Raw genomic sequence first — 141,611 nt, 5'->3', positions numbered from 1 at the left:
TATTTACTAGTTATATCGGAAATACTAGCTATAAGTCCTACGAGGATATCCTTACTGCTTCTAAGCGCTCTTCGGGAAACGCTATAGCGCGGTTGTAAGACCGGCAATCTACGCTATAAGTTAATATAGCTTAAATAGGTTATATCTAGAGGTACGCCGCTCCGTACGATAAGGCTAGTTTCTAGGCTCTACACTAAGGAGACGAATGCTCGAAGCGACAGCGAGTATAACAGTGCAACGACTACCTAGTATACGAATCTCGGTAATAATGCTGTCGTAGGCATCGCCGCCGGAAGCGGATCTACCCGAATCCGAACTAACTAATTAGAACGCCGAGCTAATGCTACCCCGGGGGGTGTTATTAGGAATCTAACGTTTTCGCCGGAATTATAAATTAGGATTACTAGCTGTATACCTACCGACTAAAGGAGACTTCTAATAAAGTTTACGCGCTATTCTATTACGCTAATCTCCGGGCCTAACGTTAAAGAGAGAGAGCTCGGGTATTACTAGCGGTTAGTATATATACCCTATATAAGAGGGTAGCTAATAAGATTAAGCCCGTAAAAGGCAGCGTACACATAACCGATAGGTCTAATCCTAGCGGGAATCCTAACTAGCGACAAAAGTGCCTTAACCGCGAAGCGATATTAATACCTAGGGATAGTCTATACGACTAGAGGTACATTACTAAAAAGTTCTCCGCTATTCCTAGGGGATCGAGGCTAACGCCGGAGAGACTAGCGAACATCAAACCTAGTATCGAGCTTTCGGATCTTAAACTAGATTTGCTATACGAGCTTCTATATAACCGCGAAGCCGTGTTAGCATATAACTTTACGCATCTAGGTAGGATTAACCCGGAGGTTGCCCCTCTATAGAGGATCCGAACGATCGAGTATAAGCCTTAGGCTTACCTAGGGTTTAAGCTAAACCTAAGCCTAAGAGGTGTAGTTAAGGACATAATACGGTAGCGTGTAAAGGCTAGCACCTTAGAGCCTTCCTATGCCTCGTATCGCAACCTATACTTCCTAGTTTAGAAAAAGACAGCTCTTAGGGAACTAAAGAAGTACCGTCTAATTAACGCTATATAAAAGTTCAACGTAGTTACGATTAGAGATGCTAACCTCCCTCCGGAGACTAATAGGTTCTCGGAAGCTTTTGCTAACTGTATTATAGCCTTACTAGTTAATGTTTTCTCGGGCTACGACTAGATCCCTCTCTATCCTAATAGCCGCGACCTTACTAGTTTCGAGACACCTCTTAGGCTATATAGACAAACTACCCTTCTATAAGGGGCAACTAACTCCGTAGCCTAGTTCGTTCGCATTATAAACTAAGTCCTCGCGGCCTATATCTCCTATATAGCGATGCCTTTCCTTAACGACATCGGCATTAAGGGCCCTAAAACTAGGTACGATAATAAAGAAGTAGAGCCTAGTATCCGTAGGTTCTTTCTCGAATATATTTAGAATCTCGATAGTATCCTCTGCGACCTAGAGCGAGCTAACCTAACAGTATATAGGGAGAAGCTTTAGCTCCTATACAAACGAATAAACATTGTCGGGTTTGTAACTAATAAGAACGGCCGCTATCCTAACAATATACGGGTCCTAAAGATTGTATCCTAGCTAGACCCTACCTATTAGAAAGATGTCCGGATCTAGCTTAGAGTAGTCTCCTACTTCTATATCTAGGTCGAAAACTTTGCGTTAGTATACAAGCCTCTATACGCCTTACTTAAGAAGGATACAGAGTTTAAATAGACCTCCGTTTACTAAGCCGCTAAGGATAAGGTTACTAAGGCACTTGTTAGCGCGCCTACGCTTACCTCTATTAACTACTCGGAAGGCGTAGGTCTACTAATTGTTACTGTCGACTCGAGCGAGGAAGGCTATAGCGAGATACTAATATAGTATAATCGTAAGGAGCCCTCTTTACGTTACCCTGTCCGGTACGAGTCCGGTCTATAGAAACCTATCGAGGCCTAATACGATACTAGCAAGCGAGAGTGCCTTAGTGTCTATAAGGCTCTTAAGAAGTTCCGACCTTAGCTCTTTAGAGTGTTCTTTCGCCTAGAAGTCGACGCTTAGACGCTAGTCTATTAACTTAACCGTGCAGCCTCCGACCTACCTAACTCTACGATAGCTCGGTAGGTTGCCTAGATCTATTTGTTTGATTTCGACGTCTTCTATGTTTCTAGTAAGAAGCACACTAGACCGGATAGCCTTTCTAGAAGGCCTGCTATAGAAGAAGACATCGCCGAGATAATAGAAGAAGAGGATGTCGACGCGGTTATTAACCGTACCTTCTTTACTGCCTTCTATATTAATACTATGCCGGTAATTACTAGGTCTACTACCGACGACAAACCTAGTAACTAGCCTAACGACGGCCCTACTACTAACGGCGAGGACTAGGACGATACTAAGGCGGGCGAACTAGGTAGGGATAATATCCTTAATAGGGTCTACTCCGACGACTCCTATAATATCGCCTACTTCCTTACTTATACGAAGAGAGCTCCTAGTCTATTAAGGAGTTAATACCGTCGTATTATTCGCTATTCTCGGAGGTTCCTTATTAAAGATCGCATCCTTTAGCGACAGGCTATAATTAATGCACCGCTCTAGCGTATTATTAACGATCTAGTAGCCCGATAAGAAATCCTTCGCTCCGTTTACGATAAGCTCGGCTACCGGGCGGCGGAGGGCACCTTCGACGTCCTTCGTCGACGCTACTAGTAGGACGGCGTATAGGCTAATGTCTCCCGCTACTATAAGAGCTATCCTAAGTATAACTTTAGGAACAGCTACCGGCGTCTAGGAGAGCTACGTATCCCTACTATCTAGTTAGTCGGGGAGCGGTAGTATAGCGATAGGGTCTATCTTAGCCGCAACAATAGCCTATATATTATTCGAGAGGGTCTTTCTCGATAGCCGGAGGCCTATTATTTCTATAAAGGTTGCGGTACTATCAATGCCCGTAATATAGCTACCTTCCTATTTAAGGATCTGTTTTGCCGCTAGGGAACACCTTACGAGGTTATCTTAGACAACGCTACGAACAATATAGCTAAGGAGGTTCAAGCGCTACTTATTTCGTACGGGGCTAAGAACGTTCGTATCTCCCCGTACTATCCCTAGTCGAATACTATTATTAAGCGCGGCTATCGGTCGTTAATTAATGCCCTGTCTAAGATAACTAATAGTAGCGACAGATTAGTTCCTATTTCTACCCGCGTCCTAGCCCTTCTCTAGGCGGACCGAACTACTATTATCGATACGACTAGACTTATACTAGCGGAACTTATAATTGGAAGGGACGCCGTTCTTCCTATTAAATTGTCCTACCGTACGCACGGCGTTTACGATTAGGGGTCTGTTCGTACTAGGGTAGACCTTCTTGCCCTACGGGCTAAGGCTCTTAAGGATATATCTACGACTTCTTAAGAGGGTCTTGCTCGACAACGTCGCCTTCGTAAGGAGGCTAAGCAGTATTTCGACGACTATAATGCTATTAACTAGGAGCCTCTAAAGGTTAGCGATATAGTCCTTCTATACTAGTCCGAGCTAAAGTATAGTTACTCTTATAAGCTAGCCTTTAAGTAGAAGGGTCCTTATAGAGTAAAGGAGGTCCTTTACTCGGGTTCCGTATACCTTCTTTAGGAGCTAGATAGTGCTACCTTAAAGCACTCCTACCCTCGGGCTAATCTAAAGAAGATCGTTAAGTTACGCGAACCTGCCCGCCCTCCGCCGACCGAGGAGGAAGTTAGTGCCTCTACGGACCCTCTACCGTCCTTAGATGCCTATCGGGAGGAGGATCCTACCGCTATTATAGATCCTATTCTACCTAAGAACTATACCTATCCCTAGATTCGTCTTAGTAAGCTATTAGGAATAACTTAAGAACAAAGGGAGGGTTATATACGGATTAACTATATATAGAGCGTTTCCGATATTAATTCCGATTCCAATAGTAAACTAGACTTCTAGCTATCTAACTCTAACTCCGAGGAACCTAACTAGTCTAGCGATAAAGACCGCCTAGAATTATAGCTAGACGACCCCGAGACTAAATAATTGCTTGCTTTTCCTTACCTCTATCTGCCTCTACTGCGTTGCTTCCTTACCCTTATCAATCGTTCTCCGCGCTATTAATATAACGCCGCCCTATACCTTTAGTCCTTACCTACTATCCGTTCCTACTAATGTTTATACTCTCGTTTATTGCTTTTAGTTTATCCTATTGTTGTCTTTTGCTTTTACCTTTACCTTCGATTAATATTGCTATAACTTTATTCCTTCGCTCTTGTTTCCTTAGATAGAACTGTACGAGGCGTGTTTTCCTAATAATATCCCGGGGGTAGCATTAGGAAGATAGCCGAACCTAACCCCTCTACCCTTCTAGGACTACTTCCCTCTAGATTCCTAGACTCTAGCAACCTTCCTTAAGTGACAACGATAACAAGATACTCTACTAGAGGATGTTCCTGCCCTAATTAGCACTAGCTACGTAGGACACTAAGAAAGGGAGGATCCCTCTCCCTTCCTAGCTCTTAGATAGACGTAGCAACCTAGGCCTATAGCCTCTAAGAATAGGGACCTTAGGCCGCTAAGCTTAGTGTCTAGAAGAAAGAAGAACGCACGGGCTACGTTTATATACCTGCTACTATAAAAGGTAATGCTGCATCTATAACGACAGTGCTATAGGCTAATATAAGCTGCGCTAGGCCTAGGCGATTTGCTCCTAATTACCGAGCATCTCTAGAGAAAAGCTAATGCTACCCCGGGGGTATTATTAGTCCCGCTAGCCTCACTACTATAGATTACTACTAGGTACTCGAACTAACTAGTTACATTTCGAGTACGCGGGAATCTACGAAAGCTAGAGGTTAATAAAGGCGCGTAGTCGCTACTAGCAATTAGCTAGATCGATTGTTAAACTTTAGCCGCCCTACTAACAAAGGAGTCTCGTATATAGCTTTACTTTTAGGATCTATATATAATCGTTATCCGTTTGCTTTACCGGAATATACGGACTACGCTACCTTCGCACCCTATTTAAGGCGAGCCTTCTAAGCTCTTTCTTCTACTCGAATACTAACTAACTTACTACCGCCTACCCCTCCCCCTCCTTCTATCTAAACCCTTTAATTATTATTAACAAGCTACGAACGTTTTTGTAAGCTCGTTACTAACTCCTTTCCGCTCCGGTCGACTAAGATATCTTCCGGCGCCCTAAATCCGCTAGGTACTAGTAGTAGTAGCAACCTACGAGCCCTAAACCTAGGCGTACTAGTCCCGATCGAAGCCCCCTCCGATAGCGCCTTAGCTACTATAACTAGCCTCGAGCACTACTTCTAGATCGTTACCGCCCTTAAAGACCCTTAAGAGAAGATCTAGAACGCTCGCACCCTACTACGCGTTATTAATAGGAATATTAAGAAGGCTACTATCTTAGTTGCGTACGGTATAAACAACTTGCGTTAGTCTATCGGTAAGCGTGTCTTTAAGCGCGAGGTCCTTAACGATATAGATATCGAATAAGCCTTTCCTATCGTCTATAGCCTCGAGACGGCCGGTACCTAGATTCGCTTACGCTTTAAGACCCTCGACTAGGCCTTCGAATATTAGGGAGGACTAAGCAGTCTTCCTAAGAGCCTTGTTAACTTCGCCTACGGTAGACAAGAGCGTGCTAAGCAGGTCTCTTCGTTCGTTAATAAGTATAAGGTCCGTCGTTAAGGCGCCGAGTACCTTTCCCGCACTATAATCTATCGTATATCTACCGCTAGTAAGAAGGTAGGCAAGCAGTTACTTAACTTATCCTTTACGCTTAACGACTTTACGACATCCTACTAGAAGCGGCACTACGATGTAATTGTCTAGATCGATCTTAATATATAGACAACTAAGGATCTACTAAAAGAGAAGGGCTATCGCATTAATAGTATAGGTTTTATTGTTAAAGGTTAAGAGGCTCCTATCGTTAATATCCTTAAACGAAAGGCTCTTCGCCTAGAAATAGAGGCCGATACGGCTACTAGTCTCGCGCTCGCTATAGAGATGTAGGCTTAAGACCGTCGCTCGACCCGTAACCGTAAGGTCCCTTAGGAAGTTAAGGACGAGCGCGCTAAGGCCGAAGCAGCGCGTAAGAAGGTATTGTATACTCGCTAGGCCCTCCGCAAGGCTACTAAGAAGTATAGCGCCCCTTCTAGGGCTAACTATAGTACTAACTATAGTAACTCGGATGTTAATATACTAGATGCACTACTAGAAGATATCTCCTCCGAAGGCTCCTTTAGCGAGCGTAGAGATAGAGGGCTCTCGCCGATCCTATTAACTAAGAACATCTATAGTTCTTATAAGGGCGACTCTATTACGCACCTTATTACTAAGATCGATATAGTTCCTAAAGCCGATATAGGCGAAGCTCCTACCGCCCTATCTATTTATTAATAGCTCGACGACCTTAGCAAGCTAGGAGAAGAGCCGTTCTCTATATATACTAACTATATTAAGAAGGCCGCTAAGGTCTATAGTCTCTATGCTAGTGCTAAGGCGATTGTCCTCGTCGGCCGCCTATTAAAGATTAGTCGCGAGGTTCCTAATTAAGACGCCTTCGCTACCCTTAAGGCCGATTAGGCCTATACGGACTAGTTTCCTAGACGCCCTATTACCGCCCCGATATCTCTAGGACTCTACGCGTTCAACCCTACTAGTACTATTACTCGCGCCCTTACGCTAACGGATCGCTAGAGCAAGTTCGTTACCGGCATCCTTAGCTAAGGCACTTCCTTCGACCGCTTTCGCTAGACTAGCAATGCTATCTTCCCTTAAGTCTTTAGCTAGTTGTAAGAGCCTCGTAGAGTATATCTTCCTTTCCTTATCGACCTAATATAGGAGGAGTTTAAAATATACCTTTAGTATATACGTACGATGCCTAAGTCTAAGTAGGAAGGCCGCAATGCCCTTTAAACTTATAGTATAAGTAACTAAATCGTCCGCTAGCACCCTGCCCTATAGCTCTTAGCTATCGCCCTTCGACCTAATTACGTATATAAGCTTATCTCTGTCCCTAAGCCTACTAAGTTCTTTAAGGTTGGCGGTACTTATAACAACTGTCCTTCTAAGGAGTCTGCTCGTCTCGGACAAGATATAGTTAAGCTCGTAGCTAGCGAGGGTGCTAGTTACCTACGTATTAAGGTCTGTCTTATATCTAAGGATAAGACTAGTTACTCTACTATTGTCGAAGGCATACATTAGCCTAAGGTCTTTGCGAACTAGGTTAAGAAGCTTAAGGCTCGTAGCCTAGTCCCGCTAAGCAAGATCGGCAAGCTTACTAATAAGCACCTTACCGACGACGACCTCGACTATATATTCGATAGTTAGCCTAATAGTAAGGGGCGTAAGGCGGAGTAGATCCTTAACCCTCTAAAGGAGTGCGAAGTCTCTATTTAGATGCTATACCTACTATATAGTAATCTAAAGACTAAGAGCAACCGTATATTAATTAACCTAGGCTACTCTTGCGTTATCGACGGCACTAAGATTAAGGGTTACGACAACTTAACCGTCGCCGAGGTTGCTAAGGCGCACCGCAATCTAGCCGCCCTTCTAGGTTCAAACACCTTCGTACCGTTCCCCTTCCCTACCGCTATCTTAGTCGAAGGCCTTAGTTACATCTCCGACGCCCTAGTTAGTAGGATTCCTTAGTTAAGTTACGATGTTTAGAACGAAGTTAAACAGATCCTCTAGCTTAATAACGAGGGACTTAAGGAATATCTACACGATTAGGAGAATGCTACGAAGGAAAAGGCTACTAACCTCCTCGTTAATTAAGCTTTCTACGAGGGACAGTACTTCGGTACTAATAGCTTTAACGTATACGGAGGAGATTTCGAGAACCGACTAGTAGATAAGGTTATTGCTAGTAAGGATTACAGCGCGTTAAAGCAATAGTAGGTCTATATAGTATTACTTAGGAAGTTGTTTTTAAATAATTATAGTATCTAGGATTAATGCTACCCCGGGGGTATTATTGCGGAGTTCTAAAAATAGCCTTAGCTAAGAACGCTAAGGACGCATACATGTTTGTTTTAAGCGCGCAATATAAAGCGTATCTAGTTAGACACGAAGAAAGGGAGGGATATTAGCTAGTAACCGGCCCTATACCTATAGGCTAGTTTTAAGCCTATATAAGAGGCCTCCTTCTATATAGTAGATAGGGCATCAACCTCGTATAGTACATTGTTTATATCACACTTCTACAATGCCTATATTGCAGGGCTCTAGTTAACAGCCTAAGCGACAGTCTCGTTATCCTATCTTACTAAACATAGCTGCCTATATTGCTATAGGTCATATTACCCTCGGTAGCCTATACTATTGCTACAAGTAGTAGTAGTAGTGTTAGTTTCCGTCCTTTACTACTACGATTAGAAGAACCCGAGGACCGACGATCTACCTTATCTTTATATACTATAACTAGCTCTTTAACGAGCTCGAGGAAACCGTAGCTAAGCTAGCTAAGAAGAGCGTTCCCTAGAAAGTAGCTATAACGAAAGCTATAGACACCTCCTATACTAAGTTATATAAATATTATAGTGCTACCTTTAAGTCGTTCGGGGATATCTATAGCGTTACGTACTTACTTAACCCGGTAGAAAAGGATATATACTAGTAGAGGCCGGAATAGAAGGCGGACGAGGTATAGCCGAAGTATTACTAGACTATTCTAGAAAAGATATTCTACGAGCATTAGAAAGAAACTAGTCTAAATACAGCTCCTATAAAGAAAAAGAAGGTTTAGAAGGCTCCGATATTATACCTGTTTCGTAGGTAGGAAGTAGAGGCAGAAGAGGAAGCAACTACTAAAGTAAATAAAGAAGAGTTCGATCTCTATCGGCGCGCGAGTAAGTATAAACCCGTAGGCTCGGAAAGAGGGCTAATAATCTCTAGATCTTACCGGTCTTCTAGACGAATTCGGAGACGATATTCTCGCTATATAGTAGCGGTTAGAGCCTAAGTTTCTAACGATAGCGTCGGTCGCTCGGGACGTCCTCGCTATCCCGAGCGTAGGTATAGGCTATAAGAGGTCTTTTAGTATCGCTCGTTACTAGGGCCGCTTTAATCGAATATACTCGCCTACTACCTTCGAATCTATTATAGTATTCCGATACTATCTCCTCTACTAGAATCGCTAAGGTAGGTTACTAAAGATTATACTAAAAGAGTTAATCGAGGAATTAGAAAACCTTAAGATCGAAGAAACCTAGGAGCGCGAAGAGAATGCGAAATTTAGTCTAAGCGAAACCCTAATTAGTAATAACGAAGAGGAGGAGGGCGGAGGTAGAAGGCGATACTAGGTCGAGAAGCGGAAACGTATATAGGCTTAGAGTAGCTTTAAGGAGACGAAGCGTTTACGTATAAGGTAATATAGCCGGCGTATATAGCCGGTATATATCCGAAATATATTTCGAATTCCTAGGACCTAAATAGACTAGTTGCTATAGTAACCGACCCCGCTTACCTACGGACTATTTCTAATTCTCTATTCGCTCTTCCTCTCCTTCTTCCCTTTCCCTATATTCTTAAAGATAAATATGCCTTAAGGATTCGGCTCTTCGGGCCTTCCTAAGCCGGCTACCTCCCCTTCCTTAAGCTACTATCCTTTATTCGAATCTAACGATAACCTACTAAGGCGGTTTAATAGAAGACTATTTGTTCTAGAAGGTAAGAAGTATTAATATCTCCTTACGATTATATACTTATTAATTTTCTAGGTCCTACCGATATGCCCTCGTCGCCTAAACGCGTAGATAAATATCTTTAGAGGCTAAAGGGCAAGGGTAAAGCAAGCTAAGTATAGGGAGACCGTAGCGAGAACGAGATTATAAGAAGGGTATGTTAGTAGGTAGATAGGGTAGTAGTAGGTACAAGTAGTATTCGATAAGGAACTAGGAGGAGAGGGAGGAAGGTAGGAGAGTTAGCCTAACGCTAAGCGCTAAGCCCTGCCTAAGGCATCAAGACCCTAGCTTCACTCGGCCTAGTTACATACTAATCACGTATAGCCTCTTTAGCCCTAATATACGCTTCCCTTCTAAAGGCCGCGCCCTTATAGCTAGTCTTTGTCCTAGTCTCAACCTCTATTGCTACTAACTTAGCAGGTCTAATAAGCTACTTAGCCCGCGCTAAATTGAACACTTAACTACCTAATTATATAACTATATCAAACCTTACCTCTAACAATACAATGTACAACTCTAACTACGCTATCCCTATATACAATAAACTATAAAGTAATATGTATCTATAAGAATTAAGGACTATCGACCAATTACAATACGAGCGCGTCTTCTCTACTATAATAGGTAGACGTACGAGGTATTGCAGCCCTGCCTCCGTTCTAAGTAATATCGTACCGAGTTCTTTGCGTCTACTCTTAAAAGACCTACTAATATCCGCTTCCGAGGGTTTGTCCGTTTCCGAGGGTTATTATTCTTATTGTTCGTAGTTTCGCTAGCCCTAGTTAGCTAGGTTTAGTAGCCTTCAAATGTCAATCTTATCTTATCTTTTCAAAAAACACAGCTCGTCTAGTTTCTATAGGTAAAGGCTATTATAAGTGTAGTAGTAGAGGTTCGCCTCGCTTAAAGGATTAGATAGATCGAGGAGTAACCTATTGTCCGTAAGATCGACCCCGGCTAGCTTAGCTCTATAGTTTTGCCCTTAGTTAGTTAGTCTATTAGTCTACTTAATCTTTTAAGCGGCTTAAAGTTTTAACTCGGCCTTAAAGTTTTAATCAAACCTTTAACAGGCTTAAAGCTTTAATTAAAGTTTTAATTAAAGGTGCCTTAGGCTCGTAGTGTAGGTAAGGTTGTGTCTGTAGGCGTAGCGACAACAGTAAGTAATGTTAACAATAGCGGCGCTAGTCGTCTTAGCGCTAACTTTACCTCGCTTCTAATCTCCTCCTTCTACTAATAATACACTCCGCAATACCGTTACTAACATAGCCGCGCTGGCCGTGCCGCCCTTTAGTATAGGCGAGACGCCGTCGTTATTATTATTATTACTATTCTACGCGTATACGCACCGCCCTCGCCGATCGCCTAGGCCTCGAGGCCTCGATAGAATAAAGAATAAGAGGGGGATCTATAGGGCGTATTAGTAAAGAGGTAGAATCCTCGAAAGAGCAGTCGATTAGTTAATAGTTATAGCGCGTTTATTAACGCTCGGTGCGCATCCGTTATCGTAGTGTAGTCTTATTGTCCTTTGCTAACAATTGCTTGCCCCTAATTAGTTAGCTTAATAGCACCCCGGGGGTAGCATTATTCCTAGGCCTCGATAGTGACATTATAGCCTCTTAGCCTTCTTCTTGTCCTTTACACTAGTCTAATACTTATCTAACAACTTAGTTATATCTTTAAAAGAGTCTTTAGCCTCCTATAAGTCCTATTCTAGTAAATAGCCCTACTATCTTAGCAGGTACTCCTTCTTGCCTTGCCTAGTCCGGTGCTTTAGAATACGTTCTACAGACTATAGCTCTTTACTATCCGCTAGTATGTCTTTATATTTAGTAGGGGCTTCTTTATTAGAGTCTCCGCGGTAGTAGTATAGTTTAAGGAGGGAGATATAGAAGGTGTTATAGATAGTATAGTGTAGTAGGAGCTATAACTGATAGGCCTGTACGGAGGAGCCCTTAACTTCTCGAATGCGGAATAGACTAATGTATCTTAGTACGAGCTTAGGCCTTGTTTTGCTATTAGGGGATAGGTGCTTGCGGATACGGAGGTTCTTAGTACTTAACATAACTATGTCGCCTTGCTTAAAGGTTATCGGTATGTAGTGTTTGTCGTAATAGGCCTTCTAATAGGCCTAGGCCTTCGCTAGTTTGTTAGCTATCTTAGCGTAAATCTCTCGCATCTTTTGAACCCTCTTAATAGCTGCTAGTGTCTTAGGTATTAGTACTTAATACGCTTCCCTTTCCTTACGCTCGGCCTCGAGCGATAGGGGGTCTTGTAGTAGCGCAGGGTTGCTTCCTATTATAGCGAAATAAGGTAACACCTTAGTAGATAAGTAGACACTATTGTTATATACGAATTCGGCTAGTTGTAGGAGGTTAACCTAGTTATTAGGGTTCTTATTAATGTAGCTATGCAGGTACTGCTATAGCGTAGCATTCTGCCTTTCGGTCTAACTATCTGTTTGTAGATAGAATGCTATAGATAGGCGATGCTTAAGTCTTAGCTGTAGGCAAATCTTACTCTAATAGTAAGATATGAATGTCGGGCCTCGATCGGAGACTATCCCCTTAGGGGTTCCCTAGTAGCTACAGAAGATATTGCTCTATAGCGACTTAGCTAGGTTAATAGCCGTCTAATCCTTTCGGGCAGGAATGTAACGAGCGCCCTTAGTAAACCGATCTACGACAACTAGGATAGTATTATATACATCCTTACTGCCCCTACGCTTAGTAGGCGGGAGACCTATAATAAAATCTATTGTAAGCTTAGCAAATAGCTTCTTTAGAACAGGGAGTAAAGAAAACTCGCCAAATAGTAAGTGCTTTAGTGCTTTGACTCGTTAATATACGGCATACGTATTTACGTAGTCCTTTATATCCCGCTTACTATTTAGCTAGTAGTATATACGCGATAGTAACTCGTGCGACCTCTCTGTACTATAGTAACCGGCAAGCTTACTATTATAGTGTCGCTTAAGAAGCTCTTATCTAATCGATTGTTTAGCGGGGACATAGTATCTGCCCTTAAACTTTAAGTAACCTTTGTCGTCGATCGACTAATTACTCTTACTAGATCGAGTCTTTCGCCTACTTACAAGCTTGTCGATACGTTTAGTAGCAAAGGCGTCCCTCTACTAAGCCCGTAATAGCTTATCTATAAACGATTGACTATCCCTATTTGCAAGGTTATTTAATAGCACCCTCGCTATCGAACGAGGTACGCATTATATGCATCTAATAGTACTAGCAGCCGGATTAACTGCAACCTCTTCTATAGTGCTGTCGCTATAGATAGCAATATCTTTAATCGAGTCGTTATAGCTCGAGCGATCTACGTCCTTTTTAACGTATACTAGAAGAACGACAACTCCGCTATAGTATTTATTACCGTCGCGGGGTCTAGAAGTCCGCTTATCCTACGCCTGCTTTATAGCAAGGTCTATAGCAATCTTATACTGTAGGGTTAGAAACAGAGAATTGATATATTAGGTTTCGCTATTATAATTAGGTCGCCTCGATAGGCTATTAGTAGGGTTACTTACGCCTAGCCGATATAATATATTAAAATCGAACCCGGCGAGGTAGACGGCCTATCTAGCCTATCGACCTATAACCCTAGTAACCTTCGTAATTCTACGGAGGTTGTTATAGTCCGTATAGACCTAAATAGGGTACTAAGCACTATCGAGATAATAGCGCTAGTACTTAAAGGCTTCTACGATTGCTAGGAGCTCTTACTCGTAGGTCTCGTACCGACGTTCTATATCGATTATCTTCCGTAAAAAGAAGGCAATCGGGTGCTAATAGGTATTATTAGCCTGCTATAACATAATAGCTAATATAGCGAACTGTGAAGCGTTAGTTTCAATTCGGATCTGCTTGCTTAGTACGAAATAGTGCAATAAGGGGACATTAGTAAAGCGTTACTTTAGGCCGTCAAAAGCGGCTTATGCTCTGTTAGTCTATTTGAACTCTCTAGTTAGGTTGGCCTTGGTTTTAGTAAGCTTAGTTAGGGGCATTATATGCCGTAAATAGCCCTTAATAAACCGACGGTAGAAGTTAGCAAAACCTAGGAATAATTGAAGCTCTTTAATAGACGTAGGAACGGGCTATTTAGTAATTGTTTTAATCCGGTTAGGATCAGCCTTAATACCCTCGGTTGAAATGAGAAAGCTAAGGAATAACACCTCCTTAGAAGCAAAGGTGCATTTAGAAGGTTTGCAATATAGTCTATAGGCTCGTAGGCGGTCGAGGACCTTACGCACTACGGCCTAGTGTTCTGCAATATTAGGTAAATGTATATAAACTAGGATGTTATCTAGGTAGACTATACAGAGATAGTCTAGTAGACCCGAAAGGGCCCGATTAATATAGGACTAGAATGTTGTAGGGGCATTAGCTAAGCCGAATAGCATAACTAAGTATTCGAAATGGCTATAGCGAGTATAGAAGGCTATTTTCTATTCGTCGCCCTTACGAATGCGGATACGATAGTACGCATCCTTAATGTCTAGTATAGTGTAGTAGTAAGCGCTAGAAAGGCGATCGAGGGTCTTATTAATAAGCGGAAGTAGATAGCGGTCTTTAATAGTAACAGCATTGAGTCTACGGTAATCGACGCATAACCGTAGGCTACTATCCTTCTTTAGAACAAACAGGATCGGTGTACTAGCAGGGCTGTTACTATACCGAATGCGACCGTTAGCTAGGTTTTCCTCTAGGTACTTACGTAATATAGCGAGCTCTCGTTTACTAAGGTTATAGAGGGGACTAAAAGGAACCTCTTTGCCCTCTATAATATTAATCTTATAATCTGTCTCCTTAAATATAGGCAATGTCGATGCTAAGTAGTGTTTGAATATATTAATATAGGTCTCTCGAATAGGCTCTAGTATGCGTTCGAGCTAATTAGAGTCTATGCCGTTAGAGGGCACAGGTTCTTCGTTATCCCTACCGAGTAGGTCGGTAGTCGGATTAGCTAGGGTTAGGTTGCTAATAAATAGGACCCTAATATCGTTAGGGCACTCGCTAACATTAATGTGTTTAATGTCCTCTTTCCTAGCGATTCTAAATCGCTACTATTAGCTACCTAGGTCTATAACTATAGTATAGTACTTAAGAACAGGGTTACTAATAATAATATCGGATAGGAGGCTGTCTATGTCCACCGCGTAGGTAGTGAAGTTTAGTAGGCGTTTATTTCCGAGGTCGTCTTTTAGAACTATAGGAATATAGTAGGCTCTATAGGTTAAGTGCCGAGCGTTATTAAACCGGGCAAGGGTTAGCAGGTTAGTCTTCGGCAGTTGTCGAAGGTCTAATTGCTTAGCTAGGTAATAGCTAATAAGGGCGCTAACTGAATTTCCGGGGTCTAGCATAACCTTTGCCTTATAGTTAGTATCGGGCCTAGATATAAGACAGGTACGTATAATAGCTAGTACAATATCGATGGTCTTACGCCGTGCGGGGCTAACAGTTAGTGCGGCGCTTACTCTTTTTTCGACTAATAAGAAGGTTAGCCTATAGGGGTAGCGTTAGCTACTAAAAGGTGCTTTCGGTGTTCGGCGGTAGTACGGTCGATTCGGGCCTAGTCCTTAGGTTTGTCGTATTAGCCTAGTAGATAGCTAGTGCTGTTACAATTGAAGCACTTTAGTCCGGTTAGGGGATTGCTGTAGCTGTTGCCGCTATTATTAGCCGAGCGATTAGTACTATAGGGATACGAGCCCCTTCTACGGCCCCTATCGCGGCCTCCTCTATATAGCCGCCGGCTACGGCTTCTTCTGCGGTCGTTGTTACTATTCCTATTATTAGCGTTGTTGTCTTAGTAGGAACCTTGATTTCCTCCGCAGCTACGGTTGCTATAGTTGCTAGTAGGTCGGATCCTTAATTCTAGTCGTTACTAGAGCTAGACAGCTCGTTTAGTAGTTTCGACTTCGACTATAAATTAAATGCATATAAGATTAGCCTGTTTAAACACACGGCGGCGGTCTAATTCAAGGACTAATTCCTATCTTAATTTAGGGCGTATTTCGGAAATCTAGATAGAGTCGGTCTTAGCTAGTAAATCGTCCTCGAGGGTCTTTAAATAGGCCTTAAATAAACGGGCTGATTAATCAGTCTTTTGCTTAGCCCGAAGGTACTAGTCCTAAGCGTATTGTTACCTTAGTATAGGGTTTCTAAGGGTGTCTAGTATAATAGTTTTGTAGGTTTGCTACTAAATAGCAGTCTGGTTATTAAGGGAATCAAAATAGTTATCCTAGGTGCGCTTTAGGTCGCTATTAATGTACTGCATAGCATAGACGACTAGTGAATAGTCGTTTAGTAGAGCCCTAGGTGCGTTTCGTTAGTTAAGCTTACAGTTACGAATGTAGTCGTTGTATTACTTTCGACTAGAGCTATTAAACACGGTGTAGTCCTTGAGTTTAGCATCCTTCTTCTAGACTAGGACTAATAGTAAGGAAGGCCCTGCTATCGGCTTAGTGTTAGTTATTAGGGCCTCCTAAAGGCGGCGAATTTCGAGGAGATTATCCTTTAGCTATTGTTCTTAACGTAGGGTAGTAAGCCTGTTTTGGGTAGCTTCTTAAAGTCTCCCTACTAGTTAAGGACTAAAGGCTAGTTAGCTATATCGACGATTGACAATGTTGTTAAGAATGTCGTCGATAGGCAATTCTAGGTCGTTACCTAGAACTATAGGTTCTTCGGCAGGCCTAGTAGTAGGCTCTTTAGTAGGCACCTTAGCAGGTGCTTTAGCAGGCACTTTAGTAGGTACTGTGCTACTAGCATTATTATTGCTAGCGCTACTAGCGGCAGCACGGTTGTTGTTGCTTCGTAATAAGCCGGCTATTGTAATAGGGGGTAACACTAATAATATATTATTAGCCCCTAAGATGCGGATGTAGCGGAATTAGTAAATATCGGTCTAGTATGCTTAACTTAGTATAATAGGCCGTATAGAAGGCCTTGCTTAATAATTGGTACGGTTGTTTCGATAGAATAGTACGTATAGGTCCTGTTCTTTAGGCGCAATATAGTTAAATCGATAGTTTTCGTAGCTATACCGCTAAAAGCTTGAAATAAGGACTATCTAGCTGCTACCCTTAAAGGGTAGATCGAATACTATATAAGAAGGGTATGTTAGCAGGTAGATAGGGTAGTAGTAGGTACAAGTAGTATTCGATAAGGAACTAGGAGGAGAGGGAGGAAGGTAGGAGAGTTAGCCTAACGCTAAGCGCTAAGCCCTGCCTAAGGCATTAAGACCCTAGCTTCACTCGGCCTAGTTACATACTAATCACGTATAGCCTCTTTAGCCCTAACAGAGATATCGGAAGAGTAAGGCTCTCTATAGTATATACGAAGGAAGGGGGTTCCTCGGAAAATAGTACCGAAAAACAAGAAGGCTATAGGTAGATAGGAGAAGGCTAAAAAGAGTAAGCGGACGAAGACTATCGCGAAGAAAAGTTATCTTTCTATTAAAAGAAAGAGAACAAGGTAGGACTCGACGATAAAGAAGCGGCGCTTTAAACTAGGTACTATTGCCCTTCGCTAGATCCGGCTTTTCTAAAACAAAAGAGGGACCGAGCTTTTAATCCCTAAGACTCCCTTCTAGCGACTCGTCCGAGAAATTATATTAGATTTTCGGTCTAGTATACGATTTACGGCTAAGGCGATTAGTGCTCTTTAGGAAGCTACGGAGGCATTTCTCGTAACCGAGCTTAAGCTTTTAAACCTCCTTGCTATCTATACGAAGCGGGTTACTCTTTAAAATAAAGATATATAGCTTCTAGCTAAAATTCGGCGTCGGTTTATAGCGGATTAAATAGAAATTGTATTTAGTCGTTAGATTAACCTAGGAGGAGGCCTATTTTCGCATCCTTTTACCGGCTATAGGTGCCGGCTATATTTCTGATTTTATCTCCGCGCTGTCCCTAAATCTAAGGTACGAAGTAGAAACCTAGCGCTCTATATTTATCCGGCTATTATAGAGACGAGCTATATTTAGATTAGTTTCTTCGTATATCGCGACCTAGCGGGTAGTAAGCGAAAGGGCGATAGAACGTTTATAATACGTCTCTATTTAGACCTAAAACACAAAGGTCCTAAGGAGCCCTAGTATCCTAACTATAAAGAGATTCTTTAGTATTAGCACTTTAATCCTCTATACTACGAAGCAGATAGCAAGCCTACGAGAGAGAAACTTTAACGAGAAATTCTCTATAATACGTAGCGTTATTATATAGCTATAGATACGCACTAAGTCCGGCAACTCGAAGAAGAATTAAGATAGCGTATTAGCGACCGAGGAAGAGATCGATAGTATACTATTAGAGTCGAGGTCTTATAAGCGAAGCATAAGATAATATAGGCTCTTAGTCGTATAGAGTAACGTACTATATAAATAACTAGGCGTACTACTCTTATGAGCATCCGACCAACATCCTAGGATGCTCATCTGAGACTTTTTATACTCTTTTCTAATACCTTACCTATAATCGCTCCGCAATAACCGAGTGAATATAAGCTATAGGATTTCCGCTCGGTACCTTAGCCTTCGAGATACGGCGGAGTTAATTCTCTATAATACGTAGCGCTATTATATAGCTATAGATGCGTACTAAGTCCGGCAACTCGAAGAAGATTTAAGACAGCGACCGAGCAGAAGAATAATAGTATATTAGTAGAGTCGAGGTCTTATAAGCGAAGTACGAGATAATATAGGCTCTTAGTCGTATAGAGTAACGTACTATATAAATAACTAGGCGTGCTACTCTTATTCACTTACGACCTATATCCTAGGATACTATTCTCGTACTTTTTATACTCTTTTCTAATACCTTACCTATAAGCGCTCCGCGACAACCGAGTGAATATAAGCTATAGGGTTTCCGCTCGGTACCTTAGCCTCCGAGATAGGGCGGAGTTGAATTTAGAGCGATAGCCGGCACTCGTAGCCGGCATATAGAGACGGTAGTAGGCCTTTTCCTACTAAATGACTAGCTTATTTAGTATAGCCTACCTGATATTTCTTATATTTACTAGTAATAGGCCTAGGTTACTTATAAGATTACTATAGCTAGTAAAGGCATTACTAAAGAATATCTATACTATAGTAGGATACTATTATTACGCCGGCTATTTATTAAAAGGAGGCTTTCGCCTATTACTATACTAGCTATATATGCCGGCTATATTTCAAAGTCTGCCGTACCTGCCTTTTTTAGCCGTACCTGCCTTTTTTAGCCGTGCCTACCTTCTTTCCTTACTCTAACGTTACTATAATATAGGCTTACGCGAAGCTTACTCTATTGCCTAGCGATACCGCGATACTACCTCTCTCGCTATATTCAACCTTCGTATCGATACCTATACTCTACGCTTTATATCTACTACCTCCGTAATACCTTCGCTCTGCGCGTGTTAGAGTCTAGAGGTGTAGGCTGAGGCTTGGCGCCAAGACTCACGTAACTTCTAGCCTATAAGTGCGCCCGAGATCTATGCTTATTAAGCGCGGATACTTCCGATCTTTTGTCGCGGCGTAAGACGCTAGTAAACGGGCGCGCTAGTGCAGTAGTTTGATACAGTATCCGCGCTTAACGGTCTATAGGTTTAACAGTCGCGCGTTCGATTCTCGGTAAAAGCTAGTTAGCAATTCCCTCTTTGCTATTTAGCAATTCTTAACCTATAAATAGCAAAGCGCTAGTGCCCGGCTCTTAGCGTTCTTGTTACTATAAATAGCTGGAAATAGCACTTTGCTAAGGGATGCGGCGCGTCGCGTCTTTTCTACTACAAACCTTATCTTATATCGATAGAATTTTAATAGTATAGACTAAACTAAGGTGTTATTATCGTTACTATGTCTTTCTTAGTGTTATAGAGCGAGGCTCTAGTACCCTTAGCTTCTTAGGCTCTTTACGAGTCGTCTATTCTATCGTAAGGACTGTATTTCGGTAGTAGTGCTAAAGACCGCTAAGCGGACGATTTCTTCTAAGATATTAAGTCGGTCGAAGGGTAGGGAGTAGCAGGTAGAAGCCCTGTTACTAACAGTAGAATTAGAGATAAAGAGTCGGTCGAATTGGACGGTTTAAATAATAAGGAACGGCGTAAATACGAGCTCGAGAAGGAGGCGGAAGAGGAAGACTAGGGCATAGAAGAACAGCTACCTATAGAGCTAACTAGTAAAGAGGTTGCTACTAAGGTAGATAGACAGGCTAGAGGTAATACTAATGCTAAAGGCGAGACTAATAGTAATAAGGAAACTATTTAACTATTGTTAGCACCTCCGAGGGACACTTATCGCTCTATAGATGCTACCCTCTTAGCAGTTTAAGACTACGCAATAAGAGCCGGTTATTATTAGGCTATTAAGTCCGGAAACAGGTCGAGGGCGAAGATCTATTAAAATACTAAGGTATAGGTATCTCGGTAGCTTCTTTATAACTAGGGCAGTACGCTATCTAACAAGGTAAAGACAAAGCGTCTAAACGCGGTCTCTGCGCGTAAGAAGTGTTTAGCATCACTTACGTTAAGTGCGTGTAATCCGAAGAATCTAGAGGGTCGTTAGCAGGTTAGAAAGATAAGCGGCTAATATAACTATTAACCTAAGCCGCCTAAGCACTTCGCTATATATAGACGACGCTAGCGCAACGAGAAGATTAAGAAGATAATTGTCGACGATCTAAACGCTAATGCCGCCGTATATACGACACTGCATAGGTTGATAGATATAAAAGAATGTAAGTATTAAGGCAGTCGCATTTCTTAAATGCACTCGGCCGAGATTCGGCCTAAGCCTAATTTCCTCCTAAATTATACTCTTCCTTACTCTCTCTACAAACAACATACTAACAACTACATTCTATAGGCATACAGCTAGCTAAAGACATCGCTAATATTCGAGCCTATATACGGAAGGCAGCGCAAGGCGATCTAACCGCTTCTAAAGCGCTTTTTAAGCTGCTAGGCCAACTGGGTTTCTACTAGAAGAAGGAGGTAGATTTAGCCGGTAAACTCGACAAACTCCTCGTTCTCAACCCTTAAATAGCCGAGTTATATAAGTAGTATCCTAAGTACCTTATTATCGATAATACCTATAAGACAAACAAATACAACTGTCTACTTTTAAACATTATAGCAGGCACTAGAGCAGGTGATACCATTCCCTTTAGATACTGTATTATAGGCAATAAGGACGAAGCTGCGTTTACCTAGTTTGCTAAGAACTTTAAGTCGCTTTGTAAGGCACACAACCTACCTCCGCTAGGCCTATAGGTTATAGATCGAGACCGTAGTTGTATAAATGCCCTTAATAAGACATACCCTCGAACACCGGCTCTTATCTGCGCCTAGCATGTCTTTAAGAATGTCTAGGCTTAGGCTCGGAAGCTGATGCCTTAGAAGCAGGTTGTTAATAAAGAGACAGGCAAATCTAAGTAGCAAGACGACCCCGAATGTGCTACATTCGTAGACAACTTCCGTACCTGTATCTATGCTAAGATAGAAGAAGAATTTAATACTAAGGACTAGTAGATAGCAAACTACTTAAACCCTTACTATATAACCCTTCGAGCCTATATTCTACGTAAATACTAGAGCTATAAGTACAAGCTAGTACACTACTTCTAGTAGAAGAAGTTCCCCTTCTACGGGCAATTAGTTACTTCGAGAGCTGAAGGTGCTTACTTAATAATAAAGAAGTAGCTTGCTAGCAGGCGCTATAATATTCTTACCCTATTCCTTAAGCTGAAGCTATAGTAGGCTCTTCGCTATAGAGAGATAACTGTACGCACTAGTCGTAAGCGGATCTAGGTGCCTAGTAGTCTACGCCGACCTGAGTTTACTAAAGCTAACCTAAAGATCTACCGCAAGGCTCTATTTAAGGGCCTTAACTAGCTAAAGTTAGCGTACGACGAGATAGCTAAGCTTGCTAAGGAGCCTAGCAAACAACGCTCTTAGTGCTTAGGCTGCTTTCGAGTTGCTTAGGGTGTTATCTATAAGCATACTATTATCGATACGATTAAGTTAACTAGATCCTTCGAATTCGACCCTTATACGCACTTTAACCGATACTAGTATATCGATAAAGCCGCGGCTCTACTACGTACTATTATCGAGGTAGAACGAGCTATCTAAGAGCTATCTATATTGCTAAACAACCGCCGTAGAAGAGGTAGAAGAGGTAGAGCGGCACCTAGAAGACACGTCTATACTAATTAACGAGAGGCTTCTAGCTTCGAATACGTAGATTAGTTAAACCTAGCTTCTTAAAGAGGCCGTAGAAGGTGTACGAGGGTATCTATATAACAATCTCGTACTCGTACGGTAATATAACAACTACGGCCTTTAGCTCCGCTAGTCTATATACCTACTAAGCGCTACGGCTTTGTTAGCAACGATCTAGCTAGCATTTAAAGAGCCGCTATAGCACTTAATCGACAACGTCTAATAGCGCTAGTACCGCCTTACTCGGAGCGATAGTTTGTCTAGTTCTATAGCAGTTAACCTATACTACCGCATACTCTAGGTCTACCGGTAGCGATATAATATACTATATTCGACTATCTACCGCTATTAAACTAATAGGTATATACCTAGCAATAGTACTAGTATATACTAGGTTCTATAGCTCTACTACTATCTATAGTACTACTCCGTAGAGGTATATAGTAGTAGCAAGGTCTATAGTAGTAGTAGCTAGTGCTATACCCTCGTAGTTATTAGTATATAGGTTATAGTAATTAATTCTAGTAGTCTTATATATCTACTTAACCGATAGCCTCCGGAAATGCCTTATTCTTAGCCCTTAGCGTTACTAGTATAGAAGGGTTCCTATATGCCCTTGCTTGGTTACCTAATCGAGTATAAAGGGGTAGAAGTATACTATAAATCGTCCGTGCGCACTCTTGTCTGTATTAAGAAGAGGGAATTGCCAAATAGTAAAGAGGGAATTGCTAACTAGCTTTTGCCTCGATTCTCGGCGAGTCGGCGCACGCTCATTGGCCGACTAGGCTGATCCTCGGTAGACGCGGCTTCGGAGGCGCCTAATTGCCTCAGGCGCGCGACTCTGCTGCAGGCGCACCTGCCTTAGAGGGGTCGACTTATAGGCAGTTGAAAAACGTCGCTACACTAGATTGCGACAGTTGTTTGATTGGCTGCCTCGAGTGTGGGGTATGCCAAGGCGTTGCCTAGCTGCATGTTCGGGTGCGGGGTATGCCAAGAAGACGTTGCCCGGCTGCATGTTCGGGTGCGGGGTATAACGTTATAGGCTGCGGGGGCCGCAGCTAAGAAGAGGGAAGCGCGTGTCAGAGTCTAGAGGTGCAGGCTGAGGCTTGGCGCCAAGACTCACGTGACTTCTAGCCTATAAGTGCGCCCGAGATCTGTGCTTATTAAGCGCGGATACTTCCGATCTTTTGTCGCGGCGTAAGACGCTAGTAAACGGGCGTACTAGTATAGCGGTCTAATAGCGCGCGCCTTCGTATACCTTCGTAACGCACTTTTTTCCTTAATTCGACGACTTTTATAATACCGAGTCTACTTAACTAAGTTACGACGCCTCGTAAGAAGGGACCTACTACTTCTACGGGTCGTAATAAGACCGGAAATAATAGAACGAGTATAGTATATTAACGTAAGAGGGCTGCTACTACTACCGCTAGCTCCGGTACTAGAAAGGGCGTCGCGAGTAAGGCTCCGCGTAAGACAACGGCGGGCAAGGCTCTACGTAAGACGACAACTAGCGCTTCTACTACTAGTAGCAATCGTACGAAGCGTCGATAGCGCCTAGGAAGTAAGTCCTATTTATAGCCGGTAGCGTAGCCGGTAGCGTAGCCGGCAGCGTAGCCGGTAGCGTAGCCGGCATTCTTACTATCTTTTTACTAATCCTTCTTTAGCCGTAGCCCTCCGTTAGATTCGGTAATATTAGAAGAGTTCTAAGCTCCTAATCCGTAAAGCTCCTTTCCGACGACTTGTTCGCGAAATTGCTTAGGTTTATAGAATAGACCTTCGCTTCTAAGCCTCCGCGATAGACGCCCTTTAAGAGGCTATAGAAGCCTACCTAGTTCGTATCTTCGAATATATATTTCTCTCCTACCTCTTTTCGGACTATACTAATACTATTTTAGCGGTTAACCTTATAGCTATCTACGCGAAGCGTATAACGATTATAGATAAGGATTTTAAAGCACTCGATTAGATTCTAAAAGGCTAGAATGTCTATATTCGAGATAGTGCTAGGTAGGATAGATGTTCTAGTAGGAAGGATGTTCGTAGTATCGTCTATAAGCTTTTCTATATACGAAATAAGCCGCGGTTATACGGCGCTATATACCGCGCTCTAAATACTCTCTAAGTATATATATATAGTATAGTATGCTTTATTAGCCGTACGGAATAGAAGTCTTCGAAAATCCCGTTAGTACTAAGGAGTTAAAAGGCCGGCTACGCTACCGGCTACGCTACCGGCTACGCTGCTAGGTCTTACAAAGAACTAAAAGAAGATAGACATTCTAGTTAATTTGTATTAGTTTGGATTTTTAGAAAAAGAAAACAAGGAAAAAAGGAAGAAGATTAAAGAACCTAATACTTATAGTTATAGGTATTATCCCTATTCTCTAGACTATATTATATACCTGCTTTCGCAACTCTACCTAATACTCCTACTAAATATCCTTATACTCTACCTACTAGAAATTCAACTAGGTACCTAGACCTATAGCTGCCTCTATATCTTTTACTATCTTCTATAGGTTAAAGGACTCCTCTATAGTAGCCTCTACTTCCTTATACAATACGAAGTTACTGCCTACCCTATCCTTAATATCTACTAAATAACCTAGAGTTCTAAGGAACGAACTAGCATTCGGCCGTAGTATAGCGAGTAACTAGTAGAACGCCCTATAGAGCTGCCTTATAGCTGTTTCGTATATAGTGCCGATGTCGAGGGAGGAGCTATCCTAGCACTTAATACTAGAGTATAGTTTAGTAGGAAAGTATATAAACTTCTTACGGAGAGCTTCGACGGAAATCGATAAGTTCTACCTAGATCTAGATAAAGACATTCTGCTAAGCAGTTAGGGAATTGAACCGTAAACGAAAGGATGAAATTCATACCTAAGGAGTGCAGTTTCCGAACTAAACTATAATGCCTTGTGTATATGTGTGTATACTTTTAATTAGTTAGTGCCCTTAGCTAATTGTCTATAGATTTAAGGTTATATAAGTACCTTTATACAACCACGTAGCCTAAGTAGGATTCGAAAATTCTATAAGTACTAAGGACTAAAAATGCCGGCCACGCTACCGGCTACACTACTAAGTCTTACAAAGGGCTTGCTTAAAGCTACGTATACATTCGTACACTTCTTAAAAACCGATAAATTATATAGTTCGAACCAGCTACTTATATAGTTGCTTAGCAAACCAACCTAAACCAAACTAGAGTTTCGGCTTAGTAAACTAAACCAAACCAACCCGAACTACTGCGGGGTCTACGCACTATACTAATTAAATCAAAAGAATAGCTATATTAAAGGTTTGATTAAAACTTTAAGGCTAAGTTAAAATATTGAGGCTCAAAAAGATTGAGTAGCTTAATAGACTAACTAACTAAGGGCAAAACTATAGAGCTAAGCTAGCCGGGGTCGATCTTGCGGACAATAGGTTACTCCTCGATCTTTCTAATCCTTTAAGCGAGGCGAACCTTAACTACTACACTTATAATAGCCTTTACCTATAGAAACTAGACGAGCTATGTTTTTTCTAAAAAGATAAGATAAGATTAACAATTAAAGGCTGCTAAACCTAACTAATTAGGGCTAGCGAAACTACGAACAATAATAGCCCTCGTAATAATAAGAACAAACCCTCGGGAGCGGACAACCCTCGGAAGCGGACATAGCTAGGTCTTTTAGAGTAGACGCAAAGAACTCGGAACGACATTACTTAGAACGGAGGTAGTGCTATAATACCTCGTACGCCTACCTATTATAGTAGGGAAGGCGCGCTCGTATTGTAATTAGTCGATAGTCCTTAATTCTCGTAGTTATATATCACTTTATTATATACAAGGATAGTACAGTTAGAGTTAGATATTGTATTAGAAGTAAGGTTTGATATAGTTATATAATTAGGTAGTTATACGTTTAATTTAGCGCGAACTAAGCGGCTTATTAGACCTGCTAAGTTAGTAGCAATAGAGGTCGAGATTGGAATATAGACAGGCTACGAGGGCGCGGCCTTTAGAAGGGAAGCGTATGTTAGGGCTAAAGAGGCTATACGTAATTGGTATGTGATTAGGCCGAGCGAAGCTAGGGTCTCAGTGCCTTAGGCAGGGCTTAGCACTTAGCAATAGGCCAACTTGCCTGCCTTCCTCCCTCTCCTCCTAGTTCCTTATCGAATACTACTAGTACCTACTACTACCCTATCTACCTGCTAATATACCCTTCTTATATAATGTTACTAATTTGCATTTTAGGACCTAATACTTAGTAGGGATATTTATCTAGGTAAAAGGGAATTGCCTCTTAAAAATAAGCTACTAAGCTAAGATATAGAAAGCAAGATTATTAAATTACTGAATTTATTATTTTCTGAAAATACTACTTTTTAGGATAGTAGTTATTAACTGCTTTAGATTATAGAGCATCTTCAGCTATAAAACATACTTGTTAGTAAGGCGAATTTTGTTCTAAAGAAGAGATAGGAGTATAAGAAAGAAGTTTAGTATAATAGCTGCTATATTTTTAATAAGTATATTATGTTTTATACTAGTTCCCTCCGCCTAAGCTAGTTAGTTACAAGGTATACTTAAGCAAAGCTAGCAGCTAGAAAGCTGCTACTGCTCTTTCTAATCTAAGGCTCTAAATACTTATTAAATATATCGTAGTAGTATAGTTAGCCCTTTAGCCCTATAGCAAAGTTATTAAACCCTAGAAGCTAAACCAAACTCTAAAACTTTTGCTTATAGTAAGAGTATATTAGCTCTTAATAGCCCTTGCTTAGTTAAATTAAATAAGCTAAAACTCCTATAGCAACAAAAGAAATCCTATATCTAGCTGCCTTAAGAAACTCTATCCTACTAAGTAGCCTATTAACTCCTAACTCCTAACCTAGCTTAATTACTAGTTATATTAGAATTATTCTCCTCGTCCTAAGATTCCTTCTACTCCTTTACCTAACGCTTAGTAAAGCGGAGAGCAATAGTTAAACGGGCTAGCTAAGAACGATAATCCTTATTTAGGTTAAATAGGTATATTAAACTAAGAGTACAACTTATATGTTTAGTACTAAGCCTTAACTGCCTTCCTAATTGGATTAAGTCTATATCTAATAGAGGTTTAGAGTTAGATCTATAATAGACTTATATTTAGTTAACTCCTTAGCTAGCTCTATCTTATATAGGGTTCTCTTAAGAGGATTAGACCTATCGTTAAAGCTATATGTCTTCTAATAATTACTATAGGTATAGTTAGTATAGGTACTACTAAAAGCATAGTCCTTGCCCTCTCCTAAATATATAGTAATATAGCTATTAAATAGGCCCTTATATAGCCAATTAGTCCTAATCTTCTAGTAGTTCTCGCAAGTATTATTACCCTCCTAGTAGATAGCACCGAAGCTAAGAGTAGCTATAATAGTTAGGAGGTAGTAGTTGCTTCTATACAAATTAATACTAAACTGTGCTCTATTAAGAACTTCTAAGATACTACGATTAATTTGAAAGCGCTAAATATTAGAGTCTTAGCGCTCTACTCCTCTAAAATAGAGTAAGGATTTCTATATATATTAATATTCTATAGGCAGCGCTAAAAGGTTAGGAGCAGATATAGTACCTTAATTAAGGTATTAAACTTATTATAAGTTATCTCTCCTTCCTTTAGTAGGTTGCTCTTCTTCTATATAATCTTAAAGCTAATTATACCCTTTCTATTATTCTTATTAAAGTAGAGGTTAGCTAACTTAATTGCCCTAGCAATCTTAGCCTACTTAGTATATATAGGACCCTTGTTTTAAGTTATATTAGGTCTCCTAGGATCTTAGCTACTAGTACTACCTCCTAATCTAGTTAAGAGGACTATTGCTATCTTGCTCTTTCTGCCTTGCTCTTTCTTTCTTACTAAGTCTAAGTTAGTAGAGGAGGGTAGGTAGTAAGGAGCCTATTACTAGTAGAGAAGGTACTACTACTAGTATTAGGTATATTAGACTAAGGCTGGATTAGTATTAGATTAGTATTAGAAGGTAGTAGTTGCTAGTTGCTAGTTGCTAGTTACTAGTTGCTAGTAGTAGTTATAGTATATAGAAGAGAAAGTTAGTAGTTAAAGAAATAGTTCTTTTTAACTACTAGCTTAGGAGCTTAGGCTATATATAGCTATAGCAATTACAAGCTTTATTATATATACTAGAAGTAAAGGCAAGAAGTAAAGCTACTAACTAGTATATACTAGAAAGTCTAAGGTATTACTAGCTGTTTTGTTAGCTAAAATTATATTAACAAAGCTTGATTTATAGTTAAAAGTTACTAGAAAGTAAGGTAGCTGCTAGCTAATGCTAGCAGCTAGTAGCTATAAAAGCATATACTTAACTAAAGCAGAATACTAAATATATATAAAAGAGTTGTTAATAAATTATAAATAGCTATAGCAACTAGCTCCGTACTAATTAGAGATTAACCTCGGTTAGAGCCGAAGGTATATACTTAGATTGCAATCTAGTTAATTAATCTAATCTAGAGAGGCTAGATTGTAATTCAATTCAATCTACTACCTTAGGAAGCAATTTAATCTAATTCAATCTAAGGGTCCTAGCAATCTAATTCAATCTAGGGGGTCCTAGATTGATTAAATTGATTGTAGACTACACTGTTTTATTGTTATTGTTATTGTTATTGTTATTGTTATTGTTATTGTTATTGTTATTGTTATTGTTATTGTTATTGTTATTGTTATTGTTATTGTTATTGTTATTGTTATTGTTATTGTTATTGTTATTGTTATTGTTATTGTTATTGTTATTGTTATTGTTATTATTATTGTTATTATGCGCCTATCGCTTCTTTTCTAATAGTACTAAACCCTCTCTTTCTATCCTAGGAACTTTACGATCTAAAATTATTTACTATTATAGTCGTCCTGTTCTGCCCTTCTCCTACGCTTAGTAGGCAACGTCTACCGTACTATGCTTTATAGGAAGGTTGAGAATGCTAAGACCTAGGAAATCCTACTACGAATTTGCTAGCAAATCGACTATTTCTTCCTATTCTTTAGCAATACAGCCCTAAATCTATGTTGTTAGTATAGCCGTTAAATATACAGTCCGAGGTATTGTTGTTAGTATTATTCTAGCTCTTCTACGCCGTCCGCGCCCTTCCTACCGCTCTGCCTACCTATACCGCTCGACGCGCTAAAGAATACTTCGATAGCGGATACGATATAATCGACGTTGTATTAAAGACAGGTACGAGCTAGTCGACCGTATATCGCTAGAAGTTCTGTTATAATTAGTTTAGTAAGGTGTTCTTACTATCGGAGCGGTTTAAACTGAGTCGTAAGAGGAAGATAACGAAGGAGATAGAAATCTACCTCCTTAAGTACCTCTTAAAGCGACCTAAGGCGTACCTTAAAGAGATATATATAGCGCTATTCGATCGCTTCGAGATTAAAGTAGATCCGGCTATAGTATAGCGTTGTTTGTATAGGATTAGATAGATAAGGAAGGCCTCTCGGAAGGTCGCGAAGGAGCGCAATCCGATAGCAAGAGCCGCCTAGTATACTAGGAGCTAGAAATAGCCTATCGACAAGTTAGTATTTATCGATAAGACGGCTTCTAATAAGAAGAGTAGATACCGCAAGTTTAGATAGTCTCCGAAGGGGATTGATTGCTACGACTATTAGTATACGTAACGGCAAGAGCGATTCTTAGTACTTCTAGCGCTTACAATTAATAGATACTTGCCCTGCACCCTCTGTATCTAAGGCGCTGTTAATTAGGTTACCTTTAACGACTAGATTAAGAATAAAGTGCTGCCGCTTCTTAATAGAAGTATAATTATTATAATAGATAACGCTTTAATCTACTATAGCGAGAAGGTCGAGTCGATAATCCGGTTAGCTAGCTATACTCTTAAGTACTTACCGCTATACTCTCCTAATTTGAACCTAATTAAACAGACCTTCGTATTACTAAAGAAATAGCTAAAGAAGAATAAAGACCTTATAGCCGACTTCGAGTCCTTCTAAGACTTCCTTATATAGGCTCTAGACTACGTTAGAAAGATAAATATAAGAGGCTTATTTAAGCATAGCGGATACAACGTTTAAGGCTTTAAAGAAGATAAAGCCGAGCTTACTAGCAATCTCTAGTCGCTTTATATTTAGCTACTATAATATCGATAATATGTCTTAGTATCTATAGGATATTAAGATAATATATATCTAAAGCTCCGCTGCGATTTTTATATATATAGCTAGTATAGTGTTAGCGTAGCAAAATTAATAATGTAATAGTGCGTACTACTAAGCCCTATACTTCCTACGCTTTTACTTCCGGAAAGCTCTCTCGAGGCAACGACGATAATAGCGGTCTACGTAACGGAGCAAATAACAAGCTATTAAATTCGAAGATTGTAAGCAAACGCCTAGCTAACCTAAACTAATAAGAATAGCCGTCGCTCCGTTACGTATATCGTTATTATCTTACTCTCTCCCGGCAAGCTTTTCCTTCTAAAAGCGCTTTAGACAGTTACGTAACGTGCCTAGGTCGCCTTTAAAGAAGCTAAGCTCCTTCTACTCTCTTAAAGGAAGTTAATATAACTAGTTACAGTTATATCGTTTAGTTATAAAGTGTGCTTCTATCTTTAAGAGCTATTCTTTGTCTTCCGGCTCTTTCTATTTATACTATATCGCTACCTATATAAAGAACTGTCTAAGTAGACTTCTTAGCGGTATATTAAGCTGCTAAGCAACCTGCTTTAGAATAGGCGAGTCTTGTTATTATATAGGCCGAGCTTCTTACTAAGCTTCTTACTAAGCTTCTTACTAAGCTTCTTACTAAGCGGTAGGAGCGCCTAGTTGCTAATTAATTAAGGTAAATATAGTCTCGAAGAGCTTAATATAGTTAATAGCCGGCGGCGCTAAATATACTAGCATAGAGCGTAACCTTGCTAGAGTCTATAATTAGAAGGGCTCCTTTATAGTAGTAAGTAGACTATAAGGCTTCCGAGACTGCTATTTCTCCTTATATACCTGTATCTTAGCGAATACACTATATAGTAGCTTCCGAAGCGTTACACCCTCTTCCTTTATAGCAAGGGCGTATAACTATAGCTTTATAGCCTTACTATAGAACTAGTAATAATAGCGCTTAATATCTAGTAGTCCTTTAGGTCTATAGTAGTAGTTGTTATAGTTCTCGCAGCTAGGGAGTGTATATATATAACTAGCAAGAAGCTTAGTAGTATAGTTGCCTCGTTTCTGCTCCTTAGTAATAAAAGTAAGACTATCGATAGCCTACTAGTCGTTTAGCTTCAATTTGCTAACTTTGAGAATAGCTCTAGCTCTAGCGTCCTTAGCGGTAGTCTTAAACTCGATATTAATCTTAATCTTGTCTCTACTATCGTTGTTTAGCTCTACGGCGTAGTCGAGAGCCTTATTGTAATCGTCCGCTATAGAAGAATTAGAAACAACCGTAGAAACAGCCGTAGAGGTAAGAATAGTAGATACCTTACCTTTCTTCTAACTCTGCTTAAACTAGTTACCCTTCGCTACTTTAGCGGCGGATACGATTAATATACAATTACCGATATATAGTTGCTTCTTCTACGCTTCTTTATTAGCCTAATAATACGTATCTTTAGCGTACTAAGTACTAGCGCTATTACAATTATAGTTCTCGAAGGCTAGCTCGTTATTGCTAGTAAGAAGGCGCTAGGTTTGCTTATACTAGAGGTCCTCGCGAGGGTCGTAAGATAGCGTAGATATATCTTCCTTATTTATCTATTAACTACTAACTAGGCGCCTTCCTTCCTGCCCTCGTAATAGCGAGCTATTACTAGCTAAGCGCGTTAACTCGCTAACCTTAACTTAACTAGCTATATTAACCTCGCCGTTATTACCTTCTTCTATAGCAGTAGCGATATTATTAACCTAGAAGTCCTTCTACGCCGCGGCCTTAAAAGCGGTTATATTATTAAACTTCTCCTACTACGCTATCTTCTTCTACTTTCTACCGACTACCTTCTTCTTCTTACCCTTCTTAGTAGGCGACTCGCGCCGCTTAATCGCTTCCGTATACGCTAGTAGCTCCTTCGAAGGCGCCTTTCGAGAACGCGACGCGCGTTCCGCTATTACGTCGACGTAAACGCGCTAAATATCGGTAGCTATTTTCGTAGCGATAAGAATAGCGAGTTTAGGTAGTAATAAGCTATAGTAACACATATTAAGAGGCTGGTTTATAAAGAGGCGGTATAATAATAGTAATAGAAGGCATAGAAAGGCTATTCTTAGTGTTCTACGAGGCTCAAAACAAGAGGTCTTAGCATTCTCAACCTTCCTGCAAAGCACAGTATCCTCTGCAATAACTCTCCAACTGTAAAAGGCTTCGACATGACTGAATCCATGCCCGCCTCCATAGCTTGATCTTGCTGTTCCTGTCTCACATTTGCTGTCGTGCCAATGATATCCAAACGTCTGGTAATCTGGCCCTGATTCTCAAGTTCACGGATTTTGCGAGTGCATGTCAAGCCGTCCATGACAGGCATTTCCTACAAAAAAGTCAGAAATCAATCATTGCACATATCATCTGCTACGCGTGGCTTACCCAATCCATGAGCAACAAATCGATCTTCTCTGCCTCCGCGTCATCGCTTCGCGACTGCCAGCAGTCGCTACCTTCCAGAATATTCAAGGCCTCTTCGCCATGATTCGCGACGATTACCGTGCACTTCGCTTTCCTCAGCTGGTTTGCCAGAATTTTCTGATTGACCAAGTTGTCCTCTACAAGCAAGATGTGAAAATTGTTCTGATGCTGCGATTGTTTCTCCTTGGGAAACTCTTCACCTGCCGGCGCCCTTTCCGGATGAGCCTCGAGTTGCCGATTTCCGTCAACGGGAGGAGAGGCAAGCATGATATCCGCTGTCTCCAGTTCTTTGTCGTCATCTTCACGACTCGGACCGTCCTTGTCTTTGATTCCTTCTGCCATGACCGTATCTGTGGGAGTTTGAGCTGTACGCGAATGGCTCTCCGATGTCGTTCTCACTGGCTTCGGATCAGGAGGAGCGCTAGAGCTGCGTTGTGGTAGATTTGGGCGTGAATTGACGGGTTTCGCCTTGGGAGCCGGGTCTGCTAGTTTCTGCTCTGCAGAAAGGTCTGTGAATTTAACAGTCGTGGTCTGGATGTAGAAGCCAAAGACTGATCCTTCACCACTTCGAGACGCACATCCTACACCGCCTCCTTGCTTTTCCGAAAGCTGTCGGCAGATATAGAGCCCAAGTCCACTTCCTCCATATGCGATGTCGGTCTTCGGTCGGGCCTGTGAGAACCGCTGAAACAACTTCTCCTGCTCCTCCTTTGTCATTCCACGACCAGTATCTTGGACGCAAAAATACAGGTAGAGCTTCTCACTGCCTGAGTCTGGCGTTCCAAGGGCTAGATTTACACGTTCGGTGTCTTGCGCTCCAATCCAGTCCAAGTCCCCGAAAATGGTTCTGATCCTGGGAGGTCGGTACTTCTGTGCACCATAGACTATTGATATTCTTCTCGTCGGCTGCGAGCTGGTGAATTTGATGGCATTACTGATCATGTTGATGAGAACCTAAGGTAAGCACAGTTTAGCCTTTCCATCTAGCAGACTTCAGGCAGAATTCGGCTCGTGACATACCTGGGTAAGCCTGGGAGGGTCTAGCAGAACATAGTCAATATCGGCATTGTGGTACGAGTAATCCTGCAAGGCCTCTATTTCGATCTCCTCTATAGCGCTCTTAGTACTAAACATCTTAATAGTATTATTCACAACCTATTAAGACAGATATAGAGTTAGCGCAGACCGTAAATAGAAGCTTAATCTAGCTAGGAGCGCCTATTGTGTTGTGGATCAGTTAGCACTACTAAGTGCTAAGAGCTAATTTCCCAGTAATATATGTAGCATCTAGCGCAGATAGAACTTAATCCCTTCTTCTCTATATAATTCTATAGTTAATTAATTAATAACTTGTTCTGCTTAGCTTAATTACAATAGGTTATAAGCCCGGCGTATACGCTTACCTGTCCTAACTAATACAGACGAATTGTTATTATAGAGATACTAGTTTAAAGCTAATTCTACTAGCTATAGATTAAGTAGCACCTCTAGAGTTAACAACCGAAATAGGGCTACCCTGCACTTAGTACTAAATCAGATCTAACTAACAATTAGCACCTGCAAGCTAAGCGAGCTAAGAAAGAGCTTAGTAGTATAGCTAACAACAAAGAATCCGTAAAAAGCATTAAGGAAAATCGTATCCTTACGAGGACGACTAACTTTTTATTATAGAGACAGATCCTTTAGAAGGAGCTACTAAAGGAGAAAGTGTATAGATATGTACTTCATAACTTGAAATAGGCAAAGCTGTACTATAAACCTCTCCGAATTGACTACGATAACGATCCGGATTTTAATAAAGCCCTTAGAGAGTTTATAGAGAAGGATAGCATTGCTATAGGCATTCTAGTTAAGATGATCTTACTAGATCTAAGACCCAATTTTGGGAGCATAATTACGTAGAAGACTGCTAAGGACTACTACGAGACTATAGCAGCTACATACTAACCAATTATTACAGCAGATATCTATAATACCCTAAAGGATTTTAGAACAGTTACTCTTAAGCAAGCAACATCCGACAGTACCCTTAAGTACTATAAAGACTTCTAAGCATAGGTATAGAAGCACAAAATAGCTACTAAGCAGTTTGAAAGAGTATACGGGGTTAAGCCTAAGGATATCAAAATCCTAGATATAATGATTAGGATGCTCTTTATTAATAGTCTTTAGCACTATAAATAGCTCAGAAGTTAGAGGCACAATAACAAACTAGAAGGGACTAGCTAGACTCTCGAAGCAATAATTATATCCCTTAGGAAGGAAAAGCCTCTAAGGTTATAGAACTAGTAATAAGGCAAAGCCTTTGCAGTTGTCTCTAATATTAAGGTTAGGGATAACAATAAGTAGTGTTAGCACTACAAGCACAAGCATACCAATGCAAAGTGCTAGAAACAACATCCTAATAGAAAGCTATCTAAGGATAAGGGCAAGTTAAAGAAGAAGTCAAAAGACAAGGACAAGTCTAAATCAAAGGATAAGGATAAATCTAAGTCTAGGAACAAGGCTGCAGCTACTAGAAAAGATAACAGCAGCGATGATAATAACGAGTATAAATCAGATTCTAACTCGGAAGGCTAGGCTTTAGGGGCATGCGTTGCACTAACCCTAGCCTAAGCATCCTTTAATTAAAGCCTAACTCCTATTGCATTAGCATCCCCTGCAAACTAGGACAAAGCAATCAAAATCTAGGATACTAGCACATTATACTACATATTCAATAACAAGGACTAGTTCTATAACCTTAGATCCCTTAAATTACCTACTAAGTTCAGCCTTGCTTTAGGTAAGGGAAGCTATAGAATAATTAGGGACATTTACCTTAAATTCCTTTAGAAAGGCAAAACTACAAAGATGGTGCTTAGAGAAGTATTGTATTTACCTAACTCTAATATAAATCTAATCTTAGTAGAGAGGATCTATAGTAAAACTGGATACTTCCTATACAGGCTAACTATAACTATCTAAAGAAAGGATAGTAAGGTTATTAGAGAGGCAAAGATTAACAATGTTATAACAGTTCTAAAGCATGTTAGGATTGTTCCTCCTAAAAGCTAGCTAGCTATTATGCTAGCAGTTGCCTAACTAAAGGCAGACACTGTTAGAGTGCATTAGAGACTTAGCTATATTAGAAGCAAGATACTGAATGCAACCAAAGCCTACTAAGACTGTCTTAGCATTAACTATATTAATACTACCGAATTAGGGCACTATAAAGCCTATAAGCTTGCAAGGTCTTAGAGGATAGTCTTAAGGATTGTAAGAAGGACTCTAGTTCAAGCTCTAGATGAAATCTATATTAATATTGTTAGACTAGTTACACCTCTAGATATCTATAGGAACCGCTACTTGTACCTACTAACTTGTGCAAAGACAAGGCATAGATAGGATAACGAGACCCCGGACCTAAAAAATGGTCCCGCTCTTATTAAGAAGTGGATAAGCTTATAGGCCAATCAATTTAGTAAAAGACTAAAGATCTGGTTCTCAGACAATAGGGGCTAGTTTAACAACAAGCACCTTTAAAAGGCTGCTAAAATTAAGGGGTACAGGTGGGATTTCTTAAGCCCCTATATACCTAAACAAAATGGCATTATAGAGTTATTAAACAAGACTATCCTAGCAAAGGCTAGGGCTATGCTCATTAATGCAGGTTTACTATAAGAGCTGTAGAGCTATGCTGTTAAGCACTCTATGCACTTAACTAATAGGCTAGCCAACCTAATAACTAAGGAGGTTCCTCTAGTCTATCTTAAAAGGGATCTAAAGCAAGGGGGAACTCTAGTAGATCTGTCTAGGGTTAGGAGATTTGGTTGTAAGGCATACAAGCACATTAGTAAAGAAGAGAGGCTAAGAGGTACAAAGTTTATATTAAGAGCTCTAATCTACTAGAGCATTAGATTCTAGAGTAACTCCTCGACAAACTACCTCCTCTAGCGGCCTTAGTTTAACTATAGTAAAGGACTGTAGTAGTATAAAATCAAATTCTCCTATTATATTACCTTTAATAAAGATTGGACCTACGGGGATAAAGGCAGAAAGGTAAATCTAGCCCCTCCCTAAATTCAAGTTATTAAACACTCTTAGTTAGGAATTGACCCTAGTGAATCTAGAGTGGCTTTAGGATTCCTACCTAATGTTGAGCAAGCCTAGAGCAGCTAGCAGGTAGTTGGTAGACCTATTCCTTCTAGAAGTAGTAAAGAGCCGTTTTAAGCACCTTCGGGGGAGCTAGTACCTTCGGGGGAGCTAATACCTTTAGGGGAAACACCTCTTTAGGGGGAGCAGATTCTATTAGGTCTAGAGAATCTAGAAAGCCTAGTCGAAGAGACCCGGGAGCTACAGGCCCCTAAGAACCAATACTAGCCTAAGAATGCTAAGGATAAGGATACGCCGATAATGTACTAACTAAACTAGTTAGCAGGTTAGAAAAGGCCGAGAGCCGCCTTACTACTAGTAGCTTAGGAAGTTGCAATTAGGCTAGTCGTATACTAGCTAAACTAGCTAGTAGGGCAGAAAAGGCTAAGAAGTGCCTTACTACTAGCAGCTCTAGGAGCTGTAACAAAGCTAAGGTACTCAGACCTTATAGATACACCTCCTATAATATCCTCGAGGGGCAGGCAGACAAGGAGACCTAACTATAGCAATATAGCTAGGGTCCTAAATGCTGCTCTTAGGAGATTCCTAAAGAAGAAGGCTAAGAAGCTAGGGGAGGGTGAGCTATCTACACTTTATAAAGCACTAAATAGCACAGATACTAAGCTTTAGAGGGAAGCTATTACTAAAGAACTTAGGTCCTTAGATAAAACAGGCACCCTTAAATGGATCTCTACTAAAGAACTTCTAAAAGGTAGAAAACCAATGTTAAGCAAATAGGTCTAGAAGATTAAGCGCTTACCTAATAGTTCCACTAAGAAGTTTAAGGCGAGATGTATAGCTAAGGGGTTTACCTAGAGGAAAGGTGTTAACTTTAAAGAAACCTTTGCTCCAACCCTAAGAGCTGCAATAAGCAGGTTCTACTTAGGACTTTCAGCTACTTTTGGCTAGGTTAGATATTAAGTAGATGTTAAGGCTACATTTCTAGAACCAGACATTAATAGACCTAACTACATAAACGCACCTAAGGGGTTACATTTGATTAGAAAAGACCTAGAGGAATTTCTATATATAATTGTATAGAAAGGCTTATATAGTATAAAGTAGTTAGCTGCTTTGTAGTACTACGATGCTAAAGCTATACTCAAGACCCTTAGTTTATATAAAACTAAGAGCGATGCCTGCCTCTTTATTAGAGAAGGGATTATAGTTATCCTTTATATTAATAACTTTCAGATCTTTAGTAAGACTTAAGCTAGGATTGACAAGCTAATTAAAGGACTTAGGAAAACCTATACTATTAAGGTTGTCTAGATAAACCTCTTCCTAGGACTGCATATTATTAAAGACAGTACAAGTCTTAGAATCTCCTAGAAGCACTACTCTCTAGAGAAGCTAAGAAAGCATAGTCTTAACTAATGCAAGGGTGTAAAGTACCTACTTAAGAAACTCCTAACTGCTTTCGAGCTAGACTATAAGAAGGAGAACTATAAACTCTTCAATTAGATAATTAGGGAGCTGCAGTATCTTTCTAACTAGATAAGACCTGATATTACTTATGCTGTTAACCACCTAGCTAGATTCCTATAAAACCCTAGACTAGAGCATATTACAGCAGTAAGACATATTTAGAAATATATTGCAGGAACAGTTAACAAGTCCCTAGTGTTTAAGAAGAGTAAGTCTAGCAAGGTTGACATTAAGAGCTACCTTAAGGTCTACTTAGATTCTAACTTTGCTAGTAACCTAAAGACCTCGAGGTCTATATTAGGATTCCTACTCCTTATAGTAGGAGGACTAGTTCTCTAGAGATCCTAGCTTTAGAAAGAAGTTGTCTACTCTAGTACTAAAGCTAAGTATATAGTACTAACTAAAGCTACAAGGGAGCTAAAGTAGCTAAGGAACCTCTCTAAGGAAATTAGTAGCTTTACTAGGTTTAAGTTTGACTATATCAAAATCAACTGCGATAACTAGTTAACTATCTACCTTGTAAAGAATTATACTAACTCTAGCAGATTAAGGCATGTTTCTCTAAGGAACTATTACTATAGGGAATAGTATAACAAAGGGAGGATTGATGTTTAGTACATTCCTACTAATCTCTAAATAGCAGACTGGCTTACTAAGCCTAAGTCAAACAACCCTATCCTCTAGGATCTAGACTAGTAAAGGGCAAACTCTAAAGTTACTTATTTTATTCTCATTTGTTACTAGAATAGGAAGTCAAACTCAATACACTTATTTTTATTTTATTACTCTCTATAGACTAACTACTCTTCTAGTTCTCTACCGGGGCATCTCGGTATCTAGAGCAATCTTTTAGCTCTTAGTATAATATCTTAAAGCAGAAACAAACATCGAAGCTAGATTAGCCTAATCTATAGGACTAGAATCTCCCTAATACTACAAATCTCAAATTATATATTAGAAGTTTTGTCTAAAGGATCTCTAACCTTCTAAGAATACTCCTATCGCTTTAAGGACTGCCTATTTCCTCGTTAGAATTACCCTTTTCTTTATCCTAACGATTAGATAGCCTACTCTAAGAAGAGTAACGATCGGACAGTCTACTCTAAGAGGAGCTAGACGGGGCTAGTATAGCCGATCTAGAAGAAAGCCGAGAGTTTAGATTGCGACTACGACTAGCTATCGCAGTAGCTACGTAGACTCCTACCTACTAAGCTAACGCATTCGTAATCGCCTAAGCGCCTTCCGGAGTGTTCTAATTGATCCCGGAAGGAATCGGGATATGCAAGCGACGCTAATTACTGCCTGCTATACTGCCTAGGTTACGAGGCGGTAGCCTAACAGGACCTAGAAGACCTGCCTAGCGGTTAGTGCTCGAACGAGGGCGCGATACATAGCCTACAACCTAGTTAGTTCTTCCTAATTAAGGTCTTAAGTTAAACCTAACTTACTCGACTTGTTATAATAACTATAATAATTCGGGCTAGTACAATTAGTATAGGCACCCTTAAGGAACTTGCTCCTATTAACGGTTAGAGTAATACACTCCTTATATACACCCTTACCCTCCTAATAGGACTTACACCTATTATTTCCCTAATAAACAGTGCGACTAGAAGCAGCATATACGAGTATAGCCGGAAGATAGTTAACGTTAGATCTAGAGGCTAGGTTGAACTTCTTATCCGCCCTACGTATTATAGCTACGACAGTTAGGTACAAGGGAGAGTTGCTGCCCTTTTGCTTAAGGGTACGTACGAAGATAACAACGTCGGTATTGCGTAGCTATAGAGGCATTTCGTTAAACTTCGAGTTAGCTAGAGCGGTTAGGATCTTCTATAGGAGCGCGACGGTAATCTCAATCTCCTTTAAGACTGCTCTCTATTAGTATAGGAAGGCGCTAATTAGCAAAAGCCTTACTGTTATCAATTAGCTACTACTTGTTATAGCGACTAGGCAACTTCTTGTTCGGATTATCTCCTCCGCTACTACTACCTATACTAGTAGCTAGGCTACCTAGACTAGACTAAGTTGCTATAGCTATAATAGTACCTCTAATTGGAGTTAGGTTAAGTTAAGCTATATTGGAAAGTGTTAGTTGTATATTAGTTAGTAGAAAGAAGAAGTTCAAGTTTGAATAGAAAGCGCACTTCTTAAATATAGACTGCTAGGCTTAGGGTCTAAGCAGTAAGCGTACGGCAAGTACGACTTTACCTTTACTCTAATGTATATAAAAGGACTAGACCAATTAGCGAGCTAGGAGAAGCAACCCTAGGTTACTTGGATCGTTATATGTAGGTTACTTGTATCTAATAAGTTACAAGGTAGTTACACTTTAACTAACAACGCGTGCAGCAGTTAAGTAAGGGAAAATAGCCTTTTATTCTAACAGATTCTACCTAAGGGGGAGTGTTGTAGATTAGTCAGCACTACCAAGTGCTAAGAGCTAATTTCCTAGTAATATATATAGCATCTAGCGCAGATAGAACTTGATCCCTTCTTCTCTATACAATTCTATAGTCAATCAATTAATGACTTGTTCTACTTAGCTTAATTATAATATATTAACGATTGCAGTAATCGACTAGACTATAATCTAAGAATTCTTGAACTAATAGATTGCTTAAACTTACATCGATAGGACGTCCGGGCATAGGAGTTATAGTAAACATGTTCGACTTAAGGCGACTTAAGGTTAAAACGTCGTTAATTACACGTCGCTAATACGCTCTATATGCAATTATAGTAGTTACTGAATCTACGTTACTTTCGATAACTGCTTTGTAACTCTCTTTAGTATCTTCGACGTCTTTATTAAGACACGATCTTATCCTATCTACTAGCTAAGTAATTGCTGTTAATGGATTGCGCATCTCGTAACTCGTAGTATCGATCTAGAAGTACAAGATGTAATTGTAAGCAGTTGCGTTACATATAGGATTTGACTAAGCGTTATATTGCTTTCGTTTACTTTACTTATAAATTCTTCTTGTCGTCGTTTGGCTTAAGTTACTGCTTCTGCATTGCGAGATTGAATAGATTCTACCTACTTTTAATAAGAGATGTTAGTAATATAACCTATAATAAGTTTGACTCTTCCGTCCTCTATTAAGGGAAAGCTAGAGGTTAGAATCTATATAGAGGTAGCTCCTTCCTAGTTATCTTCGACATTTAAAGAAGTCTACTTGCGCTAAAGCTGAAATTCTCGCACTATCCTTAGTCCTCCTTTTATTATCGTTGCAAGGTCACTAACGGCAATCTCCCTATTACGAGCCGAAAGTTTATCGAGTATAGAAAAGATCTCCGTATCCGACCGATTATGTTTAAAGATTTCGTAGAACTGCTCATTCGCCTAGGCTAGTTAATTGTCTAGAGTCGTTTGGTACATCCCTAGTAGTGCGTGCTAGGCTATTAACTAGAGCCTGCTCTCGCTCTTATCGGCTAAGGCCTCGAATAGCCTTTCGCTCTTTACTTTCTCGTTCGAGGTTTCGAGAACGGTATTATAGAATCCTTCGATATTACCGCCGTCTCTAAAAAGAGGCAGGTACTAAACTGTGAAAGCTGTTCCTTCTAGCTGTCCTGTATAATATATGATTTTAGTTAGCCTACGGCATCGACTGCTCTCTATATCGTAGTAGCGTTTTTAAACAACGTCTTAATTTCTATAGCATGATCTTTAAAGGCTAATCTAACCGACTTTCCTATAAGATCGGAATGATTCTTTCTATAGAAAGGAGTAAACGGCGTATTGTAAATAGCGATTCTTTCCTAGCCCTAAAATATGCAAGCTAGGCGGGTGTCGGCAAAGAGCATTAGAGTATAGCATCGTAAAGGAGTAGGCTAGTTGCTTAGGGGGCTAAGAGGTGTTGCATTCCAATCTAAGGCTCTAAATATATCTGTATAGGCGTTGTCCGGTAGGCCTTCCGTCTACGTAGGAATAGCTATAAGGGTTGCCTCCTTTGCCTCGGCGTGTAAGGCATCTTGTATAGGCTTAATGCTATTATCTACGCCTACTACTATAGGAAAAGATATCGAGGGCTGCTTATAGCAATCGTTGAAAGTCTAGTGTTAAGCAGTTCCGAGAAATATAAATAGGAGTAATAGGAAAACGGAGCTATACTTGATAGTGAATCTAGACCTTGCGATTAACGCCTAGCGTCTAGCGTCGATATAGGTAGCTTTTAGGAAAGGTGCCTACCTCTATTCAGGCTTGTAGGAGGAAGAATTACGTTACATCGACTTTTAAGTTATTTAATAGGACTTTTACGACATTTTAACAATATACAACTAATTCTTCGCCTACAAGCCTAAGAACAAACCGGGCTAAAACAGCCTATAGAATACAGCTATTTGCCCTCTAAGGCTATAATATAATAACTCTACGATATTATAACAATATAAAGATACTAAGGCCCTTCTTAATACCTTAGACAACGCTCTCTAAGTCTAAGATTATATATAATAGTACGTTAATATCGCGTTCTACGACCTACGAGGAAACGCAAATTGCGATAAAAGTCTTAGCATTTGCCCTCGAGGCTGGTGTGCTAGGAATAATAGAGATAGCCGGAAACCTGTATACCTAAAGGGCCGAGAGACAAGCTTATAGAAGGGCCTCCTTATCGTAGATATCGGTAGGTATATAGTCTTATAGTCTCCTAGCGTCCGAGCCGCTAAAATCCGGGATTTTATTCGACTTTATACGGATAACTAGCCTTAGTATATAGCAAATGTAGCCTATTATTAGCTAGTAACCGGCCCTACACCTATAGGCTAGTTTTGAGCCTATATAAGAGGCCTCCTTCTATAGAGTAGATAGATTATTAACCTCGTATAGTATATTGTTTATATTACACTTCTATAATGCCTATATTATAGGGCTCTAGTTACTAGCCTAAGCGGCAGTCTCGTTATCCTATCTTGCTAAACATAGCTGCCTATATTGCTATAGGTTATATTACCCTCGGTTGCCTATACTATTACTACTAGTAGTAGTAGTAGTATTAGTTTCTGTCCTTTATTAGAGCCGAAGGTAGGGCTATCTCTTTATATCTAATAGGCTTAGGTATATTAAAGGTAGTCTCTAGGCACGAATAGCTATAACTAAAGCGAGGGCACGACAAGAGCCTACGATATAGACGATACCGAAGTATCTTAAGGGGCTATTACGACAAGTAGAGAAACCTCTTAACGAGGGCATCGCTTTAACCCCGAAAAGCTACAAACCCTTAGGACTGTTGTAGCTTAGGGCCTAGTCTATAACTATAGCTAGTTTCTAAGGACTCGGCTCCGGGTTAAAGACCTATTTAGTACCGCTTGCTCGAGATAAGCTACCGCTAAGCCTAAAAGGGGAGATAGATTAATTACCTATCGACCTTAGCGGGCCCCGCTAAGACTATTAATACGATAGCAATTTCTAGATTACAGGTCGGATGCCTAGATAGTTTCCCTATTAATTAGGATAGATTGTTTCGGGATTCGTAGCCTCGTTCGGATAGTGCTTAGCCTTCTACTAGAAAAAGAAGGTTCCCGCCCCCCCGCCTAGCTAAAGGAGATAACGAGGGTTAGTAAAGGGGCTAGTTTCTAGGATCTAGGTATAAATAGAGATTGTAGTTCCTTCCTCCGAGCGGCTTTTATCTAAAGTTTACTAATTTAAAGCTCCTAGTAGTGTCTAGGCGACCCCTAGGAGGCTAAATTCTAATACTACCCTAGGGGTAATATTAGAAGAAAACAGCCTAGTATACCGCTTTCTCGTATAGCAATATCGAAACAAACCAAACCTACAATATATACTAAAAGCACTTTCCTATAGCATTTTATTTTAACTACTTTACAATAATCGAATAAGCTCTAGCGAAAGCGAGCATTACGAATTAGCGGAATCTTCGGAATCTAATAACCTACCTAACCCTATTAACGAAGAAATTAGGCGACGACTAGTTATTATAAGCGCTATCGACCTAGGGGCTATCGAGCCTTCTACGCCCGAGGCTCTTTATAACGTCGTTATAAAAATAATCTAAGGGCAAACTAAGCTTCTCCGTTAAAACAGGCGTCGCCTACTAGAGCTAGGAAGCGGTAGAAACCCTTTATTCGAAGGGTAGAACGCTACGGCGTACGTAGAACGCTTTAAGGACAACTTAGCCGAGTATAGGCTCGAAGAGGAGTCGGACTAGTACAAGGTCCGGTCCCTTACGAGGACTACTATTACTAAGCTTTACCGAACCCTTAGAACCCTAGTTAGCTACCTAGAAAAGGACGATAAGTCTAATGCTAACTAGGAGGTCTTTAAGCAAGCCTTTATAAGGGAGTATCGGGATCGCGATAGCCGTCGTATTAAAGGTAGTCGTACGTAGCTTAAGAACCTCTATATAGAGAGGCGTACCGAAGATAACGACCTAAAGGAGTACGTCCGCGAGTTTGTTAAGTTAGCGGACGGCATCGACTAGTAGGACCTCGAGAATTCTTAGAGAACGAGGCTACTCCTTAAAGGGTTGCCGTAGTCTATAGCTAAGCGTATCTTCCGTCGCTATAAGCTTAGCGAAGCTAATCCTAAGACCTTTAGGAAGTATAAAGAGGTCCTAGAGGCTATTAAGGACGATATTAATAGCTCCGCCGATGCGAAGAAGTTTATTTATAGCGAGGACCGGAATAACCTAGCTTAGGTAAAGAGCGACGCCTCGGGAAGTAGAGGACCTAAGTTCCTTCCTAAGTCGTAGAGCGGTCCTAAGACCGTAACTCCTACTATTACTAAGCACTCTTAGGACGTTACGGACTTAGCTAAATCCCTAGCCTAGCTTAACCTTAATGCGAAAGCACTATAGCGAGTTAGGGAGGTTATTAATACTAGTATACTAAAGGATAAGCTACCGGTCTACTAGGTTTCCGATCCTAACTACCCTAAGGCCCCTTTAGTTAACGTCTACGCTATACGGAAGATCTATTCTAACTTAGATAGCAAGTGCTAGATATGCGGCGGTTTCAAATATATTTAATTAGACTGCCCTATCTAGAAAGAGCTTCTTAAGAGGAAGCTCGTTATACAAGTAAATAGTCGGTTCTACTATACCGATACTAGCGATAAGATTGACTTTAAGTAGGATCGTAGAGCCCCGAAGCTGCCTTAACTTAAGAGTCTTCTAGAGAAGAAGTATAGTAGTAAGATCGAGTTTAAGGATACTAGGAATAGTACCCTCGCCGCTATTGCTAAACGAGAAACTTAGAAGGTTAGGGCAAAACAGGTTAAGGAGCGGAGCAGTAACGGTACTACTAAGCCTATTAAAGTTAACTTTGTTTCTTAGGACCCGGACGTAGTTACTAATGTTTACGCGGTTACTAAGAATAGCGTAGATGTCTACGCTACTATAAGGTCCTAAACTTAGTCGTCCTAAACCTAGTCCTAGGGTAAGGGTAAAAGCCCGTAGAACCCTACCCGCCCTAGTACGGCAGCCCCTACTAGGATACTTAAGAAATAGGCAGCCGATAAGGCTAAGAAATAGCGGGAATTAGTCGCTAAGACTAAGACTCTCTAGATAGCTAAAGACCGTATAACTCGAGCTAGTATAGCTACTCCGGAGGTACTAGAGACTCCCGATATCGATATAGAGGACGATACTACCGACCTTAGTAGTACCCTAGGCCTAGCTAACCTACCTACCTATAAGCGGAAGTTATCCGATCTAAAGAGCTTTCGCTTTAATAGGTATATAAAGAAGTACGGTACCGGGCCTACTAACTCTTACGATATAAAGGCAAATGCTCTCTTCTAGGCTTTATAGTTCCTAGACCTTAAGTCTAACGTGTCTATAGGAGAGCTTCTAGTATACGGTTTGCCTACTAACCTATTCTAGAGCCGGATTCCTAACGATACTACCTTTATAAAAGACCTTGTAGCCCTTCGACGTAAATAGGGGCGAGAGGACTATATCGACGTCTCTTCTCTATAGTTCCTTCCTGAATTTTTAGGTGCCTAAGAGTTAGCAGAAGGCGAATTAGTAACCTACGAGAGCTAGGAGACTATCGATAATGCTAACGAAGAGGGGATTAAGGAGATAGGCTAAAGGGATAGTAATAATGCCGACCCTGCTTCGGTTTTAGTTTCTATTAAGGCTATCCGATTTACTAGCTAACAAATCGGTCGAGTAGGACCTCCTCGACCTAAGGAGCTTTACTCTATCCCTAATAATATAGACCTTTCCGTAGTTACCCGTTCCTTCGCCGTCGTTCCCGCTATCTATATTTAAGTTACTATCGGAAGCTATAGTTAGCAGTTGCTAGTAATACTTAATAATAGTTTAGAGTTACTTATTATAAGTAAGCGCTAGGCTAAACAGCTCCGACTGCTAATAAATAGAGATATTTCCCTTAGTATATAGGGAGTAAATAGGGAGGTTGCGCTAGTAGGTACCTACTATAATATTATAGTAGACGCTTTCGGCATATGCTTCTCCTTTACCTTCTAGATTGCCGCTAACCCGAATACGCTAATTATTCTAGGTCGACTATAGTCTCGTATAACCCGGGATGTCTAGCGTAACTACGACGATAGCTCCTAGGAAGGAACTATCGCTAACTAGAAGGGTAACCGAGTCGTATTTACTAGTTATATCGGAAATACTAGCTACAAATCCTACGAGAATATCCTTGCTACTTCTAAACGCTCTTCGGGAAACGCTATAGCGCGGTTGTAAGACCGGCAATCTACGCTATAAGTTAGTATAGCTTAAATAGGTTATATCTAGAGGTGCGCCGCTTTATACGTTAAGGCAAGTTTCTAGGCTCTATACTAAGGAGACGAATACTCGAAGCGATAGCGAGTATAATAGTACGGCAACGATAACCTAGTATACGAATCTCGGTAATAATACTATCGCAATTATCGCCGCCGGAAGCGGATCTACCCGAGCCCGAATCCGAACTAACTAATTAGAGCGCCGATCGAATGCTATCCCGGGGGTATTATTAGGAATCTAACGTTTTCGCCGGAATTATAAATTAGGATTACTAGCTATATACCTACCGACTTAAGGAGACTTCTAATAAAGTTTACGCGCTGTTCTATTACGCTAATCTTCGGGCCTAACGTTAAAGAGAGAGGGCTCGGGTATTACGAGCGGTTAGTATATGTGCCCTATATAAGAGGGTAGCTAATAAGATTAAGCTTGTAAAGGGCAGCGTATATATAACCGATAGGTCTAATCCTAGCGGAAATCCTAACTAGCGACAAAAGTGCCTTAACCGCGAAGCGATATTAACACCTAGGGATAGTCTATACGACTAGAGGTATATTACTAAGAAGTTCTCTACTATTCCTAGGGGATCGAGGCTAACGCCGGAGAGACTAGCGAACATTAAACCTAGTATCGAGCTTTCGGATCTTAAACTAGATTTGCTATACGAGCTTCTATATAACCGCGAGGCCGTATTAGTATATAACTTTACGCATCTAGGCAGGATTAACCCGGAGGTTGCCCCTCTATAGAGGATCCGAACGATCGAGTATAAGCCTTAGGCTTACCTAGGGTTCAAGCTAAACCTAAGCCTAAGAGGTATAGTTAAGGACATAATACGGTAGCGTATAAAGGCTAGCACCTTAGAGCCTTCCTATGCCTCGTATCGCAATCTATACTTCCTAGTTTAGAAGAAGACAGCTCCTAGGGAACTAAAGAAGTATCGGCTAATTAACGCTGCCTAGAAGTTTAATATAGTTACGATTAGAGACGCTAATCTTCCTCCGGAGACTAATAGGTTCTTAGAAGCCTTTACTAACTATATAGTAGCCTTACTAGTTAATATATTCTCGGGCTACGACTAGATACCTCTCTACCCTAATAGTAGAGACCTAACTAGTTTCGAAACGCCCCTTAGACTATATAGATAAACTACCCTTCCCTAAAGGGCGACTAACTTAGTAGCCTAGTTCGTGCGTATTATAAATCAAGTCCTCGCAGCTTATATTTCTTGTGCTACGATGCCTTTCCTCGACGACGTCGTATTAAAGGCCCTAAAACTAGGTATAACAACGAAGAAGTAGAGCCTAGCATTCGTAGGTTCTTTCTTAAATATATCTAGAACCTCGATAGTATCCTCTGCGACTTAGAGCGGGCTAACTTAATAGTATATAGGGAAAAGCTTTAGCTCCTATATAAGCGTATAAACATTGTCGGGTTTGTTACTAATAAGAACGGCCGCTATCCTAACAATATACGGGTCCTAAAGATTGTATCCTAGCTAGACCCCGCCTATTAGAAAGATGTCCGGATCTAGCTTAGAGTAGTCTCTTACTTCTATATCTAGGTCGAGAACTTTACGTTAGTACACAAGCCTCTATACGCCTTGCTTAAGAAGGATATAGAGTTTAAATAGACCTCCGTTTACTAAGCCGCTAAAGATAAGGTTACTAAGGCACTTGTTAGCGCGCCTACGCTTACCTCTATTAACTACTCGGAAGGCGTAGGTCTACTAATTATTACTATCGACTCGAGCGGGGAAGGCTACGGCGAGATACTAACATAACACAACCGTAAGGAGCCCTCCTTACGTTACCCTATCCGGTACGAGTCCGGTCTATAGAAACCTATCGAGGCCTAATACGATACTAGCAAGCGAGAATGCCTTAGTATCTATAAGGCTCTTAAGAAGTTCCGACCTTAGCTCTTTAGAGTATTCTTTCGCCTAGAAGTCGATACTTAGACGCTAGTCTATTAACTTAACCGTATAGCCTCCGACCTACCTAACTCTACGATAGCTCGGTAGGTTGCCTAGATCTATTTGTTTAATTTCGACGTCTTCTATATTCCTAGTAAGAAGCATACTAGACCGGATAGCCTTTTTAGAAGGCCTACTATAGAAGAAGACATCGCCGAGATAATAGAAGAAGAGGATGTCGACGCGGTTATTAATCGCACCTTCTTTACTACCTTCTATATTAACGCTATACCGGTAATTACTAGGCCTACTGCCGACGGCTAACCTAGTAACTAGCCTAACGAAGACTCTACTACTAACGGCGAGGACTAGGACGATGCTAAGGCGGACGAACTAGGTAGGGATAATATCCTTAATAGGGTCTACTCCGACGACTCCTATAATATCGCCTACTTCCTTACCTATACGAAGAGAGCTCCTAGTCTATTAAAAAGTTAATACCGTCGTATTATTCGCTATTCTCGGAGGTTCCTTATTAAGGATCGCATTCTTTAGCGATAGGCTATAATTAATATACCGCTCTAGCGTATTATTAACGATCTAGTAGCCCGATAAGAAATCCTTCGTTCCGTTTACGATAAGCTCGGCTACCGGGCGGCGGAGGGCACCTTCGATGTCCTTCGTCGACGCTACTAGTAGGACGGCGTATAGGCTAATATCTCCCGCTACTATAAGAGCTGTCCTAAGTGTAATTTTAGGAATAGCTACCGACGTCTAGGAGAGCTACGTATTCCTACTACCGAATCGGTCGGGGAGCGGTAGTATAGCGATAGAGTTTATCTTAGCCGTAATAACAGCTTATATGTTATTCGAGAGGGTCTTTCTCGATAGCCGGAGGCCTATTATTTCTATAAGGCCTACGGTACTATTAATGCCCGGGATATAGCTACCTTCCTATTTAAGGATCTATTCTACCGCTAGGAAGCGCCTTACGAGATTATCTTAGACAACGCTACAAACAATATAGCTAAAGAAGTCTAAGCGCTGCTTGCTTCGTATAGGGCGAAGAACGTTCGTATCTCCCCGTACTATCCCTAGTCGAATACTATTATTAAACGCGGCTATCGGTCTTCAATTGATACCCTGTCTAAGACAACTAATAGTAAAGATAGATTAGTTCCTATCTCTACCCGCGTCCTAGCCCTTCTCTAGGCGGACCGAACTACTATTGTCGGCACGACTAGACTTATACTAGCGGAGCTTATAATTAGGAGGGACGCCGTTCTTCCTATTAAATTGTCCTATCGTACGTACGGCGTTTACGATTAGGGGTCTGTTCGTACTAAGGCAGATCTTCTTACCCTACGGGCTAAGGCTCTTAAGGATATAACTACGACTTCTTAAGAGGGTCTTGCTCGACAACGTCGCCTTCGGGAAGAGGCTAAGCAGTATTTTAATAACTATAATACTATTAATTAGGAACCTCTAAAGATTAGCAATATAGTCCTTCTATACCGGTCCGAACTAGAGTATAGTTACTCCTATAAGCTAGCCTTTAAGTAGAAGGGTCCTTATAGAGTAAAGGAGGTCCTTTACTCGGGTTCCGTATACCTTCTTTAGGAGTTAGATAGTGCTACCTTAAAGTATACTTACCCTCGGGCTAATCTAAGGAAGATCGTTAAGTTACGAGAACCTACCCGCCCTCCGCCGACCGAGGAGGAAGTTAGTGCCTCTATAGACCCTCTACCGACCTTAGATACCTATTAGGAGGAGGATCCTGCCGCTATTCTAGATCCTGTTCTGCCTAAGAACTATACCTATCCCTAGATTCGTCTTAGTAAGCTATTAGGAATAACTTAAGAATAAAGGGAGGGTTCTATATAGATTAACTATATATAGAGCGTTTCCGATATTAATTCCGATATTGATTCCGATTCTAATAGTAAACTAGACTTCTAGCTATCTAACTCTAACTCTAAGGAACCTAACTAGTCTAGCGATAAAGACCGCCTAGAATAATAGCTAAACGACCCCGAGACTAAATAATTGCTTGTCCTTCCCGCTACGTTGCTTTTCCTTGCCTATTAACTATTCTCCGCGCTATTAATATAGAGCGCTACCCTTTAGCTTTAGTCCTTACTACCTATTCCTACGGATGTTAATACTCTTAGTTGTTGCCCTCCTTTACTTTTACCTTGTCTATTGTTTTGCTCTTTTGTCTTTTGCCTTCGTTTAATATTGCTATAGCTTTACTCCTTTTGTATTTCCTTAGAAAGAACTATACGATGTATAACTTCCGAATAATACCCCGGGGGTAGCATTCGGAAGCTAGCCGAACCTAACCCCCTACCCTTCTAGGACTACTTCCCTCTAGTTACCTAGTCTCTAGTAACTACCCTTAGATAGCAACGGTAACAAGATACCCTACTAGAGAGAATTGTTCCTGCCCTAATTAGCATTAGTTACGTAGGATACTAAGAAAGGGAGGATCCCTCTCCCTAGCTCTTAGATAGATATAGCAACCTAGGCCTATAGCCTCTAAGAATAGGGACCTTAGGCCGCTAAGCTTAGTGTCTAGAAGAAAAAAGAACGCACGGGCTACGTTTATATGCCTACTGCTATAAAAGGTAATACTGTATCTATAACGATAGTGCTATAGGCTAATATAAGCTACGCTAGGCCTAGGCGATTTGCTCCTAGTTACCGAGCGTCTCTAGAGAAAAGCTAATACTACCCCGGGGATATTATTAGTCCCGCTAGCCTTACTACTATAGATTACTACTAGGTACTTAAACTAACTAGTTACATTTCGAGTACGCGAGAATCTACGAAAGCTAGAGGTTAATAAAGGCGCGTAGTCGCTACTAGCAATTAGCTAGATCGATTGTTAAACTTTAGCCTACCCTACTAACAAAGGAGTCTCGTATATAGCTTTACTTTTTAGGGTCTATATATAGTCGTTATCCGTTTGCTTTACCGGAATATACGGACTACGCTACCTTCGTACCCTATTTAAGGCGAGCTTTCTAAGCTCTTTCTTCTACTTAAATACTAACTAACTTACTACCGCCTACCCTCTCCCCCTTCTTCTATCTAAACCCTTTAATTATTATTAACAAGCTACGAACGTTTTTGCAAACTTGTTACTAACTCCTTTCCGCTCCGGTCGACTAAGATATCTTCCGGCGCCCTAAATCCGCTAGGCGCTAGTAGTAGCAGCAACCTACTAGCCCTTAACCTAGCCGTATTAGTTCCGATCGAAGCTCCCCCCGATAGCGCCTTAGTCGCTATAACTAGTCTCGAGCACTGTTTCTAGATCGTTACCGCTATCGACGACCTCTAAAAGAAGATTAAGACCGCTCGCACCTTACTACGCGTTATCGATAGAAACATTAAGAAGGCTACTATCTTAGTATCGTACGGTATAAACAACTTACGCTAGGATATTAGTAAGCGTATCTTTAAGCGAGACGTTCTTTAGGATATAGAGCTTTATTAAGCCTTTCCTATTGTCTATAGCCTCGAGACGGCGGGCACTACGATTCGTATACGCTTTACGAACCTTAATTAAGCCTTCGAGTAGTAGGGAGGTCCGAGTAGTCTCCTAAAGAGCCTTATTAACTTCGCCTACGATAGATAAGAGCGTACTAAGCAGGTTGCGTCGTTCGTTAATAAGTATCCGGTCTATCGCGAGAGAGTAGAGTACCTTTCCCGTACTATAATCTATCGAGTCTCTACTACTAGTAAGAAGTACGGTAAGTAATTAGTTAACTTAACCTTCGCACTTAACGACTTTACGATAGCCTACTAGAAGCGGTATAAGGATACTATTGCCGAAGTAGATCTTAACGCCTAGTCTACTAAAGATCTACTAAAAGAGAAGGGCTATCGCATTAATAGTACGGGTTTTATTGTTAAGGGTTAAGAGGCTCCTATCGTAGATATTCTCGAACGTAGGGTCCTTTGTCTTAAGACGGAAGCCGATACGGCTACTAGTCTAGCGCTCGCTATAGAGATATAGGTACAAGATCGTCGCTCGACCTATAACCGTAAGATCCCCTAAGAAGTTTAAGATAAGCGCGCTAAGGTAGAAGTAGCGCGTTAGAAGGCACTATAGGCTCGCTAGGCATTCTAGAAGGCCGCTAAGAAGTCTACTATACCTTCTAGTACTAACTATAGCGACTCCGATGTTAATATACCGGATACGCTACTAGAAGACACTATTTCCTCTAAGGGCTCTTTTAGTAAGCGTAGGTATAGAGGTCTCTCGCCGATACTATTAACTAAGAACATCTATAGATCTTATAAGGGTAACTCTATCGTATATCTTATTACCGAGATCGATATAGTTCCTAAGGGCGATATAGGTAAAGCATCTGTCGCCCTGTCTATTTATTAGTAGTACGACGACCTTAGTAAGCTAGGCGAAGAGCCGTTTACTATATATACTAGCTATATTAAGAAGGCCGCTAAGGCGTATAGTCTCTATACTAGTGCTAAGACGAGTGTCCTTATTAGCCGCCTATTAAAGATTAGACGTAATGTCGCTAATTAAGATGCCTTCGCTGCCCTTAGGGCTAATTAGGCCTATACTAACTAGTTTCCTAGACGCCCTATTGCCGCCCCGATATCTCTAGGACTCTACGCGTTTAACCCTACTAGTACTATTACTCGCGCCCTTACGCTAATAGATCGCTAGAGTAAGTTCGTTACCGGCATTCTTAGCTAAGGTACCTCCTTCGATCGCTTTCGTTAGACTAGTAATATTATCTTCCTTCGAGTCTTCGGTTAGTTATAAGAGCCTCGTAGAGTATACCTTCCTTTCCTTATCGATATAATATAGGAGGAGTTTAAAATATACCTTTAGTATATACGTACGATACCTAAGTCTAGGCAAGAAGGCCGTAATGCCCTTTAAACTTATAGTATAAGCAACTAAATCGTCCGCTAGTACCCTGCTCTATAGCTCTTAGCTGTCGCCTTTCGACCTAATTATATATACGAGCTTATCTCCGTCCCTAAGCCTACTAAGTTCTTTAAGGTTAGCGGTACTTATAAAAACTGTCCTTCTAAGGAGTCTACTCGTTTCGGACAAGATATAGTTAAGCTCGTAGCTAGCGAGGGTACTAGTTACCTACGTATTAAGGTCTGCCTTATATCTAAGGATAAGACTAGCTACTCTACTATTATCGAAGGTATATACTAGCCCGAGGTCTTTGCGAACTAGGTTAAGAAGCTTAAGGCTCGTAGCCTAGTCCTACTAAGCAAAATCGGTAAGCTTACTAATAAGCACCTTACCGACGACGACCTCGACTATATGTTTAATAGTTAGCCTAATAGTAAGGGGCGTAAAGCGGAGTAGATCCTCAACCCTCTAAAGAAGTACGAAGTCTCTATTTAGATGCTATACCTACTATATAGTAATCTAAAGACTAAGAGCAACCGTATATTAATTAACCTAGGCTACTCTCGCGTTATTAACGGCACTAAGGTTAAGGGCTACGAGAACTTAACAGTCTCTTAGGTTGCTAAAGCGTACCGCAATCTAACCGCTCTCCTAGCCTCTAACTCCTTCGTACTATTCGCTTTCCCTACGGCTATCTTAGTCGAAGGCCTCGGCTATATCTCCGACGCCCTAGTTAGTAGGATTCCTTAGTTAAGTTACGTTGTTTAGAACGAAGTTAAACAGATCCTCTAGCTTAATAACGAGGGACTTAAGGAATATCTATACGATTAGAAGAATGCTACGAAGGAAAAGGCTACTAACCTCCTCGTTAATTAAGCTCTCTACGAGGGATAGTACTTCGGTACTAATAGCTTCTACGCCTCCGGAGGAGATTTCGAGAGCCGACTAGTAGATAAGGTTATTACTAGCGAGGATTACGGTACACTAAAGCAATAGTAAGTCTATATAGTAATTAGTTGTTTAGGAAATTGTTTTTGTATAATTATAGTATCTAGGATTAATGCTACCCCGGGGGTGTTATTACGGAGTTCTGAAAACGGCCTTAGCTAAGAGCGCTAAGGATGCGTATATGTTTGTTTTAAGCGTGCCTTATAAAACGTGTCTAGTTAGATACGAAGAAAGGGAGGGATATTAGCTAGTAACCGGCCCTATACCTATAGCCTAGTTTTAAGCCTATATAAGAGGCCTCCTTCTATAGAGTAGACAGATTATTAACCTCGTACAGCATATTGTTTATATTACACTTCTATAATGCCTATATTGCAGGGCTCTAGTTACTAGCCTAAGCGGCAGTCTCGTTATCCTATCTTGCTAAACATAGCTGCCTATATTGCTATAGGTTATATTACCCTCGGTTGCCTATACTATTGCTACTAGTAGTAGTAGTAGTGTTAGTTTCCGTCCTTTACTATAGTATCTAAATTAGCGATAGGCTTATATAAGAACAAATCTTCTTCTTATTATTACGTAGAACAGCTTTTTTAGGTTTATCTATCTAATATATAGTTATACTTCTATAAATTCGAATTCTCGTTTATATACCGGATAGTTATATAGGAGCCGTATAGTTTTCTTTTAGGCGCTTCGCTATAGGCTTAGCATAGACCGCTTATATATATATAGAATAGTCTACTTAGAAAAGAATAATATAAGGGCTAGTTACTTATTAATATAGAAGGAAGTTTGTAGTACGAGTTAGAAGGTCTAAGTAGTCTATAAAGCGGGGCGCCTAAAAGGACTCGGAGGTAGAAAGGTGCAAGACAATAACTATCGCTAAGTTATCCGCTAAGGCTTAGTATAACTCTATCGTCTTCGACTTTACTTTATTCCTATCTAACTAACAACTAATTACAGATTCGAATAGCGACGAGATAATATATGAATAAAGACATACTTAAAGAATCTCGTAGCGGCTTGTAATAGTAAAATGCTATACTCTAGGCGACTTTATTTACCTAACCTTTTTACCGCGGATAATTTAGGATAGAGTTCTACTTAATACTAAAGTAATATTACTATTCGTAAGACACGATATATTATCCTACCTTCGGTAAGGCGATTATATATCCGGCGAGACAAGTAGTACTCCTAGGATTATTCTAGTTATCTAGCCTCTATACGCTAGCTATATAGAATCTCTATATAGAATATATATAGATAAACCTCCCTATAGACGTAAAAGCGGTATTATATATATTACTATAGACTATATCTAAGTAGATTATAGCGAGCGGTTCCTTCGATCTAACCCTAAATAAGATACTAATCTAAAAGAGAAGATTAGTAAATACCGATCTTTAAGTTCTCTCTAAGAATACCGATAAGTTCGGAAAGGATATATATCTCGAGCTTAAGATAGGAATAGTCTTAGAGACGCTTTTAGAGGACCCTATAACTCCCTTTTTAGCTATATTCTAATAGTATACTAGCGAATACTAGTAGTCTAGCAGTAGGGCTTAGTAGGTTTCCGAGGTAGTAAGTCCTCCGAGTCTTAAGTACCTAGATTACTCGGAAAACTCTCTATAAAACCGAGCCTAGATTTAATCTTATTTATAATATCGGAGGCAGAGTCCTACTTATAGTATAGCTAAGGTAATCGAACTTTATTCTAGGTTAGTAGTTATATTTCTCTTATATAACTTATCCTAACTTCTCGTTACTATAGACTAAATAGTGCCTATAGATAGTACTAATCTTATATACCTAGTATAAGTAAGCTCCTAGAACTCTTGTTTAGTCTTTACTATAATTAATTATACTATTTAATTATTATACCGCACTTTAGTTATTCTTTAGACCTTAAAAACATAGTAGGGATTACTATAGTCTATAGAATAACTATATATACTATATATAGACTACTATAAGGGACTCTATATCTTAGTCTAGTCTTTGCTTTAATCTCTCGCTACTATAAACTAAATTTTTTATAAGGCGGAAGCCGAGTATATAGCCGACTTATAAAGCCTATAAGTGCGCCCGAGATCTACGCTTAGTAAGCGCGGATACTTCTAATCTTCTATCGCTATATAATACTAGTAAATAGGCGCGCTAGTATAGTAGTCTAATATAGTATCTACGCTTTACGGTCTATAGGTTCTAAGGTCGCGCGTTCGATTCTCGGTACACGTTTCTTAGCTAACTAGGCTAATCCTTAGTAGACGCGGCTTTAGAGGTACCTAATTGCCTTAGGCGCGTAACTCGGCTATACGCGTACCTATCTTAGAGAGTTTAGCTTATAGGCTTTATTTGTTTATCGCTATAGTACTATTAGATATAGATTACGGCGATACTTAGTAGCCTATATATTAGTAACTCGCGCTATTTAGCTTAACCTACTTTTAAACTAGTCCTATTCCCTACCTCGAGTTACTACTAACTCCCCTAATAAATTTAGTTAAAATATACTTTAAATTTAAAAGGGCTTTAGAAATATAGTAATTTCTACTAAGGTCGCTAGCAATAGCTTAATAAAGCTAAAGTTAGCGTATAGTATAGCCTTTACGCTAAATTCGAGGTATATCTACTTACTCTTACCTTGCCTTATTAGCTATTAATACCTTAACTATTGCCGCTGCTACTATTGCCGCCGCCGCCGCTATAGTATAGATTGCTACTAAAGGTCCTAATATTAAATAGCCGCCGCTATCCTTCTAGCAAGTATCGTTAATCGCTAATAAATATTAGAATATCCCTAACTACTAATTACTAAGTTATAATATATCTATTAGCGACTATTATTATAGTATATATTTTAATAAGTTTAATAGCTATAGTATCGGTATATTAGCGGCTACTATAGAGTAACAAAGACCGCTTAGTATAGTAGGTATATATAGAAGGCGCTATTAGTAAAGGACCTAGCGTATTACGTCTATTAAACTACCGTCGTTTAAAGAAGATATGCTATACTAGAAGGTACTATCGCCTATAGTATATATATTTATAGTACTAAGTTAGTTATATACGTAGGCTTAAATTATAATAGCGGAGGGATCTAGAACGACGGCAGAGGATAGTAGTAACTATTTCTATACTAATTAGTATCGGAAATAGTCGCTATATACTCTAGCGCGCGCTAAGTGTCCTTCCCTAGCGCGAATAGGTCCCTTACCTATCGCGGTTATTATATTTAGCGAGGTTGTTATTACTAGTAGACTAATAGCAAGGCGCCTATACCTATATCGATATATGCCTACTAGATAGCAAATAACGTACTATTATTATATCGCTATCGATACTACTAGAGCTACTATAATAGCTCTACCGCCGCTAATAGTCGTATATATTTAGACTAATACTATATAGCAATATTAGTCCGATAGGCGTATAATAAGTTAGCTAGAATAACCGCCTCTACCTACTTCGCTCTTTAATAATAGTTATATATAATATTCTCGAGTTGTAAGAAGGGTATATTAGCAGGTAGATAGGGTAGTAGTAGGTACGAGTAGTATTCGATAAGGAGCTAGGAGGAGAGGGAGGAAGGCAGGTAAGTTAGCCTATTGCTAAGCGCTAAGCCCTGCCTAAGGCATTAAGACCCTAGCTTTACTCGAGCCCGGTTACATGCTAATTACGTATAACCTCTTTAGTCCTAATATACGCTTCCCTTCTAAAGGCCGCGCCCTCGTAGCCGGTCTTTGTTCTAGTCTTAACCTCTATTGCTACTAACTTGGCAGGTCTAATAAGCCGCTTAGTCCGCGCTAAATTGAACATATAACTGCCGATTATATAACTGTATTAAACCTTACCTCCAATATAGCATAATGTCTAACTCTAACTACGCTATTCCTATATATAATAAACTATAAAGTGATATGTATCTATAAGAATTAAGGGCCTTCGACTAATTATAATACGAGCGCGTCTTCCCTGCTATAATAGGTAGACGCACGAGGTATTGCAGCCCCACCTCCGCTCTAAGTAATGTCGTACCGAGTTCTTTGCGTCTACTCTTAAAAGACCTAGTAATGTCCGCTTCCGAGGGTTTGTCCGCTTCCGAGGGTTTGTCCGCTTCCGAGGGTTATTATTCTTATTGTTCGTGGTTTCGCTAGCCCTAATTAGCTAGGTTTAGCAGCCTTTAAGTGTCAATCTTATCTTATCTTTTTAAAAAACACAGCTCGTCTAGTTTCTATAAGTAAAGGCTATTATAAGTATAGTAGTAGAGGTTCGCTTCGCTTAAAGGGTCGGAAAGATCGAGGAGTAACCTATTATCCGTAAGATCGACCCTAGCTAGCTTAGCTCTATAGTTTTGCCCTTAGTTAGCTAGTCTATTAGTCGCTTAATCTTTTAAGCGGCTTAAAGTTTTAATTAAAGTTTTGATTAAAGGTGCCTTAGGCTCGTAGTGTAGGTAAGGTTGTCTTCGTAGGTATAGCGATAATAGCAAGTAATGTTAATAATAGCGGCGCTAGTCGTCTTAGCGCTAACTTTACCTTCTTCCAATTTCCTTCTTTAACTAATAACAACTCGGCAATACCGTTACTAATATAGCTATATCCTTCCTTCCTTAAATAGTAATACACTCCGTAATACCGTTACTAATATAGCCGCGCCGGCCGCGCCGTTACAAGCGCGACGCCGCCCTCGCCGATCGCCTAGGCCTCGAGGCCTCGATAGAATAAAGGAATAAGAGGGGGACCTAAATACTAGGAGAAGGGCCTTATAAGGCGCGTTAGTAGAGAGGTAGTTTCCTAAAAGAGTAGCGAATAGTTGACGCGTTATAGCGCGCTTGTTAATACTCGGTACGCGTTTACTATAGTAGTATAGTCTTATTGTCCTAGTTTGCCGGCCTCTAATTAGTTAGCTAATAGCACCCCGGGGGTAGTATTATTCCTAGGCGACATTATAGCCCCTTAGCCTTCTTCTTGTTCTTTATACTAGTCTAATACTTATCTAACAACTTAGTTATGTCTTTAAAAGAGGCTTTATCTTCCTACGAGTCCTATTTAGGCGAATAGCCTTGCTATCTTAGGAGGTACTCCTTTTTGCCTTGCCTAGTCCGGTGCTTTAGAATACGTTCTATAGACTATAGCTCTTTACCGTTAGCTAGTATCTCTTTATATTTAGTAGGGGCTTCTTTATTAGAGTCTCCGCGGTAGTAGTATAGTTTAAGGAGGGAGATATAGAAGGTATTATAGATAGTATAGTATAGTAGGAGCTATAACTAATAGGCCTATACGGAAGAGCCCTTAACTTCCCGAATACGGAATAGGCTAATGTACCTTAGTGCTAGTTTAGGGCGTGTTTTGCTATTAGGTAATAGGTGTTTACGGATGCTATTAGCTAGTAACCGGCCCTATACCTATAGGCTAGTTTTAAGCCTATATAAGAGGCCTCCTTCTATAGAGTAGACAGATTATTAACCTCGTATAGCACATTGTTTATATTACACTTCTACAATGCCTATATTGTAGGGCTCTAGTTATTAGCCTAAGCGACAGTCTCGTTATCCTATCTTGCTAAACATAGCTGCCTATATTGCTATAGGTTATATTACCCTCGGTAGCCTATACTATTGCTATAAGTGGTAGTAGTAGTGTTAGTTTCCGTCCTTTATTAGAGCCGAAGGTAGGGCTATCTCTTTATATCTAACAGGTTCGGGTATATTAAAGGTGGTCTCTAGGCACGAATAGCTATAACCGAAGCGAGGGCACGATAAGAGCCTACGATACGGACGATACCGAAGTATCTTAAGGGGCCGTTACGACAAGTAGAGAAACCTCTTAACGAGGGCATCGCTTTAACCCCGAAAAGCTACAAACCCTTAGGACTATTACAGCTTAGGGCCTAGTCTATAACTATAGCTAGCTTCTAAGGACTCGGCTCTAGGTTAAAGACCTATTTAGTACCGCTTGCTCGAGATAAGCTACCGCCCGCCTAAGGAGGAGATAGACTAATTACCTATCGGCCTTGCTTAGTTTGCTAAGACTATCTATACGATAGCAATTTCTAGATTATAGGTCGGATGCCTAGACAGTTCCCCTATTAACCGGGTAGATTGTTTCGGGATTCGCTACCTCGTTCGGATAGTGCTTAGCCTTCTACTAGAAAAAGAAGGTCCCCGCCCCCCTACCTAGCTAAAGGAGATAACGATAGTTAGTAAAGTAGCTAGTTTCTAGGATCTAGGTGTAAATAGAGATTGCAGTTCCTTCCTCCGAGCGGCTTTTGTCTAAATTTACTAAATTAAAGCTCCTAGGGGTGTCTAGGCGACCCCTAGGAGGCTAAACTCTAATACTACCCTAGGGGTAACATTAGAAGAAAACAGCCTAGCATACCATTTTCTCGTATAGCAACATCGAAACAAACTAAACCTACAATATATACTAAAAACACTTTCCTATAGCATTTTATTTTAACTACTTTATAATAATCGAATAAGCTCTAGCGAAAGCGAGTATTACGAATTAGCGGAATCTTCGGAATCTAATAACCTACCGGACCCTATTAACGAAGAGATTAGGCGACGACTAGTTGTTATAAGCGCTATCGACCTAGGGGCTATTAAGCCTTCTACGCCCGAGGCCCTCTATAATATCGTTATAAAGATAATTTAAGGGCAAACTAACCTTCTCCGCTAGAATAGGCGTCGCCCGCTAGAGCTAGGAAGTATTAGGAACCCTTTGTTCGAAGGGTAGAACGCTACGGCGCACGTAGAACGCTTTAAGGACAACTTAGCCGAGTACAGACTCGAAGAGGAGTCGGACTAGTATAAGGTCCGGTCCCTTACGAGGACTACTATTACTAAGCTTTACCGAACCCTTAGAACCCTAGTTAGCTACCTAGAAAAGGACGATAAGTCTAATGCCGACTAGGAGGTCTTTAAGTAGGCCTTTATAAGGGAGTATCGGGATCGCGATAGCCGTCGTATTAAAGGTAGTCGTACGTAGCTTAAGAACCTCTATATAGAGAGGCGCACCGAAGATAACGACCTAAAGGAGTACGTCCGCGAGTTTGTCAAGTTAGCGGACGGTATCGACTAGTAGGACCTCGAGAATTCTTAGAGAACGAGGCTACTCCTTAAAGGGTTGCCGTAGTCTACGGCTAAGCGTGTCTTCCGTCGCTACAAGCTTAGCGAAGCCAATCCCGAGACCTTTAGGAAGTATAAAGAGGTCCTAGAGGCTGTTAAGGACGACATTAACAGCTCCGCTAACGTAAAGAAGTTTATTTACGGCGAGGACCGGAATAACCTAGCCTAGGTAAGGAACGATGCCTCGGGAACTAGAGGGCCTAAGTTTCTTCCTAAATCGCAAAGTAGTCCTAGTACCGTAACTCCTACTATTACTAAGCATTCTTAGGACGTTGCGGACTTAGCTAAATCCCTAGCCTAGCTTAACCTTAATGCGAAAGCACTATAGCGAGTTAGGGAGGTCCTTAATACTAGTATACTAAAGGATGTACTACTAGTCTACTAGGTCTCCGATCCTAACCACTCTAAGGCCCCTTTAGTTAACGTCTACGCTATACGGAAGATCTATTCTAACTTAGATAGCAAGTGCTAGATATACGGCGGTTTCAAATATGTTTAATTAGACTGCCCTATCTAGAAGGAGCTTCTTAAGAGGAAGCTCGTTATATAAGTAAATAGTCGGTTCTACTATACCGATACCGGCGACAAGATTAACTTCGAGTAGGATCGTAGAGCTCCGAAGCTGCCTCAACTTAGGAGTCTTCTAGAGAAGAAGTATAGTAGTAAGATCGAGTTTAAGGACACTAGGAACAGTACCCTCGCCGCTATTACTAAACGAGAAACTTAGAAGGTTAGGGCAAAATAGGTTAAGGAGCGGAGCAGTAATAGTACTACTAAACCTATTAAAGTCAACTTTGTATCTTAGGACCCGGACGTAGTTACTAATGTTTACGCGGTTACTAAGAATAGTGTAGATGTCTACGCTACTATAAGGTCCTAAACCTAGTCCTAGGGCAAGGGTAAGAGCCCGTAGAACCCTACCCGCCCTAGTACGGCAGCCCCTACTAGGATACTTAAGAAGTAGGTAGCTAATAAGGCTAAGAAATAGCGAGAATTAGTCGCTAAGACTAAGACACTCTAGACAGCCGAAGACCGTGTAACCCGAGCTAGTATAGCCTCTCCGGAGGTCTTAGAGACTCCGGATATCGATATAGAGGATGATACTACCGACCTTAGTAGTACCCTAGGCCTAGCTAACCCGCCGGCCTATAAACGAAAGTCAGCCGACCTAAAGAGCTTTCGCTTTAATAGGTATATAAAGAAGTATAGTACCGGGCCTACTAACTCTTACGATATAAAGGCAAATACTCTCTTCTAGGCTTTATAGTTCCTAGACCTTAAGTCTAACGTGTCTATAGGAGAGCTTCTAGTATACGGTTTGCCTACTAACCTATTCTAGAGCCGGATTCCTAACGATACTACCTTTATAAAAGACCTTGTAGCCCTTCGACGTAAATAGGGGCGAGAGGACTATATCGACGTCTCTTCTCTATAGTTCCTTCCTAAATTTTTAGGTGCCTAAGAGTTAGCAGAAGGCGAATTAGTAACCTACGAGAGCTAGGAGACTATCGATAATACTAACGAAGAGGGGATTAAGGAGATAAGCCGAGGGGATAATAATGTCGACCCTGCTTCGGTTTTAGTTTCTATTAAGGCTATCCGATTTACTAGCTAACAAATCGGTCGAGTAGGACCTCCTCGATCTAAGGAACTTTACTCTATCCCTAATAATATAGACCTTTCTATAGTTACCCGTTCCTTTACCGTCGTTCCCGCTATCTATATTTAAGTTACTATCGGAAGCTATAGTTAGCAGTTGCCGGCAATGCTTAATAATGGTTTAGAGTCACTTATTATAAGTAAGCGCTAGGCTAAACAGCTCCGACTGCTAATAAATAGAGATATTTCCCTTAGTATATAGGGAGTAAATAGGGAGGTTGCGCTAGTAGGTACCTGCTATAATATTATAGTAGACGCTTTCGGTATATGCTTTTCCTTTACCTTCTAGATTGCCGCTAACCCGAACACGCTAATTATTCTAGGTCGTCTATAGTCTCGTATAACCTAGGGTATCTAGCGCAACTACGACGATAGCTCCTAGGAAGGAACTATCGCTAACTAGAAGGGCAACCGAGTCGTATTTACTAGTTATATCGGAAACACTAGCTGCAAATCCTACGAGGATATCCTTACTGCTTCTAAACGCTCTTCGGGAAACGCTATAGCGCGGTTATAAGACCGGCAATCTGCGCTATAAGTTAATATAGCTTAAATAGGTTATATCTAGAGGTGCGCCGCTCCGTACGATAAGGCTAGTTCCTAGGCTCTATACTAAGGAGACGAATGCTCGAAGCGATAGCGAGCATAATAGTATAACGACTATCTAGTACACGAATCTCGGTAATAATGCTATCGTAGGCATCGCCGCCGGAAGCGGATCTACCCGAGCCCGAATCCGAACTAACTAATTAGAGCGCCGAGCTAATACTACCCCGGGGGTGTTATTAGGAATCTAACGTTTTCGCCGGAATTATAAATTAGGATTACTAGCTGTATACCTACCGACTTAAGGAGACTTCTAATAAAGTTTACGCGCTGTTCTGTTACGCTAATCTCCGGGCCTAACGTTAAAGAGAGAGGGCTCGGGTATTACGAGCGGTTAGTATATATACCCTATATAAGAGGGTAGCTAATAAGATTAAGCCCGTAAAGGGCAGCGTATATATAACCGATAGGTCTAATCCTAGCGGGAATCCTAACTAGCGACAAAAGTGCCTTAACCGCGAAGCGATATTAATACCTAGGGATAGTCTATACGACTAGAGATATATTACTAAAAAGTTCTCCGCTATTCCTAGGGGATCGAGGCTAACGCCGGAGAGACTAGCGAACATTAAACCTAGTATCGAGCTTTCGGATCTTGAACTAGATTTGCTATACGAGCTTCTATATAACCGCGAAGCCGTATTAGTATATAACTTTACGTACCTAGGCAGGATCAACCCGGAGGTTGCCCCTCTATAGAGGATCCGAACGATCGAGTATAAGCCTTAGGCTTACCTAGGGTTTAAGCTAAACCTAAGCCTAAGAGGTATAGTTAAGGACATAATACGGCAGCGTATAAAGGCTAGCACCTTAGAGCCTTCCTATGCCTCGTATCGCAATCTATACTTCCTAGTTTAGAAGAAGATAGCTCCTAGGGAACTAAAGAAGTATCGGCTAATTAACGCTACCTAGAAGTTTAACGCAGTTACGATTAGAGATGCTAATCTTCCTCCGGAGACTAATAGGTTCTTAGAAGCCTTTGCTAACTGTATAGTAGCCTCGCTAGTTAATGTATTCTCGGGCTACGACTAGATACCTCTCTACCCTAATAGCCGGGACCTTACTAGTTTCGAAACGCCTCTTAGACTATACCGACAAACTACCCTTCCCTAAGGGGCAACTAACTCCGTAGCCTAGTTCGTTCGCATTATAAACTAAGTCCTCGCGGCCTATATCTCCTATATAGCGATACCTTTCCTCGACGACATCGGCATTAAGGGCCCTAAAACTAGGTACGACAATAAAGAAGTAGAGCCTAGTATCCGTAGGTTCTTTCTCGAATATATTTAGAACCTCGATAGTATCCTCTGCGACCTAGAGCGAGCTAACCTAACGGTATATAGGGAGAAGCTTTAGCTCCTATATAAGCGTATAAACATTGTCGGGTTTGTTACTAATAAGAACGGCCGCTATCCTAACAATATACGGGTCCTAAAGATTGTATCCTAGCTAGACCCCGCCTATTAGAAAGATGTCCGGATCTAGCTTAGAGTAGTCTCTTACTTCTATATCTAGGTCGAGAACTTTACGTTAGTATACAAGCCTCTATACGCCTTGCTTAAGAAGGATATAGAGTTTAAATAGACCTCCGTTTACTAAGCCGCTAAGGACAAGGTTACTAAGGCGCTTGTTAGCGCGCCTACGCTTACCTCTATTAACTACTCGGAAGGCGTAGGTCTGCTAATTGTTGCTATCGACTCGAGCGGGGAAGGCTACGGCGAGATACTAATATAGTATAATCGTAAGGAGCCCTCCTTACGTTACCCTATCCGGTACGAGTCCGGTCTATAGAAACTAATCGAGGCCCGATACGATGCTAGTAAGCGAGAGTGCCTTAGTATCTACAAGGCTCTTAAGAAGTTCCGACCTTAGCTCTTTAGAGTGTTCTTTCGCCTAGAAGTCGACGCTTAGACGCTAGTCTATTAACTTAACCGTGCAGCCTCCGACCTGCCTAACTCTACGATAGCTCGGTAGGTTGCCTAGATCTATTTGTTTAATTTCGACGTCTTCTATATTCCTAGTAAGAAGTATACTAGACCGGATAGCCTTTCTAGGAGGCCTGCTATAGAAGAGGATATCGCCGAGATAATAGAAGAAGAGGATATCGACGCGGTTATTAACCGTACCTTCTTTACTACCTTCTATATTAACGCTATGCCGGTAATTACTAGGCCTACTACCGACGACTAACCTAGTAACTAGCCTAACGAAGACCCTACTACTAACGGCGAGGACTAGGACGATACTAAGGCAGGCGAACTAGGTAGGGATAATATCCTTAATAGGGTCTACTCCGACGACTCCTATAATATCGCCTACTTCCTTACTTATACGAAGAGAGCTCCTAGTCTATCGAAGAGTTAATACCGTCGTATTATTCGCTATTCTCGGAGGTTCCTTATTAAGGATCGCATCCTTTAGCGATAGGCTATAGTTAATGCACTACTCTAGCGTATTATTAACGATCTAGCAGCCCGATAAGAAATCCTTCGTTCCGTTTACGATAAGCTCGGCTACCGGGCGGCGGAGGGCACCTTCGATATCCTTTGTCGTTGCTACTAGTAGGACGGCGTATAGGCTAATGTCTCCTACTACTATAAGAGCTATCCTAAGTGCAACTTTAGGAACAGCTACCGACGTCTAGGAGAGCTACGTATCCCTACTGCCTAGTTAGTTAGGGAGCGGTAGTATAGCGATAGGGTCTATCTTAGCCGCAATAATAGCCTATATATTATTCGAGAGGGTCTTTCTCGATAGCCGGAGGCCTATTATTTCTATAAGGGTTGCGGTGCTATTAATGCCCGTAATATAGCTACCTTCCTATTTAAGGATCTGTTTTGCCGCTAGGGAACACCTTACGAGGTTATCTTAGACAACGCTACGAACAATATAGCTAAGGAGGTTTAAGCGCTACTTGTTTCGTACGGGGCGAAGAACGTTCGTATCTCCCCGTACTATCCCTAGTCGAATGCTATTATTAAGCGCGGCTATCGGTCGTTAATTGACGCCCTATCTAAGATAACTAATAGTAGCGACAGATTAGTTCCTATTTCTACCCGCGTCCTAGCCTTTCTCTAGGCGGACCGAACTACTATTATCGATACGACCGGACTTATACTAGCGGAACTTATAATTAGGAGGGACGCCGTTCTTCCTATTGAATTGTCCTATCGTACGTACGGCGTTTACGATTAGGGGTCTATTCGTACTAGGGTAGACCTTCTTACCCTACGGGCTAAGGCTCTTAAGGATATAACTACGACTTCTTAAGAGGGTCTTGCTCGGTAACGTCGGCTTCGGGAAGAGGCTAAGCAGTATTTTAATAACTATAATGCTGTTAATTAGGAGCCTCTAAAGGTTAGCGATATAGTCCTTCTATACCGGTCCGAACTAGAGTATAGTTACTCCTATAAGCTAGCCTTTAAGTAGAAGGGTCCTTATAGAGTAAAGGAGGTCCTTTACTCGGGTTCCGTATACCTTCTTTAGGAGCTAGATAGTGCTACCTTAAAGCACTCTCACCCTCGGGCTAATCTAAAGAAGATCGTTAAGTTACGCGAACCTACCCGCCCTCCGCCGACCGAGGAGGAAGTTAGTACCTCTATAGACCCTCTACCGTCCTTAGATACCTATCGGGAGGAGGATCCTACCGCTATTATAGATCCTGTTCTGCCTAAGAACTATACCTATCCCTAGATTCGTCTTAGTAAGCTATTAGGAATAACTTAAGAATAAAGGGAGGGTTATGTGCGGATTAACTATATATAGAGCGTTTCCGATATTAATTCCGATTCTAATAGTGAACTAGACTTCTAGCTATCTAACTCTAACTCCGAGGAGGAACTCGACTAGTCTAGCGACGAAGACCGCCTAGAATTATAGGTATTAAACGACCCCGACCCCGAGACTAAATAATTGCTTACTCTTCCTTGCCTCTATCTGCCTCTACTACGTTACTTCCTTACTCTTATTAATCGTTCTCCGCGCTGTTAATACAGTGCCGCCCTATACCTTTAATCCTTACCTACTATCCGTTCCTACTAATGTTTATACTCTCGTTTATTGCTTTTAGTTTATCTTGTTATTGTCCTTTGCTTTGCCTTTGCTTTCGATTAATATTGCTATAACTTTATTCCTTTGCTCTTATTTCCTTAGATAGAACTATACGAGGCGTGTTTTCCTAATAATACCCCGGGGGTAGCATTAGGAAAATAGCCGAACCTAACCCTCTACCCTTCTAGGACCACTTCCCTTTACGTTCCTAGACTCTAGTAACTACCCTTAAGTAGCAACGATAATAAGGTACTCTACTAGAGGATGTTCCTGCTATAATTAGCACTAGTTACGTAGAACACTAAGAAAGAGAGGATCCCTCTCCCTTCCTAGCTCTTAAATAGACGTAGCAACCTAGGCCTATAGCCTCTAAGGATAGGGACCTTAGGCCGCTAAGCTTAGTGTCTAGAAGAAAGAAGAACGCACGGGCTACGTTTATATGCCTACCGCTATAAAAGGTAATACTGTATCTATAACGATAGTGCTATAGGCTAATATAAGCTACGCTAGGCCTAGGCGATTTACTCCTAGTTGCCGAGCATCTCTAGAGAAAAGCTAATACTACCCCGGGGATGTTATTAGTCCCGCTAGCCTTACTACTATAGATTACTACTAGGTGCTCGAACTAACTAGTTACATTTCGAGTACGCGAGAATCTACGAAAGCTAGAGGTTAACAAAGGCGCGTAGTCGCTACTAGCAATTAGCTAGATCGATTGTTAAACTTTAGCCTACCCTACTAATAAAGGGGTCTCGTATATAGCTTTACTTTTTAGGGTCTATATATAGTCGTTATCCGTTTGCTTTACCGGAATATACGGACTACGCTACCTTTGTACCCTATTTAAGGCGAGCTTTCTAAGCTCTTTCTTCTACCTAAATACTAACTAACTTACTACCGCCTACGCCCTCCCCCTTCTTCTATCTAAACCCTTTAATTATTATTAACAAGCTACGGACGTTTTTGCAAACTCGTTACTAACTCCTTTCCGCTCTAGTTAACTAAGATGTCTTCCGGCGCCCTAAATCCGCTAGGTGCTAGTAGTAGTAGCAACCTACTAGCCCTAAACCTAGGCGTACTAGTCCCGATCGAAGCCCTATCCGATAGCGCCTTAGCTGCTACAACTAGCCTCGAGCACTACTTCTAGATCGTTACCGCCCTTAAAGACCCTTAAGAGAAGATCTAGAACGCTCGCACCCTACTACGCGTTATTAATAGGAACATTAAGAAGGCTACTATCTTAGTTGCGTATAGTATAAACAACTTACGTTAGTCTATCGGTAAGTATATCTTTAAGCGCGAGGTTCTTAACGATATAGACATCGAACAAGCCTTTCCTATCGTCTATAGCCTCGAGACGGCCGGTACCTAGATTCGTTTGCGCTTTAAGACCCTCGACTAGGCCTTCGAATATTAGGGAGGACTAAGTAGTCTTCCTAAGAGCCTTATTGACTTCGCCTACGGTAGATAAGAGCGTACTAAGTAGGTCTCTTCGTTCGTTAATAAGTACAAGGTCCGTCGTTAAGGCGCCGAGTATCTTTCCCGTACTATAATCTATCGTATATCTACCGCTAGTAAGAAGGTAGGTAAGTAGTTACTTAACTTGTCCTTTACGCTTAACGACTTTACGACAGCCTACTAGAAGAAGCACTACGATGCGATTATCTAGGTCGATCTTAACGTATAGACAACTAAGGATCTACTAAAAGAGAAGGGCTATCGCATTAATAGTATAGGCTTTATTGTTAAAGGTTAAGAGGCTCCTATCGTTAATATTCTTAAACGTAAGGCTCTTCGCCTAGAAACCGAGGCCGATACGGCTACTAGTCTTACGCTCGCTATAGAAATATAGGCTAAAGATCGTCGCTCGATCCGTAACCGTAAGGTCCCTTAAGAAGTTTAAGACGAGCGCGCTAAGGCCGAAGTAGCGCGTAAGAAGGTATTGTATACTCGCTAGGCCCTCCGCAAGGCTACTAAGAAGTATAGCACTCCTTCTAGTACCGACTATAGTACTAACTATAGTACTAACTATAGTAACTCGGATGTTAATATACTAGATATACTACTAGAAGATGTCTCCTCCGAAGGCTCCTTTAGCGAGCGTAGAGATAGAGGCCTCTCGCCGATCCTATTAACTAAGAATATCTATAGTTCTTATAAGGGCGACTCTATCGCATATCTTATTACCGAGATCGATATAGTTCCTAAAGCCGATATAGGCAAAGCTCCTACCGCCCTATCTATCTATTAATAGCTCGACGACCTTAGTAAGCTAGGTAAAGAGCGGTTCACTATATATGCTAACTATATTAAGAAGGCTGCTAAGGTCTATAGTCTCTATGCTAGTACTAAGACGAGTGTCCTTATTAGCCGCCTATTAAAGATTAGACGTGATATCGCTAATTAAGATGCCTTCGCTGCCCTTAAGGCTAATTAGGCCTATACTAACTAGCTTCCTAGACGCCCTATTACCGCCCCGACATCTCTAGGACTCTACGCGTTGAACCCTACTAGTACTATTACTCGCGCCCTTACGCCGACGGATCGCTAGAGCAAGTTCGTTACCGGTATCCTTAGCTAAGGTACTTCCTTCGACCGCTTTCGCTAGACTAGCAATGCTATCTTCCCTTAAGTCTTTAGCTAGTTATAAGAGCCTCGTAGAGCATATCTTCCTTTCCTTATCGACCTAATATAGGAGGAGTTTAAAATATACCTTTAGTATATGCGTGCGATGCCTAAGTCTAAGTAGGAAGGCCGCAATGCCCTTTAAACTTATAGTGTAAGCAACTAAATCGTCCGCTAGTACCGTACCCTATAGCTCTTAGCTATCGCCCTTCGACCTAATTACGTATACGAGCTTATCTCCGTCCCTAAGCCTGCTAAGTTCTTTAAGGTTAGCGGTACTTATAAAAACTGTCCTTCTAAGGAGTCTACTTATCTCGGACAAGATATAGTTAAGCTCGCAGCTAGCGAGGGTACTAGTTACCTACGTATTAAGGTCTGCCTTATATCTAAGGATAAGACTAGCTGCTCTACTATTGTCGAAGGTATATATTAGCCTAAGGTCTTTACGAACTAGGTTAAGAAGCTTAAGGCTCGTAGCCTAGTCCTACTAAGCAAGATCGGCAAGCTTACTAATAAGCACCTTACCGGAGACGACCTCGACTACATGTTCGATAGTTAGCCTAATAGTAAGGGGCGTAAAGCGGAGTAGATCCTTAACCCTCTAAAGGAATGCGAGGTCTCTATTTAGATACTATACCTTCCGTATAGTAATCTAAAGACTAAGAGCAACCGTATATTAATTAACCTAGGCTACTCTCGCGTTATTAACGGCACTAAGGTTAAGGGCTACGAGAACTTAATAGTCTCTTAGGTTGCTAAAGCGTACCGCAATCTAACCGCCCTCCTAGCCTCTAACTCCTTCGTACTATTCGCTTTCCCTACGGCTATCTTAGTCGAAGGCCTCGGCTGCATCTCCGACGCCCTAGTTAGTAGGATTCCTTAGTTAAGTTACGTTGTTTAGAACGAAGTTAAATAGATCCTCTAGCTTAATAACGAAGGACTTAAGGAGTATCTATATAATTAGGAGAAAGCTACGACGGAAAAGGCTACTAACCTCCTCGTTAATTAAGCTTTCTACGAGGGACAGTACTTCGGTACTAATAGCTTTAACGTATACGGAGGAGATTTCGAGAGCCGACTAGCAGATAAGGTTATTGCTAGTAAGGATTACGGCGCGTTAAAGCAATAGTAGGTCTATATAGTATTGCTTAGGAAGTCGTTTTTGTATAATTATAGTATCTAGGATTAATACTACCCCGGGGGTATTATTGCGGAGTTGTAAAAATGGCCTTAGCTAAGACCGCTAAGGATGCATATATGTTTGTTTTAAGCGCGCAATGTGAAGCGTGTCTAGTTAGACACGAAGAAAGGGAGGGATATTAGCTAGTAACCGGCCCTACACCTATAGGCTAGTTTTAAGCCTATATAAGAGGCCTCCTTCTATAGAGTAGACAGATCATTAACCTCGTATAGTACATTGTTTATATTACACTTCCATAATGCCTATATTGCAGGGCTCTAGTTATTAGCCTAAGCGACAGTCTCGTTATCCTATCTTACTAAACATAGCTACCTATATTACTATAGGTTATGTTACCCTCGGTAGCCTATACTATTGCTACAAGTAGTAGTAGTAGTATTGGTTTCCGTCCTTTAATGCGGAGGTTCTTTGTACTAAGTATAACTATATCGCCTTGCTTAAAGGTTATCGGTATATAGTGTTTATTATAATAGGCCTTCTAATAGGCCTAGGCCTTTGCTAGTTTGTTAGCTATCTTAGCGTAAATCTCTCGCATCTTTTGAACCCTTTTAATAGCCGCTAGTGTTTTAGGGGTTAGTACTTAATACGCTTCCCTTTCCTTATACTCGGCCTCGAGCGGTAGGGGATCTTATAGCATAGCAGCGTTCTAGCCTATTATAGCGAAATAGGGTAACACCTTAGTAGATAAGTAGATACTATTGTTATATACGAATTCGGCTAGTTATAGGAGGTTAACGGTTAACCTAGTCGTTAGGGTTCTTATTAATATAGCTGCGTAGGTACTGCTATAGCGTAGCATTCTACCTTTCGGTCTAACTATCTGTTTGCGGATAGAATGCTATAGATAGGCGATGCTTAAGTCTTAGCTATAGGCAAATCTTACTCTAATAGTAGGATATAAATGTCGAGCCTCGATCGGAGACTATCCCCTTAGGGGTCCCCTAATAGCTATAGAAGATGTTGTTCTATAGCGACTTAGCTAGGTTAATAGCCGTCTAATCCTTTCGGGCAGGAATATAACGAGCGCCCTTAGTAAACCGGTCTACGATAACTAGGAGAGCATTATATACATCCTTACTGCCCCTACGCTTAGTAGGCGGGAGGCCTGTAATAAAATCTATTATAAGCTCTGCAAATGGCTTATAAGGGATTAGTAAGAAGGACAACTCGCTAAAAGGCTAATGCTTTAGTGCCTTAATACGTTAATATACGGCATACGTATTTACGTAGTCCTTTATGTCCCGCTTACTATTTAGCTAGTAGTATATGCGCGATAGTAACTCGTACGACCTCTCTATACTATAGTAACCGGCAAGCTTACTATTATAGTGTCGCTTAAGAAGTTCTTATCGGATCGAATGTTTAGCGGGAATATAGTATCTGCCCTTAAACTTTAAATAACCTTTGTTATCGATCGACTAATTGTTACTCTTACTAGATCGAGTCTTTCGTCTACTTATAAGCCTATCGATACGTTTAGTAGCAAAGGCGTCTCTCTACTAAGCACGTAATAGCTTGTCTATAAACGGTTAACTATCCCTATTTGTAAGGTTATTTAATAGTACCCTCGCTATTAAACGAGGTACGCATTATATATATCTAATAGTACTAGTAGCCGGATTAACTGTATTAGTGCTTTAATCGCTATTACTATATATAGCGATATCGACTAGGGAGTTATTATAACTTCTCCTATCTGTGTCCTTAGCCCTTGCCTTAATATGCACTATTAATATAGCAAGAGCATTAACATGCTTTAAGCCGTTGCGGAGTCCGGTAAGCCGCTTATCCTACGCTTGCTTATTAACAATACGGGCTATAGCAATCTTATGCTATAGGGTTAGAAACAATAAATTAATAGATTGCTAAGTCCCGCTGTCGTAATTAGGTCGCCTCGATAGGCTATTAGTAGGGTTGTTTACGCCTAGCCGATATAATATATTAAAATTAAACCTAGCGAGGTAGACGGCCTATCTAGCCTATCGACCTATAACCCTAGTAACCTTCGTAGTTCTACGGAGGTTGTTATAGTCTATATAGACCTGTATTGTATGTTAAGCCCTATCGAGGTAGTGCCTCTAATGCTTAAAGGCCTCGATAATAGCTAGGAGCTCTTGCTCGTAGGTCTCGTAGCGACGTTTAGCATTAATTATCTTCCTTGAGAAGAAGGCAATCGGGTGCTAGTAGGTATTATTAGCCTGCTGTGATATAATAGCTAATACAGCGAACTGTAAAGCGTTAGTCTTAATTCGGATCTGTTTGCTTAGTACGAAATAGTATAATAAGGGGACTTTAGTAAAGCGTTGCTTTAGACCGTTAAAAGCGGCTTATGCTCTATTAGTCTATTTGAATTCTCTAGTAGGGTTGGCCGTAGTTTTGGTAAGCTTAGTTAGTAGTATTATATGCCTCGAATAACCCTTAATAAACCGACGGTAGAAGTTAGCAAAACCTAGGAATAATTAAAGCTCCTTAATAGACGTAGGAACAGGCTATTTAGTAATAGTCTTAATCCGATTAGGATCAGCCTTAATACTATTAGTTAATACGATAAAGCTAAGGAAGGCTACCTCCTTAGCGGCGAAGGTGTATTTAAAAGGCTTGCAATATAGTCTATAGGCTCGTAAGCGATCGAGTACCTTACGGACTGTAGCCTAGTACTCCGCGATGTTAGGGGAGTGTATATAAACTAGGATGTTATCTAGGTAAACTATACAAAGGTAGTCTAGTAGGCCGGATAAGGCCCGATTAATATAGGACTAGAATGTAGTAGGGGCATTAGCTAGCCTAAATAGTATAACTAAGTACTCGAAATAGCTATAGCGAGTGCGGAAGGCTGTCTTCTATTCATCGCCCTTGCGAATACGGATACGGTAGTAGGCGTCCTTAATGTCTAATATAGTATAGTAGCAGGTACTAGAAAGGCGGTCGAGGGTCTTATTAATAAGCGGGAGTAGATAGCGGTCTTTAATAGTAACAGCGTTAAGCCTACGATAATTAACATATAGGCGTAGGCTACTATCCTTCTTTAGTACGAATAGGATAGGTGCACTAGTAAGGCTGTTGCTATATTGTGTCCGGCTATTAGCTAGGTTTTCCTCTAGATACTTACGCAATATAGCAAGCTCTCGTTTACTAAGGTTATAGAGGGGGCTAAAAGGAACCTCCTTGCCCTCTATAATATTAATCTTATAGTCCGTCTCTTTAAACATAGGCAATATCGATGCTAAGTAGTGTTTAAATATATTAATATAGGTCTCTCGAACAGGTTCTAGTATACGCTTAAGTTGTTTAGGATCTATGCTATTAGGGGGCACTAGTTTATCGTTATTACTACCGAGCAGGTCGGCCGTCGGATTAGCTAGGGTTAGGTTGCTAATAAATAGGACCCTAATATTATTAGGGCACTCGCTAATATTAATGTGTTTAATGTCCTCTTTCCTAGCGATTCTAAATCGCTATTATTAACTGCCTAAGTCTATAACTATAGTATAGTACTTAAGAATAGGGTTGCTAATAACAATATTAGATAGGAGGCTGTCTATATCTACTACGTAGGCAGTGAAGTTTAGTAGGCGCTTATTACCGAGGTCGTCTCTTAGGGCTATATAGATATAGTAGGCTCCGTAGGTTAAGTGCCGAGCGTTATTAAACTAAGCAAGGGTTAGTAGGTTAGTCCTAGGCAGTTGTTAAAGGTCTAATTGCTTAGCTAGGCGATAGCTAATAAGGGCACTAACTGAATTTCCTAGATCTAGTGTAACCTTAGTCTTATAGTTAGTTCTATACGTGTCCGATACGAGATAGGTACGTATAATAGCTAGTACAATGTCGATAGTCTTACGCCGTATAAGGCTAATAGTTAGTGCGGCGCTTATTCTTTTTTCGACTAATTAGAAGATTAGCTTATAGGGGTAGCGTTAGCTACTAAGAGGTGCTTTCGGTACTCGGCGGTAGTACGGTCGACTCGGGCCTAATCCCTAGGTTTGTCGCATTAGCCTAGTAGATAGCTAGTACTATCGCAATTGAAGCACTTTAATCTAGTTAGGAGGTTGCTATAGCTGCTATTAGTCGAGCGGTTAGCGTTATAGGGATACGAGCCCCTTCTACGGCCCCTATTACGGCCTCCTCTATATAGCCGTCGGCTACGACCTCTTCCGCGGTCGTTACTGTTCCTATTGTTAGTATTGTTGTCTTAGTAGGAACCTTAGTTTCCTCCGCGGCTACGGTTGCTACGGTTGCTAGTAGGTCGGGTCCTTAATTCTAGTCGTTGCTAGAGCTAGACAGCTCGTTTAGCAGTTTCGACTTTAACTATAAATTGAATACGTATAAGATTGGCCTGTTTAAATATACGGCGGCGGTCCAATTTAAGGACCAATTCCTCTCTCCATTTAGGGCGTATTTCGGAGATCTAGATAGAATTAGTTTTAGTCGGAAGGTCGTCTTCGAGGGTCTTTAAATAGGCCTTAAATAAGCGAGCCGATTAATTAGTCTTTTGTTTAGCTCGAAGGTACTAGTCCTAAGCGTGTTGTTGCCTTAGTATAGGGTTTCTAAGGGTGTCTAGCATAATAGTTTTGTAGGTCTGCTACTAAACAGCAGTCTAGTTATTAAGGGAGTCGAAATAGTTATCCTAGGTGCGTTTTAGGTCGCCGTTAATGTACTATATAGCATAGACGACTAGTAAATAGTCATTTAGTAGAGCCCTTAGTGCGTTTCGTTAGTTAAGCTTATAGTTACGAATGTAGTCGTTATATTGTTTCCGACTAGAGCTATTAAATACGGTACAGTCCTTAAGTTTAGCGTCCTTCTTTTAGACTAAAATAGATAGAGAGGAAGGCCCTACTATTAGTTTAGTATTAGTTGCTAGGGCTTCTTACAGGCGACGAATTTCGAGGAGATTATCCTTTAGCTATTGTTCTTAGCGCAAGGCAGTAAGCCTATTTTAAGTAGCTCCTTAAAGTCTCGCTACTAGTTAGGGACTAAAGGCTAGTTAGCTATATCGACGGTTGATAATATTATTAAGAATGTCGTCGATAGACAATTCTAGGTCGTTACCTAGAATTACAGGTTCTTCTTTAATAGGCCTAATAGTAGGCTCTCTAGTAGTAGGCTCTTTAGTAGGAGGCACTTTAGCAGGTGCTTTAGCAGGTACTATACTACTAGCGTTGTCGTTGCTAGCGCTACTAGCGGCAGCACGGTTATTGTTGCTTCGTAATAAACCGGCTATTGTAATAAGGGGTAATACTAATAATGTATTATAGGCCCCTATAGTACGGATATAGCGGAATTAGCGAGTATCGGTCTAGTGCAATTAACTTAGTATAATAGGCCGTATAGAAGGCCTTGCTTAATAATTAGTACGGTTGTTTCGATAGAATAGTACGTATAGGTCCCGTTCTTCGGGCGCAATATAGTTAGATTAGTTATTATAGCTATACCGCTAAAAGCTTGAAATAAGGACTATCTAGCTGCTACCCTTAAAGGGTAGATCGAATACTATATAAGAAGGGTATATTAGCAGGTAGATAGGGTAGTAGTAGGTACGAGTAGTATTCGATAAGGAGCTAGGAGGAGAGGGAGGAAGGTAGGCAAGTTAGCCTATTGCTAAGCGCTAAGCCCTGCCTAAGGCATTAAGACCCTAGCTTTACTCGAGCCCGGTTATATACTAATCACGTATAACCTCTTTAGTCCTAATACGAGTATACTACGTAATAGAAGGTAACGGTCCTTCGTAATAGTACGAAGAGTCCCTACCTTACCTTCCTTATCTTCTTCTAGTAGATTCTCGTTAATAAGCTAATCTAAGCATATCCTAGTAGAGTTAATATCGCTATTAAAGCCTTTCGGGTCGAAGAAACGGTCTATATAGCAATCTACCTATTAAGTAGTTATTCTACTGCCTTTAATCTCTTAATCGTACTAGATATAGTAATATAGTTAGTAATACTACTTCTAGAAGTAAGCCTAGGATATATTAGGGATATAGTTATTAATCTATAGTCACTAATATCGTAACTAGTTTAGAAGTCCGCTATTAGCGCGCTTCTAAGCGAGTAGATACTACTTAAAAATAAGGCTTTAAAGGCAATATAGAAGCTCGTTAAACCGCTCGTAATCGCCTTATAGCCGACTAAATAGGTAAAGTATATTATTCTTCGTAGAAGCCTTATTAGTATTATTATACTACTTTCTATCTACCTTTAGCGAATGTATAAGGGTACTAGAGAGTAAGAAGTTGCCCTTACTAGTACTAATATCGCTCTTAAAATCCGAGTAGTAGTCCTTAACTAGCGACGTAATAGTAATAGTCTATAATAGGTATTATTAGTATAGGTAGGTATAAACCTATAGAAATATATCTCGAATAGCCTATTATTTAGATACTAGGCTGTTAGGAATAGACTACTATAACTACTAGCCGCTAGGCTTACTATAACGACCCTAAGAAGCTATATAGCTAAGTACTCGTATATAGATAATACTATACTTGCTTTCTAGAAGTGCGTATACTATAGGCCTCTATTTAAGGTTGTTATCGCTTATAAGGACGCTAAATAGCTTCTAATCTAGTTAATTTACTTCGTATATATTGTCTAGTAGTATTAATTTGCCGTACTTTACTAGTAACTAAATACCTTCTTCTACCGCCTATATAAAGCCTACTCTAATACTATCCCTAGCCCTAATACTAGTAACTAAACTATTAGAAGTATAGGTTATACTCCTTTATAGTCCTTATAGTAGCCTATAGTTAAAGGTCCGTATTACCTCTCTCTTCTAGAGCTATAAAACGCTTACTACGGTTATAATAAGGCAATTGTTTAGCGGCGTTATATATAGTACTAATATCGAGATAAGAGATACTAAGATTGTTACTATATTGCCTTTAATACCTATAAGGCGTCGAATGTTCTTCTAGCTTATAGCGAGTAATGTATTTGCTTCTTAACCTTATATTTAATATATTAGTATACCTTCTAGCTATTAAGATAGTCGAGCGTATATATATATTTAGTTATAGACTTATAGTAGTATAGCGACGAATACTAACTCTTCTAGTAGCCTTATTGTTATAGTATTTAACCTTAGTAACAAAGCCTATTCTATACTCCTTCTTAAGCGGCCTAGATATACGCCTGTCCTTAATACCTACTGCTTCCTTATTTAGCTTATTGAGGCGCTACTTTTCTATATAATAGAAGTAGGACTTCTTATAGTATATAGTAGCCCGATACCGGCGATACGGGAAATAGCTAGCATTAGATACTCTAGACGAGGGCGCGGTCATGGTTGTCTAGTGAGCGGAACCAAGATACCATGTCGGAAGCATAGCCGATGAATGTCGTGGTGTAGTAGCGGTCGCGGAAGTCCTGGGGTATTTGTTGGTGGATTTGGAATTGTGTCGGAGGAGTGTAGTTTGCATCGATGAGAATGCAGGGTGTCGAGCTGGGTGCTGGTGTGGAAGTTGGTGGAAGGGTCGAGGTGGTGGTAGCATTGGAGTTGGGTATGCCGAACGTGTGATGGTACGCCTCGTCGTAGAGTTCTCGTGGAAGTGACTGGAGCAGCGGAGGCAAAGACATGTCTGCCTTGGTGGATACCGTATTTGAGTCGTGAAGCGGGATTGGAGGCCTGGTTGATGCTGCAGATCGGATAAGCTAGTGCTTGCGAAAGAATACAGGAGCAAAGTCTAGCCGGTAGAAAGGGCATGCTTGTGGAGATGAAGTTCATCGAGCAGCATGTGATAGCCTCACATGCGTTCGGTGATGAGATGAAATTCTCGCAGACATGCTTCAGACATTACGCGCGTGCCAGATCTTTTATACTCATTTGCGGAACATCTGCGCAAAGGGAACCTACTCAGATAGATCAGTGCCGAAGTCCATAGGCACAATGAACCGGGACCAGGCACAAACCATGCATCACCAGTTCAAGACGCATACGCCTCGACCCGCCTGCTCTTCTAGCTGCCTTCTCAGACCTGTGGGCTGCATCACCATTGCAGAATAGGCCACCGTATCTCGGACTTCGGGCGCGCTGACGGACATTACGAAACATGACAGATGCGAAGCATGCAGTCGCCTACAAAACACCCCGCGTTCAGACATATGTGCCAACTCGGCTTTGCAAAATGCCGCTGCTATCGGCTTTGTGTCCAGGGCGCCCGATGAACCTCGACGTGATCGAGATGCCTGGATCAGCGGCTTTCTCATGTCTGCGAACACTTCCGAGAGATGGCTTTATCAGAACGATCTCATCGGAATATGCAGTACTTACAGTACCTCTGCTGCGCTACGCCAGCGGTTGGAGCCGCATTTCTCCACCTTGCTGCATGCTGTTGACAGAATCTCGACCTTGAGCCTTCGCAGCTCTCAGCTTATTCTTCCAGAACACCAAGACTTCCACGTGCTGCAATTGCATGGCAAATTTCACTCGCCTCATTGCTTCGAGTTGCTGATGAGGTCATTTTAAGCTCGAGACCCTTGTGAGTACAGCCATCGCGTCGCGTCGCGTCGTGTCTGGTATCATCGATCGTCGCGATACACCATGGCGTCGTCCTCAACCCCATCCACTTCTGATTCCACTACGCGACGCCCTTCGTGGCAGCACAAGTATGTGCACGAAATGTCGCCCGAGGAGCGTCTGGCGTCATTGAAAGAATGGGCGGAGGAGAAGAAGATGGTGACGCCTGGAGAGGGTGGCACATTGGCGACAGGCATAGGTGGTAGCAATGCTCTTGCTACAAATCGCTACCCCGATAAGCGTACGTACGCCGATAGATAAGAAGGTTCGTTAAGGCGCCGCTAATATAGACGAGGATACCTATCTATAGCGCTCTAGAATACTATACGCCGACGTCGAGCACTCGGAGAAGAAGCAAAATCCGGTGAGGCGTTGGGTGGAGAAGCGGAAGGCGAAGAAAGATGCCAAGCGGAATGCGAGCGTGCCACCTTATGAGCCGTGAAGTGAGACACAATCGACAGAGCAAATCGGCATACGGAACGGAGGATGGCATGGTCGCGGTCGCCTCGGGCATGGGTTTAGAAGGGTTCGGTATTACTGAACCGCGCACTCCGGCATGCGATCAGTATTTGATGTCTTCAGCACGGGAGTTTGAGGCACCGGGGTGCAGGAGCTGCGGTGAGTTCTTACTCGGGGGATGGGTCCGTGCCGAGAGGAGCACTGTGAGGAGCTCGAGGGGTTGGCTGTCGCTATGGTGATGTGCGCGCCCAACGAGCATCTTATGCTCATCAGCTGGAGCGAAGTCATGTGGGATTGACCTAGGCAGCAGAGCCGCGTCGTATTCTAGTGGGAGCATGGAAAGGGCTCACAGCTCAGGTGACGCTGGTATCAATGCCCATACCCTCTCTCCATCCAGCCTTCTCCTTGAGCACTTTCTTCCTGTCCTCCCTCCATCTTTTGTCCCAGGCCTCCACCTTCCCACCGAGGACTTCAGTGCCAGCGTTCGTAAGCATGACGACGCCTCTAGAAACCACAAAGTCCTTGATGACCAGCTTGCTCCCAATAGCCAAGTCGATGCCGATTCCCTTGACATTCTCGAGCTCAAAAGCGTAGACCTTCGTTCCCTTGCAATCCTGCAATAGCAATTTATGCGGTCCACTTTGGGTGTTTGCGCCAGTAGTCGTCTGGTTCTCTTGATTCTCATCTTCAGTTTCCGCCACAACTCTGATGACCTCGTGACCCCTCTTCGTCTCCCCTCTCTCCTCCATCTCAATGGCCTCGACCTGGCTCCATCTGCTGCGTCCAATGTCCTCGACGTCCAGTACTTGGACAGGAACGGGGCCAGGGACTCTTTGCTCCTGGACTTCAGGGCTTGTTATGCCAGCTGAGAATGTGGAGTGCGGAGTCGACTGCACCGTGCTGCAGATATCGGTTTGAAGAAGGCGGTATTCGGCTGTCTTCTGATTTGCCATCAGAGGAGTTGTGAGGCGGAGGGTCGGGACGAAGTTCTGGAGCCATTGCTGTGTTGGTGGGATGTGCTTGGAGGCGAGGTGAGCTTGTATTGCCTGAAAAAGCTGATTGACGTCGCCCGAGGCGGTTGAGGGAGGCATTGTGATCACATCGTGGTAGTTTATGTGAAGCAAGAGAACGGGCCGAATATTGCGGTATTGATACGGATGGCTATCCATCAAATTCGCGAGTCAATCTTGATGAGTGATTCGTCAATATCAGGCCTAAAGCATGCCTAATCTAAACCTCTGCCTACAACAACACAATAGCCACTCAATCGCACGCATCTGTTCGATCAGATGCCAGCATGTCCACAATCGCATCCCCTCGGCCGTCAATAAGCATATCCTCCCGCCGAACGTCCATAGATACACTCGCATCCACAGCCTCCAAACCAGCTCCGGAAAGAGGCAGCCTGCGACGAAACCGAGCAGCATTACGAGACTACTACAACCTCGCGAAAGACACGCCAGACTCAGAGACTCTCCCTCCAACTCCCACACTTGATGCTGAGCACGTGTCCGAGCTAGACAAGCCGGGCTTCAAAGTAGACGACTATGTCCAACACCTGCTAGCCAACGAAGGCCTGGAAGGCGTATTAAGAGTAGAAGCCGGCCTCCTAAGCGACATCAGGAACCTCGATGGCGAGAAGAAAGCTTTGGTATACGACAATTACTCCAAGCTGATCGCGGCGACGGACACGATCCGGCATATGCGGGAGAAGATGGATCCGATGACGCCTACCACACATACATTAGCTCCTGCTATCGGGCATATTGCCGATACTGCAAAAGCCTTGACTGAAGACCTCCGAAAGGCACATGGTGGTGAGGCTGCTGCTTTGAAAAGCAAAGAAGCACAGAGGCGAAAGCAGCAGGAGAGTGTAAGGTGGCTCCTAAATGCACCGGAGAGGCTGGAGAAGATGGTTCGGAGCGGCGATGATGAGGCTGCGAAGAAAGAATGGGAGAAGGTCAAGACTGTGCTGGATATGCTTGATGGTGCTAAAGGTGTGAGTGTGGTGCGGGAAAAGTGCATGCATGCGTTAGGTCCAGATGCCGGATGAGGAATTATGTCATGAGTCTTCATCACGAACCAACTCGGATTCAACCTCACGCCAATGACTCTACAAGGGACGGAAAACGTGACGAGCCTGATGGGCTTCACCGAACCAATACCAGACTGCTTACGTGATGGGAACGGCTTCCAACTCTTCGCAGATTTGTGTCGATCGACGACGAAAGCATCATGGACGTCGAGATCGAAAATCGTGTAATCCCGTGGATATGCGAAGCAGGTATCGAGTTTCACTCTCACAAGGTCTCTGGCAGATTTCTCAATTGGTGACTCCACACTTTGGAATCACACTGGCCCTGCTGTGTAGGCCGTCGACCATACCAAATGCTTTCGCTGAACTTCACCCCAAATGCAGCTTGAAGCAGATTTCAATGCGTTCATCAACAACACCTTCTGCTGCCGAAGTGCTGTTCTCTGGATGGGCATAACGGTCCCTGCTCCCATCCTAGTCAAGCTAGCAGTACAGCTGCGCAACCAATGTCTCGTTCGTCCGTGGATGAGTGGACTTCCCGGCTTCTAAATCCGCCCATATACATCTCATGGTCCTGATCACGCGTCACAGCTCGTACGGGCCTCTACAAAAAGTATGCGCAGGCATATTCCTCAAACGCGATGGACTTTTCGTCGACCCACTAGCACAGATGCTGACATGTACCAGCATCAGCAAGATGCTAAAGACCGACAACAAATCTTCCAAGTCCTAGGGTGACCATGTGTAACTTCTACTGCACCCATCGATCGGCCTTGCAACGATAACATCACCAATAGTTCAATCCGTCCCATTTGAACAGCTATTCATTTCTTTTCGCATGAGAAATACTCTACAATCAACCAGAAGCACGGACTTTCTGCTGCGACCCGTCCAAGCAAAAGATCTACATCCACGGTTGCAACTATCATGCTCACGTGTCTCACCTATCAGAATGTTGTTTCATCTCCATACGAATCTATCACTCTCGGGATCTTACAGGTCAAAATATGAATCCCTAAATATCCTCTATCACAGCCTCTCGTTCTCCTACGCCATTCAGACCATTGAGCTGACAAACATGAAAGTTCAAGCTAAGCCTAGCGAAATGCACCGCAGCCAACCACTTCAGCCACATCTAGGCACGTGTGATGAGGACGACGTGCTCATGCTCGGCGCGGCTGGTATCTCGAATAAGGAGAACAGCGTAGAGACATGCTGAATCAAGGATTTCGATGCACATGCAGCGACAAAGCGCTCTTCAATGAAGAAAGGGCTACTATAGAAGCTACTTCTACCTACCTCTCTAAACTTAACCTTATCTAGAAGGAAATCGAACCTAGAGTATCTATATACGCGATATACTTCTATCTTATATCCTTAAAGCAAACAGTTACCTATATAAAAGAATTTCCTAACATCCTCCTCCTAATTTCTAAAACACATTCCTATTACTACCCTCCTTTAAAACAACATCCCAATCCTACTCTATTTCTATCGCTCTCGAACAGTTTCAAGCACTTCCTATTAAGCAGATATTCCGTTATCCCTTTATTACGAAATCTCCGCGCAAAAATTCCAACCTCTAGACCTCTATTATTAGCCAAGCACCATGGAGCGCGTTCGTGACTTCAAGACGTAATCTCGCTTTGTATTCGGAATACCAGTAAGCGTCGATGCGCGATGACCGACGCATTTGGTGCAGGTGCGTAGGACCATTGTGCTGGATGGCAGGGTACCGTGCGTTTGCTAGGGGCGAGATGCGAAGGATGACAGCAGTGTTGCGTCTGGATGGATCTTCGGATCGAGTGTGGATGGAGATGCGGGATTGATTGGCCGGTCGAGTTGAATGTGTCTGGTTTTATAGGCAATTCGGTGGCTTATTGTCGCGTGCACAGTTTCGCTTTTGTAAGCTCAGAGCCAAGAAATCACTTCCTCTTGTGACTTGGCCGTGTCAAGAAGTGTGAGCGCCAACACGAGGAATCCTTTTGCAGTCCCAGGAGATTCGTACTGCACAGTGGTTGGTCATGATGTTCCGCTGCGTGTAGCACTTCGCCGGGACAGCCAACTGGTCCTGGCCTCAAGCTTCAGCCTATCGCCTCCAGCAGAAGGGCCGCTCTGAAGCGCACGGCGAAAAAGCTCGGAGAACGTCGAGCCTAGGAGCTCAGATGGTGGCGCCGGCGGATAGAGCAGGAGTGTATTCTAGATAATCGGCAGACCTCGGTACCTCTCACTCCTCACTCGCGCCATCACTTTCCTCATTCTCCTCCGCATCATCTTCATCTTCATCCTCATCATCCACAGCATGTCCCGCATCAAAATTCGGCCCCGTATACCCAAACGGCAATCTCCCCTGCGCACCATGATACCCAGCAATATCCGTGATCCACACCAAACTCTTCCTCTTCTTCGCCTGCGCCACCATATTCGCCTCCTTACTCTCCACCAAACCCTGCTGCAACAAAATCTTCCTCGCAGCCTCAATCCAAACATCATGCCAGCCAATAGTCGAAGACAAGACATGCGCAGCTTGAGCCTTCGTCGGTGCGGGAGAATTGCATTTGAGACTCGTCGCCGCCCAAGCAGATTTCCAAGAATCCGAGTTCCTCGCCGCCGCCGCCGCCGCCGCCGTGCGTGGATCTAGAGAAGCGAAGAAGTTGACCATGGTTTTGCGGCGTTGCTTGTACGAGTCTTGACGGAGGAGTTTCCTGATGCCTTGGAGGTTGGCGAGCACGACGTACATTCTGACGTGAGAATCGGAGAGGACAGGGTTTCCGTAGACAAAGATTCTGCGCGCGCGGTGGGAAGCGGGGTCGCAGAGTCTTTTCATGATCCAGCATAAAATCATGAACATGCGATGCGTCTTGAGGAGATGTTTCGGGTTCTGATATGCGGGAGACGTTTCAAAGACATGCGCAAGGCTGAGGGCGTCGATGCTGGTTGCCTTTTGCTTGTTCTTCCCCTTCGACCCGGCACTGTCGGCAGACTTGAGACACTCGTCACGCAGCTGCTCGAGATAGTGCTGTATGGTGAGTAGTAGAGGGATCATCTTCTTCCGAACAAGGCCATATTCAGGTGGTAGATATGTCATTGGAACGGGCGGAAACCAGGGGTTCGCAGTGTCTGTCCAGAAATCAGGGTTCATCATGATGAAGTCGGCAATAAACCAGTGGAGCTCCCTTTCGAGCAGAAAGGCTAAGTCGGCACGGCGATGGAACTCGAGGAGATAGGTGAAGGTGAAAGGCTCTGGTGGCGGGTACAGTTGCATGTAGAGCTGCAGGTCTTCTTGGTGGAGATGTTGGCCGCGATGGTAGTGGTGGGCAAGCCTGGACATGTGTACGAAGAGCCGTTCTCGTGGCAAATGGCCATATGAGATCAGATCGGCCGCTTGGCGGGATGTGAGCCTGAAGGACAACAGGTCCACAAACGAGACCTGGTTGAAGATTTGGACCAAAAGCTCGGCGGGCAGCCTGAGGAGGGCGGCAGCCTGACTGCATGTGCGGGTGATGCCAGTCGTGCGTGGCGGACGTTGCGCATGCGTCTTGCCTCTTTGGTCGCGAGTCATCCCCTTCAATCGGTCCCATATCGAAGGCTTTCGCGGTGAGTCTCGGGGCGATTCTTTCGCAGCCATCACGATATTCAGCGTAAGCGCAAGCACAAGCCGCCAGCATTCTGCTCGGTCCACGTCCTCGTTGTATGATGAGAAGCGGAGGGGGGATGTGCCAGCGAACTCGGAGCCCCCCTTGCTGGGTCAGTCCCGCGCTCTTCCTCCCGTCTTCCCCGAACCCAATAGTGTAAACTCTCACGAGAATCCGCCAGACAAACAAGCGGATAACAAGCACCATATCTCAATACACATGTACCACTACCATAATACATACCCCCGACATCCATATCTCAATACACATGTACCACTACAACAATACATAGTTATACCCCCGACATCCATATCTCAATACACATGTACCACTACAACAATACTGTCTACATACCCCCGACATCCATATCTCAATACACATCTACCACTACAACAATACTGTCTACATACCCCCGACATCCATATCTCAATACACATCTACCACTACCACAATACATACCCTCGACATCTCAAACGCCACAAGCCACCCCAAGATTATCCCTCTTCGGGCCGACAAAATACCACCCCATCTCTGCACAATCTACATCATACTCGCCATGGATAGTCTTCACACATATACCGGCAACGTCGGACCTGCAAGATGCTCAGTAAGCCTTCCGGCCCGATGATGCGGAACAAGACTCACCGCACAATCACGCACCAGAGTACAAAGAATCGGCAAGCCAATCGTCCTGCTGTCGCTCCGGGCCTCGTCGGGATGTTCGCGTGCTGAAGCTCCTCGCCAGTTGGCCCGCTCTCGCGAACATGTGTCGCAGCTTCTCGCCGAATCGCCTGACGTAGAACTCCGTCTTGTTCATGCCATTCGCGTCGTAGGTGTTGGCCGTGCTCTGCGCCGTGCCCATCTGGTTCATGAAGCCGGCGCTGTATTCCGTGTTGCTGCCGCCCCCATCGAGCGACGGTGCACGAGCCTGGTCGTTGCCGTCCAGCCGGACCGCCTTGCCTTTGCCTTTGAAATGTGTCAGACGCTTGAGGTAAGACGCGCTGCGATCGCGCTCCGAGCTGTGATCCGAGAAAAACGAGCGGACTTCATCGAGCGCAAAGTGGGCGGGTGGCGTCAAACTGCTGGTGGGATACCGATCTCCCGGCCGGTGCGTGGCGTGGTCGGAGTGACGAGAGGTCTGGCGAGGGACGGGTGACTTGCTCAAACTCTTGGCCGTACTTTCTTCATCCGAACCACCATCTTTGCGGCCAGACGAGAGGCCGAATTTGTGCGTAAGAGAGCCAATGACCGATCGCTTGGACTGCTTGCGACGATGCGACGGACTGACTCCAGTAAGCTGCTCGGTGTTGATGGACGCATTGGAGTCGAGATGCGATGTTGTGATGGAGCCAATGTCTGCGCCTTGGGTGCTGCCCGGCGTCGCGGACGAAGCTGGAATGTCGAGAGATCTGGTTCGACGTTCGAGGAGCGCTTCTTTGGCAAGCGACTTCCTTGCATGCGCTGGGCACGGGACCGAGAGGTCGATTTCGATTTTGCTCTCGGCCCACGGATAATTCTTGTCCACATTCCACGGTCGGCTGCTCGGTTGCGATATGATCTGCGAGCGTTTGTTCGCCATGCGCGTGATGGGGTTCATCTCCGAGGGCAGTAGTCGGGCAACTTCCTCTTCGGTCGTGGGCGCCTTGGTGCGCATCAATGCTGACGATGGTCGTGCAACATCCTGGTCGAAGTCGAGTGGCATCGAGACCGAGCCACTCAAATATGACGATTTGCCGTCATATGACTTGGGGCTTGCAAATTTGTCGGCCGAAGTCGATCCTGGCAGCGGTGGGAGGTCTTTGTTGAGTCCCAGCGAGTCGTGAGTGCCGTTGATCACGATCTCTTCCGCTCGTTCGGCCAGTGTGCGGAAGCCCGCCGATGTGCGATTCGTCACGACTGTGTCCGGTCTGCCAACCATAGACTCACGATTGCCAGACCGAGCTTCCATGTGCTCCGGCAGGATCGAGTCAAGCCTGAGATTCTGGAGATTTCTCAATCCTGGGATGAGCTCAGAGAGACGCTCCGAAAGGGCACTAACAGACGGAATTGACAGTCGATTGGCTTGCGACGCGACGGAAAGGAAGTCTTCTGGTGACAGCGGCCGGTTGCCATCTTGCTCCACATCCGAATCGTCGAGCTGCGTATCTTCTTGGATTTCCACGGTCGGGACCAAAGCCTTGCTGTGCTCGGCTTCCGTCTCCGACCCCATCTCCGCTTCATCCTCGTCTTCGCTGACGGGATGCTCATCCGGAAGACTCATCTCATCTGGCTTGGCGAAGAAGCTTGTGTAGCGCTCGCGGAGAGGCTCGGTGCTGGTGGGCCGCTGTGGCGACGGACAGTGGATTCCAGAAAAGTCGCGGCGACGCATAATCTCCATCGACTTGGACGGCTTGATTTCGAGCGCTTCATTGAGCTTTTCGAAGAGATCTACGCGACTGAAGTTCAAAGAAGGCAGGTCTCGAGTGTCTCCGAGAGGTCTGTTGTGCTGCCGGGCCTGACGGCGGGCCTTAGCCTTGTCTGCTGTCTCTTGCATACGCCTCTCCTGCATTGCCTTGACCGCAGCGATGCGAGCTGGGAGTGGGAATTGGCAGCCGTCCGATGAGCGCTTGTGCTCTGAGATGCTCATGTCCTCGATCGATTCTTCCTTGAGACCTGGCAGATGTGCCGCGCCAAATCGACCGTTCATGTTGTTTGTGTGGCTGGGAGGCTGTGCTCGAGTATCGGCATTGGTGTCACGAAAGTCTCGGCCGACACTGTTGATGGACACATCCTCTCTGGGCGATGGCTTGCGCATGATCGATTTGGCCTTGCTGTGCGATGAATCAGTGGCTACCTTCAAGGGCTCTGGTCTCTTTGCGATATTGAGGGGTGCAATGTCGTCCGCGAAGGTAACCGAACTCCGTCGACTATTCTTCAGCCCTTGGGCTTCAGCAGCCTGATCTCCATTCGGGTTTGCTTTCGACTTATCTGGAGTGTTTCCTGGAGATACCTCGATGATCTGTGGCTTGCCAACCGTGATCGTAGTCTGTGGTAACGAGAAGCGAACAGCAACGTCAGTGATCATGTCGGAGCCAGTCATGGTGCTGTCGCCAACGGTGCTTAGATCGCCAGGCAGCGAGAACCGATTCGTGGAAGTACTGCCAGTATCCGTCACGGCGATGTTAGGTCGCAGCTGCACCGACTTCGAGTAGGTCTTCGGAGTACGTGGCGTGGGGGGTGGCATGGAATCATCTGCGATGAGAGAAGTAACGTTGCTCTGCTCCTCAGTGATGGTTGACTCGCGCTTCTCGTCGAGGTGCAGAGTGGAATCGATGCCACGAAACTCTGAATTCAGCGGGCTCACCGCAGAGCTGCGCTTTACGACCTCGTGAGGATTAAGTGGACTGACCGGCGTTCGTTCCAAGAGAATGCTCTCGCGAACGAGTTGCTCCGCTGGAGTCTTCTTGCCGTCATTGCTGCTTGCAGGCCTCTCCCCGGATTTGGAGGCGTCTTTCGAGGTCTGCTGCTGTTGCAACGTGATTGTATCTGCATCAAGCGCAAATGGATCCCTCGACTGTGTCTCATCTGAAGCGATCGTCGTGTCGATGGGTGCCGAGAACCGCATCGCGTAGTCCGCTCCAGTTGGGAGTGATGCTTCGACCGAACTTTCTGTGACTGCTCCGGAAACAGAATCTTGACGACGCTTGCTGCCGAGTCCTTGCTGTGACTGCCGAGAGGATTTGCGCGAGTGTGACTCAGTCGTGGGCTTCCGCTCATGAATTGGCGCTTCTGGCTTGTCGTCGTATCCATGCTCAACAAGTTGAGCCAAGACGTTAGCAGTCGATTCGTTTGGCTGAGCTTGCTCAAGCGTATTGTCGACGCTGGAAGGACCGAGCTCAGCCTGAATCATTTCTCTTGTGATGCGTGTCGTCTGGCCGTCCATAGCGTCTAGTTCGGCAACCTTGACAGGTGATGCGGGAAGTTCGACAGGCGCCTCGAACTCTTCAATGACAGTAAAGCGAGGGGTCTCATTAGCAGCCATCTCATGAACATCAAGTTCCGACACTTCCAAATGATCGTGGTCAACATCCAAGTGTTGACCGAAGTGCTGTTCATAGTGGTGATAGAGCTGCTGTTGAGAGGCCTGCTCGGCCTCTGCGTTGGCTGCAGCCTCAGCAGCCGCCTTTGACTCCAGCATCATCTTCACTCGCTGCACAAATCCTGACGGCGGGATCGATCTGTGTGGCAGGTCCATCTCTTGATCGTCCGCAGCTCGGTCCAGACCTTCAGCATACTCGAAGTATTTGGCGTTAGGCAGCACTGGATCACTGGGTGAGTCTGGCAGGTCGAGCAGCGCCGGGTCGATGAATGCTGGATCCACTACGACCCTGATCGTTGTGTGGTCTTTAGGCGTTGGTGGGTTCGAAGAATCTGGTGCTGAGCTCGAGGATGCAGGATCAGATGGTGGAGCGCCGCCATCCGTCATAGGCGTATCAGTACGATGAGGCATCGTACGTGCCATTCGAGCGGCGTTGTGGAACATCTGATGTGCTTTCGGGCCGATGTTCGAGGGAGGAGGTCCACGACGCACCTGCGGCGGTGGCTGTGGTGATGGGCCATATGGCAGATAGCCTGCTCGTGGCGGGTATGCAGGTCCGTACCCAGCGTGTTGCGGATAGGCATTCGGCGGTGGCTGCATCAGATACTGAGGAGCGTAGGGCTGCTGCGTAGGATGAGGCATTCCCATGTTTGGGCCCGCGCGCATTGGGCCTGGCGAGTGAGCATAATGATTTGGCGGATAGCCAGGGCCGGGCGAAGTGTTACCAGCATATGGTGGATGTTGCACATTCAGATGTTGACCGAAGTCTGCAGGATGGCCTGGACCATAGCCATTATAGGCAGCCACAGGTGGTGGGTGTGGTCCTGGTGGCTGTCTCGGCATTGGTGGCATTCCAGGATACTGTCCTTGAGCATATGTATCGCTAAGTGCTGGGGATGGAGAGCGAAAGCCAGGTCGCTTCAGTCTGGTGGGATAGACAAATGGAGGACGATTCTCTGGCATTGGCGGGACAGGACCTGGAGGCATGCGAGTGCTACCACGCGGCTCGTGGCCTTGGCTCTTCAAGCTTGCGGCTGATCGATGTCTCGGAAGCTGTCCTGCTTGAGGCGCAGAGGTCATCGAGTATGATCGGCTGTCTCTGGGGTTCGCATCTGGATTGCCGTTGGCCATCTGCAAGGACGGCCTCCCAGTGTGAAGAGGAGGCAAGGAGGGTGGCATGCTCTGCATGCTGGTGAGTGAGGCTCGTCGCTGCGTAGAGGAGGATTCCCATTGGGAGCTCACTCGCGACGTCTGAGATGGAGCATAATTGTGCCTCGATGGGTGATGCTGAGCTGACATGGACGGTCTAGAAGCATGGCCTCGTCGTGCTCGTGCAGCGGTGCCGGGAACGGCGGGTATGCGGGAGCTGTTGAATGAAAGAGCACCAATGTCGCCTGTATCCGTGGACGTCTTTAACATGCTGAGAACGCCGGCGTTGACTAGAGTATCGTTCGGGGGGCCGCTGGCAGGCGGAGAGCGGTGCTGAGAGCGGGAGGCTCCAGTGGCTCCAGAGACATTGCTGGCTCTGCTGTTGCGTCCAGAAACGGACGAGACTTGATCGGCGAAAGGCATTGTGCCGCCTTTCGAAAGCGTGTAAGTGAACGATGATGATGGGACGGACCAAGAGGCGCTATCCAAACGAGCATACGGCCAAGGCCTGACCAAATGAGAGGAATGGAGGGGCTGGACGATGGTGATGGTGATGAGTCGAGAAGCGGCTGTGCAGCAAGAAGACGGCGATGTTGCTGGAGACATGCGATCGATGTGAAGGAAGTCGAGGCTGTTTAGTCGTACCTGCGACGTGGTGGTGGTGGTGGTGATGGAGAGTAGGCTCGACGTGCGGAGCATGCGTAAAGAAGGTGAGGTGAAGCACGCAAGCCCGCAAGCACGAGGTCGGTATGTGCCTTCTTTCATGTGAACAGCCCACTTGCCCTGCCCTGCCCTGCCCTGCTCATCGCCGCCTTCCTTATTACTACTCTCCCAGCATATCATGTGGACACGCTCGCTTACGTGAAACATGTCAGCTTTCACCACTGCATACACTACACTGTCTGATATTCTGTTTTGCAGCATCTCTTTCTAGCTATTTCGAGCTTATATCATGCTCCGCCAACCAATGCACGCCAAGCACACCGCCGTCCTACCACTCGCTTCTTTTCCTTTTCCAGCATATCTCGTTGTTGCTGAAGGATCGCATACAGCAAACTGCCCATTATCGCCCGGTCTATTGCGCAGCTGGAGCTGGGGCCGTGTGACCCGCTGGCTGCTCCTCGGTGGTGCCAACGGGAGTGCTGTCGGTTGCAGGCTTGCCTTCTCCTGTGTGGCTCTCGGTCGCTGGGATGCTGTCATCCTCTGCCTTCTCCCAAGCAGCCGGCTTGACGTATTGTGGATCCTTCCCTGTTGCACTGTGTTAGCTAGCTTCCACCCAGTAAGTTGGTTAGACAGAAGCCACTTACATGGGCCATCATCGCTCAATTGACATCCGCCTGGGCAACTGCATGTGCCTCCAAACTCGACCGGCAGGTTCTCAGCCGGTACCTGTGCAAGCAGATCCTTTTGGTATGTGCTTCCCAGCACATGGATCTTTGCAACTGTGACCGGGTCCAAGAATCTCTTGATTACAGCGAAAACGCTGCTGAACCCCCAAGGTGTGTTGATGAGGTACAGCTTGCCCAATCTCTCCGGGTAGTAGTCTTGGCTGATAGCCGACGCGCGCTGCACGTATCCATACACCTGGTTTGCCTTCATCAATCCCACGCCCTTGAAGTCCATAATCGTGCAGCAAGTCTCGAGCAGGACGCCTGCTTTTCGCGACGCCGCTGGCAGACGTGGATCGGCGAGCTTCTCGTATTCGACAACAAGGTTCTGCAGCATGCGGTCGTCGGTGCTGATCTTGCGCATTGCCTCGAGATCGACGTTGCCGAATTGCTCGATGTACACGGGTCGGCCGTCCTTGTCGGTCTTGTGATAGTACTGTGGGTAGTAGGCCATCATCTGCTCTTTTTCGACGTACTTGAACGTTCGAACGAGATTGTCGACGCCGCCTCCAAATTCTGACCGCCATTTCTCGCTGTTGATGAACCTGAGACATTCTCGTTAGCTGTGTTGTGTCTCCTTCTTCGGAGCGGGAAGCTTTACATCTGCTTGGACAGCTCGACGTTGAACTTTCGTGCGCGAAGATACCGCAGCAGGGTCAGGGTGTCGAGTCTCTTGGTGTAGCCAGCTTGTTCCAACATCATGCGCAACTGCTGCACTTGAGCATCTTGCTCTTTCGTGGTGTGGCCGGGGTGGCCTGGTCGTGGATCAGGAGCGGTGGTTGGGAAGTCATAGTGGTCGTATTTGGGGTCGAGCTCCATGTGAGGATTCCCGTTCTCGGTCGCCATGCTGCTGGTATTGCTCTTCTCGCTGCCGTCCCAGATGTTTCTGGCGTTTCGTCGGTGTCTCGAAAAGGGGTCTGCTACCGCACAGCGTTCTTCTGAGGGAATCCGCCAAGCACTGTCTCGACAATGGTGGATTTTCGGTGCTGGGTGCAATCTCGTGCCTAGAACGTCGAAATGTGTTTCTAGGGGACTATTTTGGACGATGTGTCTGTTTGGCGGGGATGTGGGAGCTACGAGAAATCACAAAGGAGATGAGGTCAGAGCGGCCAATCTTGGCGCCTCGTGTCAAGGCCGAGCGCACACACTGGCTGCTGACAACAACATGTGCCTCGACAGTTGGCAGACGTCAACATGGTGGCAAGAGACCAGATCTGTGTAAGACGGTGTTGATACTGATCCAAGATACGGCATGGCATTCGCGGTGCCACAGCTATCCCGACAGTATGTCCATTCTAGTCCCCATGGGCCCAATACCCTGCATGTATTGGCCTAAGGCTGGCGGTCACGAGCCGAAGCGTGTAAAGAGTGGCAAGGTCTAGGAAATGGACGTCTTGCAAGTAGGACTAGACCTCCATGGGTCGAGATTCATCAACGACATTACAAAAGCTAGAAAAAGACAGCACACCGGCCAAGAGAATCTTCAACATAATACCAGCGGCCACCAAGAAAGCGGCGTGCTGTCTGAGGATGAAAAGAAAGCGTGCTGGATGATTCGAGCAAATTCCTCCATCTCGACACCGGTATTGCTCGACGGTAAATAGGAAACGGACGACCTATGATCCTACCTGCATCTTGTCCAAGAAAGCCACTCCTGCGCGCTCTACACCCTCCGGACTCCCTTCAACAAAACGCAAGATATCGAGATGGATGGCGTCGAAGTGCGCGTCACGTCCTGGCACGATCCCGAAGGCCAGGCGCTTCGCGCACGACAACTGGAAGAAACGCTTGCCAGCTGGCCCGACGAGCCGATCCCTGCTTCCTCGATGGAAGAATTTCCCATTGTCGTGATCCTTTCCAAAAGCGGGAGCTCAATCGCCTGCGGTGGGCTTCAGCCTCTTGGCGGTGGTGCTGCGGAAATCAAACGTGTCTACGTCGTGCCGCAGTATCGTGGCAGAGAGCAAGGTGTTGCGGATCTCCTGTTGCTTCAGCTAGAATGTAAAGCCTTGGAGCATGGACTGACGACGCTGAAGCTGGAGACGGGTGTGATGATGAAGAGAGCACGGGCATGGTATGAGAGGAACGGGTTCACCGAGATTCCATTGTTCGGGCCCTATGTCGGGGCGACATCTTCTGTGTGCTACGAGAAACGACTTGCTTTCGCTTCTGACCATACTGCGGAAAGGAATGATCGATGACGAGTGGCCGAAAGAGTCCATAAGTAAGGTTGCTTCACGCAAGCAGATCCGCGAACTTTTCCGTGTTCCCAGCCTTATTCAGCATCCCCCAGAAGGTACCTTTTCTGTGTGCGAGCTCTGCTAATACCCAAAACTCTGCGACCTGTGGCTCGCTCAAGACGAGAATCGGGAATTGGAAAGGAGAGATCTCGAAAGATTTCGAGGCGACGAGTCGCGGAGTGACGCTGCTGGCCTGAGCATTCCGAGGCCGGCATTACTTGTTGCAGAGCATGCAGAAGAACAGCATCATCGTATTTGTCGAAATGAAATCAGATTCGACCGTACCACTCACAACACTCACTTGGCGTAGTTTTACGCTGATCCAAATATGGACTAGCCCGAAGCCAGCATATCATCTACCGGACTGCAAGCCATAACTCCCTCAACAAGTTCAACATCTTGATCTTCATCCTCAGTTTTCGGCGCAGATCGTAGCAGTCTTACTATGCGTAAGAGTGATGGTCCATCTCTGTCTCAAAAGTGAATTCTCACGATGGGCTTGGATTTCAAGGAAAACACTCCGACTCATGACAAGCAAGGTATCAAGGAGAAACCTCTCAAACCTGAGACAATGCAGAGATAGCAACCATAGTAGGTCAACTGGCATCGTTATGCCGCTTCTCAATCTCCACAATTCCATGCCGTGTCCGTTCATCAGACCTCCGAATCGAGCGCAAAAATCCCACACAAGAACAATACCAAGAACAATACCAAGGCCCACACACAAAGCTCATCGCCAAACAAAGCCAACCAAATCCACACAGCAACACATAAAAATCCTCAATACCATGTTCTTCAATAATCTCCCTCTCCATCGCACAGGATCTGCCTCCTGACCAGACAGCATCATGGCGACCAGACAACACGATAGCGGCGCAATTTTCCGCAAACACTGGGGCAAAGACGACTACCTAAAGTCCAACGACTACAAAACCGTCACCGACGAAGAGCGTGCCAAACGACACCTCGACGCCCCAGAACTCAATGAAGCGTATATACACCTCACCCTTCCCAAAAGAAAACCTTCCCCTTACTAACATCCCAATCCCAGCTACTACGACATGATAACAGACCTCTACCAAAGAGGCTGGGGAAACAAATTCCACTTCTGCGGCTACCAACCGGGCGAATCCTGGGAAACCGCACAAGCGCGCCACGATCACTTCCTAGCACTAAAACTCGGCCTTCAACCGGACTGGAAAGTTTTAGACATGGGCTGCGGAATCGGAGGCCCAGCACGAGAAATCGCAGCATTCACAGGTTGCAATATAACAGGAATCAACATCTCCCCTCTGCACGTCGAACGCGGAAATCTCATGAACAAATCCTCCGGCCTAGAAACCCAAGTAAACCTCATCGAAGGAAACTTCATGTCCATGCCCTTCGCAGACAAAACCTTCGACGCAGCATACGGAATCGAAGCGATCTGTTGCGGACCAGATATGTTGAAAACATATCAAGAAGCGTTTCGAGTTTTGAAACCGGGAGGGGTTCTGGGGACGTATGAGTGGGTGATTACGCCGAAATATGACGATAAAAATGACGAGCATCGGAAGGCGAGGTATGAGATTGAGAGGGGTGGGAGTGTGCCGCATTTGAGACTTGCGGAGGAACATATGGCTGCGATGAAGGAGGCCGGGTTTGAGATTTTGTTTGATGAGGATCGGGCTTTGGCGAAGGCGAATCCTGTGCCGTGGTGGTGAGTTTGGAGTTTAGTGCGCGGTTGAGATTTTCTGAGACTGACTCTTGTTTTGCTTTTTGTAGGCATTCGCTTGCTGCTTTGCATGCTCCGACTTGGCGGGATTGGTGGCAGGCTTTTTGTTTGAGGCCTTCTTATTACCATTTCGCTTACGCAATCGTCAAGGTCTTCTGGAGGCTTGGGCTCACTCACCCTGCTAATATGGAGGCTCTTGATACTGTTGCTGAATGCACCTTTGGATGCAGAGATGGTGGGAGACTTGGCTGCTTCACGCCAATGCACATGATGATTGCGAAGAAGCCGCTCAAGGCTGTGGAGAAGACTCAGTAGACTGAGATTGCTACTGCTGTCTCGCACACTTGCATTTGCATAGTATTGAAAATTCGTACGATTTTGTAATCACTTCATGCATCCAAAGTGGCTGAGATTGGATGATCCTCGTATTGTCTGCACGAACGGTTCGAAGTTTGTTATTATGCTTTATATTGAAGTTATGCCACCATGATGCTTTCCGTTTTGTTCTTACATTATTTTTACATCGGGTATCAGTTGAGTGGAATCAGTCGGCTGCTGTTTCCAATTCTCTATACAAAACGCCGCAAATGCCTGAACGCTTAGCAAAACCCTGCTCAGCTGTAGTCATTACTCCAAATCCTTCTTGTGGTCGCGCTTTTCTTTCATCCGCAACGACATCTTCTTGCCGACTTCGTAACTTGAGATCATGATTGCGCAAGCAGGTGCGACCTTCAGCGTACGCGCGGCCCAACCTTTCATTAAGCCATTCCAGCCTTCGTGCTGGTAGATGTGCCACAGGAAGCGCGGCATGATCTTGCCTTCTGGCAATGCTTTTCTTTTTTCCAGCGACATGTTCGAGTTGATGACGGTCTGCTGTCTGGTCTTGCCAACGTCGAACGGTGTTGTGACAAATGCAGCAATAGCACCAGAACCGGCTCCAGCGATGAAAGAATCAGTGAGGAGTTCCCAGTGATTCAGCTGGTCGTTTTGGGGCCTTCCAACAATCTCTCCACTATGCAGGCGCATCTTGTCCAGTCGCTGTCGGCCATACTCGTATCCCCACCAATACATGGCAGAGAAAGGCACATCTCTCCACATCGTCAGACTGAGCCCGCGCCACAACGACTGAACTCCTTGTTGCGCAACCATATCCCTCATGCCGTCAATTGTAGATCGCATAATACCACGCCCGTGCTCTTTACCTGACGAAGCTTGCATTCGTGTTCGCAGCATCTCAATTGGACTCACGCCAAAACCAGCCAGAATTCGAGCAACAGTGCCAGCGACAAGTGGAGCGTAAGAATCGCTCACTTGACCGACCATAGGGCTCTTCGGACTCCACCTCAGCCAGTCGTATCCGGCAAAGTAGATAACATTGGCGGGGATAGACATGAGCAGAGTCGGACTGAGGCCTCGCCAAAGTGTCCATATGCCTTCATTTCTCGCAATCTTCCTCAAGCCATCGAAGGTAGAGTTGATAGTCTTGCGTTGTGTCTCTTCTGCAGCACAGTCAGAGACCACCTTGTCTAAATTCATGACTGCGGCTTCGGGCGGTGCAGCAACACAGAACTGTGATTGATTTTGGACCCAGAAGACTTCTCGACAACAGGCAGTGACACCGAGATTGGGAGGCAATTGTACAAAGGAGGGCAGTCGCACGGAGGGAGACGGACTTTGTTGGGCTTGTAATCGTACCCGAACGACATCCAGAGGTGTTACTGGAGATTGTCAGCAGCGTATAGCGATTCTGGAGATAGGGTACATACTGAGGAAGGATGTAAGAATGCTGCCTCCAACAGCACAGAGCATCTTCTCCACAACCGAGGTTTCTGGGTCTGCTGCCGTCCGGCCAGACGGCGGTGGAGGTGTGTATGACTGCGTAGTCTCGGCATCACTTCCAGACAGCATTCTATCGTGGCGCTGGCCTTGCGGCGATGTGTGTAATGAAGCCATCCCCTTATCAAAATCGATGCTCTGTTTCTAGCGCGCCGAGCAGCGCATCAGGCTCGTTTTCCTCGCCACCAGCCGAAAAGATTCCTTTGTTTCGTAGACTCGATCTGTGAGAAAGTGTCGTCATGCAAGATTTGCAGTGAGGATGTAGAAGTGTCGATATGCAGTCGTCAATTTTCGAAATGCTTTGGGAGTGTGAAGACTCGATGACAGAACCATCAACGTACAGAATCTAGATTTAGGTTCGCGATCGCATAATTCATTTGCCGGCAGCCGGCGCCGCGATCGGAGAGCCACATTTGGCTAAGCCTCATGTCGGAGCCGGACGCCGACGCCGAGAAGAGACACCGTCATTGTTCACTAGTGTTTATGTAGCTCGAAGAGCCACAAGTGAAGGACGAAGTGCTATAAGTAAAGGCCGAAGAGCTATAAGTAAAGGCTAAGGCGACGAGCGGGGTAGGGAGAGCTAGATTCTAGAAGATTCTACGGCGGCTATAGCCGTACCGCGCTAGGTAACAAGGCGGAAATCGTTATAAATCGCGCTTTATAAATCGCGCGCCTTTCTAATAATAACTTCTTCTACTTACTACTACTTACTACTACTACTACTACTACTACGACTCGTTACTACTCCCTTTCTATCTTTACTAAGCTAGATACTATACCTACCCCCTATACTAGCTCTATAGAAACCCTAAGCAAGATCTTAAGCGCTACTAGTAAGTTTAATATTATCGCTAAACCTTTATAACCGCGTCGCTAATAGTATTAGTCGCTTAAGTATTTAAGGGTAAGGAAGTTATCGATCTCGCCGATACGTCCTCTAACGAGTCTCCCCCTTACTCTACGAAGCGAGTTCTAGTTAAAAAGACTAGCTCTAAGAGGGTCGCGACTCTAGTAAGTCTCGTTTATAAATATATGTTACTAGATATACTAACCCTTAAAGCTCGTCGTAGGCGAAGTCTTTATACGTTTCGTTAGCGGCGTAGTACGCCGCCTAACCTTCTACTATACCGTCGTCCTCTAAGATAGCGCTAAGACTATCGAGTACTAGTAGCCGCTAGGCACCTCTACTATTAATATATAGTCGTACGCGACCCTCCTAGGATCTAATTTTACTCGGGACTTCGGGGCTAGCTCTCCTTTCGTCTAGATAGGACCTAGGAATCGATTTACTATAAGAATCTATATCGCCGCTACTCGGAAGAACGCGATAATCTAAGAATAGTATACTAATTAAGAAGTTAAAAGTTAGAAAAAGCGAGAGGAAATAAGATAAGATATACTATCTACGCTATAGGGCGCGGACCGATATATATACTCTACGGAGGTTAGTTAGCCCTCTATAAAAAATGAAATCTATAAAGTAACTTACAATCTTCTCGTTTCTATTTTTATCTCGTCTGCCTATATAATAGATATATACTAGGCCTACAATCTCGGTTAGCGAAGCTAGTAATGTTTAATCTCGCGTTTCTTAGTACGTTACCGCCGTTATTACTATTCGTATTATAGTCGGTTTAAAATATATACCTAATCTAGTTAAGTCCGTTCTACTACTGCGACGACTTCTATACGAGCTCGCTTACTGTCTATTTTCCGTATATAACCGCTTACAATCTCGCTAATACTCTCGTAATATATGTCTCGAATATACTACGTCGGAAACGTAGGAGAATTAGAATACAACAATTCCGCTAGAAACTCGAAGAGTTACTAGAGCTATACTTCGCTTATGCTTCTCCTAAGTTCTTCCGCTTTCTAAGACACTTCCGGGGTAAAGTCGTATTCCTACTAGTAGCTAGTATCCTTAGTAGAGATAGTCTCTTAATGTTCTAGGGTACCCTCTTCCTATTCGTACTCTATAGATAGAGGTCGAGTATTCGATTTCGAAGCCCGCCCGCTGTCTTCGAATTCTAGTAATACTACTCTCTTCCGGTTACAGTTTATATAGCTAGTATAGCTCCTAGGATCTCCTCTATAAGCGCAATTACTATATAGTAGCTTTAGCGCTAGGTTATAGGAATAACGGCACCCTTCGAAATAACTACGGTTAGATTCGTAAGTTCTATATTTCGAAGGAAAGGGACAGTTTAGTATAGCGTAACTTCTAGCGTCTACGCCGAGGATATAGACTAGCGCCGCTCGCCTCGCTCTCTTATCGGTACCCTTCTACGTTACGCCTTCTCTTAGTATACGTATATAGCCCTCTCGAAATACTAGATCTCGCCCTTTACCGCTTACGATTTTCTTTACTAGCGCGTAGTCCGTAGTTCTAGTTTCCTAAATTTCACCTTTTTAATATACTTCTACTACTACTTATACGAACTATTACGCGTAATCCTTTCCCACTTTAGGTACAATATTAAGGCTCGACATTGTATTAGCGCTAGGAATATAGTAGAGAACCCGAAGAGAAAGGAGGATAACTAAGAGAACTGCCGGGAACTTAGCTTATATAGATAGGGGATAGGCGGCTAAATAACAAGGTTCTCGGTGCCTCGGAGAAGTAGTAATACGCTAACCGTATTTAGGTAGCTAAACTCTATACCTAAAGAGAAAAAAATGCTAGTACAGATAGAGAAGTTTTATATATATATATTATAGAGAATAACTACTAATCGTAGCCTAAACGTCTTCTATATCGAAGTCGAGATCTGCGTCTTAAAGTATACTAAGGATCTTAGCTTTTTGTTTATATACGACAACCGGAGCCTTTGCCTTAGCAATGTCGCCTAGCCTTAGAGTACGAGGTAGCGTTAGAGCGTACACTATCGAGGTCGGAGTAGAGACTTAAGTGCGGGATATAGGCTTCGAGAGTAATATAGGTTGTCCGGGTAGTCGCTTCCTAGAGAACGAAGGACCTAGAATAGGCGTAGTGTCCTTAGAAATCTACTAGATTGTACGCGCCGTAGATACGGAACAAGGTGTCGGTATAGGTACTAGCGTAGGTAGTATCGATAAGGCCTTAGTTAGATCTGTCTATATAATCTCCTTCGAAGGTGTTATTTTAGCCGTAACTTGTATTATCTATTAGGCGTTACTAGGACCTAGGGCTAAGTTCTAGAGGTAGACTAAGGAGTCGTCTAGTTAGTATCTAGGAAGTTCTACGAATAACGGTCGGCGCGAAGTTTTCGCTAGTACTATAGTTAGCGTAGTTTCTCGCCGGCTTAGCTATCGTCCGACTCTAGTATCGACTAACGTCCTATCTTCGTCGTTACCTAGTACAAATGCCCTAGGACCCTTTTCTACCCTATACGGAAGGCTACTATCGCTACCTGCTTCGCGGTCTAGACCCGCAAAGTTTCGAGTATACTAGTTAGGCTCGTCTTCGGGTTCTATAGCGTCTCGAGTAGAACTAGTAGGCGGTTTAGCGATTTCGGGAACGTGCGCTTAAGGTATATAGTTAAGAGTACCCCGCGGGCGTCGCGGTTGCTACGCTAGTCCGGTAGAGCTAGTAGGTATAGCGTATATCGCTCCGCGTAATAGGACGTTAGAGGTTATACCTATAAATAGATTTCTACCCTTAAAAATGAAGTCGTAGAGACGCTTAGGTAGATATAATAGAGCCGAGCGAAACACCTTGTTTAGGGAGTCGCCGCCCTACGTAAAAGTATACTTTCCGTTAATAAGTACGCGGAGGTTATATACGTCCGTAACGCGTAAGAATGCTACGAAGAGTTAGCTATAGCTAAATACGGGCCGTCGAAGGTCGATGCCGATATATACTAGGGATTGACCCTAAGATTTGTTTATCGTTATTACGAAACAAGGTCGAAGCGGAAGTTAACATCGCTTAAGGGTAAACGGTAGGCCTTTATTCGAATGTATCTAGATTCGCGGTATCTAGTACACTTCCTAATTATCGTCGTCTAGCAGTTTCCGAACTTTAACCCCGAATTAGAGTGTTTTTACGACGACAACCCGCGTTCCGTTTACGAGTCCTACGGTCTTATAGATATTCCGTATAATTATTATTAGTATACCTACCCGGATCCGTAGGTAAGGAATCTAGAGCTCGGTATTCTAGATAGATTTTGAAAGGCTTAAGATTTCTAGAGGCTAGTCTTTATCGCTAGGCAACTTCTCTATCTTATCCTCGTAGCGATATTCGCGAATTGTACCGTATAGTAGGTCGTCTACGATACGTTCGTTAATCTCGTAGGCGGTATCGTTCGTTATATAAAGGATAGCTCGAGAACGATAGAATACTAGGTCGTACTTAGCCTTAATAACACCCTATCTTAGAAAGACGAAATCGATAAGCTCGCTAAGGTCCTAGACTCTTCCGACGTATATTAGTAGCTTAATAAATCGATCGAATACGTCGTCGTATACAATACAGAGGGTCTAGCGGTAGAAGTCGACGTTCCGCGGATTGCTATCTACGAGCCGTATATTTTACTAGAGATAGAGCACCTTAATCTTATTCTAGATTAGGAAGGCTTTAAATGTAATCGCTATTACGTCTACTTCCTTCGAAGACTTCTTATACTCGGGAAGCACTAGAAGAGTCTATACCTAGTCGCCGCCGAATATAATAGGGACTCCCGCGAAGAATAGTTCGTTGCCCTAGCCGTTACTACCTAATCGTAACTTGTAAAAGAGTCGATATATAGCTATAATATCGCGTCTATTCTATATCGCGGCTTCGTCCTAAATAACTAGATAAGTCTTTCGGATTAGCTTAGCGTCTATTATATCTTGCGTAATAGGATAGTCCTACTGCCCGGTATTGCTTAAAGGAAGTTTAAATCGGGAGTGCGCTATACGACTACTAGGAAGCAGCTATACGGCGATACCTAAAGACGCGATACATAGTACGATAAGGCTACGTGCTCTATAGGTCGCTACGAGTATACGGTATAGGAACGTCTTCCCGTAGCCTCCCGGACCTTAGATAAAAAAGTGCGCCGTTAACGGATTCTAGTCGATATCGTTCGTAATATCGGTAAAGGCTCGCCTTTAACCGTTATTAAGAAGGTAGGCGTTTTATTGTACGTAGAGTTTGTTCCCGTCTTCGTTTCCTATATCGACTAGTGCTTCTTCTTAAGCGATAGCGTTATTGCTGCTACGTATTTCCGCCTACGAAGGATCGGGACTCGGCAGTCTATAGCCCGATACCTTGTATCCGTTAGCAACTAATTCGGTATACAGCTACTACTTACTATAACTTTTAGTAGTAGCATTTATCTCCTTATACCTTCCTACGTAGCCTCCGCGCCGTAGTTCGATATATAGATCTTTATATATGTCCCTCTATAGAAGACTCTACTATCGCGTAGAGTCGGCTCCGGATATCGTATCCGTTAGGATAAGTAGTACGAACATAAGACGCAATTGTCGGGAGGTATATGTCTTCTCGGCCTCCCGGAACGTATCGAGCTATTTATCTTCCGATCTTATAAGACTAGATGCAATCGCCGCCGCTCGAAAGCTCTTATATACGGTGCCGCTATATATCCTTAAGTCGCGGAAATATTTAGTACCCCGAACGATATAGAGCAATTTAATTAAGTATAGTATCTTGCCTTTAGGACGTAGGGGCAGGTTAAGACGCGCGATAGAGTATACTACGCGCTTAGAACGTTTCTTCTACGCTTTGTTATATAGCGTATAGTGTTTTAGAAACTTAAGATACGTTAAGCGCCAGCAAGATACGTCGTTGTCTAGTAGCAACGCGTTATACCGAAACTACGCGACGAGCGTAGTACGTTATCGTCTATCGCCGCGTAGGTCCGCTATCGTCGCGTTATAGTTAAATACGATATTACCCCTAGGGCGCGGTAGGTAGACGTCTAGTCGAATAACCGCGGGCTATTCTTTATAGCGCTTACCTCCTAAGATGTTGTATATCGCTATCGTAGGACTAATATATTGTATATTAACGTAGTTAGCGATCTCGTTACTAGGAATCTCGAGGCGGGCAGTCGTACGGTCGGCGCCCTTATAGACGTACTTATTAATATATTTAATCGCCCGTAATAAGCGGACCTACTCGACGTTAATATAGGCGTTAAACCGCTTTAGTAGGTATAGATTGTACGGTACGATATAACGATTGTCGAAGAGGAACGCGCGATTCCTCCTCTTATTCTATATCCTCCCGTTACGGCGTCTGCGATATTTCGGAAACGCGATGTTAGTTACTACCGTCTCGTCCGAGAACTCTATAGGGAATCCCTTAGAATACGTCCCTTCGGAGTGTCGAGGTAACTATATATACGGGACGTATAGAAAGCCCGCGCTACAAGGTCTATAATATATATATTCCTTAACTAAGTTCGTTACGCTGCTATCCGGGTCCTCGGCTAGGCTCGGAAGCTTAGCGCGGATAAAGTTGTCGATCTTAGATATAGTATCTAGCGCTTAATAGGGCGCGATCTATAGCAAGAGGTAAAGGTAAGGGAGGCTACGCTTCTAGTATTCGACTGTCTAACATCTCGCGATATAGCGACTAAACACGTTCCTATAGTAGACCTCGTATAAAAACTCCCTAGCTTTCTAAATAAAGACCCTTATCGTAATGTCCGGGCGGTCTATCGCGTCCTAATAGTCGAACAAATAACGCTTAATCTCCGGCTAGTTAGGGTTAGCTATAAACGTAATAAAGTACGTAGGGACGCCGAAGTAGCCGACAATAGCTATAGAATCTCGGTAGCACTATAAAATCTACTAATCGCCGCCGACGTACGAGGACGGGAGAACTATTCGTAGAGCTTATAGGATACTATCGGATAATAGAGCCCCGTTCGTAGGGACGACTAAACGGTTCCGCTATAGCAAACCGTAACGTACGCTTCCCTCGCATTCCCCGTACTATACCTTAGTTCGAAGAATATCGTAACGTAGGTCTTCGCTAATCTATCGAGATAACTCTCGTTAGATATCGTATTTATTCTTATTGCCTAATAGTGCGCGCGTACTACGCTGTTTCGGTTGTTTTAAGTCGTACGTATCTGCCTATACTTCTTTCTAATAGTTGCCTAGGAAAAGTAGGTCGTTTAAGTCTACTACGGTATATGCGTCGACGTATAATTATTATAGGAGTCGGCGACCGTAGAAGATAGTAGGAAATTAGTTCAGTCGATAGTGCAAAATGTACCTAAAGTAATCCCTAAGCGTAACGTGCCTCCTGCTACGCGTACGAAACTAGTTCTCCTACGAAAACCTAGGAGTTCTAGCCGCCTAGAGGAGGACGTAATATATAGGGAAGTAGTATAGATAGTAGCGATTTATACGATATAGAGTAGTAGATACCTCTCCCGTACTTAACCGCTCTGCTACTACAAAATCCCTTATTCCGCTAATAGCTTCCGGATCGTAATCCGGATAGAGGGCGGCTACTTCGTTTACGACCGGCTTATTATATCGACGCGCGTCCTATATACCTTCGTAGACTAAACTAAGGTCTATAGCCTTAAGAACGAGGCGCCTAGGTCCTTAGGAGGATATAAACATTTCCCGAGCCGCGACGAACTTGTAATATAGCGCGTTATATTACGTAATTATCTTATATAACGCGATTATAGTGCCGTAGTCTAGCTATAGCGATAGTATAGATTTCTAGTTCCGGCTAGTATATCTACGATCGCCGGATTTCTATATATGCCTCTTAGTAGTATATATAGGGTCGTAAAAGTATAGCTACGCGTATTAGGGATCTTCCGTCGGAGCGAAGAGACCGCCGCCTAAATAATACGCTTCCCTATAGATCTAGAACGAACTATACCCTAACACCCGTATATTACGCTTAGCTATAAACGAAGTTATTGCGAGGCGGCAATTATAGGCTCGAATGTTCTCCTAGAACGTTCTTACTTCTATATCCTTAGATAGATCTATAGTAAGTAGTCGCCGTAGCAACGGAGGTAGTTTAGGGATCGGAAACATACCTTTTACCGCGCTGCTACCGCAACATATTATAAATACTATACCGTTCTTGTCCGTAGAAGAAGACGGTTTACTATCTACTCGGACGTTCGATGCTTTACGGATCTAATACTTAGCTTAATAGTATTAGTAGGTATATACTATATCGCTAATATTAAGTATTACTGCCTCGTATAGTATCGAGATATGCGCCTTAGGAAGAGTAGACCTCTCCGGGCGTAAGAGGTCGGCGTTAGTAGCCTACGATCGACCTAGGCTACGGTACGCCTCGGCGACCGCTATAGGGAGGGTATTATAATCGTTTAGACGTTTAAAAGATATCCGCCCTAGAGAAGGCTAACTAGCTCGCACCTAAGGACTAGAACCGCTAGCTCTAGCCCTACTAGTAGGGATAGTAGTAGTGTCCGTCGGTATTGCTCTAGGGGTAAAAGGAAGGCTCGGTAGAAGTAGCGGTTAGATAGGCCCTAGCGACGGAGCTCTAGGCGCGATAGAGCTACTATTCTTAATTAAACTCGTAGAGTTAGCGTTATAGGAAGGCTCCGTGAATTCAATGTCTATCGGTCTAGAAGGATCGAGAAGGTCGCCGAAGTCGTAGTAATTATCGAAAGCGTCTAGACCGTATTTATTAGGAACCTCTATATCCGGTAGCGTCGGACCTTGCCTCTTAGCGTCCTATATAACGGTGTCTCTAGGCAAGACAGACTAATCGTCCTAGTTATAGTCGCGACCTATCGGACTTAGTAGAGTATAGATACTAGAAGCGCCGCTTGCTAATATAGATATAGAATCGGACCTGCGACTAACGCTCGGAATTGTAACGGTAGGTAAACTCTACGCCGAATGCGACAAAGGAGATAGTATTAGACGTAACGGGTCGATAGTATATAACTCGTACGTAGGCGGAGTATAGGGACGCTTAGTAGATAAAGATATAAGAAAGGGGAAACGATCGGATAGCGTTTTAGATAAAACACCTTGCGTATATAGCGATAATACGCTAGGGAGGTCGCGCGTCGTCCCTAACGCCTCTAACGTATCGTTAACGACAGGACTTGCTCGACGTAACCTAGGTAATAGTCCGGTAGATGCGTCGTCGTATACTAACTATAGATATATAGTAGTAGAATCGTAGTTGCTACGGGTAGAAAGTTAGGCTTTCTATTAAAGTTAGGGAATGTTATCGCTCGAATACTAACCTACGCGCTAATATACTACTAGAGTATAGACCCTATAGAATCGTCCGTTCTTCCTCTAGAAGTTAGACACTAGTTTAACGATCTAACAGAATTTGTATTAACGTAGTTCGACTACTAGTCTAGGAGCGGGACCGGTAACGGGAATACGGTTATACGGAAACGATAGCCTAGCGGAAGATTGGGAGATACCCGCTCTATACTTCGTCTCTTTATCTCTATACGATATCGTTTAGAACGGATTATCGTCTTATACGACGTTTATCCCCGTCGACATTTTAACTAGTAATAGGGAACTAGATCTCCGCTTCGGCTTCGGCTATCGTCGCGAACGCCGTAACTTAGATAGACTATCGTCCGATATTAGGTTAATCGTAAAGTCGGGCGGTACAAAAGAGCTAGGTATCGCTCGCTTCTTGCCTTTCTTCGCGCTCTCTATATCTAGTAGCGTAAGTATCGGGCGCTTAGATCTAGAAGAAAATAGAGTAGATAGAGAAGACATTTTACGTAAGGAAGAGCTAAGCGAGTACGCCGTACTATAGAGTTCGAAGAATCGCGGCCTTTCGTACGAAAAGCGAGGTAATTACGACGTACTATTAGTAGACCGACGATATCGAGGCGTTCTTATATACTACCTCTCGGAGATAGGGACAATTCTAAGAGCGAGCCGTTGTTTTCTCGTAGAGATCGTCGATAATATAAGCGTTAAGGTACGCCTCGGAAATTAGGATCCTAGAGCGGTATAAGGTATACGAATTGTAAAGAGTCGATATTAGGGATCTCGGTTAGGAGGGACCGCGGTTATTAGCCTACCTACCTCTAATGCTTACTAGTCCTAAGTTATTTATAGATAGAATAGCTAGATGTTCGATATTACGAAAGAAGTCTAAGATCTAGGGAGGACGAATCGCGAAGAATCGATAGCGGAGACCCTAGTTAGGAGGGCCTATACGATTAGTGCTTGCTTACGAATCGTAATAATTCGGAAATTAATACTAGGAAGTTCCTTTAACAGAGCTAGTTAGATTATTAGAATCCGTAGATTAGAAGATTCCTAGATCCTAAGGTAGTATTAGCGGAGTATATAGATTAAATAAAGGTTACCCGGAATGCTACTCCTATACGAGCCCTCGAGATCTAGTTTAGACAAATTATCCCTAACTAGTTAATTAAATCTAGGGTATATAGTTTGCGAGAGTAGTAGGATACTCGCCGGCCGAGATTACGGAGGAGGACTAAGTACGAATAGTAGGTTCGTATAGAGTAGTTCGTATAGAGGGGAGAGAGAGAGCGAGAGTACTCGGTAGATAGGCGCCTCTTTAACCGATCCTAAGAAAGCTCTACGTTTACCGGCGTAATCTAATCTTACGTAGTATCGATCTCGCAATTTCTCGACGCGGAAAGGCTATAGGCACCCTATAGAGCGCCTAAAGTTAGGAGACTAGTAGGATAGCTACTAGATTCCTTAGGCGTTAAGTAGATTGCTCTATACGGGTCCTACCGGGAGTACTATCCTCTAGTCGCCGATTATTAAAGAGAGATGCGTATATAGCTAGGGGCTATTTAGAAAACTAGATCCTACTAGAGCTAGTAGTGTTAGTAACAGCCGATTAGAGGTATTAGGCGAGGACGCCTATAACTCGCCTTTAAGCGTCTAAGACATTAGCTCGCTAAACGATAGTCCGGTATATCTAGAGACAGTGTTGTAGGCGGCGGATATAGAGGATTTTAATATAGAAGAAGGTAAAGAAGCTATAACGGTACCTGCTACGCCTAAAGGAAGGTAGATCGCGGTTAAACATATAGACTAAGCGCCGGTTAAGACTATATATTCTAGGAGGGCAATTTCGGTATTAAAGGCCTAGATTAGCGATATAGCACGTGTGCGCTAGCTCGGATAGTATGTTCTTCGGCTTGATTTCCCGTACTCGGCGCTCTTAAAGAGCGATATTCGTTCGGGTAGTATCGCGCAATTCTAAAGACCTTCATTTCGAAACCCCCTAGTCCTAAGTATATCTCGAAGTAATATACGCGCCGCGTATACGTAGCTGCCTATTTGTTTGTATACGTAACGCGATCTAGAAGTAATATATTAACGCGATTGTTAATACGAACTTAGAGCGCGATACGGATATTAACCGTTATTCTATCGACCGCCGCCCTTCTATATACTTCGCGTAGTCTAGTACGACTATTTCCCCCTCGATTTCCTTCGCCGACACTATTATATTAGCGATTAGAACGCGCGCGATAGCGGACTAGGAGAACGTCGATTTTATAGCTATTTAGTAGTAGAAGCTAAACTTCGCCGCTAAGTCGCTTTATAACGAGAATAACGGCGTTAAGCCGGAGACTAGCCCTATCTTCGATCGCCTAAGGGAGAACCGTAGAATAGGCCGGCAACCGGATATAGCGTACCGCGATAACCGCTACTACGATATATATGCTAACGAGATCGTAATAGCGGTTAATAGAAGGATAAACGCGAAACTAGATACTAAGTTTATAAGTGTTAGCGCCGCGTATAGACGTCGAAACTAGAGCTAATAGTAACTAGACGTACTAGTACGAAATAGTAGACGGCGGCGCAGTCGAGCTTACCTTTTAGCCGAAGAACGATAGCTCTCCCTACCCCTTCGATCGTTACGACTTCTTAGAGGCGGATAGTAAGATTCCGGCCCTAAAGAGATTCGTAAGTTAGCCCGTCGGGAAGGATTGCCTATTTTTGATCTCGTACTAACCTCTATAGGCTCGGATAGGTATATTAGGGCGAGCTCCGTTTCCGGACTATCGCCGTAGAAGACTACCCCCTCGCCGAATACCCTCTCCCGCTTCTCGTATACCCTATCCTCGACCCGCGGTCGCCTTCCTTCGAATTAGTAGGTAAGGTATAGCTATTCTATACCTTCGACCCGAGGTAGCTAAGCTATATCTCGACTAGCGGACCCGGCACTAATCTAACCCTGCCTAGTAAATAGGCCCGCCTATTCTATTTTCTAGTAGAAGGTACTCGAGGCCTCTAATATAATATTGCGTTCCGCTCCGTACAAGATAGGGAGAACAAGTATCGGCCCTAGATATTAGAGAAGGCGTAGAATAAGGCTAGCTTTAGATATACGGACTAGCAACCTAAGATATTATAGAAGTAGGGAGTTAGCGACGCATACCTAAAAGCTATTAACGAGCTAGAGTTTAGAGGTAATTAACGGCCGTATCTAAAGATATCGCGATTCCGGTAGTACCTAAATCGGTAGAAATAAAATAAAAATAGTCCTACCCTTACCGTCGCCTATGTCTAACTATATGTTTTACTCTCCTCTCCTATACTCGCTACCGCTACGAAAGTTATACCGACCGCGTACGCCGCTAATCCTCTATTTACTCCCTACTCTTTCGGCGTCGCGAAATACTAGTAAGACGTATCGATCCGCGCTATCCTAACGGCGAAAAGGGAGTCCCTCTCCTAAACCTCGTCCGCTCCTTACGTCGTCTCCGCCGGTCCTCTATTTACTACCTACGCTTTCGTCGTTGCGAAATGCTAGTAAGACGTATCGATCCGCGCTATCCTAACGGCGAAAAGGGAGTCCCTCTCCTAAACCTCGCCCGCTCCTCGCGTCGTCTCCGCTAATCCTCTATTTACTCTCTTCCGATACTATACGTACTCCTATAGCGAAGAAAGGCGAGGTCGGATAGGAGCGGCTTTACAATACGTAACCGGAGCTAAGCGAGCGGGGACGCTTATAGCCGCTACGTAAATAGAGACCTCTAGCTAATTAGGTAGTCCTAAAGGTTATACCCTCGCTAGTTATTTAAAGCTAGCCCTAGTTAGCGAGATACCGAACTATATTCGCTCGAATATATTAGCCGACCGCACCTTTAAGGGTATAGTAAAATTAGTGTAAGGCGATCTACGATCTGCTAGATCGTCCGGATAGGGGGTTTAATTCCCTTATTAGCTATATCTTTTTTTTTTTAATCTATACAATTATCTATATTCTATAACCCTCTAGCTAATGAGATCGGTTCTAGATAGTAAGAGTTATTCGCTCGTAGTCCTTATAGAGACACGGGGTAGCGACTAGCGAGGGTATAACTTTTAGTATTAGAGGTTCGAATCCTCTATTAGCTATCCTTTTACGCTCGCGTAAGGCGGCCGGCTATAGCCGCGAATTCTAGAGTTCCTATATATAATTTTCCCCGTATCCGGGAGCTACCGCGTTAAGCGGGAGCGCCCGCGTGTTTTAGGGATACTAGAACTTTATATATATAAAAAAAAACCCCTAGCCTTCTAAGGTACGTGCTTTCTTATCTATACTAAGACGAGATAGAGACTAAAACTAAACGTGTCGGTCTATCTAGGGCCTCTAACTTGTCCGGTACCGCTGTCTATTTAGAGAGCGTATTGTCGTTACGCGTAGCAAGAACGAGATATAGCTTTAAATGTACCCTACGCGCCGCTACGCTATCGAAGACGTCGCGTAAGGGCAAATTACGGCCTAGAGACGACAATAAGTACGGAAAGTTTATAGACTAAAGGAGATAGATTGCTCTACCTACGATACCGTACTTAGGCTCCTCCGCCTTCTTTCTAAGTTACGATAGCGTCTGTCTCTAGAGCGCGAGCACTATGCTTATAGCAGTCCTAAGGAAACGTACTACTCTCCTGTTCCTATATATATCTCTAGACGATAAAACTCTCTATTCCTACGCCCTATATCGAGGATTACTATCGCGTCGTCTATATCGATTTAAGTATAACCGAAATTAGCCGCATTCTATACTAATTATAGCCTCCTTTTTATATCGAAGTCCCTTCCCGCCTCTACGTCGAAGAAGTCGTAGTATTTAATATAGCTATCGTTTCGCGGGAAGTCGAAGGGTTAGTTATATTATAGTAAAGCATCGATAGCGCTAGGAAGACAGATTTCCTCTAACAACCGTAGGTCGTACCTAACTAGGACCCTCTATACGAAGGTACTATCCGTTCGGCTCGTTATAGTAGGATACGCGTATAGAGGAACGACGACGAAGCGATCTATACCGAACGGCTATATAGTAGCAAGCTTTATCTGCGCGAATTCGATCTAGAACCGGTTAGTAAAAGCGCTATATTCTTAGGGTGCGCGACGGATATACCTAGCGACAATGCCGAGGAAACAGCGAGTTAGACTTTTAGAGGTATAGTCTCGGCTCGAACTCGTCGAGTTCGTCGAGCCTATTAGCATTCGTATATAGATTAACGTAGACGATAGACCCTTCTATTTGCTCTTCCCGTTACACCTAAGTAGTAATAACGTTAAGGTTACCGTCTAGGTACTTATCTTACGACTACTTAGATATAGAGATCTATAGGAGTTAGCTTTCTACTACTATATACTAGACGATATACGAGAATATATACTATACATTCTTCGTCCCGAAACTCCGTCCGCTAGTAGATCTTATTTATAACTAGAGATACTAATCTCGATATATGCCTAGACGGCCGGTAATCTATAACGCCGTAGTGCGGAGGTTTAGGAGAGAAGCCGTTATTCTTATCTATATTACGGTTCTCGCGTACGCGGCGTAATACCTCCTTAGTAACTAGCTTATATATATCTTATAGCGCTTCTTAATACACCGGGGCCCGGCCTATAGCGAGCAGTTAGCGAAGTCGTATAGAAGCGCGGAAGTACTTAATCTCGGCTATAGCGCGATTCAATTCCTAATATTAAAAGGCTCGCTACGGTATACTACGTAGAACGTCTATCTCTATAGCTCGATATTAGCGAAAGTAGCGTATAGCGACTAATACGCTAGAGACTTACTATTAGGGAGGGCTATAGCAGCTAAGACCGTATAGGAGGGGCGCCTTTATCGAGGTCGCTACTAGTAATATCGACAACTAGAAGGAGGTAGATATAGCTACGTAGAAGTAGTTACTATATTAGTTATTATAGTAGTAATATTTAGACGACGCGCAACGCCGTAACATTACTATTTGTATACGTAACCGTCGCCGCGCGCTAAGCCTATACTAGCTAATAGATGTAAAGCGACGATATAAAGCGACGATATAAAGCGACGATATAAAGCGACCCGCGATAATAATAACGGCCTCTCGCGACACGACGACGAACACTCGACCTTACGCTTACTACTCTAGCTTAGATCCTACTACTATAACGTCGGTATCGTCGCTAGGGAGGTATTAATACAAACGAAGTCGTTAAGGACTTAAGTTAAGGCGAAGGAGCGCGTCGTCTACCTCTAGCGGTATAATCCGGTAAGATATATCTTCTAGAGCTATAAATTTATATCGTATCGAGGGATATAAAAAGATGTCCGTTAAGCAGATAGCACGCTAAAAATTACAACAAATGCACTAAGATTATCGTAGATTTCCTTCCGCAACCTCCCTAAATACTATATTCTCCCTTACGCTCGGTACGACGATTGCCTACGCCTTAGTTTATTATAACGCTCGACTCGCTACGACACTCCTCTAGCGGGGCGAGACCGAATAATAATAATAAAGGCTTTCGCCGGACGGGAGCGCCGTATATAGTTAAGAGACAACTCTGTATCGCTACCTAGTCGAAGCCTATACCGTTACGGAGGAGCCGGAAATAGTCTAAGAAGTAGGTTATCTTAGCGTACTTATCGCTAAATAGGGCCGGGAGCTATACCGTCCGTTCCTAATCGCGAGTAGCACTCTCCGAGAGTAAGGCGACGCTAATGCTATAGCCGGATATTATATCGAATTAATACTAGATCTCGAGGACCTTTATAGCCGCCTTATCGGCGACGTCGTTATAGAAAAGGCTAGTAGCGATATAAAACACCTTAAGAGGCTTCGCGATAGTCGATCCTTCTACTAGCTACGATTCGAATATCTACCTAAGGTTTAGCTTCCGAGGGACGATACTAAACGAAGGAAATAAGCCGAACCGCCGTAGATCGAGAATCCTCTATAGCGGGCTAAGTAGTAGCGAGTCTTACTATATCTTCGTAAAGAAAACTACCGACTCTTACGGTAATTCCTACCGAGTACTATAAACCTCCTCGTACTAGAATTATTAGCCGCTATATCGGGGTATAACCGCTATCGTACTACTTACTATAGCTTTCTATACCTCGGACCCTTTAAGACCTTAATCTTAAGCGTACGTCTTCGCGAGTATTACGGTAGGCCTCGAGAGACTACGATAGGTAGTTAGTAGCGGGCCCTCGTTAGATCTATGCCGGTACGACGCGAATAAGTACCTAGCGGCTAGGGAAGTTAGATCGAGGTCGGTTCTAGTAGAGTTTATAATAGTCGATCGCGATATTAGGTTATTATAGTAGCAATTAATAACCGCGCGCCTACTAAAGTCGTTATATCTCCGGACGTAGGCGCGTTATATACGGCTACTATAGTCGTATACGCGACGCGCGCCTTCCTTAGGACTCGCGAGCGAAGGATACTACAATTTCGTATAGCTTCTCGAAGGCCGTAGAGGTCGATAGAGCTACGATAGCGACTAAGAGGGTCGATAGTGTCGCATTTATAAGACCCCGATAGCGGAGCTCGCGATAGTAGGGCCTCGGTACCGGTTGTACGTACTAAATTACGCTTCCCGTAGGGCTACTAGCGCGATCGAGTATACCGCTTCGAGCAAATACCGCCGGATAAGGTATATACGACGAAGACGCCCTTTTCGAGACTGCTATCGAAGTTATAGCTCGTCGCGGTATACACTGCGACGTCTGCGCCCTTCCGAATCGCTAAGGTATTAACGTTCCTCGCGTCCACCAATTAGAGGCCGCCGTTTGCCCGTTTTGAGCCGCACTAAGCCTAAAGGGGCCCCAACTTTTGTTGAGTTGTCATATTATTGATAAACAAACCGACTATCATCATCGCCCATTCTCCCTATCAGATCTCGTTCACGATGAGTGTAGACGACAGAACTCCAAGCATGACTGCCCCTGAGAACGAGGCCGAGCTGGAGGCATTCCGACAGAAGTGGCGAGAAGAGGTCTCGACTAGGAACAAGACAGCAGGAGGAACGTCCAAGAAAGCTCGCGAGCACGATACCACGACAACGCTGCCGTATCCTGTACAGAACGCGGCTGGCTCATCAACTGCGCGTCGGAAAGACGATTTTAATGAGGAAGTCGCGCCCAAAGCATATCACGACCTGCCAGATAAAGAAGAGCAGTTGAAGCTTGGTATAGCAGGGCAAGATCACGATAGAGATGCCTACAGGGAACCAAGTTCGGCTCTCGAGCATTATGAAAAAGCAGTAGAAAAGGAAACACAAGGGCAGCTTGGTGAAAGCCTGAGACACTATCGCAAAGCGTTCAAAGTGCGTCTGATACCCCTGCCTTGTGTGTGAGATACTGTATGCTGAGGTAGGTGATAGCTCGATGACGGCGTTCATGAGTCCTACAAGCGCAAATACTTTCCTCCTTCTGTCTTCAAGAAGTCCAAAGCAACGAACACGAATGCATCCGCCACACTGCCCCGGACCGACCATCACTCCCTACGCTCGGGCGAGGAGGCACTACCGGCAACCGTGAAACAGCTTGTCGATGAGTTTTCGCAGCTCAGCATTAAACCTCCTGAGCCGCCCACTGACCTGTCTCCGCCTGAGAAATGCCCTATTGCTGAACTGCCTGAGGAGATCTTGACCCATGTGCTTTCTGAGCTGGCCATCACAGATGTCGCTCAATTCATGAAGCTTGCCTTAGTGTGCAAGCGTCTAGCTTACCTTGTGCTTACGGAGCAGTCTATCTGGAAGCGTGTCGCCATGGATTCACCGTATGGCTTCCCCGCGATGCACTATGACTATGCTGTAGACGTGGATGGCTTCCCACTCGATGCGAATCACCAAATCGCACACTATCTGGGCGAGAAGGACGAAGAAGATCCAGAGAGCGCATCCGCCTTGCCACCGACCCCAGAGGAGAAGGCAATTGCCTACGCTGCTTTGACGGAAGAGCTTCTCCACAGCCAGTATCAGTCATCTTGGCGTGTCATGTTCCGCTCACGACCTCGAATCCGCTTCAACGGCTGCTACATCAGCACAGTCAACTACACTCGAGCAGGAGCGAACAGCACCAATACCTTAACTTGGGGTGCTCCCGTCCACGTAGTCACCTACTTCCGCTACCTACGCTTCTTCCGCGACGGATCCTGCATTTCCCTCCTCACCACCTCCGAGCCGGCAGATGTCGTCCACTACCTGACTCGCGAACATATACACGACCGTCACCCTCAAGGCTCCATGCTCCCACAAGCCGTCATGCGCGATGCTCTACGCGGACGATGGAGACTGTCAGGACCACACTCTTCAGTCCCAGATGCCGTCACCGGCGAAGATGAGGCGGAAGGTGATGTCTATGTGGAAACGGAAGGCGTTGTACCAAAATACAACTACAAGATGCATCTCGCACTGGCAAACGCTGGCAAGGGAGCTAGAAACAATAAGCTTGCGTGGAAAGGCTTCTGGAGCCACAATAAGCTGACTGACGATTGGGGTGCTTTCACGCTCAGAAATGACAAGGCTTTTTATTGGAGTCGCGTCAAGAGTTATGGATTGGGGGATTAGAATATAGATCGCAAGCGCATCAAGTGAATTAGCTGCCAGCTCATCTCAACAGAATGCGTCAACGCTCGTTTCGAAGCACGACCAGAGCAGGCCTAGCCGTGTGTTTTCACCTTGGCTCCATCAAGTACAATTCTGGAACTGCGGTGAAGCTCTCTAGATCTTATATCACAGCTCCTATCGAATTCGTCCCTCTCTGCCGTTCATTCTGCACGATTCTGCGATCTTGCGTCAAGTGCCTTGCTCAGCCTGGCGTGCAGCATTGGGCTTGGGCTTTTTCTAACAGTGATAGTACATGTAGTAGTGGGGCTGACGGCAGCGTTAATATATGAAGTTCACTTACCCGGTCTTGATTGGCCGGTAACAACCGCCGCTAGCTTATGTTTGCATGATTCCAACGGTCTTGCCTACCTCGAGTCGCTAAAGGTGAGGGGCATTTTCTCTTTCTTCTATAGTAGTGGGGTTGATAGTAGCGTTGACATGTGAAGTTCACTTACCTGACCCTCATTGGCCGGTAACAACCGCCGCTAGCTTATGTTTGCATGATTTCAACGGCCTTGCCTACCTCGAGTCGCTAGTGATGAGGGGCATATTCATTCGTGCGCAGATGTCTTGCCAGTGGCTTGGGAAGGGATGGTGATGGTGATGCGAACATGAGCTCGAGCACTCAACATGCTTCTCATGATAAATGCCACGTTCTTCCTTCTTACTACACAACATCCAATGCATGATCTTTCCCTCTCGCGCTATGCTCATAAACCAATCTCCATCCCTCTAAAGTTTCACTCAACACTAACCTCTCTCGGTCCTTGCTTCTCAACCCCCCTCCTAAGCGCCCCAAGAACATCCCTCCGCCTCGCAAGTCGCGCATAATAAGCCTCAATCTCTTCGTCGGTAACATCAGCCATAGTCTTCTTCCTCACACTTCCACTGAGACTGGCAGTGCTCTGTCTTAACGCGAGCACACTACTTCTCGCATCAGGCGAAGCCCTCACCGAAGCACTAGGCGGCGTCTGAAACCTGCTCCCAAACAAACCCGACATGCCCAACGCACTTCCATCAGCAGCCATACGGGGATACTTCTGTGGCGTGCGTTTACGACTCGGACTATCAGTGAGGAGTTTACTGGAGACGAGACTTCCGACAAGTGCATCTTCGTAATCTTCGCCGAGACCGCCGTTTCGTAACGAAGCGAGACCGTTTGGTAAGCGTCGGATTTGTGATTCGAGAAGATCGACATCTCCAGAAGCCTTCTCGACCATTGCCGTCATTTTGAGAATTGTTCGTTCGACGCTTTCCATTGTGGGAACGGGCTTGCCATTCGCTGCGGCTGTTGTAGAAAGCGATGCGAGATCGGCGCGGAGGAGTGACATCTTCTGCTCAACGTCTGAGAGAAGTTGGTAGACGTCTCGAAGTTTGCGGCGGAGTTCTGATTGTTGTACCGCTGTCTCGGCATCGAGTGGTGCGGCATCGTGTTCTGCCCGTCGGGCTGGATCGGTGTGTGACAGGATCTGCTTGCGCATTTCTGTAGTCCTGGCTTTGAGTTTGATCGCTTCTGACTGCTCCTTGACCAAGAGTTCGATGGTGCCGCGGACATTGTCGAGCTTGCCTGCTTCAAGCTGCTTCTCGATCTGGTCCATGACCATACCCAGCTCCGCAATCTCAGCTAGTGTCCAAGCATCGGGGTCTTCCAAATCTTCTCGTGAGCGTTGGCCAGCTTTTCGTAATCTCTCGTGCCCGGTGATGAATGTGTTGAGCGAACGTGCGTTGAGTCCGACGACATCGATCATGCTGTTAACATCTCGGAAGACCTTTTCTATTTGCCCTCCAATGCCTTGCGTCTCAACTGCTCCGGTATAGTCCTGGTGCGTGTGGAATAGCGGCATCTCCTTACTCGGCTCAATTGGCTGGGCTAAGAGAGCCTTCACACGGGCATCTTGCTCATCGGCAAGCTCGCCAGCGGTTGGCGCTCTCGGTTTTGGAGGCGCTACAGGAGTCTTCTCTCTTTCGATAGGCTTGCCAGGAGGTACGGAGGTCGTCTTGATTTGAGGCGGAAAGTTCATCTCGCCCTTTGGTGCCGCCTTTGGGAACGGACTAGTGACTGTTCGCTGCTGAGCAGGTTGGCGTTGTGGTGATGGCGATCGTGGACTCTGCTCGGTCTTACGCTGGCTTGAAGGTGCCAAAACGGGGCCTTTAGGAAAGCCTGCTGGAGTATAGCTCTGCGCTTTCGGCGTCGTTGATTTCGCGTCCGGCTTTTTCGCTTCTGGCGATTTGGGATCGGCAGGTGATGTTCGCTTGAGGAATGCCTCCAGCGCCGCTGCATTTTGTGGCTCGTATGGCACCTCATTCTCCTCGCTATCGTCATCGTCGGCAGTGTCTTCATCGTCACCTTCCTCCTCTTCGCCTTCCTCTTCGTCCTCCTCTTCTTCATCCTCCTCTTCTTCATCCTCCTCTTCTTCATCCTCCTCTTCTTCATCCTCCTCTTCTTCATCCTCCTCTTCTTCATCCTCCTCTTCGCCTTCAGCATCTTCACTCTCAGCATCATCATCCCAATTCTCACTTCCTGAATCCTCTGAAGGCCCTGCTTCTGAAGCAGCAGGCGAGAAAGTCTGACTGTGGGTTATATCCTGTGGCGGGCTGCCTGCTATGGGCACATCCTTTCGTTGTGCGAAAGGATTGGGCTTGGCAGCAGTGGGTGGGGCTTGCATCTCAGCCAATTTCTTCTTGTAGTCGAAAGTTGAAGGGTCGGGAGGCAGTGGAGCGTCCGCTGACGCCGCAGGCGTCTCGCGTTTAGGCTTGTCGAATATAGACGCCATCTCGGCTTGCTTCTTCTTGTAATCGAAGGTCTTGGGATCAGGCGGTAGGGGCGCATCCGTTGGCGTGTCGGTCTCTTCCTTCTTACCAAAAAGGCCAGATGGAACGGGCATACTAGCGAGTCCCTTGCTTTGGGCAAGGATTCCAGAACTCTTCGGCTCGGGAAAGGCAGGCGGAAAGTCCTTGAGCGAGGATTGCTTTTCCGTGCCAGGCTCCTGCTTGATCTCCGGTTCCTTGTTCTCGTCGTTGCCTAAGGTATTGCCCAGCGAGCCGAACCAGTCACCTCCAGGGTTTTTCGGCTTAGGAAGGTCGTCATGAGCCGTACCATCTCCTTGGAAAGTGGATCTGAGATCGAGTTGTGAAAGGCTTGGCAGGCAGCCTGATGACTGCGTCCCGTTCGCGTCACCCATCGTAGACTCTTTCGACCAAGCCGGCTTGCTATTGAAAGAGCTGCCTACTGGCGTAGATGGTGCCCCAAAAGTTCCGGTCGATCCCAGTGTAGCCGTTGATCCTGTCGATGTCTCATTTGAGAACGATGGCTTTCCGAATGAGCTGCCCCCGAATGCACTCGTGTCTCCTACTGTCTGGCCAGCTGATGCAAAGGGAGACTCACTGGACTGTCCCGCACTACCGAAAGGCGAAGAGCTACTCTGCACTGTGCTCGCGAACGGCGATGGTGCAGTTTTGCCTGCACTAGCGAAAGAACTCGCCGGCGTCTGTCCAGCAGCGGCAAATGGACTTGCTTTATTCTGTCCTGCGCTTGAAAACGGACTTGCTGGAGTTTGACCGGCATTCGCGAATGGATTTGGCTTTGCAGCGGCCCCGAAAGGCGACGGAGCTGGAGACTGACCACCGGTCGCCCATGGTGATTTGTTGTTTTGACCAAGACCACCAACCTGGCCAAATCCAATTCCGCCCTTCTGACCTGCTTGTGCAAAACCAGACCCTCCAACTGCAGACGGCTGTCCAAAAGCAGGCTTCCCAAAAGCAGAGGCGTCAGGAGTTGCTGATGGCCCACCCCAAGGAGAGGACTTGTTGCCACCAAGAACAGAGGCGCCGCCAAAGAGAGGCTTTGCGGGGGTTTGCGATGTCATTGCAGAAGACTGCAATGCTGATGTCGTGGGTGTCGCGGGTCGCTGACCTGACAGCCCTTGGCCGAACGTTGGTTGAGGTATTCGTGTTGGAGGTGATGAGTTTCGGCTAATAGACTCGCCAGAAGAAGGTTCAACTATTTCTGGGGCGATTTCTTGAGCGTTGTCGTCAAGAGGTCGATTGTATTTGGTCGCGAGATCATTGTAGGTGGTGAAAGGGCCGCTCTTGTGTACGATCCTGGGGTGAGCCTTGTTTTGCCGGATGCTATCCGGGTATATTATCCACCACATATACAGCAGACCATCAGTATTCAGCAAGCAAAAGCAAGGTACTGGATGCGGCGAGTTCTCGATGGTGTCGCTTTCGGTGGGTATCGGTCTTGATGCAAGAATTTTCGTGCCGTAGTCGATAGCTGTGCCGATGGAAGAAGTATCCGCACCATCGTCCACGTAGCTCGTTGGTAGAGCTGCGCGTCGAACATCATCTTTGATCATAATGCCAGCAAAAGGATCAGCCTTCTTCCAGTTCTTCCCATTTCCTGCGTCGTCGCTGGCATCAACGAACTGGCCATGCCCGAGAAGGCCGACTTCGAGTGAAGCTGTAGAAGATACGATGATCATGTCGGCAACATTCGGCTCCCAATCCGTAAGTCGCGATAGAAAGTGATTCGCAGGCAGCCTCTCCAGTCCAAAAGGCGGGCAAGGGTCTTCTTCAAATTTGTGGAAAGTAGTCGGTCCGCCTTTTGTCCGCTCGGCGAGGAAGTAGACGGAATCGTTCATAGGAGGTATGGCATCTGGGTCCTGCTGGCCGTAGACTGGAGAGTAGATGATCAGGAATTTATTCGTTTCGAGCCAGTGTATTGTCGAGACAGGCATGTTTAGTGCTTCCTGGTAGTCTGCCTCTTTCATCTCTGCCAGTTGGGGCGCGACACTTATCGAGTCTTTTAGAACGCCTTGTGGGTCGATCTGAGCACAGCTGCCGTCTCCTTTGCCGGCAATGATTTGCTTGCCCAATTTCGACCAGCATGCGCTAAAGACATTGTCGTGAAATGCTTCGCTGCTCTGACCTTTGCGCAGATTTCGTGCTTTGAGATCTGCAAGCAGAAGCTGGCCATTCGTCAAGACGATGGCAAAGAGATGTGCGCTCGCCTCATCCGGGTTGGGATTAGGCAGAAGATGTCGCACGCTCACACCGTTTGTGCCGATAGAGAAGGCGGGCTCCTTATTGCCGCTGACGAGCGCATTGGTGTCATATACAGCCAGACCTCCTCCTTGATCAGAGACGATGACCAGACAGCTCTCATCTGCGCTGAATGCGACATGCGACAAGCGAGGCGTATCGATGATCAGATGTGCCTTGACTGGTATAGGAAATGGCTCGTCTTCGCGCACTGCATACGCCTTGCCCTCCAGTGGCACTCCATTCTCTCTGATTAGGCGCTCCTCGCCTTTCTCCAGTCTCTTGGGAATTGCTTGCCTCCGAAGCGACTCAGTGTTTGCGATGACCAACGACGATGGCCCAGCCACTGCTAGAATTCCCTTCGCACTTGCGATACTCAGCAACGAAGCATGCACCGGTGGCTGTGTCTCCCAGGGCGCTGTTAGCTTCAATGGATTTCCACCTTTCTGCAGACTAATGTCGGCCAGAGCAATGTCGTTGGTCTCGATTTGTGGCAGACCATGACCAGGCCTGGCATTGCTGCCGCTGTCGCCAAAGTTCATCTTGCCATCAACTTGGTATGATGCTTTCGGACTTCCTGTGTGATGCTCGCGGTCGGGGTGATGTTGGCGATCGTGTTTTGGCGTTGCTGGGGAAGATGGTTGCGCCGTGGTGCTGTTGCGGAGCGACTCGTTCAATGAGCGGACTTGCACAGGCGGCAAACTGGTGGTGGACAGTCCGAGTCGGTGGATGGGTTCGGTGTGGATGCGCTTGGGCGAATGTGCTCCAGCAAGTTGGCGAGTACAAGAGGCAGAAAGTACTTCACTTGATCGCAAAGTCGCCGAGCTAAACACACGTCTCAGAACGTGATCGCGCGTCCGAGCTCACATCTCGACGTGACTGCGGGGCAGAATGTGTAGTCACCGACGAAGAGGTATCGAGCAGTTCTATCAGATCGGACACTCCCGACAGGTGCTTGACTGGAGAGGTGTGTCGTTGCTGTGATATGCCATAGAAATTGCTACATTGTCCATAGCAAAGATACCTGATATTGTCGAGAGCTTCCCTCCACTGTCCAGCACTGCATTTCTGTACCGCAACTTCTCGCATCGGCAGTGGGCTCACAAGCTCCGACTCCGACGTCTCAGCAGCCTGAAGCGAACTGACCATCCACCAAACATCGAACCAGCTGCACCAACATCTCTCACCCCTCTGCGCGCAATACAATCCCTCGAGACCAACATACGCGAAACTTTGATCCAACATGCCGGGCTTCGACTTCAGCAACCACAACAGAAATGTCGCCCTGCACGCCGCTGGTGTTCCACTCCCCAAGGCCACATCCACCGGTACCACCATCGTCGGCTGCCTTTACGATGGCGGTGTTGTCATCGCAGCAGATACCAGAGCTACTAGCGGCCCCATAGTAGCTGACAAGGTATGCGCGCCAACCGACAACTCCCATACAAGAGCGCTCCACCATATGCTAACGTTCCGCCCCAGAACTGCGAGAAGCTTCACTACATCGCCCCTCAGATCTGGTGTGCAGGCGCCGGAACTGCAGCAGACACCGAATTCACCACAGCCCTCATGTCCTCCAACCTCGAACTACATTCGCTCTCGACCGGCCGAAAACCACGCGTCGTGACTGTCATGACCATGCTCAAGCAGCACCTCTTCCGATACCAGGGACACATCGGCGCATATCTGGTCGTAGCGGGCTGTGATCCTACAGGGAGCCATCTCTTCACAGTCCACGCGCACGGAAGCACAGACAAGCTTCCATACGTGACCATGGGCTCAGGCTCGCTGGCCGCCATGAGCGTTTTCGAGACCAGCTGGAAGGGTAACTTGACCAAGGATGAAGCAGTGAAGCTTTGTGCGGACGCGATTGAGGCTGGTATCTGGAATGACCTGGGATCTGGAAGCAACGTGGATGTGTGTGTGATTACACAAGAGAAGACGACGTTGATGAGGAATTACAAGACGCCCAACACCAGAGAGAGGAAGCAGAGAGATTACAAGTTCCCACGGGGCACTACTGCTGTGCTCAACGAGAAGATCATCACGAAAGAGGAGATCAGCAAGTATGTGACGGTGCAGGACATTGGCGATGGCGAGGCTGGCATTGGTGAGAAGATGGATGTGGACACACAAGCGACGGCATGAGCGAGCAGACGTGAATCAGAGGCAAGGAAGTACGGCAAATAGCGTCCTGTTGAGGATGAGCATGCCATGTAAGATACGGTGAGCTTGGCCCAAGGCTGATCGCTGCCTGCTTGAGGTGGCGCGCTCGAGGAGATGGCCGAAGATCTCAAGACTACCGGTCAACAGTCCTGGGTGCAGTGTTAGCATAGATCGGATCAGTTCTAGGCTGTATTCAATGAACATGTCACGAAAGAAGCCCCCTCTGGCACTTCCTACCAGATTCGGAACCAGGAGTAAATTTCCACGTCGAGTTGCGGCGAGGACTTTCTTTGTTGCTCACTGAGATGCACTCAGAACACGTACTCGTACTCATAGTCACAGGACCTGCATTGTTGTAGCATTCGAATTCCGATACGCTCTGGTGTTCCGCAACATCAATAATTCATTTTGATTGGAAGAACCGATTCCGATGGCGTTTGCGGTAGCTCTGTAGCTGCTAGCAATTGGGAGCACGAGCGCACACGACTGATAACCTGAGGCTTCCACGACACCATCTTGGTGTGCTTGAGACTGGACTTCACAAGCAATGGAAGAGGTGGAAGGGCGCCACCGTCAGAGATGGCTATATCTATCAGCTGTCACCAAAGCTCAATGCGGAAGTTGCGAGTGCACGCCACGTTTCCTACCCCAGTGAAGCAATGACTTGATCGTATTGTGGTTTGTTGACATTGAGCTTTTTAGCGATCCTGTTACTGGACTTGGAACTCCGAATTATCCGAAGATGGCAAAGCTGTTTAGCAGACTGCCTCGATAGCAGCTCGGTCGTATGTATCTGAGGCCATGATCTCGCGGCCTTGCATCCTCAACGCCCATGCGATCACAACGGGCGATTCGACCTCATCCCCCGCAATACCCTCTATCCTCTACACCTACCCACAGCAACCCTCCCGATATATTACCTCCCAATCCTTCCTATCCGTTCTCGCTTCACCATCTCCCTCGTAGCTATCCTCCCCCACACTCCTCACCCCACTCCCTTCATTCTCCGCACCCTCATCATCCCCTCCCCTCTCCCACCCCAGTGTCCCTCTACTCCTCCTCCTCCTCCCTCCCGCAAACATCCTTATGTCCCCCCTTCCAATCCTCCCTCTGACACCCCTTCCCACAATACCATACATCCTTACTCTTACACTTCCCACACCTCATCATCTTCCCCTCAACCCCATCACAAACACTACACGGCACTGGAATCTTGTGATCTGCGCCTACTGAAATCTGGACGGGGGATGGGAGGTCGAGCCAGCGGAGATCCTCTTCGGTCGCGGCTTCAGTAAGGTCAGAACTCTCTGGTTCGCCGTCTTTGTTGGTAGAAGTCTCTTCAGTAAGGTCAGCACTCTTTGGTCCCTCTTCGTTCGCGGCGTGATAAGCTCGATATTGCTCGAAATAGGCATGAAAGACTGGAGGGGAGAGTTTTCTTAGGACTTTTTCTGTCAGGGCTTCGACGCGGTCTGCCAGTGCTTCGTGGGTTTCGGCATTTGTGTCGCCTTCGTAGGCGAGGAGGGAGCGGAGTTCCGGGATGGGTTCGAGGAGGGGGGATATGATGTTGGAGATGTAGGAGAGGAGCTAGATGGGAAGGAACTTAGCTTGAGGGACGGAGGATGTTGGGGGGTATGAATGGTGGGTATGGATGGTGAGGATATTGGACTGTTTTAGTTGATTTTTATGAAAGGGTGGTAAGGGTGGCGATTTGTTCGAGATCGAGGTAAGGTATTACTCAAGCTGAGTCTCCTCTCCTCTCCTGTTGAAAAAGGAAAAAGAACGTACCGCTTTGACATGCTCCTCCGGCAACTCTTTCTCATCAGCTCGGATGGCGACTACATCACCCGTCCAATCCTTCGCGGCAGGGGCACAGCTCCCAAAGCTTTCCTCCTGCGTTATTTCGAAGAAGAGAGTTTTCGCGATCGCCGGGTTTGGAAGGGACGTTTCTCTGCCGCCTCTTCATTAGCAGAGTTGTTCCAAGAGTACTTGATCTGAAGCCACCTTACCGATGCTGCCATTGCGCCAGTTGAAGAGGGAAGCCGACTCTCTTAGAAATCTCGCTTGTCGTCCAGGCGTGGTGAGATAATGATACTGGAAGTTTGTAGAACTCTACTTCAGCTTCTGAGTTCTCGGTCGCGGCGATGGGTCTGATCATAACCGCCCAAGCTTGGCCTTCTGGGAGAGGCGCGCTGGGGTCGAGGTGCGCGAAGCGAGGGAGGATTGGCATTTTGGGCGAGAGTGGTGGGTGGATGTTTTAGTGAGGGTGGAGATCCTATGTTGGTGATGTTTGCTGATGAATACATGGTCGTTTTGGAGTTGACCGGTGAGCAAACGATATTATGCAGGCAAGAGCTGCGGCTCCCTGCATGTGAAAGCTTGGCAAAGAAGCCGCACTCGAGCAACTTACTTCTTGGCAGTCCGACTTGCAACTCGACATCGACACAAACCCTCGGACACGAAAATTCACGAAATGGCGCCAGACGGAAAACTTCAAACTGAAATAGCGGCATCAGATCTCGTTGGCGCAGTCTTCCACTTAGCCACCACAGCTGCAGAGCAAATGCCGCACGCGATGTCGCCTGCTGCAGCAGCGCCGTGCCCATTTCTCGACAAGATTCCAGCTGAGCTTCGCAACGAGATCTATGAGCTCACCTTCGCTTCAGACCATAATGTTGAGGAGAAAGTAGAACTGTTCGAGGCCAGGCCACCGGAGAAATCGATCCTGTCCACCTGCCGTCAGATTTACGAGGAGACTCGAGGATACTACATTGACGCGTTTCGGAGTTACTGGCAGGATACTGAGTTCTACGTTGAATGTGAAGAGCCGCCGAAGCCGCGGCACGACAGGTATCTTGACCAGGAGGAGGAGCAGGAGAAGTCGGACGATGAAGATTACCCCAACGCCATAGACAAAGTCGAGCTTGTCACGTTTTGCGCAAGAGACGTCAATCAAATCCGCAAGATCTCCGTCTGCAGAGATTATCATTACAGACACGGACAGCATATCTTCGACCGCTGGGTCCTTCGAAATGGGACCTGGCGCAGCGTCACTTGCCCGGGGGCAGCTCTGGCTATTCAAGTCAGTTATAGGGGCACAGTCCACATCGAGATCTACCAGACAGAAGGGACGAAGTATCCAAATTATTCTCGCCTTTTCAAAAGCCACCGAATTCCGCCCTATCTGCAGCTTGCTTGCGTGATCTGGCACTTGCGCCAGTGCAGGAGGTGGTACAATGAGGTTGAAATCAGTGCTCTGCCTATCTGGGGTCGTCGAGGTCGCGAGGAATGATTCACAGATCCAGACAGTATGTTTGCAACTATCACATTTCCCATAGCGACGCATTTACTAACTTCTGCTGATAGTAATCAAAACTCCAACCCTCGAGCAAACGAAAGGCTATAGGGCGGCTGGTGTGGCACTGTTTCGAGGAACAAATCGACATCAATGGCAGTGGAGAGTAGACATGGAGTTGAGCTTTGCGATATGAGATGGTGCCTTCATGGAGACGGCGCTGGGAGATAGGAAGGAAGCTTGGTGATGTGGATGAAAGTTGCGGAATGCAGTGATTCGCTCGACATGGTTTCATCAAAAGACTAGTACTCTGTCGCCGAGCAAACTAGGTATCAGATTGAATCTGCATGCGCGTCACTTCCGATTTGTCGTCGTTTTACGGCCTCTGTTACCGAAATTTGACTACTGTTGTCGTTGCAGTAGCTCGCTACACTGCGAAAAGAGCCGTATGTGAGGTAGCCCCGCGCCTCTAAGACTGCTGATGTGGAGGCAGGAGCTGCGAGTCCCTGCATGTGAAGGCTTGGCATTCACGCGCGACTTGCAGGCAGTCATTTGAGGCCAAAGGCTTCTATAGCAACGCATACCGAAGCTACTGGTCGACCACGAACTTTGTCGTCACCTGTTTCCCGGCTCGATTCAGTGACATTGCCGCTGTTCATTTCAGTGGAGAAGATGTCGATCACATCACCAAGCTGCAGGTAGTTCGAACCAGCGACCGCATCCCTCTAATGAAGTGCACCTTCGAGCACGGAATCTGGATCATAACCGACATGGAGACACTCCCCGGTCTTTCTGTCCCCGGTCTTCCTGTGTGTATGCAACTCGAACACGATACGACACGCGACGACATCATCCGCACCTTCACCCCTACCGGCTCGCCTAAGCACTCAGACGAGCCCGTCCACAAGCAGCTCTTGCTGCTCATGGCCCTATTTGATAGAAGAGCTAAGGGCATCGGTGCACTTCTCACGTAAACTGGTTTCTATGGTTTCTGGGGGTCTTGGAAGGTTACCAAGTGATTCAGATACCTTGGATGTAAGTTCAACAGCGGCGAAGTGGTCCCTGATAACCATTTCGTGTGATGGTGATGCCGATGGAGCCCAGAAATGACAGGGAGCGTCAATAAGTGTTCAGGCAATTGATAGGCGCGGGAAGAAATTGGTGCAGCAGGAGTCAGCGAGAAAAGGAGAAACTTGGGCATGCGCGAAGGGGGACCTGAGTTTCCAGCACAGCGCGTAGTGATAAGGCATACGCGAGAAGGATATCGCGAGCATCGATCAGAGTTTTGGATATCTTCATATTCCCCGTTCAGCTTCGCAATTCTCCCCAAAGATTTCTGAAATCGATATCCGTTCACTAGCACCCCTTGACCGATGGCATCGTACGAACCGGTATAGGTGGGATCTTTTCGAAGGACTAATTTGCGATTCATAGCGTTGAGTGCTAGTATGTCTCCTTCGCAAGCTTTTGCGCACAAAAATTCTCCTATCAGGATGTAGTATACAAGGCGGAATGCCGAGTCTCGCGCCAGTCTTTCGTCGCCCTGGTCTCCCAACTCCAGTTCCTGCTTTCTCGCTTTCATATCTAGAATAACGTCGTCCAGAAATTGACCTTCCAGAACGTCTGCCTTGAAGAACGCATAGGTAGGTACAAGCTGCTGGAACAAGCTGACATGGATTTTGAGAAGGTGGAAATATTGTCGATAACCGGATGCATGTAACCCCCTTCAGCGCCACATCAAACAGGGGAATTGGAATCATGTCTTGCTTTGGCTGGCAGTACGCTCTTCACAAACGCCATTAAGTAGGAAAACTTATGCTGCAAAGGATGCATCGTTTCCCACCTGAGTTTCCGTCTTAGAAGACACAGATGCTATGTTCTTTCCGACTGATTCCTGTGTATCTCAGCACAAATGTTCCCACACGGGACAACACCACTTACAGTAGCTCCCGTTGCACAAGGTTCACCAGCATTGTGTTGCTTCGAGTCACTGGGCATTGTGTTAGCCCACTCACAGTAAAGATCCCTTGGCAACAGATTTCTTGTCTCTTCCCGACTGATGATCAGTTTTCTGTCGTCCGGAACAAACCTGATTGTGGCAGAAGAGTATTCCTTCAATACTTCGATGATTTTGTGTATCAAGGCACCCAGCTTCTGCAGTGCTTCTCCCTTTCTCCCCTCCCATTGTTTCACTAGTGCTGTCACATCTTCCACTCTGGGCGGATCAAAGACGCCCTTGTTGTGATAAGCTCGCACCAGCTTCGGCGTTTGAGAGACCCACAGCTGTGGAGCGACTTCGTCTATGGAGAGCGATTTGTGTGCTACACGAGTCTTAATCTCGAGCGTAGAGGTAAGCGGCACTTTGATCCCGGTCTTCCAGATGGTCAGCTTCGAAGAAGCTGCACCACCTGCACCATGTGGACGATCCTCGTTGAGAGACAGAGAACGCAACAGATCAGTCATGTCGCCTTCCTGATCCTTGTCGGCTGGTGCACCGCGGTCGTCCACGTAGCCGTCCGTCTCGTACCTAATCAGAAAGCGAAGATCACAAAAGCCGTACGATATGATCCTGTGGTGACCTGTGCTCTCAGAAACCGAAGGCTTAGTATAAGATTTCTCAAACTCGTGTCCAAAGCCTCTGAACTCGTTCGGTCCAATGAATTCTTGAACCTTAGCTTCCTCACGACAGAAAATCACCGTCCCCTCTACGAACTCCGCTCGGATCGTGAAAGCTTCGTGGCTGTTTCTCGATGTAGCAGGATCCACAAACGCCAATAATTTTCGGATGTTGTTGCGGTCGCTCACGAGATCGGTTTCACGGATGTTGAAGTCGGGGTGCTCGATGAACAAGGCACGGAAAAGGGGCTCCATAGGGCTTTCTGGGTGGCGAGCTGCGTTTTGAGCAATGTACACATGGCCACTATCTTTCTTCACTTGTTTCGGATGCTTTGCGGGAGACCACAGAGGAGGGCCGCCAGGCACGGCTATGGTAGCGACCGGTGCTTCAATCCAGTTGTATGACGCCAAATGTTCCACATTTGTAATCTTGGCAGTCCCATGAGTTGGGAGACCCGAAAGGTCTGAGTGGGAGACTTCCGACGTAGTTGACATTGTCGCATGAAAGTGGGAGGATGCTGCTGCTGTATTCTACTGGGTTTCTCGGGTTACGTGAGAATGCCAAGCCTCCGCAGAGCCGCGCACCGCCTATTTGAGAATATATCGTGTTGTCGCCGTTTTAATAGTATAGAGCCCTCTAAGGTATTGTTTGTCCGTCTCTTATCGCTATAGCAATAGTAATACGTAGGAAGTCGCAAGGTACGCCGCCGCCGGCGCGTCGTAACGGTTATAGTACTAAAATACCGCTAGCGACTAAGGTAAAAGTAAAGCAGCTATTCGAGGGTAGATTTAGTATTTAGGACATCTATAAGAAGTTAGGAGTCGCGGTTTCGACGCTATATCGATAGCGTATTAATTATAACTTATTTAGCGAGTATTACTACCTAATTCGAGGCAAACCGAGTCCGTAACTAGCGATAACGGCGGAGATACGAGAGGTAAGTAAAACGATAGAAATATTAATGTTTCTACTAAGTTGTAAGCGTTAGTAGCTCGAAGAATACTTAACTAATCGACCGGAGATATACCTCGAAGAAATAGCTCTCGAGCTATATAACAACTTTAGTTTAATAGTATCGCTAAAGACGATCTACCGTATCCTTACCGAAGTAATAAAATAGAGCCGTAAAGCATCGCGTAAGATCGCTTTAGAGCGTAATACGAAGAATAGAGCGGTTTAGAGCGAGAAGTATAAAGATTAGCCTATCGAGAAGTTAGTATTTATAGACGAGACTACTTTAAATAAGAAGACTACGTACCGCAAATACAGATAGTAAAGGACGGAAACTAATACTACTACTACTACTAGCAGTAATAGTATAGGCTACCGAGAGTAACATAACCTATAGCAATATAGGCAGCTATATTTAGTATAATAGGATAATAAGAGGGTTGCTTAGGCTAATAACTAGAGCCCTGCAATATAGGCATTATAGAAGTGTAATATAAATAATGTACTATACGAGGTTAGTGCTCTATCTATAATATAAAAGGAGGCCTCTTATATAGGCTTAAAACTTAGCCTAGGTATATAGGGCCGGTTACTAGCTAATATCCCTCCCTTTCTTCGTATCTAACTAGACACGCTTGTTAGGACCAAAGAGGTTACACGTAATTAGCATATAACCGGGCTCGAGTGAAGCTAGGGTCTTAATGCCTTAGGCAGGGCTTAGCGCTTAGTAATAGGCTAACTTGCCTGCCTTCCTCTCTCTCCTTCTAGCTCCTTATCGAATACTACCTATACCTACTACTACCCTATCTACCTGCTAATATACCCTTCTTATATAATATAGTATTCGATCTACCCTTTAAGGGCAGTAGCTAGATAGTCCTTATTTTAAGCTTTTAGCGGTATAGCTACGAAAACTATCGATTTAACTATATTACGCCCGAAGAACGGGACCTATACGTACTATTCTATCGAAACAACCGTACTAATTATTAAGCAAGGCCTTCTATACGGCCTATTATACTAAGTTAAGCATACTAGGCCGATATCTACTAATTCCGCTATATCCGTATCTTAGGGGCTAATAATATATTATTAGTGTCGCCCCTTATAATAGCCGGTTTATTACGAAACAATAACCGTGCTGCCGCTAGCAGCGCTAGCAATAACAACACTAGTAGCATAGTGCCTACCGAAGTACCTACTAAAGCGCCTACTAAAGCACCTGCTAAAGAACCTACTACTAGGCCTGCCGAAGAACCTATAGTTCTAGGCGACGACCTAGAGTTGCCTATTAACGACATACTTAACAACATTGTTAATCGACGATATAGCTAGCTAGCCTTTAGCCCCTAACTAGTAGCGAGACTTTAAGAAGCTACTTAAAACAGGCTTACTGCCTTGCGTTAAGAACAATAGCTAAAGGATAATCTTCTCGAGATTCGCCGCCTCTAGGAATCTCTAACAACTACTGCTAAGCCAATAGCAGGACCTTCTTTACTACCTATCTAAAAGAAGGATGCTAAACTTAAGGACTATACCGTATTTAATAGCTCTAGTCGGAAGCAGTACAACGACTACATTCGTAACTATAAACTTAACTAGCGCAACGTACTAAGAGCGCTACTAGACGACTATTCCTTAGTCGTATACGCTATGTAGTACATTAATAGCGACCTAAAGCGTATATAGGATAACCATTTCGACTCCCTTAATAACTAGACTGCTGTTTAGTAGCAAACCTATAAAACTATTATACTAGACACCCTTAGAAACCCTATACTAAGGCAACAACATGCTTAGGACTAGTACCTTCAAGCTAAGCAAAAGACTAACTAATCGGCCCGCTTATTCGAGGCCTATTTGAAAACCCTTAAAGACGACCTTCCGCCTAAGACTAATTCTATATAGATCTCCGAGATATGCCTAAAACTTAGATAGGAGCTTATCCTTAAATTGGACCGCCGCCGTGTGTTCGAATAGGCTAACCTTATACGCATTCAATTTATAATTAAAGTAGAGACTATAGAGCGTGCGGTATAGCTATAGTAACGGTTAGAATCTAAGATACGACTATCTACTAACCGTAGCCGCGGTAGAAACTAAGGAGGTACTCCCTAAACTAACACTACTAACAATAGAAATAGTAACGACTAACGTAGAAGAGGCAGGGGCCGATACCGCGGTAGAAACCCCTAGCGAGGAAGAGGACAAGGAAGGGGCTTATTTCTATATGCCCCTAATCGTTCCTCTAATTCTAGCGCTAATCCGAGTAGATATAGCAACCTCCTAACCGGATTGAAGTGCTTTAACTACGACAGCACTAGTTACCTACTAGGCTAATACGACAAACCTAAGGATTAGGCCCGAATCGACCGTGCTACCGCCGAGCACCGTAAGCACCTTTTAGCCGCTAATACTATCCCTATCGGTCCTTTGAAAAAAGAATAAGCGCCGCACTAACTGTTAGCCTTATACGGCGTAAGACTATCGACATTGTACTAGCTATTATACGTACCTGTCTCGTATCGGACACGTATAGGACTAACTATAAGACTAAGGTTATACTAGATCTAGGAAATTTAGTTAGTACCCTTATTAGCTATCGCCTAGCTAAGCAATTAGACCTTCGACAACTGCCTAGGACTAACCTGCTAACCCTTGCTTAGTTTAATAACGCTCGGCACTTAACCTACAGAGCCTACTATATCTATATAGCCCTAAGAGACGACCTCGGCAATAAGCGCCTACTAAACTTTACTGCCTACGCAGTAGACATAGATAGCCTCCTATCTAATATTGTTATTAGCAACCCTGTTCTTAAGTACTATGCTATAGTTATAGACTTAGGCAGTTAATAGTAGCGATTTAGAATCGCTAGGAAAGAGGACATTAAACATATTAATATTAGCGAGTGCCCTAATAATATTAGGGTCCTATTTATTAGCAACCTAACCCTAGCGGATCCGACGGCCGACCTGCTCGGTAGTAATAACGATAAACCTATGCCCCCTAACGGCATAGACCCTAATTAGCTTGCTCGCATACTAGAGCCTATTCGAGAGACCTATATTAATATATTCAAACACTACCTAGCATCGACGTTGCCTATATTCAAAGAGACGGATTATAAGATTGATATTATAAAGGGTAAGGAGGTTCCTTTTAGCCCCCTCTACAACCTTAGTAAACGAGAGCTTGCTATATTGCGTAAGTACCTAGAGGAAAACCTAGCTAATAGTCGAATTCGGTATAGTAACAGCCCTGCTAGTACACCTATCCTATTTGTACTAAAGAAAGATAGTAGCCTACGTCTATATATCGACTATCGTAGGCTTAATACTGTTACTATTAAAGACCGCTATCTACTTCCTCTTATTAATAAGACCCTCGATCGCCTTTTAGGTGCCTACTACTATACTATACTAGACATTAAGGATACGTACTATCGTATCCGCATTCGTAAGGGCGACGAATAGAAAACAGCCTTCCGTACTCGCTATAGCTATTTCGAATACTTAGTTATGCTATTTGGCCTAGCTAATGCCTCTATAACATTTTAGTTCTACATTAATCGGGCCCTTTCAGGCCTATTAGACTATCTCTATATAGTTTACCTAGATAACATCCTAGTTTATATACATTTACCTAACATTGCGGAGCACTAGGCTATAGTCTATAAGGTACTCGATCGCCTACGAGCCTATAGCTTATATTACAAGCCTTCTAAATGCACCTTTGCTACTAAAGAGGTGTCCTTCCTTAGCTTCCTTGTATTAACCGAGGGTATTAAGGCTAATCCTAATCGGATTAAGACTATTACTAAGTAGCTAACCCCTACTAGTATTAAGGAGCTTTAATTATTCCTCGGCTTCGCTAATTTCTATCGTCGCTTTATTAAGGGCTATTTACGGCATATAATGCCCCTAACTAAGCTCACTAAAACTAAGGCTAACCTAACTAGAGAGTTTAAATAGACTAATAGAGCACAAGCCGCTTTTAACGGTTTAAAGAAGCGATTTACTAAAGTCCCTTTATTATACTATTTTGTACTAAACAAGTAGATCCGAATTAAGACTAACGCTTTACAGTTCGCTGTATTAGCTATAATGTCTTAGCAGTCAGACAGTAACTACTACTAGCACCTAATTGCCTTCTTCTCGAGAAAGATAATTAATACTAAGCGTCGCTACGAGACCTACGAGTAAGAGCTCTTAGCTATTATAGAGGCCTTTAAGTATTAGAGGCATTACCTCGATAGGGCCTAATATACGATACAGGTCTATATAGACTATAACAACCTCCGTAGTATTACTAAGGTTACTAGAGTTATAGGTCGACAGGCTAGATAGGCCGTCTACCTCGCTAGGTTTGATTTTGATATATTATATTAGCTAGGCGTAAGTAACCCTGCTAATAGCCTATCGAGGCGACCTAACTACGACAGCGGGACTTAGCAATCCATTAATTTATTATTTCCAACCCTATAGCATAAGATTGCTATAGCCCGTATTATTAATAAGTACGCGTAGGATAAGCGGCTTACCGGACTCCGCGACGGCTTAAAGTATATTAATGCTCTTACTATATTAATAGTACGTATTAAGGCAAGAGCTAAGGACACAGATAGGAGAAGTTATAATAACTCCCTAGTCGATATCGCTATATATAGTAATAGCGATTAAAGCACTAATATAGTTAATCCGGCTACTAGTGCTATTAGATATATATAATGCGTACCTCGTTTAATAGCGAGGGTGCTATTAAATAACCTTATAAATAGGGATAGTCAATCGTTTATAGATAAGCTGTTACGGGCTTAGCAGAGGGACGCCTTTGCTACTAAACGTATAGACAAGCTTGTAAGTAGGCGAAAGACTCGATCTAGTAAGAGTAATTAGTCGATCGACGACAAAGGTTACTTAAGGTTTAAGGGCAGATACTATATCCCCGCTAAACAATCGATTAGATAAGAACTTCTTAAGCGACACTATAATAGTAAGCTTGCTAGTTACTATAGCATAGAGAGGTCGCACGAGCTACTATCGCGTATATACTACTAGCTAAATAGTAAGCGGGATATAAAGGACTACGTAAACACGTATGCCGTATATTAACGTATTAAGGCACTAAAGCATTAGCCTTTTAGCGAGTTGTTTTTATTACTAATCCCTTATAAGCCATTTGTAGAGCTTATAATAGATTTTATTATAGGTCTTCCCCCTACTAAGCGAAGAGGAAGCAAAGACATCTTTAACGCTATCCTAGTCGTTATAGACCGGTTTACTAAGGGCGCTCGATACATCCCGGCGCGGAAAGATTAGACTACTATTAATATAGTAGAAGCGCTATAGAACAATATCTTCTATACCTATTAGGGGACCTCTAAAGGGATAGTCTCTAACCGAGGCTCGATATTTATATCTTATTATTAGAGTGAGATTTGCCTGTAGCTAAGACTTAAGCATCGCCTGTCTATAGCATTCTATCTACAAACAGATAGTTAGACCGAAAGGCAGAATACTACGCTATAGCAGTACCTACGTAGCTATATTAATAAGAACGACCCTAGCTAATTCATATATAAACTAAGTATCTATTAGACGGAGAGATAGCAGCGAACAGTCAGAGACGAAGGGAAGACAGCTAAGAAGGAAGGGAGGACGAATAGAAAGCACTATATACTAGGGCAGAGGAGGTGCTAAAGGCGGAAGATAGAAGAACCCCTAAGAGGGCATATAGGATAATAATCTTAGAACTCCTTAGAGGACTGAAAGCAATCTATAACTAGGCAAGCTACGTAATTATAAAGGTAGCTAATATAGTCGCAGTAAAGATTACGAAGAAACAATAGGAGATAAGCCTAAACTACCGCACCTAGGTAGCAGTAGCTAGTTAGGAGGCGCTAAAACCCCCGAGGATAGTAGTTAGAGTCTATATTACGGACCTATAGGAGCAAAAGGAAATCTAAGGACTTATAGGGAAGGAGATTATAGAAAGAATTGCAGTTAAAGAGGTAATTAGGGCTAGGAACGAAGGTAAAGGGGTAATCAAGCTGTTTATAGTACAAGAGTAGGACAAAAAGAAGCTAGAAACACAAAAAGAATAGACAACTAAGATAGGGAAAACAGCAAAGGTCTCCTAACAGCAATTTATAATTATAGCCTATAGTATAATAAGAAGCTTTAAGGAAGAATAGGATATTAAGAGCCTATAGAGACAAAACTAAGCTATATACCTAGGCCTAAAGATCACAAAAGTAGTATAGATTAAAAGGAAAATCGAAGAGACTAAGAAGCAGTCTTCCCTAATTATCTAGGTAGGGAGTATAGAGTAAGCTAATATAGTACTAGACTAGGGGTTGTTCTAGGACTTCGAAAGATTAGAAACAGAGATATACAGAAGCAACTATAGGATAATATAGTGCTTCAAATGTTAACACTATAGACACTTAGCAGCTAAGTGCATAAAGACAACTAATACCTGCTCCTATTATATAGGGGATTACTAGGTTAAAGAATGTAAAGCATATAAAGGAGAAGTAAGATGTATATGCTGTACTAAAAGATATCCCTCTTAGGCGAAGGAATGCCTAGTAAGAATATAGGCAGCTAGGAAGGTAAAGGAAGCTAGAATTAACATACTAAAAAGATATATAATAAGCTAGGGCAGCTAGGTGCAGAAGCAACCTAGCTAAGTGCTATAAAAGAGGTCTAGATAAGATAATAGGTTTACATTTAGGGCCTTACTAGTATAAGAGAGTTACTAGCAACTAGGGAGACTAAGATACCTTAACATTGTAGGAAAGGAAGCAGGGTAGACAAAGCTTAGTTAAATATTAGTCTAAAGTAAGGGAAGACTAAAGGAAAACTTATAGGGAAATGATATAGATAAAACCTAATAAACATTGTAATATTACTAAACATTATATAGTACAATGTCAATAAGAGCAAAGATAAGGTATAGAGGAGCTTCCTTTAAGCACTAAACCTAAAAGAATATTATATTATTGCAATCTAAGAGCCCTAGCTCAACCTATATATAAAGAGACTAGCAACAGTTAAAGACCTAAGATACTACCTAATTATCTATAACTAGGGAGCCCTAAGGATATATATCTATATTAGCAAGGAGATAGATATAGAAACCTAGTAGGCTATACTATAGGAGGATAGGGACCTAACATTAATTTAAGTAGAGACATCCTAAGGTACACTCTAAGTCTACTATATATATAACCTACTACTAGACTTAAGAAGCAGTACCTAACTAAAAATCCTAGAAAGACTACCTAGAGTTATCTAGGGGAACACCTACTAAATCCTACTTAGGGATTTCAACCTCTACTACCCCCTCTAGGGCTTAGACTTTACCCTAGCTTACTACTTCCTAGTAGGAAGACTGATTAATATATTAGAGAGGGAAGGAATAGAAATTGTTATCCTAAAGGGACTAATTACTTAGGAGGCAAGAGGAAGCAGCAGCATACTAGACCTATACTTTATATTATATTAGATTAGGAACAGGATTACAAGATATAGGGTTAACTAGGAACTAGAAGAATTATTAGACCACTTCCCGGTGCAGATTAAGCTAAATATCTAAGCTAATTAGGAAAGGGAACTAGAGGAGAAGCTTAACTAGAAAGGTACCTAATAGGGCAGGATTAGGGAGGAACTAGAAAGGGACCTAAAACTAGAGGAACTCTTAACAAAGTACCTACTAAGGCTAAAGGACATTAACAAGGTAGTAGAAGAACTAATAGGAATCCTAAAACAGGTAGCTAGAAAGTATACCCTAGTAAAGAAACATTCACTATACTAGCAACTATACTAGACTAGTAAGTATATAAGGAAGGTTAAAGTAGCAAGGAAGGCTAGGAGGCAGTAGATATAAACCTATACCTAGGAAGCATAGGACAACTATAATAAAGCCTGCTAGGAAAAGAAGATCTAGATTAAGAAAGATAAGATATAAGAATAGAGATCTATAATAGGAATAATTATAAAGAAACTAGAGGAGATATAGAGGATAGCTAAATAGGCAAGGAGACCTAAATAGGATAAGGACATACTACTACAATTCCCGGACATTATAGACTAATAAGGATAAATACAGACTACAATAGAAGGGAAAGTAAGAGCCCTAGGCTAACACTTCTTCTATAGAAAAGTACAAGCAGACCTATTAGATATAAAGGAAAAAGAATAAGAGACTCTACTACTAGGTATACTAAGAGATACCTAGGTTAAACCCGAAAACATTAAAAGGATCCTAAAGAAAATTCTAAGCAATAAGGCACTAGGAGAAGACAAGATCTACAACAAACTTCTAAAAGTATATAGGAAGGGGCTAGCCCTAGTACTAGCTAATATCTTTTTACAAAGCCTAGTACTAGGATACTACCTAAGACTATTTAGGAAGTCCCTAACAGTAGTGCTAAGGAAGCCCTAGAAGGAAGACTATATACAGCTTAAGGCCTATAGACTAATAGCCCTACTTAATACAATAGGCAAGGTGCTAGAAAAAATTGTCGCTAAAAGGCTAACAACCTTTACCGAGGAAAGGAACATCCTTCCTAAAGGCTAGATAGGAGGAAGAAAGAAGAGGTTAATACTAATAGCTATAGAACTAATTACAGAACAGATCAAGTATATCTAGCACTACGGTTAAAACTAGGTAGTAACCCTCCTCTCCCTTAACATCTTAGGAGCCTTTAATAATATCTCCTATAAAAGGCTCCTATATATACTTAGATAGAAAGCTATACTAAACTAGATAGTCCAATTTATCTAGTCCTTCCTATAGGAAAGATTAATATAGCTTATTCTAGGCAAATTCAAATCAGACCTAATGCTAACTAAAAAGGGAATCCCCTAAGGATTAATACTCTCCCTAATCCTCTTCCTTATCTTTATAGCAGACCTACTCCTACTCCTAGAATCAAAAAACATATTAGCATTAGGGTTTATAGATAATATAAACATCCTAGCCTAGTCTAAGATAATAGAAACCAACTACAAGATCCTAGAAGAGAAGCACTAGGAATGCGAAAAATAGGTAAGGAGGCATAGAGCAAAATTCGCCCTAGAAAAGTACTAGCTTATCTACTTTAGTAAGGCTAAATTAACCTACAATATAAAGCAATTAATTACTATCTAAGGCTTTAAAACCCAACTATTAGCAGAGCTTAGGGTACTAGGGATCTAGCTAGATCTAAAACTAAATTAGGGACTATAAGTAAAGAAGGTAAAGCAGAGGGCAGATGCTAATATGCAATCTATTAATAGGCTTATAGCCTCTATATAGGGGGCTACATTCGAGAAAGCTAAAGTTATATACAAAGCAATTGTTAAGCTAGCAATGCTATATAGAGCACAGATATAGACAGCCTAGGAGAAAACACTAAAGAGGATTAAGTAACTAGTTAGCAGGTCCTAAACCTAAAGCCTAAAGAAAATCCTAGGAGCATATAAAACTATACTAACAAGGGTAGTAGAAATAGAATTAGGGATCCTACTAGTTAAACAATACTTTAAGGGACTAAGATACTAATATATAGTAAAGACAATAGAATACCTAGCCTAACAGACTATCTAAAAGGCACTAGACAAGATAAAAGCCTAGTGTATTAGGACTAGGAGGCGAGACAGACTATAAATGACTCCCTAGAAAGTCAAAGACCTAGAGCAATATAGAGTCTTAATAGGAGAAATGCTAGAGAAAGAGCTTTAGGGACTAAATATAAGGCTAAAGGAAGACAAGCT

At 43.9% G+C, this 141,611-nt stretch overlaps 19 protein-coding genes across 19 annotated transcripts; 9 read left to right on the top strand and 10 right to left on the bottom strand.

Moving 5' to 3' along the window:
* Window positions 1-32,224: 32,224 nt before the first annotated feature.
* MYCFIDRAFT_145090 (uncharacterized protein) lies at window positions 32,225-40,859 on the bottom strand (the record flags this gene model as incomplete). Its single annotated transcript, XM_007933601.1, has 5 exons — window positions 32,225-32,485; window positions 32,542-32,742; window positions 32,980-33,534; window positions 33,601-33,735; window positions 40,773-40,859. Coding segments are annotated over 5 exons (1,239 nt in total), but the record flags the coding sequence as incomplete, so codon positions are not given.
* Window positions 40,860-63,543: 22,684 nt separating this feature from the next.
* MYCFIDRAFT_179536 (uncharacterized protein) lies at window positions 63,544-81,190 on the top strand (the record flags this gene model as incomplete). The annotated part of the gene is made up of 16 exons (XM_007933600.1): window positions 63,544-63,563; window positions 71,990-71,997; window positions 79,216-79,312; window positions 79,344-79,428; window positions 79,453-79,523; window positions 79,559-79,598; window positions 79,631-79,673; window positions 79,708-79,718; window positions 79,762-79,893; window positions 79,921-79,987; window positions 80,015-80,372; window positions 80,401-80,510; window positions 80,548-80,632; window positions 80,803-80,871; window positions 80,897-81,051; window positions 81,087-81,190. 16 exons carry the CDS (start codon window positions 63,544-63,546, stop codon window positions 81,188-81,190), a joined length of 1,455 nt encoding a protein of 484 aa, XP_007931791.1.
* Window positions 81,191-81,245: 55 nt separating this feature from the next.
* MYCFIDRAFT_33406 (uncharacterized protein) lies at window positions 81,246-81,983 on the bottom strand (the record flags this gene model as incomplete). The annotated part of the gene is made up of 1 exon (XM_007933034.1): window positions 81,246-81,983. The coding sequence occupies one exon, from the start codon at window positions 81,981-81,983 to the stop codon at window positions 81,246-81,248; it is 738 nt and encodes a 245-aa protein (XP_007931225.1).
* Window positions 81,984-82,189: 206 nt separating this feature from the next.
* On the top strand, window positions 82,190-82,945 carry MYCFIDRAFT_63880 (uncharacterized protein; the record flags this gene model as incomplete). Its single annotated transcript, XM_007933150.1, has 1 exon — window positions 82,190-82,945. One exon carries the CDS (start codon window positions 82,190-82,192, stop codon window positions 82,943-82,945), a length of 756 nt encoding a protein of 251 aa, XP_007931341.1.
* A 247-nt stretch (window positions 82,946-83,192) lies between these two features.
* MYCFIDRAFT_179533 (uncharacterized protein) lies at window positions 83,193-84,167 on the bottom strand (the record flags this gene model as incomplete). The annotated part of the gene is made up of 13 exons (XM_007933599.1): window positions 83,193-83,214; window positions 83,248-83,311; window positions 83,347-83,393; window positions 83,421-83,501; window positions 83,536-83,588; window positions 83,612-83,627; window positions 83,667-83,681; window positions 83,719-83,747; window positions 83,782-83,871; window positions 83,911-83,919; window positions 83,961-83,996; window positions 84,039-84,062; window positions 84,087-84,167. 13 exons carry the CDS (start codon window positions 84,165-84,167, stop codon window positions 83,193-83,195), a joined length of 567 nt encoding a protein of 188 aa, XP_007931790.1.
* A 79-nt stretch (window positions 84,168-84,246) lies between these two features.
* On the bottom strand, window positions 84,247-92,212 carry MYCFIDRAFT_216973 (uncharacterized protein; the record flags this gene model as incomplete). The annotated part of the gene is made up of 5 exons (XM_007933597.1): window positions 84,247-86,666; window positions 86,806-86,838; window positions 86,973-86,999; window positions 87,142-87,155; window positions 87,223-92,212. The coding sequence occupies 5 exons, from the start codon at window positions 92,210-92,212 to the stop codon at window positions 85,155-85,157; spliced, it is 6,576 nt and encodes a 2,191-aa protein (XP_007931788.1). The 3' UTR covers window positions 84,247-85,154.
* On the top strand, window positions 84,537-85,333 carry MYCFIDRAFT_209261 (uncharacterized protein; the record flags this gene model as incomplete). Its single annotated transcript, XM_007933598.1, has 6 exons — window positions 84,537-84,562; window positions 84,592-84,629; window positions 84,659-84,668; window positions 84,701-84,763; window positions 84,792-84,814; window positions 84,838-85,333. 6 exons carry the CDS (start codon window positions 84,537-84,539, stop codon window positions 85,044-85,046), a joined length of 369 nt encoding a protein of 122 aa, XP_007931789.1. The 3' UTR covers window positions 85,047-85,333.
* A 433-nt stretch (window positions 92,213-92,645) lies between the features above and the next one.
* Window positions 92,646-94,225, bottom strand: MYCFIDRAFT_57519 (uncharacterized protein). Its single transcript, XM_007933136.1, has 3 exons — window positions 93,779-94,225; window positions 93,097-93,722; window positions 92,646-93,037 (listed from the first exon to the last, which is right to left on the bottom strand). The coding sequence occupies exons 1-3, from the start codon at window positions 94,021-94,023 to the stop codon at window positions 92,865-92,867; spliced, it is 1,044 nt and encodes a 347-aa protein (XP_007931327.1). The 5' UTR covers window positions 94,024-94,225; the 3' UTR covers window positions 92,646-92,864.
* Window positions 94,226-94,883: 658 nt separating this feature from the next.
* Window positions 94,884-95,375, top strand: MYCFIDRAFT_79315 (uncharacterized protein; the record flags this gene model as incomplete). The annotated part of the gene is made up of 1 exon (XM_007933596.1): window positions 94,884-95,375. The coding sequence occupies one exon, from the start codon at window positions 94,884-94,886 to the stop codon at window positions 95,373-95,375; it is 492 nt and encodes a 163-aa protein (XP_007931787.1).
* Window positions 95,376-95,409: 34 nt separating this feature from the next.
* MYCFIDRAFT_179529 (uncharacterized protein) lies at window positions 95,410-96,229 on the bottom strand (the record flags this gene model as incomplete). Its single annotated transcript, XM_007933595.1, has 6 exons — window positions 95,410-95,602; window positions 95,633-95,747; window positions 95,780-95,881; window positions 95,907-95,977; window positions 96,002-96,143; window positions 96,175-96,229. The coding sequence occupies 6 exons, from the start codon at window positions 96,227-96,229 to the stop codon at window positions 95,410-95,412; spliced, it is 678 nt and encodes a 225-aa protein (XP_007931786.1).
* A 237-nt stretch (window positions 96,230-96,466) lies between these two features.
* Window positions 96,467-97,443, top strand: MYCFIDRAFT_33221 (uncharacterized protein; the record flags this gene model as incomplete). Its single annotated transcript, XM_007933021.1, has 2 exons — window positions 96,467-97,113; window positions 97,179-97,443. Coding segments are annotated over 2 exons (912 nt in total), but the record flags the coding sequence as incomplete, so codon positions are not given.
* A 115-nt stretch (window positions 97,444-97,558) lies between these two features.
* Window positions 97,559-99,036, bottom strand: MYCFIDRAFT_158026 (uncharacterized protein; the record flags this gene model as incomplete). The annotated part of the gene is made up of 2 exons (XM_007933594.1): window positions 97,559-98,846; window positions 98,895-99,036. 2 exons carry the CDS (start codon window positions 99,034-99,036, stop codon window positions 97,756-97,758), a joined length of 1,233 nt encoding a protein of 410 aa, XP_007931785.1. The 3' UTR covers window positions 97,559-97,755.
* A 26-nt stretch (window positions 99,037-99,062) lies between these two features.
* MYCFIDRAFT_179526 (uncharacterized protein) lies at window positions 99,063-99,472 on the top strand (the record flags this gene model as incomplete). Its single annotated transcript, XM_007933593.1, has 5 exons — window positions 99,063-99,187; window positions 99,219-99,273; window positions 99,308-99,320; window positions 99,352-99,427; window positions 99,454-99,472. The coding sequence occupies 5 exons, from the start codon at window positions 99,063-99,065 to the stop codon at window positions 99,470-99,472; spliced, it is 288 nt and encodes a 95-aa protein (XP_007931784.1).
* A 6,705-nt stretch (window positions 99,473-106,177) lies between these two features.
* MYCFIDRAFT_209258 (uncharacterized protein) lies at window positions 106,178-118,254 on the top strand (the record flags this gene model as incomplete). The annotated part of the gene is made up of 8 exons (XM_007933592.1): window positions 106,178-106,188; window positions 115,951-115,964; window positions 116,010-116,518; window positions 116,552-117,719; window positions 117,772-117,796; window positions 117,825-118,021; window positions 118,056-118,162; window positions 118,225-118,254. The coding sequence occupies 8 exons, from the start codon at window positions 106,178-106,180 to the stop codon at window positions 118,252-118,254; spliced, it is 2,061 nt and encodes a 686-aa protein (XP_007931783.1).
* Window positions 118,255-122,574: 4,320 nt separating this feature from the next.
* On the bottom strand, window positions 122,575-123,363 carry MYCFIDRAFT_145173 (uncharacterized protein; the record flags this gene model as incomplete). The annotated part of the gene is made up of 2 exons (XM_007933591.1): window positions 122,575-122,997; window positions 123,061-123,363. Coding segments are annotated over 2 exons (726 nt in total), but the record flags the coding sequence as incomplete, so codon positions are not given.
* A 701-nt stretch (window positions 123,364-124,064) lies between these two features.
* MYCFIDRAFT_158021 (uncharacterized protein) lies at window positions 124,065-125,204 on the top strand (the record flags this gene model as incomplete). The annotated part of the gene is made up of 2 exons (XM_007933590.1): window positions 124,065-124,238; window positions 124,304-125,204. 2 exons carry the CDS (start codon window positions 124,065-124,067, stop codon window positions 124,967-124,969), a joined length of 840 nt encoding a protein of 279 aa, XP_007931781.1. The 3' UTR covers window positions 124,970-125,204.
* Window positions 125,205-126,037: 833 nt separating this feature from the next.
* On the bottom strand, window positions 126,038-127,214 carry MYCFIDRAFT_200414 (uncharacterized protein; the record flags this gene model as incomplete). The annotated part of the gene is made up of 3 exons (XM_007933589.1): window positions 126,038-126,571; window positions 126,773-126,935; window positions 126,994-127,214. 3 exons carry the CDS (start codon window positions 127,212-127,214, stop codon window positions 126,038-126,040), a joined length of 918 nt encoding a protein of 305 aa, XP_007931780.1.
* A 345-nt stretch (window positions 127,215-127,559) lies between these two features.
* MYCFIDRAFT_200413 (uncharacterized protein) lies at window positions 127,560-129,253 on the top strand (the record flags this gene model as incomplete). Its single annotated transcript, XM_007933588.1, has 3 exons — window positions 127,560-128,066; window positions 128,703-128,725; window positions 128,824-129,253. The coding sequence occupies 3 exons, from the start codon at window positions 127,560-127,562 to the stop codon at window positions 129,251-129,253; spliced, it is 960 nt and encodes a 319-aa protein (XP_007931779.1).
* Window positions 129,254-130,151: 898 nt separating this feature from the next.
* MYCFIDRAFT_33397 (uncharacterized protein) lies at window positions 130,152-131,390 on the bottom strand (the record flags this gene model as incomplete). Its single annotated transcript, XM_007933031.1, has 1 exon — window positions 130,152-131,390. One exon carries the CDS (start codon window positions 131,388-131,390, stop codon window positions 130,152-130,154), a length of 1,239 nt encoding a protein of 412 aa, XP_007931222.1.
* Window positions 131,391-141,611: the final 10,221 nt, after the last annotated feature.

Source organism: Pseudocercospora fijiensis (assembly GCF_000340215.1).
Source record: "Pseudocercospora fijiensis CIRAD86 unplaced genomic scaffold MYCFIscaffold_10, whole genome shotgun sequence".
NCBI lineage: Eukaryota > Fungi > Ascomycota > Dothideomycetes > Mycosphaerellales > Mycosphaerellaceae > Pseudocercospora > Pseudocercospora fijiensis.
Note: the sequence above shows the minus strand (reverse complement) of the source record. Positions and strands in the feature narration are given on the sequence as shown.

Excerpts from the sequence above, each read along its gene's own strand:
- MYCFIDRAFT_57519 (XM_007933136.1), bottom strand. The coding sequence starts at position 94,023 with ATGGCGACCGAGAACGGGAATCCTCACATGGAGCTCGACCCCAAATAC. Across the intron at positions 93,723-93,778 it reads GTCGAGCTGTCCAAGCAGAT|GTTCATCAACAGCGAGAAAT; the intron begins GTAAAGCTTCCC and ends AGAATGTCTCAG. Across the intron at positions 93,038-93,096 it reads ATTGAGCGATGATGGCCCAT|GGAAGGATCCACAATACGTC; the intron begins GTAAGTGGCTTC and ends ACAGTGCAACAG.